The 115,522-nt window shown below is 38.6% G+C and overlaps 1 pseudogene; it reads right to left on the reverse strand.

Moving 5' to 3' along the window:
• Positions 1 to 30,134: 30,134 nt before the first annotated feature.
• LOC105508557 lies at positions 30,135 to 111,947 on the reverse strand (annotated as a pseudogene).
• Between the last annotated feature and the right edge of the window lie 3,575 nt (positions 111,948 to 115,522).

A 115,522-nucleotide genomic window follows, 5' to 3' on the forward strand; every position in this document is an offset into this window, starting at 1 on the left:
AAAAAAAATTACCCAAAAACGAACAAACAAAAAAACCCAAACAAACCATGGAAGGTTTCTTAACCAGCAGTGTCACTGATTGATTGTATTTGTGGAACTCTGGCAGGGAACCATCCAAAGGGAGGGATCAGCTAGGGAGTTCTGGCATAGAGAAGGTAAGAAGAGATAAAGATCTGAGTTTAACTAGGAACAATTGGAATTGAAGAAACTGAAGAATATGGGTGATACCCAGAGGCAGGCTTCATGAGCCCAGGAGCAGTTCAGCAGGACTCTGAACTTAGAAGCATCCTAATCTCAGAAGGGCCTTGCTTGATCTTTAATGCTCTGTGGCATCATCTTAAAATTCTTATTTTGTTTGAGATGGAGTCTCACTCTGTCTACTAGACTGGGGTGCAGTGGCCGGATCTCAGCTCACTGCAAGCTCCGCCTCCCGGGTTTACACCATTCTCCTGCCTCAGCCTCCCGAGTAGCTGGGACTACAGGCACCCGCCACCTTGTCTGGCTAGTTTTTTGTGTTTTTTAGTAGAGACGGGGTTACACCGTGTTAGCCAGGAAAAATTATTAATAATTTTCTCTTTGAATCTGTGCTTTGTAAGTAAAACCTAACGGGACAATGGGGGAGGCTTGGAGCTACTGCTCACATACAATCTCACCTCCCACAATCTCTTCTCCCCAAAACAGGTTCTCTGGTTCCAACCTTACCAGTTCCTGGTATCCTAAGCCCTGTCTGACTTCCTCCTCCCTACTCCAGCCTAGTGTCTATTGCTTCCCTATGCAGACGGTGGGGCTTGGTACGGGCATGGGGAGGATCACAGTTGGGCATGCATGTCTTGTGGCCCCGCACAGGAGGGCCTAGAGGCAGGTGTCCTAGCCCTAGATGGTGGGGCCTTGTTGTGCTCAATGGGCAGTTCTATGGGAGTGAGCTTCTTGTCCTTCCCCAGTCCAGATACTGAGCACATCCTGGCAGGGAAGTTGCAATCATGTGGGTTCCTGTTCCCTGGGAGTTGGGCAGAGGACTTTGAGCCCTGGAATGTGATCCAGAAGATAGCAGAGGGGAAATCTAGCCATCAGTTACCTTGGGAAGGGCCTGCAAGACCTTATGCCTAAGGAAGTGGGACACGAAATCTCAAATAAAAAACACCATGACAGATGAAAAGAGAAAGACCATGGTAAGATCATTTAGTTCCTTTAACAGTATCTTTCTTTCTGCTTTTTGAATAAAGGTCTTGCATTTTTGTTGTGCACTGGGTACCCACAAATTATGTAGTCTTTTTAAAGGAAGTCTTATAAAGGAAGAATAAACAGGATTTGTAATTCAATGTGAAAATCGTAGAGACAAAATTTATCAAGATTATGACCCTGGATGACAGAGAAAGCAGAAAGCACTATTGCCAGAAATTGCCATTCAGAAAGAGAGCTAATCCCCAAGGAAGGTGACGAGTTGCTATGGTTTGGATATGATTTGTTTGTCTTCACCAAATCACAGGTGGAAATTTGATCCTGTGTGGCTGTGGTGGGACCTAGTGGAAGGCGTTTGAATCATGAGGGCGGGTCTCTCATGAATGGCTTGGTGATGTTCTCACGATACTGAGTTTTCGCTCTCTTGAGATAGGATTGGTTCTGATGGGATTGGATTAGTTCCAGGATCTCAGGTTTGGTCTCTCTTTGCACATGCCTACTTCCCCTTTGACCTTCTCCACCATGTTTTGACGCAGCACAAAAGCCCAGGCCAGAAGCCAAACTAGATCCCTGCACCATGCTTTTTATTTGAGACAGTGTCTTACTCTGTTGCCCAGACTAGACTGCCGAAAGGTAGTGGCAACATCGTAGTTCACTGCACCCTCACCCTCAAACTCCTGGGCTCAAGAGATCCTCCTGCCTCAGCCTCCCAGATTGCTTGGACTATCAGCATGCACCACCATGCCTGGCCAAATTTTAAAATTTTTGTAGAGATAGGGCTCACTATGTTGCCAAGGCTGGTCTTGAACTCCTAGCCTCTATCAGTCCTCCCACCTTGGCCTCCCAAAACACTAGGATTACAGGTGTGACCCACCATGCCTGGCCCATGCTTCTTGTACAGCCTGCAGAACCATGAGCTAAATAAATCTCTTTTCTTTATAAACTACTCAGCCTCGGGTATTCCTTTACAACCACAGTAAATGAACTAAGCCATACATCCTGTTAGAGGTGTGTTAAACTGTGAACTTTTGTAAACCCTAGGTTGCTAGGACTAACATTTGGGTTCTGCTTACTGAGTAGACCAATGTATGTTCCTCATGCTTGGCCTTCAAGCTGCGGGGCTCCCACCTTACCCCTGGGCAGTCCTCCTTCCACCAAACATTCCACTCTCCCAACTCCCCAGATGCTGCTCTTTGCATGTGGTGTAAAGAAGCTGATTTAGCTCAGTAGGGGTCATGGGATGTCTCAAGAATGAAAGACTTGCTTAAGGGGCTGTTGTGACATATGTATTTTACTGTCAAGCATTTCAACCTTGAAAGTGTGAGAAAATACTTGTTTTAGTTTGAGATAAATTCTAGGGTAACCAGTTCCTCCAGTCAGAAATTCACAATTTAGGGACTGTCTGTTCACATTTAAGAAAAGTTATCCCTTAGATGAAGCTATGGCACAAGTGCTTTCAATATCTGTATCTCCCATCAACACCAAAGGCTTTCCTGAGTAGTATAACAAAGGTTAGATATTGTCTTATTAAATTAATGCTCCTGATATGTATATATAAAGGTTAGATATTGCCTTATTAGTGAAATTAGTGTTTTTGATATATAGAGAATATATATATTAGACTATATATGTAGAACATATATAGGATATATTCTAAATGTGTTCTATATATATTCTCTCTATAGCCTAATATATATATTATATATATTCTATATTTTGAGATATATATTTCAAAACACACATATTTATATGAAAAAAATTTTAGAATACTTTCTCTCCATTGCATGAACAAGATATAAGAGTCTTGTAAGGTTTTATCTTTAAGGGTAATCCCTGAAGGTACTGCCTCTAGAATGTTCCTGCCATTTGTTTCAGTATCAAATGAACCTCTCGTGCAAGTTGTGTTCAAATCTCTTCAGGGTCCAGAGAACTAGAATTTCATAGAATTTATAGAATAAGCTGTATGAGTGGTTTTATGCTGTTTTGTGCCCACTTGCTAATAAATATTTGTTTAATACGTGTGTTTGTAGCAGATTTTAGTTTGAGACTCATTTTTATTATAAACCATTAGCAAGTTTGTACATATTAGTTAACCCTCAACCGCCTCTATTGGCAGCTAACATTAACTACCACAATTAAGCTAAAAGTTATAATGAGCAAATTGGTTTAGGACAGGTTTAAAACATCCATGAACTCACATCCCAGCCATATACAGATGTTCAAGGGGCAGACATTATTCCCTTAGGTGTGTTGCTAGTCCATATATAACGGAAATTTGTGAAGTGAGTTTCACAAAGGAAAGCCAAAGAATTTGTCTTTAAGATTTAAAAAGGAAATCCAAGGAAAGGATGGATTATCTTGGCTCTGAAAAGATCTTTGCAGCAATGTCAAAGTACAATAACTAGAAAGAAGGAAAATAGGAAATGCCAAAAAAGAAACTTAATTTCCTGGAGATGTTGACCTGTCTTTGTAAAAAAGAGGCACATGAAGATTTTTAAAAACACAAAGGAAGTCTGGAAATATGCAACATACAATTACTTTTTAAAAAGTTTTCCTATTAGTTTCTTTTCTTTTCAGTTATACCTTTTCTCCCATGTACATCACATGGGAGAAACTATGGGATTCTCTTCCCAGATAATGTTTGGAAGAAAACAGATTGAGATGCTCATCCCAACAAAGATGCCATCTACTCTGCAAGAAGCACCAAACATTTCCTGAGACCTCATGGTTTCTCTTAACACATTAAACTTTCTTAGAAGGAAGTTATGTTTCAAAATAGCATTTTTACTTCTTGAACTGCTGATCATATCAAAATGTATATAAACTTTCTGAAGCCCATCAATGGACATCAGATTATAATCACCTGAGCTACTCTTCCAATTACCAAAGGGCTGCTAACCAAAGCACCTCATTGGCCAGGTCCCCTTCCATATAATTAATTTTTTTGTCTAAAGACTAACATGGCTTTCCTAAGACAGAATGAATTTAATGAACTGGGAGAAAGACAGTTTCTTGTATAATATTGTTCAAGTACTTCTCCCCCACATATAAAGCAAGGGATATAACTGTGCTCAGAATTCCATCTTATAGGGTTAGCATTTGAAGGAACTTTCATAAAAGCCCTACTTAGAAGAGTATATGGTTGGTTATTTGTACACATTTGACCACCTGAACTGATAAAATGTTACTAAGCATACCTAAAATGTTTTGTTTTCATTTCTTAATCTAGAAAAACTTCAGGACTTTAAAAGTTTATCCCATAACACTTTTATACTTGTGGCATAGTCATTTTTCATGGTAAAGTTTCAGTGACCTTAAATGGACATTTGAATGACATTTAATATGCAATTCTATTATTTTCTACTGTTTCCCCCCATGTTCTATATGTAAAAAGGGAAAGATACAATAATCTGAGCCCTTTCTTAAGATCTAGTTTCTAGGGTTCATTTTATCACAGTTATCTGCTACTTCCTCACTAGGACCCACTCATCAGGGTCAGTAGATTTTATTCGTTGTCACCACCATCATAAACCAGCTTTGAGCCGATTTTGACTTCCTATTCAAGGTAAGAGAAGAAAAATATTTTCAGCTTGGTTCCTTCTGAGCAAGTTATAATTTGACAAAATGAATTCATTAAGGGGTTAAGAGAAAACAAAATTGAAATAAAGAAAAGTAACAGAAAGATAGAAGGAGAGGCTATCACATGACAAAACGGCTTTTTAAAAAATGAGCGAGGTGAACCTATACATGGACTTAGCTAGAAAAGGTTTTCAGGACAAACATCCAAGGAACGAAGTCAGAGACACTCAACCTCTGGTACCTGTGTTCTCCCTGTAGCTAGATAAGGTGGGTCACTGGGGATCTCTGTTCCCCCCGAGACTGCTTTCTAGTTTTCTTTTTGAGTTTATGCTGTTGTCTGTCACCTGGTTCTGTGCTAGTCTCCAACTGTGTGACTCTCACTTTCCTCAGAGCTCTTTGCCCCATCTGTTTATTTTTTTGTCCCCCTTTTTTCCTTTTTTATAACTATAGTTAATGTTTTGCCTCCTTTTACTCCTTGATTTCTCTCTCCTGCTACTGCAAAAATTTTCCTATATGCCCAGTTAATTCTGAGCCTATGGAGGGGGGAAATCCCTATTTCGGAGGACTGTGATCATTGGACATTAATGCGATTTCATCTTTCAGTAACTCGGCTTTTTCACTACTGGGCTCGGATAACATCTTGTACTAATCTCTGTGGCAGCCACATGGCCTTTGATGGTTGTGCCATCTTATAAAGTGTTCATTTATGTCATGTCTGTCTTGCTCTCTGCCCATCATAAAAGTCCTTTTTGAAAAAAAAAAAAAATCCTAATTGCCCATACTCCAATGCATTCTCCACTGTTCTAGTTTGAAATTTCAGATAAATAACTTCATCTTAGTTGGTTAGGGGTACAGATGTAATCAATCAATGCACCCCACTCAATAAGTATATAATCCAATTTCCCAGGTGCTGACTGATGGCTCCCTTCCCAGAAGTGGTTTACTATTCTAGTAGGATGGAATTTTCTTCCTCCTTCACCTTCTTTGTCTTTTTCATTCAAATCCCTTGAAGTCTTTAAGCAAAGAATGATGATAATTAGCAGAAGAAAGTTCTGTCTTTTAGTTACTTCAATCTAATGCCTGTGAGAATTTATTAACTGAACAAATGTTATTGAATACCTACTTGTGTGCCAGGTACAGTTCTGAGATTTGGGGATTTGGAGAGAAATATGAAAAGTCCATGTCCTCAAAGAGCTTACATTAAAATTGGGGAGAACTGAGGGTAAAAGGGGTCACAAAGTTGTAGGTTCCAGTGTAGGAGGCTTTGATAAACTTTGCAAGTTCAGAAATAGAGATCAAGACCCATACCTGGAAGAGATCTAATTCAAAATGAAGGTGGAAGGGTGGCTCAGGGAAAGAGTCTTCTGGATCCTGAAGGAAGGTGAACTTGTCATTGATCTAAGTGTGCATTAAGGGAAGAGTAAATACAAATTTATATCATCTTCTGGACTCTAATTCTACTCTTGGTTTACACAGTTAGAATTTTTTGAAAGGCAATGGATTAAGCTAACATAGTGTGTCTTTCTAACCCTCAGAAATCAAAATGCAGAGGGATTTTATAATATCAGAAAAGGTTAGATTTTAGTAACAAACAGAAAAAAGAATTGTTATCTCATAGCATGTGTCTACTTATAAGGAAAGATGAAATTAAGTTTAAAGTATATAACCAATCAGAAGGTTTACTCTAATCATAAACTATGCTAATTTATTAGAATTGTTTGAAGTTATGATTTTTATAAATTTTGTTTTCTGCTTCCATATGGAAGAAATAAAAAAAGAAGGGGGAAAAGAGAGGTTAATAATGCCTACAATTTCCTTTTAGTAATCAATAAGTTTCATTTCACTGATAAAATATTTCAATACATACACACACACACACACACATCTTTTTTTTTTTTTTTTTGAGACGGAGTCTTGCTGTGTCGCCCAGGCTGGAGTGCAGTGGCGCAATCTCGGCTCACTGCAAGCTCCGCCTCCCGGGTTCACGCCATTCTCCCGCCTCAGCCTCCGAGTAGCTGGGACTACAGGCGCCTGCCACCACGCCCGGCTAGTTTTTTGTATTTTTAGTAGAGACGGGGTTTCACCATGTTAGCCAGGATGGTCTTGATCTCCTGACCTCGTGATCCACCCGCCTTGGCCTCCCAAAGTGCTGGGATTACAGGCTTGAGCCACCGTGCCCGGCCACATATCTTTTTTTTAAACACCAACTGCACTGCAGCAGGGAAATTGGTATGATGACCTCCACTTTATTGAAACCTGAGGATGGCACTGTCCCTGCTGACCTGAATTTCTGCTCTTTAAAGTTGAAATCCAAGAAAATCTCCAAAACAAGCAATTAACATTTTTTTCATTGTTTCCAATAATACCTTAATAAAATACAAATATATCCTGAGAAATATCACCACTAAAATGTAATTTAAAGTAATTTATCAGATTTGTTTTAACCCTGTTATACATAAAAAAGCAAATTCACATCAAAATAGATGGAAAATAGCAGTATGGTGGTGAGATGTTTTAATTAGATATCTCCAAAAAAGTTAAGAATCAACCTGTGTAAATGTAATTGATGCTGATATAAATTTGTTTATATTCATTCAATATCTATATTTATATCTATCTCTATCTCTTTTCTTTTTGCATGAAAGGAAAAGTATAGCAGAAGTCACAAAGGAAGACTAAAAGCTACCTTACCATTCATTTTAAAGAATTTGAAGGAATATCATAGACATAGTTATAACTTGCATCCCCACCGCCCATCCTAATTTGTGTGTGTGTATGTGTGTGTGTGTGTGTGTGTGTGTGTGTGTGCGTGTGCATTGCCTCCTATGCCTAATATTTATTTATTTACCCTACATTTGACATATATATATATAATGCCTTATTAATAGATTCAGGTGACTGCTGTAACAAAGCACTGCAAACTTGGTGGCTGGAAACAAAGGTTTCTTCTCTCTGGAGGGCAGAAGTCTGAAGTCAATGTATTGACAGGCTTTGGCCCTCTTGGGGCTCTAGGTGAGAATGTTTCCTTACCTCTTTCAGTGTATTGACAGGCTTCTGCCCTCTTGGGGCTCTAGGAGAGAATGTTTCCTTACCTCTTTCAGCTCCAGGTGACTGGGGGCATTCCTTGGCTCCCTTGGCTTATGGCCACATCACTCCAACCTCTGTCTCTGCCTTCACTTGCCTCTCCTCTGTGTTTGACTTCTCATCTGTGTGTTTCTTGTAAGGACATTTACAACTGGATTTGCAAGGTAATCCAGGATGATCTCCTCATCTCAAAGTCCTTAATTTAACTACATCTGCAAATACCCTCTTTAGAAATAAGGCAACAGTCACAGGGTCTTGGGATTATGATGTGGATGTATCTTTGTAAGAGTCATCATGAACCCATCACATTAACTCATCACACCTTAATAACCGTTAATGTTTTGTTTCATAGAGAAATCCTGATATTTATATCAAGCATCTCAATGTCAAACTTTTCATGTTAGAAAAACTCTTCCAACCTACAGTCAAGGTCTACTTTTCATAGACATTTATCAGCAGCTAGGCCTTCCTCGCCTCAGGCTTCAGTCCCGTGACTTCTCAAATTTGTGGCTACTATTTGTTAGTATGCTCAGGTGGCTACAACAGAGTACCATAGATGGGGTGGATTATAAACAACAGGTGTTTATTTCTCTGGAGGCTGGAAGTCTGAGATTAAGGTACCAGTGGTGTCGGGTTCTGTTGAGGGTCTTCTTCTGGGTTGCAGACTGCCAACTTCTCCTTGTATCCTCACATATAGAGAAGAGGGTGAGAGCATTCCCTAGGGCCTCTTCTATAAGGGCACTAATCTCATTTTCCACAGCTGCATTCTCATGACCTAGCCACTTCCCAAGGCCCTCCTTCTAATACTATCTCATTGCAGGTTAGGATTACAACATATGGGAACTTGAGGGGACATATTCAGTCTGTTGCAATTTTTTAAAAATCTTTCCTTCTAGAAACAGTCCTGTGCTTGAAAAATACAGATCCACAGTGTCTTTGCCTGCTGTTGCTCTCAGTACCCACAGCTGAGTTCATAGTACCCACTCCAGCTAGTTTTAGGCTGCTTAGCCCATAATCTTGTACTTTAATTTTGTTAGAAAACCTTTTTGACAAACCTATTATAATTCAATTATAATAAACACAATAATCATTTTTCTCAAAAAATATTGTGATCACTAATTCTTAGATTTTTCAACACTTTTAGCAATTTTTCTTCTGGTATTATCAACTAGAAGCCATCCTGAACACACGCACACATGTGCATGCACACAGACACACACACACACACACATACATAAGTTCACTTCCCTATATCTTTCTGATGTACTTATATCAGTGGTATTTTTCATTTGGTTTCAGTCTTCCCAAATTATCAAGGTAAAACATTAAAACACAATACTAAAAGGAATTCAATCAGCATTTAGTATTTATGAGTATGTAAACAACGTTTGAATCTGAGCCAAATGTATTTTCTTTCTTTTTAAATTTTCCTCCTAGTTTAAAAAAAAAATTGATCAGTTTTCAATATATTTATCGTTATTTCATTTCCAGACTTTCCCAGAGAAATGTCAACCTCTGATCAATAGCTTAACAACACATCAGATAATGTATCATTTTCAATTTTTAAAATAAATCTTTAGGCCGGGCTCGGTGGCTCACGCTTGTAATCCCAGCACTTTGGGAGGCCGAGGTAGGTGGATCACGAGGTCAGGAGATGAGACCATCCTGACTAACACGGTGAAACCCCGCCTCTACTAAAAATACAAAAAATTAGCCGGACGTGGTGGCGGGCGCCTGTAGTCCCAGCTCCTCGGGAGGCTGAGGCAGGAGAATGGCCTGAACCTGGGAGGAGGAGCTTGCAGTGAGCCCAGATCGTGCCACCACACTCCAGCCTGGGCGACAGACCAAGAGTCTGTTTCAAAACAAAAACAAAAACAAACAAACAAAAAATAAAATCAATCTTTAATAGACTTTATTTTTTAGAGCTCTTTGAGGTTCATAGTAAAATAGAAAGGAAAATACAGAGAGTTCCCATACATCCCTGTCCCCCACGCATGCGCAATATCCCTCATTATCAACATTCCACAATACAGTTATAATTGATGAATTTAAAATGATACATCATCACCCCGAATACATGGTTAATATTAGGGTTCAGTCTTGATTTTGTACATTCTATGGGTTTCGACAAAAGTATAGTATGTATCCACCATTATAGCATCATACAGAACAGTTTCATTGCTCTAAAAATCCTCTGTGCTCCACCTATTCATTCTCTTCTCCACCATCATTCCTGGCAAGCACTGACACTGACATTTTTACTGTCTCCATAGTTTTGTCTTTTCCAGAATGGCAAATTGTTGGAATCATACAGTATATAGCCTTTTCAGATTGACTTCTTTCACTTATTAATATATATTTAAACTTCTTCCATGTCTTTTCATGGCTTAATATCTCATTTCTTCTTAGCACTGAATAATATTCTCTTGTCTGGATACATCACAGTTAATTTATTCATTTAGCTACTGAAGGATACCTTGGTTGCTTCCAAGTTTTCACAAGTGTGAATAAGGCTGCCATAAATGACTATGTCCAAACGTCAGTGTTGGCATAATTTTTCAATTCATTTGGGTAAATGTTAAGGAGCATGATTGACAGATCATACGGTAAGATTATATTGTTTTTTAAGACATTGCCAAACTGTCTTCCAAAGGGCTGCACTAGCTTTACATTCCCATCCACAATACAAGAGAGTTCCTGTTGCTCTACATCCTTGCCAGCATGTGATGTCAGTGTGCCGAATTTTGCCCATTTTAATATGTTTGTGGTGGTATCTCGTCATCTTAATTTGAAATTCCCTAATGACTTCGGATGTTGCACATCTTTTCATATGCTTATTTGCCACTTTAATATCTTCTTCGATGAGGTATCTTTTCAGGTCTTTTGGCCATGTTTCAATCAGGTTTTCTCATTATTGAGTTAAGACTTCTTTGCTTGTTTTGGATAATAGTTCTTTTCAGATATTCAGATATGATATGTCTTTTGTAAATTTTTTTTAGTAGAAGTTCTTTTTTTTTTTTTTTTTTTTGAGATGGAATTTTCCTCTTGTTGCCCAGGCTGGAGTGCAATGACATGATCTTGGTTCATGGCAACTTCCGCCTCCCAGGTTCAAGCAATTCTCTTGCCTCAGCCTCCCGAGTAGCTGCGATTACAGGCATGCACCACCATGCCTGACTAATTTTGTATTTTTAGTAGAGATAGGGTTTCTCCATGTTGAGGCTAGTCTCGAACTCCTGACCTCAGGTGATCCGCCAGCCTCAGCCTCCCAAAGTGCTGGGATTACAGGCATGAGCCACCGCGCCCAGCCGGAAGTTCTTCATTTTAATAAAGAACTTAATTTTAATTCTTTAACTTTAATTCTTTCGTTCATGTATTGTTTAGGTGTTGTATATAAAAAGTCACCACCACATCCAAGGTCATCTAGATTTCCTCCTGTTATCTTTTAAGAGTTTATAGTATTGTATTTTACATTTAAGTCTGTGATCCACTTTGAGTTTACTTTTGTGAAGGATGTAAGGTTTATGTCTAGATGGTTGGCTTTTTATTTTTTATTTTAATTTTGCACATGGATATAGTTGTTCCATCACTGTTTGTTTTAAAAAACTTATCTTTACTCTGTTGTATTGCTTTTGCTTTTTTTTTTTTTTAACATTAGGTGACTATATTTATGTGGGTCTATTTCTGGATTCTCCATTCTGTTCAACTGATCTATTTGTCTCTCCAATACCACACTGTCTTAATACTGTTAGTTTATGGCAAACCTTAAACTGTCAGTTCCTTGACTCGGTTCTTCTCCTTTAAGATTGAGTTGCCTATTCTGGGTCTTTTACCTCTCCATATAAACTTCATATTACATTTATCAATATCCACAAGATAACTTGCTGATATTAAGATTGCATTGAATCCATAGATAAGTTGGGAAAAAACTGATATCTTAACAAAATTGAGTCTTTGTATCACAAACATGGAATGTCTCTCCATTTATTAAAGTCTTTTATTTCTTTCATCAGTATTTCATAGTTTTTCTCATACATCTTGTATATATTTTGTTCGTTTTATACCTAAGTATTTCATTTCTAGGGGTGCTAATGTGAGTAGTAATGAGTTTTTAATTTTAAATCCCACTTATCCACTGCTGGTACATAAGAAAGCTCTTGAGTTTTATACATAACCTTTTATCCTGAAACCTTGCGATAAATATTTATTTGTTCCAGGAGGGATTTTCTTGGTCATTTTTTTCAGATTTTCTACAGATGATTGTGTCATCTGTGAACAAAGTGTTTCCTCCTTTCCAATCTGTATTCCTTTTATTTCATTTGTACACCATTTATTTCCTTTTATCGCATTAGTTAGGTCTTCCAGCACAATGTTGAAAAGAAGCGGTGACAGGGCATGCTTGTCTTGCTTCTGATCTTATCAGGCAGCTTCAAGTTTTCTCACCATTGAATATGATATTAGCTGTAGGGCTTTTCTATTTTTTCAATCAAGTTAACGAAGTTCCTCTGTATTCCTAGTTTGCTAAGTTTTTCTTAAATCAAAATAGGTGTTAGGTGTTATTTGACTGTAGTGTGTGTATATGTGTGTGTGTGTGCATAGACAGATAGATATAGAGCTACAGATAGATACAGATATATAGATAGATATAGATATAGATGGATATAGATATATACACACACACTACAGCCCAATAGGGGTTTTCCCAAGTATGCAAGTCTGGTTCAACATTCAAAAATTAATGTATCCATCACATCAACAGGCCAAAGAAGAAAAATTACATGGTATCATAATCTGCAGCTCAGTCTTTATCAATAGATGAAGAAAAAACATGTGAGAAAATCTAACACCTATTTATGACACCTATTTATGGCATCTAACACCTATATATAGATATATAGTATACATATATTATATATAATGTGTATATATATAATACACTGTTGGATTTAACTTGCTAATATTTTGCTAAAGATTTTCACATCAATATTCATGAGAACTATTGGTCTGTAGTTCTCTTTTCTCATAATGACTTTGTCAAGTTTTGGAATTAGGGCAACACTGGTCTCATAGAATGAGTTAACAGGTATTCCCTCTGCTTCTATCTTCTAAAAGAGATTTTGGATAATCGTTAGAATTTTTTCCTTAAATGTTTAGTAAAATTCCCCTGTGAACCCATCTGGGTCTGGTGCTCTCTGTTTGGGAAGATTATTATTGATTCAATTTATTTAATAAATTTAAGCCTATCCAGATTATCTATTTCTCCTTCTGTGAGTTTTGGCAGACTGTGTCTTTCAAGGGACTTAGGAAATCATTGCAAAGGCTGTTCCATTGGCGAACAGCATCCCCTGCCTTGGGCCTCTTCTTGAGTTCACTGCTACTAGAAAATGACAAGGTCACCCTGCTGATTGCCTTCATCTGTATTCAGAGCTTTCTGTGAACTGACAACAGCGCTTACACACTTACAGCTACTTTGAAGTGGTCACCATTTTCAACTTGATAATGATCCTCACCATTTTTTCTGGTCCACTTCGTCTGCATGCTCACCTGTATCTGTTGGCCCCTGTCATAACTTCTGCTTATGGAGCTCTATAGAAGGGAGGACCAGTGACCCTAGGCAAGGCTCTGGACCTGTGTTCCTGTGCCAAATTCCTACCAGGCTGGCAGGCACCACCACCGGCCTGCACTTTCTTCCTGCTTTCCCAAGAAGCTGGTTCCCTGAGCTCCTGGGAGGAGCCTCTTTCTCCAGTCTTCCTTGGAGAACATTCCTCCTCTTCTGGGAAAGGAAAGCAGTCTCAAGGGAAATCTGTTCTCTCCTTTCTTGCTTGTAGAACCACGTCACGTACTCATGAGCCCTCTTAGCACAACTGGAGGGGTTTGTGAATACACCTGCATAAATCCCTTCTACTTCCCATTCCTCAGAGGAGTGAAGCCACCTTAAGTGCTCTGGCAGGATGGGCGCAGTGGCTCAGCCTGTAATCTCGGCACTTTGGGAGGCCAAGGCAGGTGGATCACCTGAGGTCAGGAGTTTGAGATCAGCCTGGCCAACATGGTGAAACCCCTTTTCTACTAAAAATACAAAAGATAGCTGGGCATGGGGGCGCTTGCCTGTAGTCCCAGCTGCTCAGGAGGCTGAGGCAGGAGAATCGCTTGAACCCGGGAGGTGAAGGTTGCAGTGAGCTGAGATTACACCACTGCACTCCAGCCTGGGCGACAGAGCAAGACTCTGTCTCACACACACACAGAAAAAAGTCCTCATGCAAAAACAAAGATATCACCTCCTTTATCCATTTATCTAGCTTGTCAATCTGGTCTTGAAGATACCTTCTTCCTTAAAGTGAGGCGTGCCCTCTAGAAATGCTATATGGTCAACCTGTCCCCAGACAGGAGATGTTGAATCTCCTTTCCCTGTCTATTTTGTTACCACTGTGCATGTGTTTGTGTGTTTTTTAAATACATATTAACTTAGCCAGTTGAAAAATAAATAAATAAGAATAAAAATAGCGATTTTCCTGCTTTTGCACTGTCCCCTCCTTTGTTTGTATTTGCTTGGATTTCTGACTTTCTTCTAGTGCTTTCCTCAGGTGCCTGGTGACACTTGGTGTAGCTTATGTCAAAGATGGGGCCATTAGAAAGCTTACTGGAATCTTTAAGCATAGTTGTGGGGTACCATTGAAGTACTTCTGTTCTAAGTTGAGTGGCAGATTACGATACTAACCACCACTATATTTATTTTCTGTAATATACATATAATTCATTTCTGTTCTATCCAAACTCCTGACCAAGGCTTATATCGCCCACTATAATCAGGCACTTTCCTATCTCCCCGACCTCATTTATTCCTCCCCACAGTTTACTCTATTTTGTCATTTTGCCTTCTTTTTCTTCAACCTGCCAGGCTGGTTCTTGCCTGGTGGACTTTACACTTGTTGTTATCTTTACCTGGATTTTTCTCTCTGCAGATACTGCATGGCTGCTTTATCTCATCCTTCAGTTCTCTGACCACTTCTCAGTAGGAAGGCTTTACCTGACCTCCCTACTTCAATATTCAGTAGCCTGTTATTTTACTTTCTTCATTGTACGAATAGTAAGTTCATGTCACTGATTTTTTTTACTTATTTGTTGTTTATCTCTGCTATGAGATTTTAAGCTCCATGAGAGCAAGGAGCTTGTTCAACCACTCTTTCCTTAAGACATAGAGCGATGCCTACCACCCGATAGCACTTAGTGAACATTTGTTCAAAGAATGAATCAAGGGAACACTACCGTGATTAGTATAACCTCTTCCCTGGAGCATAAGTATTGCAACAAATAAAGTACAATTGTAGGTGAGGACACAATCACTTCTTGAAGGCTTTATTCTAAATTATTAAATTACTTAAATACCCTATAAAGGCCTGTTATCTCTTGAGAGGCCATCTTCATCTCCATGTATGCCATACATATGTAGAAAATTTTGCAATAGAAATATTGTGCAGTTTCTAATTCAGTTCAGCAAAAAATATATGAGCCTTTTCTATGTAACAGACATTGTATTTGCAAAGAAGTTCACTAAGATTATAAAATATTATCTTATGAAACAACTAACTAAGCTAATACTACTATAAATAAGTCAAGGTTAAGTTCCCATGAGGACAGAAAGTTTGTTGCTAAGAATGTCAGTAACAATGATAGTAAATGGAAAAGAATGATGTCCCAAGTAATTTTATCCTGATTATTACTGTCAGTTGCATTATTGATACAGAGTAAAAATGTTTCGTGAAAACTGTGATTTTCATATAAGTTTAGACTTTTGCAAATGCATCTTCTGTGAGCAAGTATGTCTTGTTTTCTGTTCTGTCTCTTTACAGTCTTTGTAATCTCTGTTTTCTCTTCAAAATTATTTTATCACACTCTAGGGTTTAGGTTATAGCTTAAGGGGTCATTCTTCCTTCCACTCTCTTCCCATGCTGATCTGGTTTTCTTACCATTGTATCAATGTCATTTTATTGATTAAGAACCTAAATTTCTGCATAAGCTGCCTTAATATACTCACTCTTTTCTCACATTGTGAAACGTACATGCCAATCATCCAATTTCATCTTATTTTCTTCATGTAATATACTATTTCTGCTCCAATACAGTTACTTCTGTAAACTTGAAAGGTCTTCTTCTTGTTCTTGTCTTTTGAAAATGTTTTTAACCCATATTTCAAGATATTTCTTCAATCATCATAAACTTCTTTAACTAATCCAATTATTTCAATATGAGCATTAATATTCCATGCTAATTAGGTGAAGTGTTTCATTGTCCACATTTTCTCTCCTGTATTAGTTTTTTACCTTGAGTTAGAAACTCAATAAGAGAAGAAATCACATATTCCTGTGTTTCTTCCACAAAATTAAGATATGTAACATTAAATAAATAGATTGCATTTATTTGATAGTGTCTATATTACTTAGGGTGAAATGGTATAATGACTTATTTTTCTCTCGTGCAACAGGTTAGAGGAAGGTGGTAGTTTAGAGAGTTGGGCAGTTGTGCTCCATAAGATCTGTCATTCAGGGTCTTGGGCTCCTTCTAGCCAGCTCTGCTCTAAGCTTTCTCTCATCTACATGGTTCAGATTACAGGTTAGGGGAACATGAGAAGTGGAGGGGAAAGCCTTCTCTTTAAGCAAGTGGAATACATTATAGTCACTTGGGCATATCCAGCAGCAGGGGAGTCTGATCATCTCTGGCAGGATGGGGCTGTGCCAGACATAACTCTACTGTTATGAAATAGGGAGAATAGATGTTGGTAGACAATTAGCCATCAACTCCAGTATCTTAAAATCAACAAGTACTATACAAACAAACAGCGTAAGTGTGGTTCGATATCTCAGAAAAGGTCTGGATGCTTTTTCTCAGGTTGATTTCATTGGGTAAACAATTATTTTAAAAGGCAAAAAATAAAATGATTTATCAACCTTAATGTATAAATACGTCAAAATCACTAGTATTTATGTATTCAGATTATAACATAAACAATTCTAAAATTGGAGAACTTAAATATTTATTATCCCTTACTAATTGTTTATGATATCAAAAATGTGGAACACTGGATAGTTTAATGAAATAAGATTAATAAAAGGCAGATTGTCTCTATTAATTAAACCAAATAACTTGAAATTAAAACTCAGTATACATTTTAAGGGTCTTGACTACTTTTCCAGTTTTTACAAAATGTAAATCAACAACTAAAAGGGTTGAAACAAGAAACTCCTAATAGAAGAGGGTTCTTTTGCTAGACAATTTTTTAAATCTATTAAATCTAATTAATTCTGAGCTGGCTATTATCACCGCATGGGAAGAAGCAGCAGTCAAAATTCTTGCCAAACTGTGGGTAGATCTATATTTTTCCCAACCTACACTCTTTTTATTTTTGTCCCATAGGAGCTGTTAACAATCACTCTGAATTTATAAAACTACAGAATTTTATCCCTCTCATATTTTACCACCTTCTGTTGAAGTGATAGGTAATGTTATAGACTGAATGTTTTTGCTCCCCCAAAATTTGTATAGTGAAGACTTCGCCATCAACGTGATATCTGGAAGTGAGGCCTTGGGGAGGTGATTAGGTATAGATGAGGATGTCAGCATGGACCTCCGTGATGGGATTAGTGACATTAAAGTAAATTTAAATGGAGACCAGGCCTGCAGATTCTCAGAGGAGACTTAGCCAGTGAGGCCACATGAGTGACTTCAACCTTGCTTGATTTTCAAACATAATCAAAACTTATCTTGAGCTATTTCTTGTAAATGCCTCTATTAAAGAAAAACAGAATTTAAGCACCAACCTTTCAGAAACAGAAAACAAACCTATAATTATGTAATTAGGAACAAGGTAGACCTAATAAGGCAACTGAAAAACTGTAACCAATTAAATATTTTATTTATTTTACCTCTGTATTTTTTTTCTGTAAAAGCCTCTCTCTTGCATTCCCTTGGTGGAGCGCCCCGTCCACTTCTGATTTGGAGTTTCCCAATTCATGAATTGTTGTTTGCTTAAATAAACTCTTTAAAATGTGATTATTACTCAACTTACCTTTTAAACAATGCTTTTATAAGAAGAGGAAGAAAGACCAGAACTCTCTTTTTTGTCATGTGAGGACAGAGCAAGTAGGTGGCCATCTGCAAGACAGGAAGAGAGCCCTTTCTGGGGAGCCAAATTGTCTGGCACCTTGATCTTGGATTACACAAGCTCCAGAGCTGTGAAAAATAAATTCCTGTTGTTTAAGCCCCCTGGTCTATGATATTTTGTTACGGTTGCCCAAGCTAAGATAGGTTAAAAAACACAACCAGTGACAGAAAAGAACTGCACAAAGTAGAGATGGATGACACATTACCAGCCTACACTGCAGTGGATGGATATAAAGGGGTTAAACGATAATCTGACTTGAAGAGAGGACTCTATTTAAAAACAGAGCATCATAGTTGTGCATTCCATTTTCAGCCCAGAACCCAATTAGGGAGTGAATTTCGAAATTTACTGTTGAAGTCTATAATAACCAAAACAGTGTGGTACTGGGATGTGGATGGACATATAAATTAATGGAATCAAACTGAGTCCAGGCGTAAATTCATTTACCTATGGTCAAGTGATTTTTGACAAATATACCAAGACCATTCAATGGAGAAAGAATAGTCTTTTTAACAAATGATGCTAGACAGACTGATAACCACACGTAAAATAATGAATTTGGATTTCTGTTGATACCATATATATGAATTAATTCCAGCACTTTGGGAGGCCGAGGCAGGCAGATCACTTGAGGTGAGGAGTTCGAGACCAGCCTGGCCAACGTGGTGAAACCCATCTCTACTAAAAATACAAAAATTAGCAGGGCGTGGTGGTGAGCGCCTGTAATCCCAGCTACTTGGGAGACTGAGGCAGGAGAATCACTTGAACCTGGGAGACAGAGGTTGCAGTGAGCCAAGTTCGCACCGCCACTGCACTCCAGCCTGGGTGACAGAGTTAGACTCCATCTCAAAAAAACAAAAAAACAAAACAAAACAAAAAAGCCCCAAATGGATCAAATACTTAATTGTAAGAATTAACTAAAAAACTCTTAGAAGGAAACATAGGGACAAATCTTTGTAACACTGCGTTAGGCAGTGTTTTCTTAAATACAATACCAAATGCACAAATATCAAAAGAGAAAATTTTGTGCATCAAGGGACGCTATCAAGAAAATGAAAAAAAAAAAAAAAACACCCAGAGAATGTAAGGGTGTATTTGCAAATTATATATTTTATTAGGGTCTAATATGCAAAATACATACTAAAAAAGTTTCATAACTCAACAACAAAAAGGCAAACAATTGAAGCTGAAGTGGACAAAAGTTTGAATAGATATTTCTAGAAAGAAGATGTACAAATGGCCAATAAGCACATGGGAAGATTTTTTAACATTTTTTTTTCTTTTTGTTGTAGAGACGGGATATTGTCGTGTTGCCCAGGCTTGTCTCAAACTCCAGGGTTCAAGCAATCCTACTGCCTTAGCTTCCCAAAGTGCTGGGATTATAAATGCGAGCCACCACACTGGGCCAAAGATGCTTAATATTATTAATAATTAGGAAAATGCAAAGTCAAATCGCAATGAGATACCTCTTCACACTTGCTAAATGGGTATAGTTTTTTTTTAAGTGGAGAAATTGGAACTTTATACATTGCTGGTGGAAATGTGAAAGTACAGCAGCTGTGGAAAACAGTTTTGTGGTTCCCCAAACAAATGAGACAATGAAGACACATATTCACACAAAAACTTAGACACAAAGGTTCACTGTAGCACTATTCATAATAGACAAAAAGTGTAAACAACCCAAATTTCGATCAATTGCTGAATTGATAAAATATGATATATCCATAAAATGAAATGAATGAACCTCTAAAACATTATAAGTAAAAGCAGTGAAACACAGAAGGCCACATATTGTTCAATTTCATTAATATTAAATATCTGGAATAGGCAAACCCACAGAATAGAATATAGATCAGTGGTTGCCAGAAGCTGGAGAAAGGAAGAGTGGAAGTGACTGCTTAATGGGTACAGATTATCATTTTGGGGTGATGAAAATGTTCTGAAATTAGACAGCAGTGATGCTTGCCTAACATACAGAATATGCTAAAGACCACTGGATAATGCACTTTAAAATAATTAAGATGGATAATTCTGTGTTATGTAAATTTTATCTCGCAAAGCCTTCCAAAAATATTTAGCACTTTGTCGGTCATGTATAACATAAAGCACAACATGTATTTACTCCTTTTTTCCAGGCAAGGATGAAGTGGTAGATGAAACTTGAGAGAACCATTATTTATTTGATTTTATTCTTTCTCCTATTAGGAACTGCTTGTAGAGTAGAATATCAAGATCTTACTACCCCCAAACATATTTTCCATGGACTCCCAAAACTCAACAAGTAAATAGTTATTTGTTTATATTTTACTCTTTCTGTTACTGTAAATCTCTCCAGGTGATGAAAACATTTAAGTTTCTTAATCAAAGATTAATGTAATAGTGTGTGATAGGATGGGCTAGATCTTTTTAGAGAGGCAAGCAACCCCCAAATTTTAGTTGCTTAGATAGGCAAAAATTGGCTGAGCACAGTGCCTGTGATCCCAGCGCTTTGGGACGCCAAGGAGGAAGGATTGCTTGAGTCCAGGAGTTTGAGACCAGCCTGGGCAGCATAGGAAGACCTCTGTCTCTTCAAAAAAATTTAAAAATTAGCTGCCATGGTGGTGTGTGTCTGTAGTCGCAGCTACTCTGGAAGCTGAGGTAGGAGGATAGCTTGTGACCAGGAATGCAAGGCTTCAGTGAGCCGTGATTGCACCACTGCATTCCAGTCTGGGTGACAGAGCAAGACCCTGTCTCTAAAAGACAATAAATAAGTAAAACAAAATGAATTTTAAAATGTGCAAATTTAGTTTTCACTCATGCTACATCTCCACTAAAAGTCGAATGGATGACTTTGTTTATCATAATTACTCAGGAATCCAGGCCATCAGTATGGCAAGAAAACAGGAAAATCATGCATTACTCTGCAAAGTTATCAAACAGAAATGACACAAGTCACTTCTACTCACATTTCATTGGCCATAACAAGTAGCATGGGTGTATCTAACTTCAAAAAGAGGTGGGGAATGCAGTTGTTGCATATGACTAGAAAGCAGAGAACTGGAAATATGTGAGTAACACTAATAACTGTTTCATAGGAATAAAAATCCCCAAACTGGGGTCCTAAATTGTGTTGAGATCATTGTGACAATGGCTTTATTTTGTACTAATTTTAAACTGACATCTGTAACATCTTATTCCCTGCTGTATCTCTACTAGACTTTTTTTAGATGGAATACATTCCTTCAAATAATACTTTCAACCTTCTTAGATAAGCCTTGTGAAAGCTTATTAGTTCTTATTCGCCTAGATTTCTGTTTTTTTTAAACCCATCATTTCCCTTAAATCACTTGTCTAAACTTATGCCTATAAGAGTGAGAAAAAGGGAAACAAAAAATTACTGAATAACAATCTATTCTTAAACAATGAAGAAAAGTTATGTACGTAGGATAGGCATCCGTTTAAAGAGCAAAATTACCATTCTTTAATCAAGTATCAGTTAAAAGGAAAAAAAATAATACACCCCTGTAACACACACATACAATATGAATGAAGGGAGAAATTACTGGAGGGTAAGAACTATCAGTAGTAAGTGATGTTGTAATCAATTATTTACACACTGCCAATCCCAATGGCCAATTCTCAGTCCTCATCTTTCTTGAGCTCTCAGCAGCACCTGATGCCACAAATCATTTATCCTTCTTGAGACACCCTCTTCACTTGGCTTCTGGGACACCATATTGTATTTCTTCTTTCTTCTTTCTCCTTTCTTTTTTCTCTTTCTTTTTTCTTCTTCCTCTTCCTTTTCTTCTCTTTTCGAGATGCGGCCTTGGTCTGTCGCCCAGACTAGAGTGGAGTACCACCATCACAGCTCACTGCAGCCTCTATCTCTCAGGCTCAGGCAATCTTCCCGCCTCAGCCTCCTCCATGCCCAGCTAATTTTAGTTTAATTTAATTTATTTATTTTTGTAGAGACAAGATATCACTATGTTGCCTAGGCTAGCCTCGAACTCCTGGACCCAAGCAGTTCTCCTGCCTGAGCCTCCCAAAGTGTTGGGATTACAGGGGTGAGCCACCATGTCTGGCCCCCACTAGATATTTCTGATTAAATGTCTAGTCTCTATTTCAAGCTAATATAACCAAAACTTAACTATTGATTCCTGTAGTTTCCAAACATTCCTCTCCTCTGGTTCTTCCTCTCACTAAATGGCAGCTCCATTGATTATTCAGGCCACAAATCTCTTAGTCATCCTTTACTTTTCTCTTTATCTTACAGCTCAGAGTCAGGCCATCATAAAACATGGGAACATTATTTTCAAAACATAATCAGAATCTGACCACTTCTTACAATCTTCCCCACCACTCACTTGGTCCAAGCTACCTTCATCTCTTGCTCAGATGTTGCAATGTCATCAGTATATTTTTTTGGGTGACACTCAGAGTAATCCTTTTAAAAATCAGTCAGATGGTGCCACTTCCTGTACTAGCTTCAAATATTACCCAGAATACAATTCAAAATTCTCATCCTTGCACAAGATAGCCATTTGGGATGCTGGGAATGTCACATATTTTGACCTAGGTTACGTTTATTTGGGTATATGTAATGCATCTAGGAGTGTAAATACATGTATAAAACATATAAATGTGTGTGTATGTAGAAATATATGGAGAGATAAGTATTTACTAAGCTGTATAATTAATATGTGGGCACTTCCCTATAAGTGAAACTCTCTCTCTCTCTCTCTCTCTATATATATATATATATATTTTTTTAATTTAAAACTCTGAAAATCTGCTCTACATCATCTCATCTCTCACCACTCACCTTCTAAAACTGTGTTCCAGTTACACTGGGTTCCTGAATATTTCTGGAACTATAGGAAGCATGTTGCCACCTAAGGGATTGGCATTTACTGTATGCTCTATCTAGAATGCTTGGAAACAAGCCTCACTTCTTACAGGTCTGCTAGAATTGTCTGAGAGGCCTTCCCTGAACTCCTACGCAATGATATTTACCCTATTACACTCTACCTATCTATTTGTCTTGAATTTTGCAGGAGAAAATCACACTAAGAAGCTGGTTTCACCTTAAGAACATAACCGCACAAGTCACATGGATTCTCAGTGCCATCCTACAGGTTACTCTTCTGTCTTGTTTCCCACACTCTGATTTCTTTTTCTTCAAATCTCCCCAACCCTCCTCAACTTCTTTTCACTTTGGATAATGACATCACTGTTTTACTCAAGAGAAATGGAAACTAGCAGAAAATTTTATTAGTTTTCTCCACCACAAAATCTATAATCCTGTTAGTAATTGAACATTTCTTCACTATCTTTTTCCTGTCACAATGAGAACTGTATTCAACTTGCTTTCAAGGGCCTATGCCAACTGAGCTGTGGGTTCATTCTTTTTCCTTCGCAAGAACTTTGATCCTTCAGTTATCTCTTATCTTGTTGCAATACCAGTGTCTCTCTCTCTGTCTGTCTCTCTGGGTATTCCAAATAGCATGCACACATTCTTTAGTATCTGCCATATACTAAACACACAAAAAAACTCTACCTTCATTCCCAAATCTCCCATCCAGTCTGATTTCTCTGCAAAACTTCTCTAAAGAGTTGGCCTCTCATGCTCTCTCCCTTTCCCTGCCACCCACAAATTCTTCAACTCACTCAAGTCTGGCTTCTCTTCTGCCCACCACTCCTGTGGAAACCTCCGTGTTTATAACTCGGTGGCCCCCTCTCTATCCCAATGCATTGACTTTTTCTTGCATTGAATATGTCTGCTTTCTCCCTCATCTGCGTTTCTCTTGGCTTCCAGATACTTCCTTTTTCTCAGCTTTTGTCTTGCCTCATGGTTGGTTCGTCTGCTCCTCTGTCTCCTTTGATAGCTCCTTCCTATCTACTCAATCTTTACATGTTTAAGTGCCTCCGCATTTGGTTCTGGATAGTTTTCTTCTCTCATCCTGTACTTGAGTAATCTTCCCAAATTCCTTCGTTTTTGAATAATCTAAACATAGCTATTCTTAAGCATTTGAAATATAATCTAGATTACAGGCAGGATTTATGTACTAGAGATGTTGGATTGAGAGTTATCCAAATAGATTTGCTATTTGAGACTCTGAGATTGAGAGAACTCGTGGAAGAGTTGAAGATACAAAAAAAAAAAAAAAGTGCCTGGCATGGTGGCACATCCCAGCACTTTGGGAGGCCATGGCAGGTGGATCACTTGAGGTCAGGAGTTCAAGACCAGCGTGGCCAACACGGTGAAACCCCATCTCTACTAAAAATACAAAAATTAGTCAGGCGTGGTGGCCTGTGCCTCTAGACCCAGCTACTTGGGAGTCTGAGGTGGGAGGATCATTCGAGTCTGGGAGGTGGAGGTTGCAGTCAGCTGAGATCACGCCACTGCACTCCAATCTGGACAACAGAGCCAGTCCTTGTCAATAAAAAAAGAAAGAAAATACAAATATTTTGATAGGACTTTCTGTTTTGGGATTAGGTGTAGGAAGAGGTGAAGTAGAAAGGCAATGATCAGAGAAGGAAGAACAGAACAAACATGAAACTCCAGAGAAGAGAGACATGCAAGGAAAAGAGTCTTCTACACAATAAAATTCTGCAGAATTTTTGGATCAGAAGATAATAGAAAAAATTTTTTAGGATTTGAAAAGAAGAAAAGGAGATCATAATATCTGCAAAGGCAGTTTTGGTAGGTTATAAAATTGGTACATTTTGGAGTAACGAGTAGAAGGAGAGAATTACCAGGCATACATCACTCATTTCATGAGTTTAACAGTGGGAGAAATGGTTTGATAAATAAAATAAATAGTGGGATCAACCTTGTTTTTCTGTTTTGTTTGTTTTTGTTTTTGTTTTGTTTTTGTCTTTTTTTAAATGCTGTTTATTGGAGCTGGGAGATGAGAGCTTGTTTTTTAAAAAGGTATCTATGGAGAAGAAGGAATTGAAACTGTAAGAGAAAAAAGAAGCAATCAAAAATCAGGGAAAATAGAAGGATTGGACTTTGCAGTATAGGAGAAAGAGTGGAGGGATTCTTTTTTAGAAATAAAGAGGTTTATCTCTTCCTTTGAAACTTATGGAAGAGACTAAAAGGCTTATCAAAACAATAATGCTGGCCTGGCACGGTGACTCACGCCTGTAATGCACTTTGGGAGGCCGAGGCAGGCAGATCACCTGAGGTCAGGAGTTTGAGACAGGCCTGGCCACCTTGGTGAAACTCCATCTCTACTAAATATACAAAAAATTAGCCAGACATGGTGGTGCATGCCTGTAATCCCAGCTACTTGGGAGGCTAAGGCACAAGAATGGCTTGAACCTGGGAGGCAAAGACTACAGTGAGCTGAGGTTGTGCTACTGCAACTCTATTGTCTGGGCAACAGAGCAAGAGTCTGTCAAAAAAAGAAAGAAAGAAGGAAAGAAAGAAAGAAAGAAAGAAAGAAAGAAAGAAAGAAAGAAAGAAAGAAAGAAAGAAAAAGAAAAGAACAGAAAAGAAAGAAAGAAAACGATAATGCTTCTGTAGGCCAGGGTTTTTTTTTTTTTTTAAAGATAATGCTTGGCTATACTGAAGATGATGGCCCAGATCTTTCATGTGACATAGAAGGCAAGGTCATCTACTAAATGATCAGGCAGAAATCAGGACTTGAGCAGCATGAGGAAAATAAGGAGCCTGGCTATAATGCATCAGGTGGGAGTCAGGATGTCTAGGTTTCAGCTGACTCAGAGTATCTACCGACCTCAGGCAAATCTACAAGTTTCAGATTCTTCACTTACAATGTAAAGAAACCAGGCTCAATTTCTAAAGTCCCTAACAATCTGTTTTTGATTTTGTGACTGGAGACTGGAATATCTTCTGTAAGGAGAGGATTTACTGAGTCAATGAGAAAACAATGAAAAGATCAAGCAACAGCATGAGGATCCAGTTGAAAATTAACAAAGCTGAGTTAGTTCTGAACCACTCTGCATCTTCCTCTAAGAATCCTCAGTGGCCAGGAAGCAGCAGTGGAGAAAGCCAGCCATGGTAGCAGCCCTTTATAGAAGACAATGGTGTCCAGTTCTGCAGAATGTCAGGGTCCAAGACATCTGGTCTAGTGGAAAGGGAAGTATTGTAGACCATGCTGCTCAGTCTGAGGACAAACTCCGCTTTCATAAAGAGGGCCCTGACAGGATGAAGTGAATTCAAGGACATGGAAGTCTTGGGGATCTCTCTGAAGTTAGAATGCTCATTTCAGAGGGTGAAAAGAAGGGCAGGTGAAGCACAGAGAAATTTGATATAGAGCAGGTAAGGAGCACATGGTTGAATCTCAGAGAAATAGCAATGCCTATTAAAAGTGAGATCTGGGTTGGGTGCGGTGGCTCATGCCTGTAATCCCAGCACTTTGGGAGGCCGAGGCGGGCAGATCATTTGAGGTCGGGAGTTTGAGACCAGCCTGACCAACATGGAGAAACCCCATCTCTACTGAAAACACAACATTTGCCAGGCATGGTGGTGCATGCCTGTAATCCCAGCTACTCAGGAGGCTGAGGCAGGAGAATCACTTGAAGCCAGGAGGCAGAGACTGCGGTGAGCTGAGATTGCGCTATTGCACTCCAGCCTGGGCAACAAGACTGAAACTCCGTCTCAAAAAAGAAAAAAAAAAGAGAGAGAGAGAGAGAGAGAGAAAGAGAGAGATGGTATATACTATCTTGGTGTGTAGATGATGTTAAACAGAAATGCCAAGAAGTTAAGGCAACAAACTCAGTAAATATGGCATCAAAGCAGTTTAGTAATAAGAACACTGAAGTGGCTGAGGTCATTGCTCAAGGAGAAACAAATTATAAGCTAAAAGTGTAAGTGTGATGAATATGGAGATAAAATCTGCAGAATATGGTGAATATTGCATTGTCCTTAAGGCAGTACGTATATGCATGTGTGTGTGAGACAGTGTGTGTGTGTATGTGTGTGTGTGTGACAGAGAGAGAGAGAGAGAAAGGGAGAGAGAGAGGACAATAAAGAATTGTACAATAAAAGGAAGAACAGTCAACAGAGACTGTACAATGAGAGACAAAAGAGTCAACAGGCAACCAAAAAACAAACAAACAAAAAAAAAAACAGGAAGAAAATTACTACTCATCTCTCTTCAAATCAAGTATAGGAAGGTAATAGACCAACAGGTTACTGTTAGAGAGAAAGTGTTTTTACCAACACTAATTGGAAGAGACATTAAAGGACATAATAGCAGCACTTACCATAGTGCTTAGTAAAAGCACTCGAGATAAGTTTTGTTGAATACAAGTTACACATGTTTACTGTTTGTCTTTTCCTGAATACTTTCACATGTATCTGTTTTAATCTTGTGGGTTTTAAAAATAGATTATCTTAATCTGCCCCTAACTTACTTTACAGAGAATTTGGGGTCAATCCAGCAGAGGATACCTGGTGTCAAGATTGCCAAGAATTTGCAACCTGGACATGGATTCCCATTCACAATCAGAGAAACAAGCACTCTTTTCTCAAAGGGTATAACCAAGATTCAAATGCTGGGAAGACCAATAACCAACTTCAAATTTAAAAGACCAAAGGTAGCACTGCTGGGCCAAGAACTGGGTAGAGCATAGGCCAGAGTTGAAGAGCAATTAAGGAAAAGGTGAGGACAAATGATCATTTCATAATGTAAACATATATAAAACATCACATTGCACCCCATAAAAATAATATATGCAATTATTATTTGTCAATTACAAAGAAAAGTAAAAGGAGGGTTCATGGAAGCAGTCTTGGTGAAACTTCAGCCATTTCCATTAATTCATGGTGCGGGTAGGCTGGTCTAGTTTTAAGAACTAACAATGGGACAAGGTGAAATTCACTCTTGGGCCTTCATCTGAAAAGTTGCAATTGATGTTTAGGTCTCTTGTTATAAATCTTCAGTTGAGATGAAGGTCTTAACCGAAAGGGAGTCTGTCTACAATGAAAGAATGGTTTTACAATTTATTCATTCAATTGTTCCTGAATTCCTGATTTTCAGGTTCATCCTTTTCTTTAATCCAAATAATTAGCTGGTGACATAATCCATGTGCTATTGGAAAGAAAGCACACTCCCTTCCCACGGCCATATTTCCATATCTCCCTGTTTTCTTGTTACTCATAATTCCTCCTCCCTCTTCATTATTAACTCCTATTTATGCTCTTGATTCCTGCAGCTGTCACCTTTGCCCTGCACATGGCCACTGCTCTCCTCCCTGCATTCAGCAAAACACCACTAACACTGGGCTGTTTTATGTAATAGATACCTGCCTAAGGTTTGAGAATAATAGAGACACAGGAACATTCATTCATCCCATTTAGTAAATAGTTTTTAACACCTATCATTGATACGACTCCAATGAGTAGAGGAACACCAGGTTCTTCGTCTGGACTCGAATGAGGTAAAACAACATGGACACACATGGAATGGTTTTAAGGAGCGGAGAGTTTAATAAGCAAGAAAGAAGGAGGAAGGCAGAAGGAAGAAGCTCCCCCATGCAGAGAGGCAGCCAGGCTCCAAAGTAGAGAGAGGGAACCCCAAGTGCAGTGGGTACCAGCCAGATATATGTAAAGGCTAGAGGAAGCAGTGTCTGATTTGCATAGGGCTCAGGGGATTGATTTGACCAGGCATGTCATTCACGTAGCCCATGAAAAAGCCGGCCCTCCCACCCTAATATGGAAATGAACGGTGCCATGATGTTCTACACAGGTGTAGATATGTGGGGGTGGCCATGTTGCCAGGAACATGTGGGGCAAGGGCAAGAAGGCCGTGGGCATCACCATGTTTGGGTGGACCCAGTTTCTAATGGCCTGTTTTTGCATATCAAAGGTTGCCAGCCTGGCTCTAAGAACAGGGTGCTTTATAGGAAACTTTTCTGGAGATGCTTTAAAAAAAATGAAAACTTCCCAAGGATCCCTTTTCCTCTCTATCTGCCTAAAATAATTTCTTAATAACTCCTACCACATTGTCTAGACATTTTTCTAGGTGCTGGGCACAAAGCATTGAACAATAAGGATCAAATCCTTGTCTTCATATTGCTTGCATTTTATTTGGATCCCAGACAGTAAGTAATTTTAAAAACTGTATTAAGGTTGCAATTAACTTTCTTTGTTAGACAAATAGTGCCAGTATGATCCTAAGAATCTACAAAAAATTAGAGCTTGGCTTCTTTAAATGACTGCTTAATAGGTTGCTTATTATTTCTCACACCCCTGTGTTTCTCTAAAGAACAAAAGAAAGAGTAATGAAATGAAGGGGGGAAAGGTGACACAATAAGCAACAGGCCAGACCAGATGCAGTGGCTCATGCTTGTAATCTCAGCACTTTGGGAGGCTCAGACAGGATTGCTTGAGTCCAGGTATTTGAGACCAGCCTGGGCAACAGAGCAAGACTTACTCTCTACTAAAAAATAATAAAAATTAGTCAGGCATGGTGGTGTCCACCTGAATTCCTAGCTTCTCAGGAGGCTGAGGTATGAGGATTGCTTGAACTCAAGAGCTGGAGGCTGCAGTAGTGAGCTATAATTGTGCCATTGCACTCCAGGGGGACCTTGTCTTAGAAAAAAAAAAAAACCCGAAAGGTAACAAGACAACTCCAAGTGACTCCAAAGAAGTCACCTTCACAGAATTCTGAAAAGGGTGTCTGTCTTGGGGCACATAATTCCAGATTTTTACCTCCTCAAATTGATGATCTGACATATGAAGTCACCCCCCTTATCATATCAGCTGGAACCTTCCTCCAGGGTGCAGGTCCTTTCCTTTTTATTTATATGAAGAGCCTCCCTACATATTTGCACTCATGCCTTCCACGTTGATAAATGACTTTCACTTAGTGCTATGACAGCTCTTTTCTGGAACTCTCTCGTTTCTCACCTCACGATTAATAGTTTCAGTTAACATTCTTTCCTTTACTTATCTTAGTAATTTACAGAGGAGAATTTGCTCTCTCTGTTGTTACAAGTACAGGTAGCTTCATATTTTATGCAATCCATTAGAAAATGGTGCCGAAAAGGAGGATCTCTGACCAGATAAAAGAGAGGGTCTCTTATCTCTGACTAGATAAAGATAGTTCCCCTAATCCTTCTTGACCACAGATAATACTTTTCGTGAGCATCCACAATCTTTTTAATAAGAAGGTAGGATCCAGGGTTAGTTTTGGTAGCCTTGGCTGGCCCGTCGCCTCTGGCACGCTGGAACTTCCCGCCCTTGGAGCGGAGGTAGGGTTTGGTGTAGCTGTGCGGGGTTCCCGGGGCCTTGCCGAAATGGCGGTACACCTCCCCACCCCTGTGAGGACCTGAGAGCAGGACGCTGCCGCGGCCCCTGGGGAAGTCCAGGGCCAGCTGGTCGAAAGTGAGGTTCTTGCCCCCTGCCCTGAGAATGTGGCTGCGGCCTGGCTGGTCACGCGCAGGGCACACGCCTTCAGTTTGGGCACCTCCTGAGCCCGCACCGTCATCTGTTGTGGTTCCCACAACGACAGCCTTTTTGTTTTCCCGGCCAGGAAGCTTCATCTTCCGGATCATCTGGGAAAGGGACAGAGGTGGCCGGTTGGTGCACTCATAAACAACCTCTTCAGCACTGTTACTTTTTCTAAAGTTCCCTAAATATCCTTATCTGAGGGGTATTCTTGCTTTCACTTTGTCCCTTTTTTTCCCCCTCAGGGCTTTCTTGCCCTCTATTTAAATCTTTCTTCTAAAGCTTCTCTTCCAGTCCTAGGACCCCCAATTCTTTGTCTCCCTTGACTTCCAAGGGAACATTATTTTTAATAATTCTTAATTATGCAAAATATTTTATTTCTTCATTTTCTTAACCATTCCAATTCTAACTGAGCTCTAGGGCCTACCTACATTTAACTAAATGAAACTAAACCACAAAGCCATCATTTATACGGCTGTCCTATGTTATGGAAGCAAGCTTGAGTCATCTTTTTTAATAGGAATTTTGTCTTCTTCCTACAAATGCATTGTCACCAAAGAGAGTAATAGAGGGAAGGATTTCGCATAGGGAGAGATGGGCTTGGGATGGGTAGAATCAAAATTTCAGAGTTTTAAGGGGTGGGTAATGGGCTTTTGCCCAGAACCGTAAAATAAAGAAAAAGAGATGAAGGGAGCTTTTCAGCTGAAGGTGGGTAAGTTTTCTATTAGTCATCTGTGGGGAGAGATAGATGGATATTAAAAGGAGAGGACAGTTTACATATATAGAGATTTATAAAGGCCCAAATACAGACACAGGAAAGACAACCCACCTGCTTCTAGCATCCTAGATAGCACATTTGTGTGGAGCCAATAAAAAAGTGTACACAAATAAACCAGTTCTATTCAGATGTGTTTTGAAAGAGCCATGTTGACTGGTCTAAGATGTGGAAAAAAAGCCAGGGGTTTTGTTCACAGTAAGTTCAATTCAAACAATTCCAGTGATTTGCCAAAAGAGCTAACTAGTATCTTAACCTGCATTAATGCAATTACAGTCTCTTTAATAGTGTAGTGCTGTTCTACAGCACTTACCATGGGTAGTAAATGAAGCATTTCTAGCATGGTAATGAATCTATTGGTAGTACAGTCATTAATGAACTGTGTTTCTTCTTCTTTTTTTTTTTTTTTGATGGAGTTCCGCTCTTGTTGCACAGGCTGGAGTGCAATGGCATGATCTCGGCTCACCATAACCTCTTCTTCCCGGGTTCAAGTGACGCTCCTGCTTCAGCCTCCTGAATAGCTGGAATTACAGGCACCTGCCACGACACCTGGCTAATTTTGTATTTTTAGTAGAGACAGGTTTCTCCATGTAGGTCAGGCTGATCTGGAACTCCCGACCTCAGGAGATCCACTCACCTTTGCCTCCCAAAGTGCTGGGATTACAGGTGTGAGCCACTGTGCCCGGCCCTGTTTTCTTTTTTCTTTTTTTTTGGTTAAGTTTTTATTTGGTCATATTAAGACACAGTAAGGTTTTGCTTCTATAAAGTGAATAATCATTACACTTTTTTTTTTTTTTGTAATTCAAGGGAAAACTTAAGTTTGGTTGGTTAATGTTCCTTTTCCCCCTCTATATAGATGCTCTTAAGAGAATAATTGTAGTTAAAAAAAAATAAGTAATTACACTTTTGGAAGCCAGAATGATACACTACAGTTGTGCAGGGAAGATCAGAGGTAGAAACCCCAAGAAGCCACTTCTGGACTGACTCCCTCTTCCCTTCCTTGCCCAGCTCCTCTAGTTTTGCCTGAGGGATGCAAAGTAAACTACATCAACAAAGGTCCAGGAACCACAACAATTCTGAGGTCACAAATCATCTAGGCCTGCAAGTGGGTGCCCTAGATTGTAGGCACTGATGCCAAGGAAGGAGCCCACCCTCTTAACAACTCACGATCTGTAGGGCGTTGAGAGCAGGGGCTTTGACTCCTTAGTCCCTCCCCTTGAAAGGCCTTAGTTAGGAAGGTAGCTGAGTCACCATAGAAAGGTCAAGTATCTGTAACATAGCCAATTCTGAGAGTGACTTCTGATAGACAACCTTTCTTCAAAATATGTTTTATTTTTATTTTTCTATATTCATATTGTTTTCTGTATTTATTTTTGTATATTCTATGTTCAGAATATAGAAATATATTTCTATATTCTATGTTGTGTTTTTCCATATTTTCCTATAAATAGAATGCATCACTGACCCCAGGGATTCAAACATCGTGGGTTTCAGAATCACTTGTCCCTCCCCAGAGATACAGCCTCTGCCTAGAATCCCAACAGCCCCCTTTAGGCACTGTGTCACCCCTGGGTTTTTTCCTGAGATAGTAAGCTGTAGCGGGAGGCCCTGAGAGCCGCTGTTGCTTTGTTGGGAGAATAAGGCAGTAATCTGTAGTCTCACTTCCTCAGCTTAAAATGAAGGGCTTGGCCCAAATGACTTGTAAGTTTCTTTTAAATTTCTACCTTCTGCAAAAATAGCAAAAAGTTTTAAAATTTTCATTTATAATATCCTGGAATACATAGGGCAAGTGAAAAGGCAATTAGTTGACTAATTTGATCATGGTAAAGAGTCAAATAAATTGGAAAATTGGATTCCAAAGTGGATTTTGGGGGGATCTAATTTTCCTATTTGGCTGTCTAACAGTATCAAAATAACTGCTAATTGCCAAATCTCTTCTCCCTTCTCTGTATGCTTAGCCAATATTGCTCTAGTGCATTAAAAAAATGCTACCATTGCCCAGTCCACCTGTGCATCTCCTAATAATTAAATAGTGCACTTGTAGACATTTTTTTGTTGTGGTGGGAGATGAGAAGATTTACACATATAGGGACTAGTCAGAGCCTATATTTAAGTGTCTAGCTCCAGAAACTGAAACACAATATTTTCTCCTAAATGAAATTTAGGATTATAGGACCAGGTGTAAGCTGAGACCTCCAAAATCAGCATTGGTCAGTGGTCCCCAAATTTTGTGGCAAAGGGAATCACCTAGGAATCTTTAATAATACTGATATTTGGTTGCCCCTAACTCTACCAGACATGATGATTTAATTGATAAGAATAGGAATCATAAAATTTTCCCAAGTGATTCTAATGTGGAACAAAGTTTGGGAACTCCTGAAATTTGGTCACTATCATTGTAAAATGAGCTAGTTTGTTAGGTTGATTTTTTGCAATGGTGGGGCCTAAGGCAATGTGATCAAGATTGCAGGCACTTGGATCAGACAAGTTGCTTCTTAATCTTGCCCATCCTCTGCTGCTTCTATATACATCCACAGACTGGCCAAGTAATTTTGTTTAGTTTCAGCTTTCTTGTTTGTATGATAAAGACAAATGTGCCCACCTCATAAAATTGTTCTGAAGATGAAATGAGTTTGGAAGGTTTTGGAAAATTGTTGGCATGAAATCTGGCTGGCACCCAGAACTTAATACATTCTAGCCATCATTACATTTTGTTAGAATTTTGAACCTATGTTGTATTTTATAAGAAAAAGGTCGCTGGGCACAGTGGCTCATGCCTGTAATCCCAGTACTTTGGGAGGCCAAGATGGGTGGATCAGCCTGACCAACATGAAGAAACCCTGTCTCTACTAAAAATACAAAAAATTAGCTGGGCATGGTGGCACATGCCTGTAATCCCAGCTACTCAGGAGGCTGAGGCAGGAGAATCACTTGAACCTGGGAGGTGGAGGTTGTGGTGAGCTGAGATCTTGCCTTTTACTCCAGCCTAAGCAACAAAAGCGAAACTCCGTCTCAAAAAAAAAAAAAAGAAAAGAAAAGAAAACGGTCTTTGAATAAGTCACCTGAGGAAGTTACCATAGGCCTTCTTTACTTATTTTCTAAAGACTTCATGATAATTATATTTTTCTTTTATATTGCAAAGTTAATTTCTGCAAAAGGAAGCAAGATATATACCATTTACCACAACTCTCTTCTTCAACACTCTTTTGTTCTATAAAATGGAAATGAAAGTCCTGTACAATAGCAGTCACTAGCTAGCATCTAATTTAATTATCTTTATAACATCTTTCATAGAACTAAGTTAGTAGGTGGCCATGAACAGAGAATTTAGGAAATTTTATTAATCTCCTGGGTAATAATATAGATATTTTTCTTGAATTCATAATGTCTCGGTGGGCTTTGGATTAGATATGCAACTCAAGTCACATGGATGATAACACATTGAGAACTTACGGTTGATATGATCACTAAACATAGATTATGCAGGTCAGCAATTTTATTGCCAATTCCTCATAGCAGCTCTATCTCTAAAATCATATGCATAATGCAACCAACTTACTCTAATGCAAAACATCCACATTCTATTTTCATGTGTTATTTCCTTTTGATTTTTAAAATGTGCTAAACCAATGTAAAAATAAAATTATGTATACTTAGCCCACCTTGGGCAAAAATGCAGTTTTGCCGAAGAGTGAGGTAGGAGTAGAGAGATAGGTGTCCGGATTAAGAAGAAGAGTAAAGGGAGTTTTAGGCAATGCTCTAAAGAAAGTCTATGCTCTACTCCTAAACTTCTCTAATGTCTTGGATGTGTAACCGGAGTCCTGCAATACCAGTTTTACAACTAGCAGGCGCCTACCACCATTAGGTTTGCTGCCTCTCGCTGAGGCAACTCTCTGTTGATCCCAGCATGCTGTGCAAATGTAATCAGCTTTCATGTATGTCATAATGCAAAAAAAAAAGATGGGACGCCCTGCTTACATAGCACTCTTTTTTTTTTTTTTTCAGTGAATGTTATCATTATAATTAAAGTGTCTTTGGGTATAATCTTGGATGATTCTAATACTCAAAGAACAAAAATGAAGAATTCCTGACCATTTCAAAACTCATCCAATTTTAAGATGCTCTTTTTGGTTACGAAGGAAAACACAATTAGAGATTGTTGTTCAAATTATATGATAGATGACTCTGCAGTACATTATAGTATCAAAAAATCTGGGCTTCCTCAGCTTGGGAGGGCTATTATCATAACAGTTGCATGATTCATTTAGGTCAGAAAAATCCCATTTCAGAATATTCTTGAAAAAAATATAATTAATATAATTCCACTCATAGATTTGAGAACATTTGGTTTATTTCTAACTACAAATAGTTTCCTCTATAACAGAAAATAAATTATTTACTTCTGTTCTTTAGGTTTATGTGTTGCTAGGTTTCATTTGAACTTTGTTTCAACCTTAAGAATAAATGGGGAAGAAAAAATATGTTTAGGGTGGGACTGAAATAAGTAATGTTGAATTTCAAATCAGTTAGAGTAAAAAAATTCAATGGCTTGGGAACAGGATGTGATATAATTAGAAAGACTATGGGAGGATTGCCCAGAAGCCAGAATTTGGGTTCAAATATGAAAATTTTAGAACTGAAAACAACCTTTGAGATTTTAAATGAGGAAGTGAAGGGTCACAAAATATTGTAGATTATAGCTCAAGAATAGAGTGAAATTGTGTATTTTCGTAATAATACCTTCACCAGGCCAATTCTTTCACCCTCAAATCTGGGTAAGTCTCTTCAATATTAATCCTGCTAGTGAGACGGGATTTTAAAGAGACATCTGGAAACACTAGTGTTCCAATTTGGCACCAGAGGGTTGTCTGCTCCCAAACATTTCCTCTTGTTCCTATAACCACTGCCCCACCCACCCCATCTCCGTCTCCACTCCTTCCCTGCTTTGCCCTCCTCTTTCAAAATAATTTCGTAGAAAGGTTACTTTCTCCCAAAAATTGAAATTTTTGTTTGAAGCAACATTTGAGTCTTCTTTATTGTATTTTAGGCAATAATACTGTGTGTGCCTATTAGTTGCTTAGTAAATATTTGTTAAACAAACAAAATGCCTAAGAGACCTGAAATCAATCCAAAAGCAGAAAAAAAAAAAAAAAGAAAGACAAAACAACCAAATTAAAGCATTTATCACCCTCACTGGACCAGGGGAAAATTTCAGTTTCAAACATCTACCGACTGGGTGTCTGCCTGGACCCAGCAGGATTTGGTCTCCAGCCTCACTGAAGCATTGTTACTCTGAGGATTTCCGAGTGCATAATGGGTTTCCAGAGCTGATTGAGTAAGTGCATTCTAGTTCCTGCCATTATGTTCATGACAACAGCTAGCAGACATTATGTCTTGCTTTAATTCTTTCTTTCCTATTCATTCTATTTTTATTCTTCTTTATATTTTGTCTTGTTCTTAACATAAAAGTAGTTTAAAGATGATGATGATGGATTGACCATGAACATTTATTGCCTTCCTGAAGCCACTCTAAAATGGATGGTAAACAACAACAACAAAAATACTCGAAGGGCCAGCACAGTGGCTCACACCTGTAATCCCAGCACTTCGGGAGGCCGAGGTTGTTGGATCACTTAAGGCCAGGAGTTCGAGATTAGCCTGGCCAACATGGTGAAACCCTGCCTCTACTAAAAATACGAAAATTAGCTGACCGTGATGGTGCACGCATGTAATCCCACTACTCGGGAGGCAGAGGCAGGAGAATGGCTTGAACTCGGGAGGCGGAGATTGCAGTGAGTCAAGATTGCACTCCAGCCTGGGTGACAGAGCGAGACTCGTCTCAAAACAATGACAACAACAACACAAAAACAAACAAACAAACAAAACCTCGAAGGACAAATAGGAAAGAGGACATCAGTGGTTGAGAAGTTTGAGTAAATGTTTAGCAGAGGGAAAGCATGGAGCATTGATAACTGAATTAGGGACAGAGGTAGCTGTTTAGGAGGACACTGCTTATTTGTTCCAAAGAATTGTGGTAGGACCAAGGACCACTGAAGGAGACAGCATGGTGCTGTAAAGAAGGTGATGAATTGAGAAAGCATGTGTACCAAAGAGTGGCCTTCTTTTCCTTCTTTCCTTCTCTCCCCTTCTCTAGCTCTGTGGCTTAGCAGGTTGCTCACCATCTCTAGCTACTTGCTTCCTGGCAGGAAAGCCAATGCTTTCACTCTGGAGAAATTTAATAGAATTTCCTGCAGGATCACTTTGTCGTTGTACTCTGTATGGAATGGCAACTCAACCCAGACCACTAGAACCAGGCTTAAATCTTATATTTCTAAATATGTCACAGAGAGTGATTATCTGCTCCCAACAGTTTGAACAACAACAACAACAACAACAAAAATGTCCTGGATTCGAACCGTACTGGATTGACTTGGGTTACTTGTTACTTCCGAACCAATCACTGCGGCCAGGGAGAATGGATGCTCTGATTAACCAGACTGGGGCTGTGTAGGATAGGAGAAGGATGGAACCGTAAGAAAAATAATGGGATATGTTATAAGGAAAGGAGAAGTGGGTTCTGGGGAAACAGTGACTTTATCTTCTAGTATAATTACTCTGAGAATACAGTATCTTTGCTGAATAGGGCTCTCATAGTAGCCACATGCCTGGCTATAGGTAGTACACTAGGAGCCAGAAGCAATCCCTAGGCCTACCAGCTGGGACCAGATTTGCACATGTTACAAAACATGAGATTGTGTACATCATGAATTATGTCTGACTGCTTTCCTCAGAAGGAGTCATTACTGGAAAATGTTTACATGGAAACTTTTCTGCTTTCAAAAACATCCAGAGAAGATTTCTTAAACTTCTTTAATAGCCTGTTTCAGCACAGCCATTATTATTAGGAAATTCACTTTCATGCTGTTAATTTAATTTAATTTAATTCTTCTATTCTGTCTGCAGCTTTTCAAAGTAGCTGGACATAGTTCTCTATATAATATGTATGCTTATGCTTGAAGATAATCTTACAATTTTCTTCCAGGATGGATGACTTTTGTTTTTTGAGCCACAAAATTTTATTTCTCAAACCTTTCATCATCTTTGAGTGTCTGCTCTGAACTGCCTCCAATTTTTCTGCATTTATCTCAAGCTCTAGAGTCCAACAATGAATATAATAATCTGGAGAGCCCTACAACAAAGTGAAGGCAATTGCTTAGGGAATAGGGAGAATATTTTGCACAGGACTTCATAGTTTTAAAAGGACTTTCCCAGGCATCACTTTGTCATTTGAGGTAAGTGTTGCTTCCTCCTCCTCCTAAACTCTGATGGTTGATGTGGGTCTATCCTGAGTCAGATCCAGATTGGGAAAGCTCAGAGCTCCAGTTTGGGGTCAGCTGGAAGTCCAAGGTAGTTCTGTGGTTACAGCAGAAGTTCGTATTTCTTTATGCTTCCCTGGGACCAGTAACAATTTTAAAAATGAAGTAAACCACAGGGGCTTTCCATGGTTTGGACCGGTGCTGCCTGATAGAACTTTCTGTGATGACAAAATGTTCTATATCTGCACTAATATGGTAGCTATTAGCCACATGTGACTACTGAGTACTGGAAACATAGCTCATGCAACTGAGAAACAGGATTTATACTATTATTTAACTTTACATACAGCTAGTGGCATAATCTTTGGACCATCCTTAAATCTGGGTCTAAGCTTGAATTGGTTTCTGTGATTGAAGCATAAAGGCTTTGGTAGATCATCATATTTTAGAATTAATTTGATGGGTGAGAAGCATCTTAGTGGAATCCCAGTCTCTTCTCAATTTCTTATTGTGCATTTCAGTATTATTTGATTAAAAGCATTTTCCTCAGACATGCTGGCACTATATGACTAACTTATATTCTTTTCCTCAGAAATAGATTGATTGGTACTTAGCTCTTGGCCTAGGACAGCAAATACCTTCTCAAGTAAATTTGTGTGGGGACAGCAACAAAACCCTGGGTACCCTAGATGGTGACTAAGCAGGTTTTGGCAGAGAAGAAAAGTCTTAAGAGAGGCTGAGTTCCAAATACCCATCTGAGACCAAGACCAACACTGCTAAACCATAAGACAGTTTATCATTTCATCTATGCATGATGCACTTACTGGCATTAAAAGGCTATATTAAAGGATATACATAACATGAAACTTAACGAGCTCAGTTCAACTTCTGCCACATATTTGGGCTGTACTTTTTGCTGAGTTTAGTTTTTGAAGCATCTTGGAAGCCAGAGTAGTTATTAGATCAGTGATGATGTGAATGAGGAATCACTCTTCTATTCTTACAGATGTACAGTCTGCAGATTTGTAGAGATCTTTGCCCTTAGGAACCTTTTACCCACTTACGGGCCTCTAAAAATAAAAAATAAACACAGTTATGTGCTATATAATGACATTTTCATCAGTGACAGACTACATATACAATGGTGGTTCCATAGGATTATAAAACCATATTTTTACTCTACCTTTTCGAATGTTTAGATCTGTTTGGATACACAAATAGCATTGTGTTACAACTGCCTACCGTATTGGGTACAGCAATATGCTGTATAGGTTTGTAGCCTGGGAGCAATAGGCTATACCATATAGGGTAGGTGTGTAGTAGGCTACACCATCTAGGTTTAAGTACACTCTACGATGTTTGCACAACCACAAAAATCACCTAACAACGCATTTCTCAGAATGTAATCCCATCGTTAAGTGATGCATGACTAAATAGTTTTATTTCCTCTTAAAAGTAAGGTAGCTTCATGGTTTATTTATAAACAAATGTTTGCTGACTTTATTGTTGCTTTCTTCCTCTTAGCTCTGCTTTCTTGCAGTTCTGCTTTTGTCTTTGTAGTAATCTTAAATTTTCATCATTCCTCCCCCTTTTCAATTGTAGCTGGAGACCTTGCTTCTAATTGTAATGAGAAAATAAGAGCTCTTAGAAAAGCACTTCTTGTCCCTCTAACATCAAATAGACTAAACTAATTACATTCACACCTGGGCTGTCCCTTCCATTACAGTAGATGAACTGTCCATGCTGTAATATAAGGCCAAGCCCTATGTAGGCACAAGAACTCATTACTACTTGGCTGTGGAAGGGTTTTGCCTCTGAAAATACTATCTCTTTCTCATGACTCATCCATTGTCCTTCCTCAATTGAATTTTCCTCATTTTCTATTATATACTTGCTTTAATGTCACTCATTCAAATAACAGCAATTACTGCAAAGTTTCTTAATGCCGACATCTCCAGCCACTGTTTCATATCTCCCCTTTATTTCACAGCAAAATTCCAAAAAAGAGTTCTCTATACTCAATAACCCTACCTTCTCAGCTCTTATTCTTTCTTATGTGTATCTGTATGTGATTTATTTGCGTGAAAGCACATTATGAAAATTGATGAAATATACGTAGTCTTTAGATATATATTTTTATTTGGAAATAATTTCAAACTTATGGAAGAGTTGCAATAGTATTAAAAGCTCACGTTTTCAGTCATTAACATCTTATCACATTTACTGTGTCTCCATGATGCTATTATATTTCATTTATTTTAAACTTTTATAGGTACACGTATGTGTATATATTTATGGGGTACATGAGATATTTTGATACAGGCATACAGTGCTTAATAATCACATCAGGGTAAATGGAGCATCCATCATCTCTTAAGAATGTATCATATTTTTGCATTATAAACATTCCAATTGTACTGTTACAGTTATTTTAAAATGCACAGGAAATTATTGTTGACTGTAGTCACCCTGTAATGTTATCACATACTAGATCTTATTCATTCTATCTACCTATATTTTTACACCCAGGAACCATCTTCACTCCCTCATCCGCTGTTACCCTTCCTGGCCTCTGGCAACCACCATTCTACTATCTCCATGAGTTCAAATGTTTTAAATTTTAGCTCCCAAAAACAAGTGAGAACATAAGTTTGTCTTTCTGTGTCAGGCTTATTTCACTCAACATAATATTCCCGTTTCATCCCTGTTGGTGCAAATGAAAAGATCTCATTCTTTTTTGTGGCTGAGTAGTGCTCCATTGTGTTTATGTACCACATCTTTATCTATTTGTCTGCTGATGGACACTTAGGTTGCTATTAATCTTGGCTATCGTGAAGAGTACTGCAATAAACATAGAAGTGTAGATATCTCTTTTATATACTGATTTCCTTTCTTTTGGTATACACCTAGCTGTGGGATTGTTGGATCATATGGAAGTTCTATTTTTAGATTTTTTGAAGAACCTCCCTACTGTTCTTTATAGTGGTTGTACAATGTACATGCCCACCAACAGTGTATGCGAGTTCCCTTTTCTCCACAACCTTGCCAGCATTTGTTATTGCCTGTCTTTTGTATAAAAGCCATTTTAAGTGGGATGAGATATCTCATTGTAGTTTTGAATTGCATCTCTCTGATGATCAGTGATGTTGAGCACCTTTTCTTATACCTGATTGCCTTTTATATGTCTTCTTTGAGGAAAGTCTATCCAGATCTTTTGCTCATTTTAAAAATCAGATTGTTTGATCTTTGATCAAATTGTTAGATGATTTCCTATTAAGTGTTTGAGTTACTTATATATTCTGTTATTAATCCCTTGTCAGATGAAGAGTTTGAAAATGTTTTCTCCCATGCTGTAGGTCATCTCTTCATGTTGTTGATTGTTTCCTTTGCTGTGCAGAACCTTTTAAACTTGTTATAATTATATCTGTCCATTTTTGCTTTATGTGTCTGTGCTTGTAGAGTAGTGACCAAGAAATCATTGCCCAGACCAATGTCCTGGAGAGTTTCTTCAATATTTTCTTTTAGTAGTTTTCATAGTTTTGAATTCTTAAATTTAAGTGTTTAACCCATTTTGATTTGATTTTTTGTGTATGGTGTGAGATAGAGTTCTAGTTTCATTCTTCTGCATACAGGTATCCAGTTTTCCCAGGACCCTTTATTGAAGGCATATTTGTCAAAAATTAGCTAACTGTAGATATATGGTCTTATTTCTGGGTGGTCTATGCTGTTCCATTGGTTTCTGTGTCTATTTTTATGCCAGCAGAATGCTGTTTTGGTTACTATCACTCACTGGTATCAGTTGAAGTCAGGTAATATAATTTTTCCAGTTTTGTTCTTTTTGTTCAGGATCGCTTTGGCTCTTCTGGGTCATTCATGGTTCCATATAAATTACAGGATTATTTTTCAATCTCTGTGAAGAATGTCATTGGGTCTATCTCTCTCTTTAGCTCTAAGAATATTTGCTTTATATATGTGGATGCTCCAGTGTTGGATGCATATATATTTACGATTGTTGTATTCCCTTGTTAAATCTACTCCTTTATCAATATGAATTTTTTTTTTTTTCAGTTTCAATTTGCATGGACTATCTTTTTTCATCCCTTTATTTTCAGCCTATGTGTGTCTTTATATGTGAAGTGTGTTTCTTACAGGGAGAAGATAGTTGGGGCTTGCTTTTTTATCCATTCAGCTTGCTTTTTTTAATCTACTTTATGTCTTTTGATTGGAGGGTTTAGTCCATTTACATTCAATGTTATTGTTGATGAGAATTTACTCTTGCCATTTTAAAATTTGTTTTCTAATCTTCTCTTCTTTCTTTCCTTCCTCTTTTCCTTTTTGTGAAGGTGATTTTCTCTGGTGGTATGTTTTAATTTCTTGCCTTCTTGTGTGTCTGTTATAAGTTTTTTGATTTCAGGTTACCACGAGGCTTGCAAATAACATGTTGTAATCCATTATTTAAAACTGATGACAATTTAACACTGATTACAGACAAAACTCAAAACAACTGAACAATAACTAACAAACAGGCAAAGAGAAAGCTAATATAAACTCTACACTTGAATTTTGTTGCCCCAACCAACTTTTAAACTTTTTATTATTTCTATCTATATCTTATTATACTATCTACATCTTAAAAAGTTGTTGTAGCAATTATTTTTTATTGGTTCATTTTTAGTCTTCCTACTCAAGATATGAGTTTACACACCACAATTACAGTATTATAATATTCTGTACTTTTCTGTGTACTTGCTGTTTTGTTCCTTTAGATGATTTCTTTTCTTTTTTTTTTTTTTGAGATGGAGTCTCGCTCTGTCACCCAGGCTGGAGTGCAGTGGCACGATCTCCACTCACTGCAAGCTCCACCTCCCAGGTTCAAGCCATTCTTCTGCCTCAGCCTCCCGTGTAGCTGGGACTACAGGCGCCTGCCACCTCACCCGGCTAATTTTTGTATTTTTTTAGTAGAGACGGGGTTTCACCGTGTTAGCCAGGATGGTCTCGATCTCCTGACCTCGTGATCCGCCCGTCTCGGCCTCCCAAAGTGCTGGGATTACAGGCGTGAGCCACTGCGCCCGGCTAGATGATTTCTTATTACTTCTTACTATCTTCTTCTTTCAGATTGAAAAACCCCTTTAGCATTTCTTGTAGGGCAGTCTAGTGTTGATGAAATCCTTCAGCTTTTGTTTTTCTGGGAAAGTTTCTATTTCTCCTTGACGTTTGAAGAATATTTTCACTGGATATACTATTCTAGTACAAGAATTTTAATTTTTTCCTTCAGCACTTTAAGTGTATCATGCCGCTCTCTCCTGGCTTGTAAGGTTTCCACTGAGAAGTCTGCTGCCAGATATATTGGAGCTCCTTTGTATATTATTTGTGTTTTTTCTCCTACTGCTTTTAGGATTGTTTCTTTGTCCTTGACTTTTGGAATTTTGTTAAATGTCTTGAGGTAGTCTTATTTGAGTTACATCTGCTTGGTATTCTATAACATTCTTGTAGTTGAATATTGATATATCTCTCTAGGTTTAGAAAGTTCTCTGTTATCCCTCTGAATACACTTTCTATCGCAATCTTGCTTTTTACCTCGTCTTTAGGATTTGTCCTTAGATTTGTGCTTTTGAGGCAATTTTCTAGGTCTTTACAGGTGTGCTTCATTCTTTTTTATTCTTTTTTCTTTTGTCTTCTCTGACTGCGTATTTTCAAAGAGCCTGTCTTCAAGCTCACTCATTCTTTCTTCTGCTTGATTATTTTGCTGTTGAGAGATCTGACACATTCTTCAGTATGCCAACTGAATTTTTCAACTCCTGAATTTCTCGTGATTTTAAAAAATTATTTCAATCTTTTTGTTAAATATATTCAATAGGATTCTGAATCCCTTCTCTGTGTTTTCTTGAATTAATCGAGTGCCATCAAAAGAACTATTTTGAATTCCCTGTCTGAAAGGTCAAATATCTCTGTCATTCTGGGGTTGGTCACTGGTGCCTTATTTGGTTTGTTTGGTGAAGTTGTGCTTTCTTGGATGGTCTTGATGCTTGTGGATGTTCACCGAAGACTGAGAATTGAAGAGGTAGGTATTTACTGTAATCTTCACAGTCTGGGCTTGCTTGTAACCTGTCCTTCTTGAGAAGACTTTTCAATTATTCAAAGGCAATTGAGTGCTGTGATATAAGTGTTTGATCACTGCAGCTGTATCTGTATTAGGAGGCACCCAAAGCCCAGTAACACTGTGACTCTTGCAGACTGGTAAAGTTACTGCCTTGGTGGTCTTGGGTAAGTCCTGGGAGAATCCCTGTATTACCAGGCACAGTCTCTTGTGATCTTCCCTTCTTTTACCCCAGATAAACAGTCTCTTTCTCCATGCTGAACTTCCTGGAGTTGGGGGAGGGGTGGCACAAACACCTCTGTGGCTACCACCACTGGGACTGCTCTGGGTCAGACCTTAAGCCAGCATAGTACTGTGCCTCTCCCAGAGACTGTGATGACCATTACCTGGCTGCCTCCGATACGTTTTCAAGGCCCAAGGCCTATGTCAGCAGGTAGCGAATCCTATCAGACTTGTATCTTTCCCTTTAGATTGGTGGGTTTCCTTCTGACCCAGGAATGCTGTCTGGCAGCTGGGGCCAAGAGTCAGGAACTTTAGGGATCTGCTTGGTTCTTTGTTGAACTGTGGTTGAACTGGTACTCAAGTTGCAAGATAAAATCTTTCATATTCTTCCCTCTCTTTTTCTCAAGCGGAAGGAGTCTCTCCCTATGGCCATGAGTGCCCTAGGCCCATGTTGAATACTGCCTGGCTACCGTTGATGCTTATTCAATGCCCCAGGGCTCTTCAGTCAGCTTGTCGTAAATCCTGCAGGCCCCGAGTCTGTCTCTTCAGGGAAGTGGGTTCCTTTCTGGCCCAGAGTGGGTCTAGAAATGCATCCAGGAGCTAAGGCCTGGAATTGGGGACTTCAGGAGTCTGTTTAGTGCTTTATTTTACTGCAGCTGAGCGGCACCAAAGTGGCAAGACAAAGTCCTTTTTAACTTTCCCGCTCCTTTCCTAAAGCAGAAGGAGTCTCTCCCTGTGGCCACCACAGCTGAGAATGTACTGGGTCATAACTGAAGCCAGCAGGGTGCTGGGTCTCACTCAAGGCCTGTGGTGAATTGCCTGGCTACTGCTGATGTCTATTCAAGGTGGAAAGGCTCATTTCTCAGCAGGTAATAAATCCTGCCAATGCTGGGTTCTTTCCTTAAAGGCAATGGGTTCACTTCTGGCCCAAGATATGTCTAGAAATGACACCTAGGAGCTAGCGCTTTCCCTTGGCTGCCCCCAGCTGGTGTGTCTCTAGGTTGCACTCACCTCCAGTCCACCGGCTCCTATCCCAGCACAGCACCAGGACTTGCCCAGAAATTGTAGTTCTTGTGGCCTAGACTGCCTTCCAAATTTATTTAGGACCCCAGAGTACTTTAGCTTGCAGTGATGAGGCTAGACAGAACTCAGGTTTCGGCCACTGGGGTGGACAATTCCCCTCTGGCTAGGGCTGGTCTAAATGTCGCATTTGTGGGTGTGGGCTGAATTCTGCCTGTATTGCTTTCCACTGTTACAGGGCAGCACTGAGTTTCAATGCAAAATCCCACAGTCACTGCATTCTCCCTCTCCCAAGCACATAGATTCTTTCTCCACACCATGCAGCCACTGCTGGGGTATAGGGAAGGGGTGGTGTTGGCAATTCAAGACTGTTTATCCTATACTCTTCAGTGCTTCTTTCTTTGATTAAGATATTAAAACTAGGTACAGTGATTGCTCACCTGATATTTGGTTCTTATAGAGGTGCTTTCTCGTGTGGATAGTTGTTCAACTTGGTGTTCCTGTTGGGGAGTGGATGATCACTAGAGGATTCTACTTGGCTGTCTTGCTCTGCCTTCTCCATAATGCTATTTTAATGTTAAATCCTTCAGTGTCGTATTAACAATAGTATTTTCTTACCTAATCACAGTACAATGATCAAAATCAGTATAATTATCAAAAACAATTGATGTTGATATAGTACTATTGTTTAATCTAAAACGTTGTGTAATTTCATCAATTTTCATAATAATATTCTTTATTGCGAAACAACAATAACAACAAAAGCCACATTTTTTCTGGCTTAGGATTCAATCTAGAATCCTGGTGTACATATAACTGGGCAAAACAAGTCAGTTTTTGTTCTTTTAGAGTCCTCAGTGGATTGGATAATCCCTGACCACATTGGTGAGGGCAGATCTTCTTTACTCAGTCTACTAAGTCAAGCGCTAATCACTCATGGGCACACCCAGGAATAACGTTTTACCAGCTAACTGGGCATCTCTTAGTCCAGTCAAGTTGACACGTAAAATTAACCAACAAACAATCCTGGTTTCCTTCTTTCATATAGCACCTAGTTCTTTGTAGCATCACTTAAATTTGGTGCTCAGAAATGAAGCAACTAATTAGGTAAATTATGGTGAAAATACACTTTCTGAAATCTGCACACTCTTTTCTGTTAATATAGCTTATAATTTTCCTGATGTTTTAGTAGTGACAGGTTATTGAAATGAAAGAATAAGGACGACGAGGTAACAGAAAGAGATGAGGTTAGAAAGAGCTGCTAGAAACACTGAGGTTTATGTAATCATAAAATAGGGAATTGCACTTAATCCCTACAAAAGAAGAATAGCAACCATGCTGGGCATCCATTGTAGTACACAAAGATACTGCCTTCTCCTTGCAGAGTACTTCCTTTGCCTTGAAACCACATGGAAAAGTCTAAGACTCTCCTACAAATTCAGATATTAAAATTCCCAAAATGAATGAATCCTTATGTTTTAGAGACAGATATTAAAATATTTATAAATAAAACAATGTTTGAATTTGCTTCAAAATAATCCAGTGGGGAAAAGTATGAAGTGAGTGGGGCATATACGAAACAAGATTGCTTGTGGGTTGATGATCCTTATAGCTGGGTGATAGATATATGGGGGTTCTTTGAATAGTTATTTCTACTTTTGTGTATTTTTGAAGTTTATCCAAATAAAGGCATAGTTTGTTTGTTTGTTTTTAAGTCCCTAGACCTAGGAAAAGTGGATAGAAACTGCTAAAATTGTTTCTTGGGTATTCTCATTCTAATGAATTTTGCCTGCATTTGGTTTCTGCTTTGTAGGTGTTATACCCATAGCCAAGAAGATTCAAACCATAGTTCATTCTGTTTTCATTTTCATGAAGATTGACAGCTATCTTTCACAAAACTGATGAATACTACACAATTTTGTTTTTGTTTTTGTTTTTCCTTTTACTTCTTTTTAGTATTATAAAACCCTGGAAATTATTATTTTCTCTATAGCTTTCCCATTCAAATTTATTGGTAGAATATGTGGGGAGTTTTCACCAATTCTTGGGAACAATTTCCACATTTTAAAAGAAGGCTTACTCTTTCATTTCAATATTCCACAGACGCCAACCCAAAACTAACTTGGCAATAATCCAGGCTATTTCATAATAATGTCCTGTGACACTCTAAAGTTTACCGACCAGAAAGTCAAGGTTTATTAATGATCCAAGAAGGGGAATTTTTTTTCCCCTTTAATATGCTTACCATGTTAAATGAATGAAAATAAGATGTGCAAAGTATTTAAAAGCATTTTACACAGAAGAGAAAAGCACTCAGACTTATTATGAGGTATTATTGAGATTATACCTAAATCCTAAAATTCTATTGTAGAAAATTTGAATTATGAATGAAATTTTCATTTGGAAAAATCTTTGGTTTTTATTTTTTCAAAAACCAGATAGCATAAAATGGAATTATTTGGTGGCTTTCCCCTAATTTATTGATCAACATATAGCAAGATATATTTTTAAGCAGAAATGCATAATAAGGACACACACATAATAACTGGAAGAAATGAAAGCATAAGCATTCTACACAGGAAAGTGTGGCAAAGTGTGGCTATCCAACACATTAGGTAAATTATGTCTATTTGTCTGCCTAAGGGCTAGATAGTCCCTTCTGTCCCCTTAGTGTGGATATAACAAAAGATCCAGCCAGGCATGGTGGCTCATGCCTGTAATCCCAGCACTTTGGGAGGCCGAGGTGGGCGGATCAGTTGAGGTCAGGAGTTCCAGACCAGCCTGGCCAACACGGCAAAACCCTGTCTCTATTAAAAATACAAAAATTAGCCAGGCATGATGGCGTGTGCCTGTAGTCCTGTTGTATCTACTCAGGAGGGTGAGGTGGGAGAATCTCTTGGGCCTGGGAGGCAGAGGTTGCAGTGAACCAAGATTGCCCCACTGCACTCCAGCTTGGGACAACAGAGTGAGACTCTGTCTCAAAAAACAAAAACAAAGACAAACAAACAAAAAGATCCTCTTTTTTGTGTCCCACTCTGGGTTCCCTTCACCAGTCTGTGTTCCTTCTTGCTTCCTTATTTTGAAGAGTTGTAGATAAATGCCTTTAATCAAAATTATTTTTTTCTGTAGTTATTAAAATTTTGAACATTTTCCCATCTCCTTCACTGTCTGTTTCTGTGCCCATCACTGTCTCCCCGCAAGTCTTAAGTAATTTGGTATGTATTTTTCCATAAGTTTCTTTATGCTCACATAATCATATACAAATGCATATGCAATCTTTCAATGAATGAATAATATTCCATGCTATTGATATAATCATGTTTTAAATCATTACCTTAATGATGTACATTTTCTTTGTTTTCAAGCCTTTAGTATCATAAATAGTACTACAATCAATATCCTCCTATAGGTGGATTTCTCACCATCTGTGTTTAATTTCAGTTTTTGATTTATATATTTGAAAGTTATGCTTTAGGAACATAATGTCATACTTTTATACTTTTTTTGGTGTTTTTTCTTTTATTATTATATGATTGCTGACATCTGTTGCAGTATTCCAAAGTCTTCTTTCATTCTAATTAGTGTTTCTTTTTAAGTGATCTGTCTTTTCTCTCTAGTTGATTTTAAGATTTTTCTTTTAAGCTTGATGCTCAGCAGTTATATTAGAAAATATCCAGGAGTAGATCTGTTTTTATTTGTACATCTTTGACAATCAAAGCGTACATTCAACCTGACTCTTGCTTTTCCTCAGTTTAAGAATATTCTTAGTTATCTTTTCACACATTGCTTCTCTGTTCCTTCCTTTTCTTCTGTAACACCTATTGGTAACATTTTGGAGCCTCATAATTTCTAATCCATTTCTTTTATGTTTTTTAAAACTCTGTCTCTGTATTCTATGAGTGAATTCTTAAATGCAGTCCTCTAATTCACTGGTATCTCTCTATCCTAGACTCTTTCTCAGTTCTTAAGATTTCCATTTCCATAAGTCTATTGTTTTCATTTTCAAGATTTCTAACTTATTTTTATAACTATTCAGTTCTCATTTCATTTATGCCTATTTTTGTTATATGACTTCTTGCATTACATATATTGCCTACATAAAACATTTTAAATTAGTATATAAGAAATAAAGGATAAACTTTTACCTTTAACTCTGATATGTGGATTTAACACTGTATGAGAATGCCTCCCATGTACCTGGAGCCCACCTTCTAGCCTGTCCAACTCTTTAGAACACAGCCTTGAAATCCTCAGAAATCTGAATCTCCTTAGCAGTATGGCACTTTCTATTCTTGGTTTTTCTGCTAGAGTCATGGTTTAGTTCACTTTACAAATCTAAAATTTTCATCAGGGTTAAAAATTGGAATATATCACATCAATTAAGCATTTTCAATTCAGTTAATAAAACTACAGTATTTCTTAAAATGTTTTATGCTCATATACTGGAAAAGTTTGCTAGTATCCAGTTATTCAAATGCAACATCACTAATGTTCAATTCTGTCTTATTGCAACATCACTTTATTTTTTAACCATTATGATTTAATAATGGCACATGACATTTTTACTTATCAAACACAAATATCCCTTACTTTATTAGACTCAGATTAGGGCCCAAGTTCAAATAATAAGATTATTCTGCATCCCAAGAAATGTAAGAGATTTTGAATCTGACTTTGACAATGTTCAGGCAATGAGGGCACAATTAAACAATAAGAATAGTGGAGCGATTTTGCTTTCTCAGTGTTGAGAGGCTGTAGCTTAAGAAATCCATGTTAACCCAGAGGTTCCTGTATATTATCTCACCATGCAGACAAAAAGACATTCAAGTCACTGTTTGTTTCCTCTTTTGTTTTGATTCCAAGAGCTTGTATTACCCTTTCTCATGAGAGTGATGAGAAACAACACAGTTTGGGGAATCTAGTCATTTTATCTCAAAAGCTTTCCATTTTCTAGTCATTTTATCTCAAAAGCTTTGCAATGTCTTTGAAAGACATTAATTGAATTCTGAAGAGCAAAATAACTAGAATGGGATATTTCAGTGTTTGATCATTGCTTGAGTTACTAAACACTGGAAAAACTCAATTTCCTACTGTTTGCAGTAGTTATTGAAAGCTACAGCTTTCTTATACCTTTCCACAATCATTCTTGTGATTCAAAGGTTATATATAAAAAAGGATAAAAGCAGATGACAGAAGTTCATTTCTAACTTTTAGAGCTCATGGAGAAAGCCACTTTGAAAGCCTAAAACATAAATAAGCTTGTTAGTAAATGACACTCAACAGAATGCAAGATTTTGTATGTAGTCAATCTCAGTGTAATATTCAATGATCCTTGTACAGATTACTCAACTCTCAATTGTTGAGAGTTTACACAAAATTATACCAACAGCATGCAAGTACCTGTTCAAAAAATAACTTAGATCATGCAGATAATTTGATTAATAATTTAATCAGCTGATTAGATGCCTCAAATCTATCAATTTCCTGGAAATTTTGTGTTTTTATAAAAGGTAGAGAAATTAGAAAGGCTCTATACCATGACTAGTTACTGATTTAGTCTCCTACATTTTACAATTAGTTCCTAAGTTCACAGACTTCACTCTTGATTTTCAAAAAAGGCATTAATGAATGTCAATAGTAAGTATGTTAATAACAAAATTAACATAGTTATATGATAGTACTTTTCATCTAGAAAATGATTTATGTACAAAATGATATTGCACTGAAAAGGAGCAGCCTTCCCTTCCTTTAGTGGAAAGAGTTCTCTTATTGATACTGTATGTTTACAACTAGGCTTCCTAAAGTTACTGATAGAATGAGCCATGACTTTAACAATTATTAAGTGAATAGTTGTCTAAGTGGTAATTAGATACAGGAAGATTTATGAAGGTGGTATATGAATGATTAAGGTTTGAGAAACTCTGGTTTAAGGTATCTCTAAATAACAAAAGATGATTTCCATGGAGGAAGGAGAGACAAAAATGAGGCTTTAGTTGGAAATTAAAAGAGAATAAGGTTGTCATTTGCCACAACAGGTATGAACCTGGAGGACATTATTCTAAGTGAAATAAACCAGGCAACAGAAAGGCAAATATTGCATTATTTCACTTACATATGTAATCTAAGAAAGTTAAACTCATAAAAGCAGAAATGGTGACTATATTTAATAATACTCTATTGTATACTTTAAATTTACAAAAGGGTAGATCTTAAGTGTTCTTACCTCACACACACAAAATGATTAACTATGTGAGGTAATGAATATGTTAATTATCTTTATTTCAGTAATAATTTCACTATAAATATATCAAAGCATCAAGTTCACACAAAACTCACTTTTCAAGCTACTGGATGATGGCAAAACTAAGTCCCAAATTCATTTCAAACAAAGAGTAAGAAGCCTAGTTCACCTAGGGTCAAGCCAGTTACAGCCTCAGCTTTCAATAAGAGTAACAGGATAGAAAAGAATGTTTGAACCAAGGGTAAAGGGTCCCAGAACCAGAGGCATGGAGACCCCCAAATAGGTCAATGGAAGGTTGAAAGGTTTGGCTATACACCAAAAAGGAGCTCCTAGGAATCATCAAAGAAAAAAATTGCCTTTCCCCGAGATCTATAGATGATGTCAGGACTCAAGAGGAGGGCTTACCAGAGGTAGGGGCAGCAGATGGCAGTCCTCCCACCCCAACACCCCATGCACAGCCCCACCACTATTATCGTGTAGAATTGCTGACATATGGTGATAATATAAAGCAGACAAATTTTTAGTTGCTTTTACTAATTTCTTTTTGTAAATTCTGTGTATACTGTGGTCTCCCTGGGTGGAAGGCTGTCACCACCCCATTTGGTTACACTCCTGCAGAATATTTAGCATGACTGTGGAACAGCAGGATAAGAGATCTCTAGGACTGGAGACTTTTGGCCTCACATCTAGAAGGTCAATTAAAAAGGAAAGATCTCTTTGGAAGACATCTCTATGGAGGCGTAATCTGAGTAATTTGTGCTCTCATTCAATGCAGATAAACTAGAATGCCTTGTTTTCAGTACGAGGACCAGAGGGATTCCTAGACAATAGCTGGTTGCGAGTATGAGGAAGAAAGAGCCAGAGAAATAAGTAAGTAAGCACAATGAAAAAGGCAGATGGCCAAATTCAAGGAAGAAATACAAGGAAATAATGGAGTATTGCTTAAGTCTTTTATATGGTTCCCTGGATTTCAACTGGATGTGCATCTTTCTATGCTCGATTTTGGAAAACAGTAGCAGAGGCTGCAGCATGCTATTTTATAGGCTTAAAGTCAGGGACGCAGTGATGGCTGGAATATCTCCAAATCTTCCCCCTCCCCCAGTTCTGTGCAGGCCTGGGTGATGTGGAATAGGGATAGGGCCTGCCTTTAAAATGAATATTGGGCCAGGTGTGGTGGCTCATGCCTGTAATCCCAGCACTTTGGGAGGCTGAGGCGAGTGAATCACCAGAATTCAGGAGTTTGAGACCAGCCTGACCAACATGGTGAAACCCCCTCTCTACTAAATATACAAAAGTTAGTTGGGTGTGGTGGCAGGCACCTATAATCCCAGCTACGTGGGAGGCTGAGGCAGGAGAATCACTTGAACCCGGGAGGTGGAGGTTGCAGTGAGCCGAGATCACGCCATTGCACTCCAGCATGGGCGACAAGAGTGAAACTCCATCTCAAAAACAAACAAAAAAAAGAATATTGAATTTTGTTTTCCATGTTAGTCCAGGTGAGTCTGTTAGAAATTATGCTGAAGGCATTTTGTTCAGAAAACCCAAATGAGGTAAATACAGAAGACCCAGTAGCCCATCTGAGAGCTCTTACCTCAGTATTTGAAAACTTCTTTGAGGGGAAAAGCCATGTCTTCCCCCAGAGATATCCTTCACTGTCATGAGAGCATCATGGTGCTGACAGTACCATGGAGCTGAACAGGTGAGGGAAAGTTCATGGTACTACATCACATTTTTAATGATATAAAATAGTGTTCTAGGTAAAATTCTAAAAAACAAAGCTAATAAGCTCTTCTATTCTCTATTTGTCATTTTATGTAAAGGATAATGCATGGCAATTATGTTTTTGCTTTCTTTAATTCCCTTTTTCTTACAAATAAATCAGTTGTGCTGTGGTGGAGGTAGGGGAGATGGTTTAAATTGGTGAAGAAGCAAGGGAGAGGTGAATAATAACTATTGCAACTTTTTCATTTATAGAAATTTTCAGTGTTCCCATTGATTAACATCTTAAGTGGCTATCCAAGCATCCTATATATATTTCTACCTTTGTAAACATTGACTTATTTTAGAGATAATATTTGTTTTCTTCTGTTGGCAGTTGTCTGAAGTATTCATTTACTTTCCTGGCAATCGTTTTCTGTTTTCTCTGAAACTTTGCTAACTGAAAAAGTGGAATGATCTTCAAATTACAACTTGCATTAACGTCATGGGGCATTGGAAAGTAAAAACACACAAAAATCTTTTGTTGTCCTTTCTTGAGAGATGGTAATCCTAAACTCAATTGATATTTTTCTCTTTTACTCTATAGCCAGGAGAAGTTTAATCATTTACAGGCAGCCTTCTCATTCTCTTAATCCCATAATATTCCTTGGATTCTTAGCTGCTTTGACTTTTAATTCTTTTAATCTAGCGTTAGGGCTTTTGATACCTATTCTTGTCTTCCACATGAATAGGTGCCAGGACAACCAGGGAAACAGAAAACGGGCAAACCTTTACTTTCATATAATTAGGCCTGGGTAGGAGGAAGGCAGCCGCATAATTTCCCTCTTCTTGAAAGGATGTAATTACAAATGTAAACCATCCTTCAATTAGAGTAAGTTTGCACTGAAATAATACCAGTGTCTCTAGTTAATTCAGGGAAACTATCCATCAAGTCTCATATGCCTGACACTTGGAGACTCCATTTTTCAATTCTCATTTGCTGTAGAAACACCCTCATGTAAATTATTATTAAAAGTTGCTGAAACTGTGGTATTTAAAGATGTCAAGAATAATAGGCAAAAGGTCCAGGAAGCAAACTGAAAATCCTCCTGAGACATTCCAGCACATTGGGGTCTACTAGTACGAATATACTCCCTTTGGAGGTAGTAAGTCTCCTATTTCAGGAATTACCCAAGCACAATTTTGGATATTGAAAACATCAAGTAAGACCTGGGTAATTATATTAGTTTCAAGGGCTGTTGTAACAAACTACCCAAACTGGGTGGCTTAAAACAACAGAAATTTTATTCTCTCAATTCTGGAGGCCGGAAGTCTGCAACCAAGGTGTCAGCAGGGCTGTGCTTCCTCTGGTATCTGGATGAAATCCTTCCTTGCTTCTTCCTAGCTTCTGATGGTTAAATCCATGGTGTTCCATGACTTGCAGCTGGATCGCTCCAATCTCTGCCTCTGTCATCACATGGCATTCTCCCTCTATGTCTGTGTCTGTGTCTCTTCTTTTCTTATTAGGACGCCAGTCAGATTAGATTAGGGCTCAGTCTAATTCAGTATGATGTCACCTTAACTTGATTACCTATACAAAGACTCTATTTCCAATTACAGCCACATTCACAGGTACTGAGGTTCAGGACTTCAACATATCCTTTTGGGGACACAAATCAACCAGTAACAGTTATATTACAGCTAATATCCCTGTGGATACTAAGATTTCATAATTCTCACATTTGGGTAAAATGGTTTCATGTACTTTAAATGGATGCTTGAGTATGATATTCCTAGTCACATTATTAAGAGGCGGTGTAGTAGAAAGTTTTAAAGAATGAGGGCAGTGAGGGTTATGTTCTCAGATCTTAGACTAAAGATAAATCTGTTAAAATTACCAAGTGTTTAGCTTACAATAGTGAAGCTTACTCTTTGAAAGTACTTTCTATGTCATAGAAAGTGATTTAGCGCCTGTAATTCCAGCACTTTGGGAGAACAGGGCAGGTGGATCACCTGAGATCATGAGGTTGAGATCAGCCTGGCCAACATGGTGAAACCCTGTCTCTACTCAAAATATAAAAAATTAGCCGGGTGTGGTAGTGGGCGCCTGTAATCCCAGCTACTTGGGAGGCTGAGGGAGGAGAATCACTTGAACTCAGGAGGCAGAAGTTGCAGTGAGCCGAGATCGCGCCATTACACTCCAGCCTGGGTGACAAGAGCAAGACTCCATCTCAAAAACAAAAAACAAACAAACAAAAAACGTAAATTAGACTTCTGCCAAAAGGGCCTGTAACACAAAATAATTTATTCATTCGACGAACATGAATTGGGCGCATACTCTGTGTCAGGCACTGCACTGGATGCTAGGGATGTAAAGACAAGTTAAAAAATGGTTTTCACTTGATCTAGAGGGAGAAAAAGGCTTGCAGGCAAGAAAGTTACTACACAATGGGAGATATGCCCAAATAAAATGTTATGCAAAGGGATATGAGACCACAGGGACTAAATTTGTCAGTAAAGAAAGGGGTGTCTTGGAGGTAATATTTGATGTGAGATATGCACAATTTTATGTGGCAGACAATGCAGAGTGTGTCAGGCATAGAGAACAGCAGATGCTGGGCATGGACATATTAGGGGTCAGGTAATATGACCACAACAGAGACAAATGGAAGAAACAACCCGATGTAAAGTTAGCAAACGACAGTCAAATCATAAAGGCCATATATGTTTGTCTAAGGCATTTGGAATAAATTTCATTGGTCATGGAAAGCCTTTAAAATACTCAAAACCAAGGAAAGCCATAAGCCTACTCTACCATCTATCATTCTGCTGTAATCTACCACCCTGCATTTGGATGATAGAAATGAAAGGACTTGAGCCGGGCGCGGTGGCTCACACCTGTAATCCCAGCACTTTGGGAGGCTGAGGCGGGTGGATCACGAGGTCAGGAGATCAAGACCAGCCTCGCCAACATGGTGAAACCCTGTCTTTACTAAAAATACAAAAATTAGGCTGGTGTGGTGGCTCACACCTATAGTCCCAGCTACTTAGGAGGCTAAGGCAGGAGAATTACTTGAACCTGGGAGGCGGAGGTTGCAGTGAGCCAAGATCGCACCATTGCACTCCAGCCTGGGAAACAGAGCGAGACTCCATCCAAAAAAAAAAAAAAAGAAAGAAAGAAATGAAAAGACTTAGTTGCAATTTGGAAATGGAGAGAAAGCAGACGGAAGGGACAATGACTCCTAGCGTTCTAGATTTACATCCTTAATCATCACAAAAAGGATAAGAAATCAAAAAGGACTTGAATTTTCACTAGGACAAGAAAATGACTTTATTTAAAGAGAACAGGTGGGAAAAGGAGAATAAGAGGTCAAGGGGAGATCAAATATAAACTCCAGCTCAAGTGAGAATCAATAAAGAAAGGAATTAGAAATATGTACCAAATGAGAGCTAAGTTATAGTATAATCATTATCAAAGTAATTCTAGTTATTTATTAGTAAAGTTTCAAATTCTGTGCCTTTCTCTGTGTCACTCACAGGAAAATTATATTCTACACACCGCTTTAAAAGCATACCAACTGAATTTCAGTCATTATTTTTCACTGTTTAGGTTCAGCCCATGATGGCAAGTATGCACAGTCATGTGTCATTTAATGCAGGGAGATATTCTAAGACATGCATCATTAAACAGTTTTGTTGTTGTGTGAACATTATAGAGTTTACACACAAACATAGGTGGGATAGCCTACTTCAAACCTATGCTATTGGGTATAGTCTATTGCTCCTAAGCTAAAAAACTGTACAGTATGTTACTGTACTGAATACTATAGGCAATTGTAACACAATGGTATTTGTGTATCTATGCATATCTAAATGCTGAAAAAATACAGTAAAAATACAGTATAAAAGATTAAAATGCTACACCTATATAGTGCACTTACCATGAATGGAGCTTACAGGACTAGATGTTGTTCTGGGTGAGTCAGTGAGTAAGTGATGAGTGAATGCGAAGGCTTAGGACGTAACTGTATGCCACCTTAGACTTTATAACACTGTAAACTCAGGCTGCATTAAATTTAAAACAACAATTTTTCTTTCTTCAAATACAAATTAAACTCAGCTGACTATGACTTTGTTTACTTTATAAACTTAAATTTTTAAAGACTTTTTGACTACTTTGTAATAACACTTAGCTCAAAACACAAATACATTGTACAACTGTATAAAATATTTTCTTTCTTTACATTCTTATCCTACAAACTTTTCACTATTTTAATTTTTATAAGTTTTTAACTTTTTTATTCAAAACTAAGAAGCATGCACATTATCCTAGGCCTACTCAGAGTCAGGATCATCAATACCACTGTCTTCCACCCCCACATCATGCTGTAGAAACACCCTCATGTAAATTATTATTAAAAGCTGCTGAAACTGTGGGATTTAAAGATGTCATGATCTTCCATTTGGGAATAATAAGCAAAAGGTCCAGAAAGCAAACTGAAAATCCTCGTGAGACATTCCAACACATTGGGCTCTACTACTATGGAATATACTCCCTTTGGAGGTAGTAAGTCTCCTATTTCAGGAATTACCCAAGCACAATTTTGGATATTGAAAACATCAAGTAAGACTTGGGTTATTATATTAGCTTCAAGGGCTGTTGTAACAAACTACCCAAACTGGGTGGCTTAAAACAACATCTTGAGCCACTGGAAGGTCTTCAGGGGCAATAGCAATAACAGGCATGGAGTTGTCATCTACTATCCTTAGTAGTCAGAAGTACTACTACTCTCAGTATTAGTACTACTAGTCAGAAGTAATAATACTCTCTTCAGGAACACCTTCTGAAGGACCTGCCTGAGGCTGTTTTACAGGTGACTTTTTTTTAATAAGTAGAAGGAATATATTCTAAATTATAGATTAAGAGTATAATATACTAAATACCTAAACCAACTAACATATTTATTATTATTATCAAATATTATATACTATATATAATTGTGCTATATACTTTTATACAAGTGGCAGTACAGTAGGTTTGTGTGTGTGTATTTATATATGTGCATATGTATATATGTGTATATGTATTCATATATGTAGGTGTGTGTTATATATATATATGATTACCCTTGTTATATCAGGTGCATATATATATATATAATCATATATATATATGATTACCCTTGCTATCTGATCAGGTTCAGGTGCTGAGGACCCAACCTTTGATGTATGTCTTTGGCCTGCCTTTAGCAAGAATCATGTCATGTTGGATTCGTTTAGCAAGAATTCCCCTACCCTTTATGCTCCTCTTACTACATTCCTATCCGATAAACTCTTCACTCTGCTCAATGGTTATAAATCTCCAACTTTTTTTGCTATTGGAGAGTTCAGAGTTTAGCTCTCTCTATCTTCTATTTCAAAAGAGTTGATCACGATTGCAGTAATCTAGAATGGAGCCTTCCTTACCATTGTAACAAGTGTCAGAATAATTTTTTAAACACCAAGACTACCAAGATATTACCAAAATCTTGTTGAGGACATTGGAATTTTCACAACTTTTGGAATAAGGGATGGATAAATTTTTCGTAGTAGAAATCCTATGCAACTAAATTGTAAATTCAATTGGTGAAATGCAAGAGGAAAAATAATAAAAATGAATCTATTTGTCTTATAAGAAAAAAAAATACCAACACAGATTATTGGTTAGAAATGAATTTTAGAGATAGCCTGCCACAATTCCCTCATCTTAAATTAATTAAGGCCTGGAAAACAAGTTGACTGGTAAATGGTAGAGTCAGAGTGACAGTAAAATCTAGCCTCAAATGCATTTACCTTTCCACCATACTCACTACCTTCCTATTAATTGTTCCAGAAAAATTTCTTTTGAATTATTCTCTCATAAATGAACAAGACTTAGTTATTTAACAATAAGGCCTGATTCTTACGCTTGCTTAAATGAACCACAATACTTAGCACTGTGCTGAACTCATAAGGAATCTTAGCAAAAATTCAGTAAATTGATTTTCAATTCTGGCATCTACCTGTACTAACTCTGACGGGTCCGGAATAAATGGTAAATTGACTGCTGAAAATATTGGTAAATCATTGTTTTCTGTTCCTGACAACATTACCGAATCCTCTAAGATGAAAGAAAAATAGAATGAGATTAGGGAACAAATGATGAATCTGCAAAATACTTTTGTCATTCAGGCATATGAAATTAAAAAAAAAAAAACTCGTAGATTGTGATTCTAGAGTTGTTAGGCTTATCTACTTAACTCATGTGACTTCCAAGGAAGCTACCACATTATTACTTGCAGAAGGGTCAGTGGCATTGCGTGGGAGGGCCAGCTGTCTTTCCTTTTCTAGTTAACAATGATTGAACCAAAGCTAAAGAAACCAAGCTATAGTCTGGCAAGGAACCTATTTTATCTATAAGCTAGGTCAAAAACTGAAAAAGATAAGCTGGGTCAATCAGATAATTGCTCCTGCAAATCTGGACTAAAAAATAAATGAAATAAACTGCCAATTACTAGCAGAGGCAGAAGCAAAAGGGTACATTGAAAGATATCATATGATATTGTAATCATAATATGATAAGTCAAAAATACATGCAAATAGAAGTTATATGGAGCAAAAATTATGAATGAGCAGTGGAAGCAGGTTGGTAGAGAATGAAGCAGGAGTTTGGAAACCTGTTTCTTGAGTTATCTTCATTCCTGATGACTCCTCAGAGAACTTTCCATTCACACATAGCTTTACGGTAACTCCTTTTGCTTGAGCTAGCTTGAGTCAGACTCTTCTTTGCAACAAACAAACCTAGCTGAGACAAGCATTAGGAATACTATGCAGCCATAAAAAAGGATGAGTTTGCGTCCTTTGTAGGGACATGGATGCAGCTGGAGACCATCATTCTTAGCAAACTATCACAAGAAGAGAAAACCAAACACCGCATGTTCTCACTCATAGGTGGGAACTGAACAATGAGATCACTTGGACTCGGGAAGGGGAACATCACACACTGGGGCCTATCATGGGGAGGGGGGAGGGGGGAGGGATTGCATTGGGGAGTTATACCTGATATAAATGATGAATTGATGGGTGCTGACGAGTTGATGGGTGCAGCACACCAACATGGCACAAGTATACATATGTAACAAACCTGCACGCTATGCACATGTACCCTAGAACTTAAAGTATAATAAAAAAAAAAAAAGAATGCACTCTACACAGCCTTTTAGACATTGCCTCTTTTAACCATCTCAACAAACTTGCAAGTTAATTATAATCACCACCAGCTTAGAAAATGGAGATAAAACAAGCTTAAGAAATTTGTTCAGATTTACATAACTACTGGGTGTCATAGATGAAAACAAAACTCAGGACTTCCTGGCTCCAAAGTTGTCTCAGTCCATTCTCATGCTGCTAATAAAGACATACCCGAGATTGGGTAATTTATAAAGAAAAAAAGGTTTACTGGATTTACAGTTCCACACGGCTGGGGAGGCCTCATAATCATGGAGGAAGATGAAGGAAGAGCAAAGGGACTTCTTACATGGCAATGGGCAAGAAAGAATGAGAGAAAGAGAGCCAAGCAAACGGGGAAACCCCTTATAAAATCATCAGCTCTCGTGAGACGTATTCACTACCATGAAAACAGTATGGGGGAAACCACCCGGATGATTCAATTATCTCCCACTGGGTCCCTCCCACAACACATGGGAATTATGGGGGCTGTAATTCAAGATGAGATTTAGGTGGGAACACAGCCAAACCATATCAAAAGTGCTAAAGCTCTTTTATGCTACATGATCTTATTTTAAAAAAGATAGGTATGAAACAAAAACAAAACAATTATTTTAAAACCTTCTTTGCTCAAATGCCATTGTGTTCCACATATACCAAAGTTCCACATGTATCAAAGGTCGGGTTTTTGTTGTTGTTTAATTTAATTTAATTTTAAGTTCTGGAATACATGTGCCAGATGTGCAGGTTTGTTACATAGGTAAATGTATACCATGGTGGTTTGCTGCACTTATTAACCCATCACCTAGGTATTAAGCCCAGCAGGCATTAGCTATTGATCCTGATGCTCTGCCTCCCTCCGCACCCCTGACAGGTCCCAGTGTGTGTTGTTCCCCTCCTTGTGTCCATATGCGCGGTTCTAAGTTAAACAACAAAAGAGCAGTGTCCTAAGGCAGTGTCTTTAAAATTATTTTTAAAAGTAAAAGACTTTAATAAGAAAAATGCATTTAACTATTCATGTGTGTTTTTCGAAATGTGTTTTTCACTTTTCAGTGTGAAGACATAATTTTAGAGATGGCCATGACATATGGAAAACAATTTGTAAGTCGTGATTTACAGAAAAGCATACACAGAGTTGATAATTCATCATGGTCTATCAATTGAATGCTGACAAAACCTATCAATTTTGGCAGAATGTGTCAATCTTACCTTGGGAGGGGCAATGAGTCGCATCAGTTGGTTAAACTGTAGGAGAATGTAGGCTTTGAAGTCAGACCTGGCTTGAACCCTGACTGCTTTATTCTCTAGCATGTATTGCACTAAGGAAGTTCCCTTAACCTCTGATTTGGGGTTCCCTATATAAAAATAGTTATGGCAATATGGTAGAACCTACCTCAAAAGATTTTTGTGAAAGCTAAATTAGAAAGCAGCTGTTCAGTGATGCACACATAAGCAACACTGGGAAGTGTTATTTTCTCTATTATTTCCTTTCAATACATAAAAATCTTTGATTAGGAAATTTAGACACATTAGAGCTTTTCAGTATGACATACTTTAATTATTTCCTCTAAAAGTGAACTTTAATGTTAGAAAGGTCAAAGAACATTTTATGGTGGTTTTATTACACAGTAGAGAATGCTTTCATAGCCACAACTTGTACTGAAGTATGCTGTTTCTAAATAATATAGCATTCAAACCAGTAAAGAAAGGTCAGTGTCAAATAACAGGTTTTAGTCACCCTCCTGAGGAGGCAATATACAAGGAGAAGCAGAAACAGTGGACCACAGATGTTAACACGTTTTTGGAAAATAGAAAGAATAGGAAGGAGTAGCTCCTGATATAGAAGATGTAAGAAAGCTTACAGGCCACCCCAGAAAGAGTGCCAACAGGAAGCAAGTCCCAGGAAATCTATGGGTCTTGGACACCAGGCATCGTTAAGGTGACTTGTTCAGAGTCTGCAGATAGAGCTGGGAGTTCTGAAGGTCCCCTGCATTTCACAGGATCAGGCAACTACCCTTATCTTACCTTCTATCCCTGAAGAAGGAGGCTGTTTCTCCTCTGGAGAAATTAGAACTGAAAAGCTACTTATTCAGGCAAAGAGAGAATTCTAAAAGCAGGGAAATAAAGTGAGAGTCAGCAAATGGAATTGAAAGTCCCTAGCCCTGCCTCCTTTTCTCCTAAGACTCCAGAAGCTAGGCATAAATCTCCCAGGCAGGAGAGGAGAGGAATGACATCCTCAGGAAAAATGACTTCAGTTACTGACGTTGTGGGTCACCCAGTGAAAAATTCCACACATCACTGACTATCCTTTGGAGAAGTTCACTAACAAGCTTTGCCTATACATACAGAACTTTCATCAAGGTTCTCAACTGCCTTAAATTTAACGAGAATGGTTAGCTAAGAATTTGATATTTAAGAGAAACTTCCAGTATAAAGAGACCCCCAAAGCAGAAAAAAAGTGAAAAAAGAAGGAACATAGAGAAAGCAGAGAAGAATGTAGAAGACAACTTCTAAAAACACAATAACTTTTGACCTCAGAATGTAAGAACGTATTGCTTCATGAAACAAGAATAAGAAGACATATGAAAGAAACACCAGAGAGTTTAAAGTGGAATTGAAAATTAAAATTAAGATAACAGAGTGAAAATTTTCACTTGAGATTTAAAGGTGAAGGGTAAATTTTAGGAAATTACATAGGAATTAGAAGAAAATAATGAATAAAAAATATTTTAAAATGAGGAAAATCATGCAGAAAATGAAATGTATAACTAACAGAAGTCAAAGAAAGTGAGAAGAGAGAAAATGCAGATGAGTGAACTCTCAATAAGTTTCCCAGAGCCATAAAATACATGTGTTGAAAGGGTACATTGAATGCCCTGTGTAATACATTTGAAAAGAACCACAACAAAGAATATGATTTCAAAATTTCACTTGGTCAAAGAATGTATATTGAAAGTTCCCGAAGGAAAAAAAATAGGTTGTATACAGAAGACTAGAAATTTGACCCATTGAAAGCTAGATGACAGCAAAACAATGTCCTTAAAATTCTGAGAGAAGTAATATTCAGCTTACAAATTTTTACCCAAACTATCCATCAAATGTAAACGTCGAATAAGGGCATTTTCAGACAATTAAATGTCACAGTAAATTGTCTGGTCCCATCTGCATTCTTAAAATGCTATTGAAAGATGTGCTCTTTCAACAGAAAGAGTAAAATTAAAAAAACAAACAAAAAAAAAAAGAGAGAGAGGGAAGAAAAAAGAAAAAAAGAGAAGACATGAGATCCAGGAAACAGAATATCCAACATAGAAAAGATAAGAAGGAAGTGGGAGGTGGCGGTTTTGCAGTGGGAAAATTCAACTGACATGTTATCTGATTGATTATGATTATGATTATTATTTGAGGCAAGGTTTCACTGTCACCCAGGCTGCAGTGCAATGGTGCAATCTCAGCTCACTGCAGCCTCAACGTCCCAGGCTCAAGAGATCCTGCCACCTTAAGAGATCCTCACCTCAACCCCCAAGTAGCTGGGACCACAGGCACGCACCACCATATCAGGCTAATTGTTTGTATTTTGGTAGAGACAGTGTTTCACCATGTTGCCCAGGCTAGTCCCCTACTCCTGAGCTCAAGCAATTCACCCACCTCAGCCTCCCAAAGTGCTGGGATTACAGGCGTGAACACCACACCCATCCTTATCTGATGAATTGTTGGCCTTACAAAACATCCTTTGAGAATATTCAGTTATATGTGAATGAAAATTAAGCAAATAGAATTTTAAAAATATATATATACTTCTTCTGAAGTTAACAGAAACATATATTTATGAGAGAGAGACAAGAGAGAGAGAGAAATAGAATTGGCTGATGAGATTATGGAGGCCAAGAATCCCCAGGATCTGCCATCAGAAAGCTGGAGAAAATAGTGGAAAATAGTTTGAGTCCAAAGGCCTGAAGGGCCTCTTGTCTCCCACTGGCTGAAACCAAGGAAAAGTTGAAAAAAGTGCAATTCTTTGGTGGTGTGTTCACAAGCCTGATCTAGTCAGCTTCAACAACCTTTGAACTTGCTTTTGGAGAGATAAAAAGTCACTTGCATATTTTGCTACATATTATGCCAGATTTTTTAAAGAGATTATAAAGCAGATTGTGCTTGTAAGCATGCCAGGTGTGGGCTTAGTTGTTCCCATGTGTTAAGATAGTCACTCACTTCTGGGTGCTGCTATTCACTCCTCTTTTCCTTTAAAAGAGCCAGTCATGTTCCAAACTTTCTGTCTCCTTTAAAGGAAAATGAAACTGTCATAGGTACTGGAGAACAATAAAAGGGTTATATTCTTAAACACACACACACACACACACACACACCGCACATACACAGACACACACATACAAAAAGATGCCAATGACTGGGGGCAGGAGAAGATGGATGTCATAGCTCAAACACAGAGAATAAATTTGCCTTTCTTCTCTCTTTTTCTTCTTTTCAGACCCACAAAAGATTGCCTGAGGCTTACCCACATGGGTGAGGGCAGACCTTCTTAACTCGGTCTCCCAATTCAAATGCTAATCTCTTTTGGAAACACCCTTAGAGAGAAGCAGAATAATGTTGTACCAGCTACCTGGGTATCCCTTGGCCCAGTCAAGTTGACACATAAAATTAACGATCACAACATCTCTCAACCACCTGCCCCTCATGCACATGTCTTATAAAACCATAATATAATTATTGAAATCTTGGAATTATTCTTGATAAAGTCTGTTAACCTATAAATCTTACTTAAATTTCAACAGTTTTCCCACCAATATCTACAGAAGCAATGCAAACAAGGTTGCTCCTTAGAGACCCTTTCCAGGAATAGTTGTCAGTATATTTTCATAGCATTTCCCAATGGGCAGTATTATTATTTATTAATATGATCCGATATATAACCAAAAGTTTTATTTTCTTGTTCATCTTTATAAATAGAGGGCAAAAACACACTGTCTTTTTCCCCCCGCCCCCCTTAATCTCTATTTTGGGAACTCTGTTTGGATCACAAGGCCAAAATGAAAACACCAATGTCATTAGTTTGGGAAATAAGTTTATTAAATATGCAAACTCTATGAAGAAAATGAACAAATCTTGCATACTACGCTTGAAATTCCAAAGTTATATAAACTAAAAGGAACTCAATAATACTACTTACAAATATAGCTTTATATTATGAATAAATCATTTCCATTGATTGAAATGTACCAAAGGCTCTTAGAGCTCACAGTTTGCTTGCAGTTGGGTTAACACTGCAAGTTACCTTAGATATGGCAACTCACACCAATGCCAATCTGTGAAAATGGTAATTTTCTTATATACTTTAACAATGAGACAAATGTTTAGACATTTTGATAGAATTTTCTTAATACTATGCCTTGATATTTTTTAAAAAAGAGTCTATTAAGATGACCAAATTCTATTCCTAATCATTGTTTTACTATTTCAAATAAAATGTCAGGATCTTAGTACAGTAGGCGCAGGATTCTAAAGTCCTTCTGGCAGGACTGGCTACGTAATTTACAGATCCCAGTGAAAAATGAACAGTGAAATCCTTTTAAAAAATTATTAAGAATTTCTAAGGACAGATGGCAGAGTATTAAACCAAGCGTGGGGCTCTTCTAAGTGCAGGGCTCTGTACGACTGCATAGGTTGCTTGGCTATGAAGTTGCAACAAAGATTGTGCAGATTGTACATCTATAGCCCTGCCTCCTCAAGGAAATTACTCTAAAGACTTGGTTGGTTCTACTGGAGAATTCCTGATTAAAGGGACTCCCTACTACCCAGCATGTGCCTATGTTGATTGGTTCAAATCACTCTCAAACCCTTTTCAAACCTCCTTTACTTTTCCTCAAGCTTTATCTGTCCATGCCCCAATGTACCTACTTTGCTGAGAAAATTAAAACCATCAGACAAGAACTACTTTAATTTCTCCCTAGCAAACATGCAAATATATCTGCATCCACTTCCATTTTTCCCTCCCTCCCTTCTTGCTACCTAAGGCTGGTCCCTTCTCCCTTCAGTTATAGATCCTGTATCCATTCACCTTCTCAGGAACTTGTCAGTGTTAGTTAATCTTTCTCCACCTTAAATATTTAGCCTCTCCTTTTCAATTCAGTCCTTCTCATGATTTATATACAAGTTCAAATCTCTCTCTTTTTATCAGACAAACGAACATATGGAAATAAATCTCCCTTAAAACCACACCTCCAATCCAACTAAAACCTTATCTCATTCTAATCCTTTGTAGCTAAGCTGGCAAATTTTCTACCTTTGCTGTCTCATTTCCTCACCTCAATTCCAATCTGGCTTTTGTCCCCTCCTTCTATAGACCCAGATCTCCCTAACATCACCAGTTACATCTGTGCTGTTCAATTATTCAGACATTTCTTTATCCTTACTGTACCTTAGAATCTCAAGAGCACTCTAACCAGCTAAGCAGACCCTACTGTTCCTCGTGATCACACTTTCTCTTGGCTTCGATAACCAGACAGTCACATGCTTTTCCTCACATTCCTCTAGCTTCTTCTTTGCTGTCTCTTTCTCTACCCAACCCATATTCAGTGGGGACTATCAAGGCTTGACTCCAGGCTCTTCCTTCTCTCACTGCATATTCTCTCCCTAAGGGAGCTTATCTAAGCTTCAGTTACCACGTGTATGGCAATGATTCCCAAATTTATATATCTACCCTGACTTCTCCTCTGTACTACATAGACTGACAGACTTATCTACCCACTTGACATTTCTTGGAGGATACCTTTAAAATTACTTAAAATTCATGTTTCTTTGGCAGAGCCATGATTTCCCTGCCTGCCTAATCACTCCTGAATCTGTTCTGTTTGTAGTGCTTTCTATCTCAATGAATGACATTGCCATCCAATTTGTTGTGCAAGCCTTCATACCTCCCTCCATCACCATCTGCCATGAAAACTATCAGCCTGCCCTGGACAGCTCTACAATACCTCCTAAATGTTACTGAGGTCTCACAATTTTCTTCCATTTATATTAAAATTGTTTTAGCCCAATGATTTCCCCTTCATGATCTGCCTATCTACCTGTCCAATTTCAGTCATACCACTGGCTCCTCTTCATCCTCAAAACTGCTGCCCTTACAATTACTCTCACCATGATTTCCTTTCTGTTTGGAACAGTTTTGATTCCCCTCTTCTCTAATTAACTCCTACTCATCTTTCAAATCTCAGCTCAGTAACACTTACTTAGGGAGAATTGTATCATTCAAGGTTTGTATCTATAAGCAATAGAAGCATTTTCTGACCTAAGCAGAGAAAATCGTGTATTAAAAGGACATTGATACCTCACAGATGGAATGGTTATATAGTCTGGAGAACCAAGCCCTAGTATTTAAGAGTAACATGCTAACCACTCTCAGACACTGGTCTGGGGAAGAAACATCTACCATCATCATTAAGCCCTGCATGGTAGATTTTGTACCACTGCCACTTCTGCATCACATCAATGTGAGAGGGAAGGATGGGAGTGGAGGGAGAGGGAGAGGGAGGGGAGATAGGGAGAGAGGGAGGGAGGGAGAGAGAGAGAGAGACAGAGAGAGAGAGAGAGAGGTAGGAAGAGAGAGAGAGAGAGAGAGAGATCCCACTGCATCCTAGTTACAAGGGAAGCTGGGAAGGCAAGTATCTGACATTTTCAGCCTCTAGAGTACTAGAGTGGGAGGCATTTTATGACTCCGCCACGGCTTATCATGTAGGAAATTCTCTAAAGAGTTGAAGGGAGCTCAGATGATGTTGGGTAGTGAAAAAGAAGTACAAACTCTATAAAAGATTTCCCTGATCTCCTTCGTTAAATTAAATTCCATTACTAACTGTCATTGCAACATGCACTGCTTTTTAATAGCACTTGTAACAGCTGGAATTTTACATTTATACATGTTGTTGCAATTTGCCATGTACTCATCTATTTCCTTCGATATCCTGCCAACTCCCTCACAGAGAGACTCTGAGTATTTTTGCTCACCTGTGTATTCTCAACACTTAATACATTATAGGTGCTCAAAAAGTATTTCTTGAAAGAATATATTTAACCTATAAAAATTATTTCTACCCATATAGATTAAATAAGCATAACAACTTCTATTATTCGGTGGATATATGTTGTATGCCTTTCCTTCACCCTTTTAAACCCAGATGGGGAAAGCATCCTACTGCTGTCCTGTTGTGAAAGCAACAGAAGCTATTTATTTTGCAGGCACTCCTTCACAGGAACAGCCATTTGGGTGAATTTTAAAAGCCTTCTGCACTGAGCCAGGACATACAATGGTTTCTTTAATCCCTAAAGTAAATATGGTAGTAACCCAAGCATTAAGAGACTTTTATATAAAACTACATTGTTCTCCTTGCACATTCCTCTTTCATCCTGAGCTGGAAAGCATTTTTGGATTCTTTCCTTCTGCCCTCAGGGTGTAATTGCTATCCTCCCTCTTAATTCTGTCAGAGGTAGCAGCACGGAAAAGAGGAAGTCCCAGCCAGATTGGCCTGGTGAAGTTAAGTAAGTCCCAGAAAAGAAATGTTGATACCAACAGAGCTTTTGGTTCTTATATTTTAATGACCATATACGTTTAAACACTGTGTGCTGTTTCCAAATTTGCATTCTGGCTTAAATGTAAATAATCCTAGAGAGATAGAAGTCCTCGAGGATAAAAATCCTGGAGACCTTAGTTTAGCATAAATTTTTCTATGACAATATACCATGTATTGATTTTCAAGGTTGCCGTAACAAAGTGCCACAAACTAAGTGGCTTACATGACAGAAATGTATTGTCCCACAGTCCTGGAGGGCAGAAGTCTGAGATTAAGTTTTCTGCAGGGTTTGGTTCCTTCTGAGGGCTGTGCCTCTCTCTCAGCTTCTGGCAGCCTCTGGCGTTCTTTGCATGTAGATGACATTCTCTCTGTGTCTTCACATCCTCTTTTCTCTGTAAATGTCTGTCTCTGTTTCACAAATATCCTCTTTTTTAAAGGACAGCAGTCATGTTGGGTGGAGATTTACCCTAATGACCTCATTTTAACTTGACTACCTCTGTAAAGAGCCTGTCTCCAAATAAGGCTACATTCTGAGATTTGGGGAGTGAGGACTGCAACAAATCTTTTTTGGGTATACAGAATTCAGCTGATTACATAACCTAATCTGAGAAACCTCTGCAGCAGGCAGACCATCTACAAAGCAGGTCACAGGACAAGATACTTCGTGGAAGCAAAGATATTGGTTAGCAACTGACAGACTAAGAAAGAACACTACAGACAGTATCAGCTCAGCTATCAACAGCCACAATGCACATAAAGGGAGCATTATACCCGAGAAAAAGGACAAAGCTTTGGGCTTCTCAATTTCACTCATGCCCTCAGAAAGCAGCACCAAAAACATGCCCATTTCTAAGAAATGAGACAAACCATTGTTCTAATCTTGTAAAGTTTTCAAAATGAAATAACTCATTAGTTAAGGAATTATACATTATGGGAGTAGTTAAATAAAATCAGATATAATTTAGCTATTTCATTACAGAAGACTTTTAAAAATGAAATGGTATCTCCGGGTCATCATGGGAAATGTACATGAAATTGTCCTGACTGGTTAAAATCATATACACTGTACACAGTCACAGTTCTATGCACCTTTATACACAGGCCTTGTCAAGGATGAAATTTTATATTAGCTAGTGCGATTCTTGGATTAATGTTTGTCTGCCTGACTAGAATGTTACCTCCTATAGGCAAGGAGCACATTTTTGTTTTTTTTGTTTTTTTTTTTTTAACATGTTTTTAGATTTTCGGCAATGACCACAAGTACTGGCACACAATAAATATTTGTTTATTATGAATAAATCAATGAATGAATTCATTTATTATTCAAAGTTTGCATTATTCATTCATTCAATTATGTATAGATAATAATATTTACTGTTCTACCAGTACAACTTAAGAGGTGCTAGAGAAGTTATGATGAAAAAGAAGCAACATTTGCTTTCACAGAGTTTAGGATTTACAAGGAGAATAAAAATATTTTTTAAATAAAATGATAAAAGTACAATACACAGGGTGAAATACAAGAACAGTGAGAATGGAGTGAAAATGCTATAAACATGCAGAAGGTGGGAGAGGCTGTCATGCTCTGAGAGCAGGGAAAAAAGTTTATGAGAGAAACAACATTTGAGATAGGTCTTAATGAGTGGGTAGCAAATAAAAATGATTTTGACAAATGAAAATGAGAATAGAGGGAAAATGATGAGAGAAATGACCAAAAGTGATGCCTCTATAACAGCAAGTAATTATGTTGCAAGTAGTTATCATGGCAGAGAAAACTAAAACTAAAATAGGTAGTTGTTGACAGTAAAAATGAAAATTAGACTGAGATCGTTATTTGTCAGGCTGAATAATTTAGATAACTTTTATGATGGGGAAACAGTAATGATTTTTTCACAGACCCCTGAGTGTTTCCTTAGGAAGACTCTTTGGAACCTGTGAGTAATATGGGTTTGAATAGAAGTGAGTGAAATGAGGAAGATTATTTAGGAAGCTGCTACCCTCATCCAGGCGACTAATGACAGACACGGTTGTGTAGGGCCCCAAAGCTTATACAATTTGGACACTTTTAAAAAGAAGAATACAAAATTGAGTTTCACACTAAATTTTTTAAAGAAAAAAGTTACTTTTTTTTTTTTTTGAGACTGAGTCTGGCTCTGTCGCCCAGACTGGAGTGCAGTGGCCGGTTCTCAGCTCACTGCAAGCTCCGCCTCCTGGGTGCACGCCATTCTCCTGCCTCAGCCTCCCGAGTAGCTGGGACTACAGGCGCCCGTCACCTCTCCCGGCTAGTTTTTTTGTATTTTTTAGTAGAGACGGGGTTTCACCGTGTTAGCCAGGATGGTCTCGATCTCTTGACCTCGTGATCCGCCCGTCTCGGCCTCCCAAAGAGCTGGGATTACAGGCTTGAGCCACCACGCCCCGCCAAAAGTTACGTATTTTAAAGGCTAATAAATACCGTAATCATGAGCAAAACTAAAAAGAAATCAGAATATTTTAATCAACAACCTGACACATTTCATAACATTTTAATTTCTTACACTTTTTAGCTGTGTATTCATTTAACTGCCTCTTCCTATGACATGTGACATAAGTTTCTCTGAGAACAGAAAGATGGGTTCCTTTTTTCTGTGGTATGATTAGTAATAGTTTAAAAAACAATTGGTAGTTTAGGAAACTTTCTTCCAATTTTATAACTTGTTCCTGCTAATTTCACACTAGGATGACCTCTAGTATGTTTGAATACATAAAACATACAACTTTGCCCAGAGACCTACTTGCTCTTGTTTATGCCCAGGAGATCTAATAATTCTATATCACAAATTAGCCATCAGAAAAGAAAAAAAATGGTGTGTTTATGATTGCACATGCTGAATTACTGAATGTACTATTGGCAAGACAGAACTTGTCAAGAACCGATTCTTCCACTTCCAGCCATACACACCTAATTGTTGAAAGAATTTACCCCATTTAAAAAAGCTTCTGGCTCTATACCTTGGAAATATTTTGTTTCATCCCCTAACTCTGCCAGTGCTGGAAGCCTGAGAACATGTTCATATAAAGGTATGACCTCTGTTCTATGTCACAAGCTGACTGAGTCAGCATCGTAGGGAATGGGTGTATTTCTGAAAACCAGTCCTACACCAGAGTAACTGGAAACAAATTAGTTACTCAAAGAACTGACTACAAACCACTTAACATACTGCACAAAACCCAAAACCCAAACTAAATGTATCTCCACCTCAATTCCGTCTTATCTGTATTACGAAGCTCCTGTGATCATTCCAATGCCACCTGACAAGGGAGGGTGGGGTGCTCCTAGGGGACACGTGATGGAAGGAAAGTGGAATTGGAGATAGTGGCCTTAACCAATTGTAGATAAAATGTCTTGTTTTTGAAAATTTATTAAATTATACGACCTAGCGAATATTTTGCTGGGGCCCTGGGGTCCCAAAAATCCCTGCTTCCTGGTATTTAGTCCATTGTGTAAGCCCTTCTTCTTGAGTGTAGCCTGGCCTAGTGACCTGCTCTAACCAAAAGAATGTGAGCAAGGTGATGGGATTAAGTCACATAAGTCACTATTGTCTTGCTAGCTGATTCTCTTCCTTGCTGGCTTTGATAAAGCAAGTTGTCATATTATGGAGGCTCCTGTGATAAGGAATTAAGGGTGGCTTCTGGCTAACAGCAGGAAACTGTCAGATCAACAGCCCTCAAGAACTAAAAATTTGTCCACAACCTCATAAATTTGGAAGTCAATCCTTCCCAAGTCAAACCTTCAGATGGGACTCCTGCTCTGTCCAACTCTATGATTGAAGCCTTATGAGAAAACTTGAACCAGAGGGACCAGCTAAGCCATGGCTTGATTCCCAAATCAAAGAAATTGAGAGACAAAATCTATGTTATTTAAGTTGCTCAACTGTGAAGTAATTTATCAAACAGCAACAGGAAAACTAATGCAGGTACCTTCCAAGGTCTTGGGATGGTAAAAAGGAAGGGCCTCAAAGCTCATCTGCTTCATGGTAAATTGGTCCCTACATATGAACCTAAATCAGGGTTGTGGTCATGGAAACAACATGTTATAATCTTATATAATCATACTTTCTGCCTTATCATTATTTGTAGCCTTTCATCTCTAGGCAGGCAGTATGGGTTTGGTTTGGATGATTGCTCAATGGAGTAGAAGATAAATATTCATCTGGCAAAGGTAAGAGGTTAGGTAGAGACAGGTTAAGGAAGTAAGTTTTTTGAACAATTTATGAAATTAGGACATTTACATGAAATAATAGATATGAATTAGGGGGAGCAGGGCAGATACCTGAAGTTAGAGGATGCATGCTTAACAATCTCATTGGCATGATTTTACGACTTTCTCTCACAAAGAAAGTTTGGCAGCTTTGATGTGGAAGCTGAGCAAAAGAAAGGTGGAGTTACCTAATGGTGAGAATTTTGGATGTGGTCATGGGATTCTGGCCCAGTGGGATGGCAAGTTAAGTTAAGAAAAGGTGATGTAATAGACGAATGGAGAAATAAGTAGGGCTTAGAAGTCACAGTGCAATAAGAAAATAAGTTCAGTAGATATAATAGAGGAAGAGGAGAGAGGAAAGTACAATGTGGTCAGAGAAAAGATTTTTGAGAGTTTGAGAAACTGGGATGTAATACTTTAGAAGGATTATAAGTTGGGTTTGCCCATATAGATGTGTGGTAGAAATGGAAGCAAAAGGAAATGTGGTGAAGTTTAAAGCAAAAAATGATGACACCAGCGTCTCAAAATTGTCCTCAAAATTTTTTTGAAGATGAAAAAGATGGTTATGTGGACAAGGCATTGAAAGATGACTGTGAGCTAGACATACTCCATCAGTATGAACTTATCTATTTTTTACTTCTGAAAATATGGCTTTTTTTTCCCCAAGTGGCACATCTAATTTAATATTAGTCCCATTGTCAAAACACATCCTATCATTCTATTAATAACAAAAAACAAAAGAAACCTGTATACTGAATCATTGTCAGTTTAAGAAATACAAATAATATTTTTCCTAAGATTAACAGCATCTACTTCCTTGAGCAGCTGTTTTATGTTTTATCTAATTGATTGCAACAAATTGCTTCATTAACAGACACCACAGACAAGTCATCTGAAATTGGTTATCAGTGGGGACATAGGGACACAGTTTCTGTCTTAAATCCATCTCTTGCTTCTACAGAGAGAAGGCTTGGATAGGCTGTTTTGGCCAATAAGCATCATTCCAGGTGTTGAAATGAGGATTTCATCTAGAGTTACAGAAGCTGAAATTCCAGGAGAAGATACAAAACTGAGTGCTGAAAGGTAAATGAAGGTTAGTAAGTCATAGCAGCAAGTCTGAATTGGTCTCTAATAATGTTGTAATTGTAAAGGTTAACCTTTATCTTTGAAAGATCCCTCAGTATTTGGGTAAATTCCCAGACAATGAGACCTGCTTCTTTGTTATGTCACAACTCAAATTTTGAGGCTTGCCAGCAGATAAAATGCAGACGCTGGGCCTAGGCTACATGTATCAGAAGCAACGAGAGGGAATTGGCTTTGAGGGAAACTTCCATTTTGGCGGAGGCTGCCGCAGCAGATGTATTCAACTTTCAGTCTTGGCAGTGGAAGGGCAGTTTCCCAGAGGGTTTGAGGCGGAGTTCCTGGCGCAGAAGTAGCACCAAGGGGGTGGCATCTGCCAAGTTTCCTTTAGTACTAGGTGGGAAGGCAGCAGCGACAGCAGGTTTTTTCATCAGGCCAATTCTGTCATGAGGTTTTGGGCTTTAGTCCTGAAAAGTTAGCCGAAGTCTGGTTTGCTAGCCTTCCCAGCAATTTTGAGATTTTTGAATAAACTTTTTTTGTTTCTTAAGTAGTCACCTGTTGATTACATCTAAGAGCCTGAAATACTTTTCTTATTAGAGTGGGGATATCAGGAGGACTGCCAGATGGCATTTCTAAGCACATGCTTTTGCCTGAGGATGGTATCTGTGTTCATTTCTCATTGGATCTTGGGGAGGGTACAGCTACATTTAAATGAACAGGATGAGTTCAACAATCCCTTTGATTCAGGCTTCCTTGCTGAATGGGAAGCGGTTTTATTATTAGATAAAGCCTACTGGAAGACTATATTAGTTTGCTAGATGTGCCATAACAAACGATCACAGACTGGGTGATAAAAATAACAGAAATTTATTTTCTTATCACTCTGGGAGTGGAAGTTGGAGACCAAGGTGTCGGCAAGTTTGGTTTCTTCCAAAACCTCTCTCCTGGGCTTGCAGGTGGCACCTTCTCACTGCCTCTTCATATGTTTGTCTTTCTGGGTACTCATGCACTTGGTATCTTTTCTTCGTGTGTCCAAATTTCCTCTTCTTGTAAGGACACCACACAGGTTGAATTAGAGTCTACTCTAAGAATCTCATTTTAACTGATCACCTCTTTAAAGGCCCTATCTTCAAATACAGTCACAGTCTGGGGTACTAGGGGATTAGGATCATAATTTTTGCAGGGACAGAGTTCAGTCTATAATAAAGACCTTGGCATTTTACTTGGTCAACAATAACAACAACAAAAAAAAACCTGTTACTCGAGCATACTGAAGTAGTAGAGTTCATCAACCCTGTGGCATTTTTAACCTTCCAATTAGTTTTTCACTTCTCCCTGCTATACCACATATCACAGCCCAAATGACCTGAGAGAGAACAGCTCAAGTACGTTATTGACTAGTACTGTCAACAAACATCCAGTTCTAATACTTACTTTACTGTAAAGAGTACTGGCTAAACAAATGTTCATGGAGGCAGTCTCTTATTTCTGGAATGTTTCAGAATATGTTAGGAACTTCTACTGGGCAAATCCAAGATAATATCTTTTTCCACTCCAAATAGGGGATCTTCACTAGTTCCCAAGCCCTCCTGTCCATGTTATAAAATCTTCAAATTGCTTTTAGTTTTTCTCTCTTAATAATGAACAGAAAAACCAATGACCGAAAGATGTTTTTAGAAAGTCTGTAATATGAGAAAGAAAAAGTACAATGAAATCAGGCAATATAAGAACTGTACAAAAAGTCCATTATAACTAATATCATTAGATGAATGAGAGAAGATATTGCATCCGTGAAACAAAAATACGATACTATTTTTAAGGATGTGCAAAGAATAAGAAAGCTCTTAGACACCAAAACACAAAATAAATTCAATATTAAAGCAGAAAATAAAGTCCGGACACTGTGATATTGTTTTGTTTGATCTTCAGTGTTTTTATATGTGACTTGGACCTTGAGAATTAAATAATAATAGTTTATATTTTATTATTTGATTCTTCCAAAGTTATTCAGCCCATCCTTAATTATGTCAAGCCTAAAAATATAAAATGTCCACATCATCTGAATGAATATCTGGAAGCTATTTTCTTATATCAATCAAAAGCTAAAAGTTAATTTCACTGAAAATAATTTTTATAAAATTAGTTAAACTTTTAATAGTTTTATTCTTGTGGAAAAATTTTTAATTATTTTAATAATCTGATTATATTGTCACATATTTATATAAATTGCTAATTTGTGTATGTAATTTGAGAATTATAATTTATTTAAAAAGTTACATGAAAAGTTACTCATCAAATACAATTATAAAGTTAAAAGTTAGAAAATTTTAAAATTTTAATTTAATTGTTAACTTAAAAGTTATTCTTAACTCTGAATTGAATAAAAACACTAAGCTCTATGCTTAATAGTTTTACATATAAGTATAGAAATACATATGGTACATGAAAAAATATACAATAAATCTGTGGTATTAAAATATCAAGATTAGAAAATATATCTAAAAAGGCTTTTTAGGGATGAGATAATGAAAAGATATTGCAAGACATTGATGTAAGGGAAAGTTTTAATTTTATTCATGGTTTACTACTGAATAGAGTTTTCAGACTTAGTGAAGTTACATGTTAATAATTAGATTTTTCTGGTAGAGATATAAACAATTTCTTTCCTGCCCAGTAGAAGCAGTGACCCTCAAAATTATGGTTTATAACTGCATTGGGCATTAACCAGTTTTGCATTTGACCCAGCAGTGTTATCATCCTATTAATATCTAGCTTTTCAAATGATCTTTGCAGTGGTCATAACATCTGACTCTGACATGTATTCATTTTATGTTTCCATAAGTCGTAATTTTGCCTTTGTGAAAATGATTCTTCACTATATTTTGTTTCCTGAGGAAGTTATGGAGGGTGACTAATCAGAGAATAAGCCAAGAACAAAGGAGATCCAGGAGCCAGGAGAAGGAGAATTCCACAGAAGAAAGAGGGAAAGGGTTCTTTCACTCTGAAGGTGAAGGAACCTTCCAGGAGGACACACCTGCAGCAGGCCCAGAGAGCAACGCTTCCAGTTCAGAGGAGGAGGACACAGAGGTCTCCAAGGAAAAACTTTCAACTGACAGATCGCTTCATGGGTTTAAATATATTAAAAGGAGTTGTAGAGTTCTGTGCAAAAGTTTAGGACAAAATTAGTGATAGGCACAAAGAAAATTTAAAGAAACCCCGAAATACATTATAACTATATTGGGGGGAGTTTCTTGGGGGACAGCAAGAGGGTGGAGGCTGTAAACAGTCTAAATCTTCTACTTAATAATAAGTGAAGCGATAACATAGAAACTGGATAAATCAAGAAATGGTGATGTAAGCATGAGTGATGGCCTTTTGATTTATCTGTTTGACTAGGGTATAGTCCTCACACAGGCAGATATTGATCCAGGTGTTCTATGAAGGTATTTTGTAGATATGATTAAAGCAGTGATGGAGATTATCCTAGATAATCTTGGTGGGGTTGATTTAATCAGTTGAAATAACTTAAGAGTGGAGTTGAACGTCACCAGTGTAGAGCAGCTTCAGCCACATCCCAGGTGTTCTAACTTGTCCTTCCTGATGGTTTGCCCCATGAATTCACATAAGCCAATCCCTTGCAACAACCTCTTAACTATTTCCTACTGGTTTTGCTTCTCTCATTGAATCCTAACAGGTCATCTCATTTTAAAATATGAAGATGAGTATCAGACATGACTGGTAAAATAATTAAATGTATTTACTGAGGTATAGGACTGGAGGGTGAGGAGATTAATGTTCTATTGAATGCAATAAAAACTAAATTAGAAAGCAAGAGAGGGAGCCCTAGTAGTTAGTGGTGGCCACTAACTGCTCTTTAAGAGCAGCTCACATAATATATCATGAAACATATGTAAAAGTTTTATTCAAGATCTTTCCAATCCCTACGCCCATCTGTTTGTTTTTTTTCCTTTTTACCCCACACTGGTTCAGTTACTGCTTGTTCTCATCTCTGTTCTCTCCTCTACTTTTGACTTTGCATTAACCCATATTAATATAACTGTTCCTGCTGCAGGAGGTGCATAGAAGAAAACTGGCCTGCTTTTGAGGACATCATCAGAGCCCGGGGTTCATCAGATCATGGACACTTTGAGACAAATGAAGACAGGTGCAATCTCCTTGAAGAAATAAAATCTAAGTACCAACATCCCTTTTCAGTCAAGAATCTCCACTCTTAAAAACATAAAGCTGGCCGGGCGCGGTGGCTCAAGCCTGTAATCCCAGCACTTTGGGAGGCCGAGACGGGCGGATCACGAGGTCCGGAGATCGAGACCATCCTGGCTAACACGGTGAAACCCCGTCTCTACTAAAAAATACAAAAAACTAGCCGGGCGACGTGGCGGGCACCTGTAGTCCCAGCTACTCGGGAGGCTGAGGCAGGAGAATGGCGTAAACCCAGGAGTCGGAGCTTATAGTGAGCTGAGATCTGGCCACTGCACTCCAGCCTGGGCGACAGAGCAAGACTCCATCTCAAAAAAAAAAAAAAAAAAAAAAAAAAAAAAAAATTGATCATGGAGGGAAGTGAATTAAGCAGAGCATTTTTGACCAATGGCTAGATACTTCCTCCTCCCTAACTCCCAAACTCCAGACACAACTGAAGTAACTCCTGAGATTCTTGTGGAGCAGGAGAGCAGATATATGGAGGAGATGAAGCATGAGGAGTGAATATGTAAATTTGGGTGCCATATGTTTAATATCAATTAATATAAATCAATGTGCATATATCAATGTGTCACACTTTCCAGTTTCTAGGCAAAGATCTTTGGTGCTGACTACTCCAACCTCTATATACCAGGTAATTGTGGCCCCTCTCTCTCTCTAAGCAAAGATGGCAGGGATTGGGAGGTGAGGGTGGGCTTGGTAGAGAGATTACAGAATTTTAAAATATATACCTCTCTCTATATTTGTTTCCATAATGCAATCATTACCCTACATGCTGTTTTGTAACTTTTGCACTTAATATTACATGACACTTTCTATTTAATATACGATAGATCATGAAATAATTCATTCTCTCTATATTTTTGATGACGTATTGAGGTGCTTTGCTGAGCATTCAGGACACAATAATGAAAAAATGAGTATATACGCAGTTTTCACGGACTTGATGGTGCTGTTTCTCATATCTGTAATTTATTATTTGAATCATTTCAACAAGTTGTGCAATAGACATTAAAGTTCTTTTTCTCCCCACAGTTCTTGACCCAAGTTTAAAACCTTAGTAAGAACAGAGACAGAATTTGAACCCAGATTGTATTCCAAAATCCATGTTCTTACAACATATGTTTTATATGTAAAGCTAAAGTTGAAAAAAAGAAAGAATATGATAAACTGACTAGCAAAGTTGTGAATAAGGTTTTGGGATTTAAAAAGAGTTTGCCACATTTGCTTTATCTCTGTCTCTCTAAATAGATTTAAATGTACGTATATCATTTAACATTTTTACAAAAATTACTTATTTAAAAATTAGTTCTAGATATCATGAACCTTTATCCCTAAATATTTCAGCATAAATATCATTTAAAATGTAAGACTACCGGCTGGGCTTGGTGGCTCATATCAGTAATCCCAGTGCTGTGGGAGGCTGAGTCTGGAAGATCATTTGAGCCCAGGAGTTGTAGTATACAGTGAACCATGATCATGCCGCTGTACTCCAGTTTGGGTGATATAGTAAGACCCCATCTTTAAAACGAACAAACAAACTAAAAGATCATCTATTCTTCTTATTATTACCCCCAAATTTAACATTGATACAAAAATAGTGTTTAACATAGAGACCCTCTTCAGAGTTTTCCAATTTTCCCCAAATATACTTCATCCTTTTTTTTTTTTTTAATAAAGGATCCAATCAAGTATTTGCAGTTGCTCATTATATTTTTAGAACTCTCCCCTTTCCTGACCATTTTTTGGTCTTTCACAAAATGACATTTTTGAAGAGTCTAGACCATTCTCATGGAATTGTCCTACTATCTGGATTTGTGTGATTGTTCCTTCACAGTTAGGTTTTGGTTAAACTTTTCTTTTCTTTCCCCTTCCTTCCTTCTTTCTTTTCTTTTTTTTTTTTTTTAGACAAAGTCTCCCTCTATTGCCCAGGCTGGAGTGCCGTGGTGCAAACACGACTCACTGCAGTCTCAACCTCCTGAGTTCAAGCGATCCTCCCACCTGAGCCTCCCGAGTAGCTGGGACCACAGGTGTGTGCTACCACGCCCAGCTAATTTAAAAATTTTTGTAGAGACAGGATCTCACTATGGTGCCTAGGCTTGTCTCGAACTCATGGGCTCAAATGATCCTCCTGCCTTGGTCTCCCAAAGTGCTGTAACTGCAGACATGAGCCACTGCACCTTGCCGGTTACATATTTTTGACAAGAAGACTACGTAGATGATGTATGCTTGCCATTGTGCCACTTCAGGGGACGCATAATAGTTTATTCTACTATTGCTGATACCAAATTAGATCATTCAGTTAAGGTGACTTCTAGATCTCTCCTTTGCTAAATTACCTTTTCAGAAAGTCACCTGGGGTGAAGAACTAGCTATATAATTTACAGAGCACAGTACAAAATTACAGTGCTAGGCTCCTTGTTTTAAAATTATTAAGAATTTCAATATGGCAATAACGGAACATTAAAGCAAGCAGGAGGCACTACTTAGTATAGGGCCCTGTGTGACTGGTCTCACACTCGTGAAGCTGGCCCTGTGTGAGGTGATTCTTTGGGGTCACCTAAATATCCTCTTCCCTAATGACTTTTCATTCAATAGTTTTGCATCTATTGATGTTTTTCCCTGAATTAATTTTTATCTCACTGGTTACCAATGAGTGATTTTTTTAAGTTTGTTATTTCTTCTATATTTATTTGCTGGCGTTCTGTGGAAAAAGCTCTTTTATAAACCTAAGATAGTATAAAAATCTGCATGTGAATGTTTATAGTGGTTTTGTTCATAATTGCCAAAAACTGGAAATAGCCAAATGTTCTTCAATGGATGAGCAGATAAGATACTGTATTATATTGCATCCATACAGTAGAATATTACTCAGGGAAAAAGAAAGAACAAAGTACAGATACATGAAACAACGTGGTGAAATTTTAAATTGAAATACATTTTACTAAGTGAAAGAAACCAGTTTCAAAGACTACATATTGTAGAATTTCATGTAAAATATGACGTTCTGAAAAAAGCAAAATATAGGAACAGAAACATATCTCTTGCTACCAGAGGTTGGGGTGGGGGAAAGTATTGGTTACAAAGGGAAATAAGAGGGAATTTTTGGTACAATGGAACTATTTTATATCCTAATTTTGGTGGTAGTTACATGGTTGTATGCATTTATCTAACTCAAGTAATTGTATACTACTAAAAATTTTACTATAGGCAAATTTGAAAAAGTGAATAAATAACTTAAAAACTAATGCAATTGGTCATGTTTTTTAAAAAAAGACCCCACCTTCCCAGTACTTGAGATAACTATGGACTCGTGGATTCTCTTTTTATTAAACATACAGCAATATGTTCTACTTATACCATTCTCTGTATGTTCTACTTATATCATTTGTATTATTAGTATAATAGTATCTTCTTATATTTTACTTTTCAAGTTTAAAATTGTTATAAATTTGTAGCAAGTTGCAAAAATAATGCATAGAAGCCCTGAAAATGCTTCACCTCGTTTTCCTCTGTGGTTACATTTTAGGTAACTATAATTCAATATTAAAACCAGGAAAATAGCATTAGTACAATATATGTATATATTTCTGGGTCACTTTATCAGATGTGTAGATTAATGTAAATATAACTACAATCATGAGACAGAAATATTTCACCACCATGAAGGTTTCCAGCATGCTACATGAATAGTTATAGGCATCTCCTTAACGCCCACCATTCCTAACTCTTGGCAACCACTAATCTGTGTTCTAGCGCTGCCGTTTTGCAATTTTGAGAATGCTATGTGAATGAATTATACAGCATATGACTTTTGGAGACTGGCTTTTTAAATTTAGTGCAATGCCCTTGAGATCCATTCAAGTTATTGTGTGTAGCGGCCGTTTTTTCTTTTTATTGCTGAGTAATATTCCATGTGCAGGTATGCCACTATGTGTTTAACTATTCACCTCCTGAGGGATATTTTGGTTGTTTCTCGTTTTAGACTATTACAAATAAAACTCGGAATAGTCAAGTTACAGCTTTTTGTGTGGTTACTATTCTTTGTCATGTTAAACAGTTTTCCAAATTTGGCCACTGGGAGCCCCATCAACTCAGTTCAGGTATACTATTTTTTAAATTGCAGTGTGGTTTTCATACAGTAAAATTCATCATCTTAAGGGTATAGTTCTATGCATTTTGCTCAATATACAGAAGTATGTAACTGTCACCAAAATAACATAGAGAATAGTTTCATCACAATAAAATATTTCCTTGTGTCACTTTATTGTTAACTCCTTGCTCCATTCCAGAGCAACCACAGATTTATTTTCTGTGTCTTTAGTTTTGCCTCCAGTGTCCTTTTGATATATCTTTAATAATCTCTAAACAAGTCCTCCCTTTTGGCATAGTAAGATGTTCTAAACTCATCTTGTTCTTTTTATGCCCCAAATCTAGTGAGGATTGGTTTAAACACCTGTGCACTTTGCAAACAGAGAGGAGGAAACCCCAAAATATGCCATAGTAATTGTACTAAATAGGTTTTTATTTGTCCAGTTTATTGACAAAACAACTTAGTGATTTATTTTAAAATTTTGAACAGAAAACCTTGAAATATGCTTTGAAGTTAGTGCAAGAAAAATTATATCCACTGTATTTGCACTTTTAAAAGCTGTTTTGTTTCTTAGGGTTAAGAGAGAGCAGTAACATATTGTTGCTAAGGTTCTATGTATTGATCTTAGTTAACTTCATTTAGTTAACTTTCTAGCTGCACTTTATTTTCCCTAATTTATAGGAGAAGTCCCTGTCTATAGCTATATCTGTATGTACCTATGTCTAAAATGTATAATTTTTGTTTAAGCTGACACTCTAAGAAAAAATAGACTTTCCCATTCACATATTTAAGAAAGTGCATCGTTCAACTGCAAAATTTAGAGATGGCATTTTACTTACAAGTTTACCAGGGAATGTAAATGTTTTTATATTTCAGTTGATATTTTGACTGGGTTTATCTAGAAATTTGAGTCATACCTTGGTCATTTAAAAGCATATTTATTCAATGCATAGCTTACTGAATGATTGCTATGTGCCAGGCCCTTTGCAACACTCCAGAAATAAAAGTGGAGGGAAAAATGTCTTGGAGAGAATAGGGCCACATAGGTAGACAAATCAAAATATCCATACAGTAGGGGCTATTCAGGCAACTAGAATATAGTGCCTTGTGAAGATCTACCTTAAGATAAACCCACATTAAGTGACCATATTAAAAAATATGTTTTTATGAAATACGAATAATGTAAAAGGAGCTCATTCTACCCTGTTTACCCAGAAACATCAAGCAGAGTTGGTGAATCAGTTTAAGAATTCACAGTTTTGTGTGATCTGTGAGGAGATAATAAACAGCCTTAGGACTAGCATTCAACTGAAGAAGGGCAGAGGAAGTAAACAGGAAAATACCGGTGAAGCAATTCTCCACCCTGGCAGCTGAAGTGCAAACCTCATCTGTAGCAGAGTGGGGGTGGGATCTGAAGACGGAAGAAACAGATATTATTACTCAAAATGCTAGAATATTAACATATTTTTACTCAGGACTGGGAAAGGAGAATGCTTTCTGGTGAGGAAAGAAGCACTTACAGGATCTATGTTTTGGGGGAATGGAAATACGCTATATTTACTTATTTATTTATTTTGAGACAGGGTCTCACTCTGTTGCCCAGGCTGGAGTGCAGTGGCATGATCTCAGCTCACTGCAGCCTCAGCCTCCCATGTGAAAGTGATCATCCTGCTTCAGCCTCCCAAGTAGCTGGGACCACAGCTGTGTGCCACTACACCCAACTAATGGTTTGTATTTTTTGTAGAGACAGAGTTTCGCCACGTTGCCCAGGCTGGTCTCACACTTCTGAGCACAAATGATCCACCTGCCTCTGTCTCTCAAAGTGCTGGGATTACAGGCAGGGCCACCATCGTGGGCCAGGAAGTATATTTATTTTTGAGGCAAAGTTGGCTGTAGGGGATTGCAGGGAAGAAGTGAGGACCAGATGAAGAGAAAGGGAAAGTGGAGTCTTAGAGAACTCAAGGCTCAGCACAGAAAAGAAAGTAGGGTGGATGTTAAACTTCCTTTTTAACCTTTTTTTTTTTTAATTACTGGGCCAGTTCACCAAGTAGAAAAAGATGATGGAATGTGAAAGCCTAACCATGATTCTGTGATTCAGAGAAATACTTTGCAGTTACAAGGTTTCAGTGGTAAAAGATCCCCGTAACTAAATAACATTTGATAGAGCTGGAAGATTAGTTTGTCAAAGTTGTCTCATTTACCTCCGACAAATAATTTAAATAATTAAAGTCACTCGTTTTTAAAAAATATATAGGAAAACATTTAAGGATGTGGCTATATTTGGCAAGATGTTTTGTAGTTGAGAAAATTATACCCCTTATACCTGACAGATTAAAAAAATGCAAAGTAGCAGAAAGCAATCATTAGATTTTAAAATACAAATAAGAAAATAATGCTGAAGATATCTAGCCAGACTAAAAAGTTATTTATAGTGGGAGAGAGAAAAATACTTTTCTAAACTGTGTCAGTTGATTATGACCCTTTCACTAATATTAATAATGTAGAATGTTTATTTTGACAAGGGACATGCCAGAAAGTTAGCTGTGGAAGGCTAAAAATAACTTTACCTTGGAAACAGAATGACACACATATGCACCTCAGCTTTGTCCTCTTTCTAGCTGTGCCAGGCTCAAACATGATAATAAAATGATCTGTAAAAGGTAAAGGCTAATACAAAAGAAGAGCATTGCTATTAAGGATGTTTCCAGAAAAGAGCATGGAGTCCATAGAAGAGAAGAAACGAGGAGGTGACACCACTCCACAAGCAGAAGAGAATCAAGATCCCAACCTGAAATGGACAGCATATTTTCGGATAGAGTTACAGAATTGTTCAGATTTGACATTGTGGAAGGCAGGCTCTCAGATGGTCCCTAATGATTGTTGCCTCTTGCTATTCATGTCCTTGTATAGTACCCTCCCACATTGCACCGGGGAGGGACTGTGTGACCAATAGATTCTGGTAGGAGTGATATACTATCACCTCTGTGATTCGTTTAAGACATGGCTTCCATCTCTCTCTCCGTCTTTCTCCCTGTTTTTGATTATTCACTTTGTAAAACGCCAACAGCTGTGTTATAAGATGCCCTATGGAGCATTCCACATGGTAAGCAACTGAGGCCTCTGGCCAACAGCTACATGAATGAGCTTAGAAATGGGTTCTCCAACCCAGCCTTCAGATGCCATCAGCCACAGCTGACTGTAGCCCCATAAGAGATCCTGAGCCACAACTGCTTAGCTAGGCTACTCGGATTCTTGTCCCCTGAAACTGTGTGAGACAACAGATGCTTGTTACTTGAGCAGGCAAGCTTGGGGAATTTTTAAAAATATTGCTTAGTAATATATCAACCTGGCTAAACTAAACTACATTTACCAGAATTCCCTTTCCTGTATGTTTCTAGTTAGGGCCAAAAGGAAATTTCTTGGAGGAGATTTGGAAGATGGAAATGAAGCCACAGCCTTTTGTACTCATACACGTTGTCAACTATCTGCTGACTCACCTAACTGGGACAAGGCAGTGGCCAGGCCTGCAACTAGCCCATTTTCTCCTAAATCCTTCTTCGGCCTCTCTGGCTTCGGAGCTAGGTGGGTGTGTTTAGTTCTCTGAGGAAGAACCTGGCTTCTGTAGGACATACACATCACTAAGATCAGAGACAGTGTGAACTGACTTAGGGTTCAGTCTGTCCTCATGAGCTCCTCATTCACTTGCATTCCAGGTTGTCCTTGTCCTCCACCACTTTACTTTCTATCTTTCCTTCCTAAATGCCTGCCTTGTGGACTTCAAGCTCAGCTTTAGACATGAAATCAGCAGGCTTATAGAAGCTGCTTAACCAGCTCAACCAGTTGAGTAAGATCAAATCTATGTAACAAATTCCTTTATATTTATGTATGTGTGCATACACATATGTGTGTATATATATGTGTGTCTATATATTATATACATCCTATCTTGCAGGTGTGTTTATATATGTGTGTATATATATACATTCACACACATACCCCACACACGATACACCTGGTTTTGGCTACATGGGATCAGTTGGATCCATCATCAAAAAGGAAAAGGAATATTTACTGACCTGTTTATATTCTATTTCACATGACTGCTCTTTTTTTTTTTCACTTCTCATTCTACCTGCTCCAGTTTTCTAGTTTTTATCTAATGTGACTACAAAGTAAATAGTAATTTTACTGTTTTCTCTAGAAGTGAAATGTCAGTACTGTTGTGAATGAAAGCTGATGATGATAATTACAGTAATTCAAAATGACATTAAAAGAAGGAAGGTACCAAAAGTTTCATGTGTTTAAGGGGCAAGATAAAGGCAAACTAAAAGAAATATAAAGAGCTTCTTGCTTCCACTCCTTGCATAGAAGTGGAAGGAAGAGCCTCCTTTACCATCCTCTCCTTCTCTTCCAATGTCTTCAATCTATGGATGAAGATAGGAGCCCCAGTGAAACAGTCAATGGGGTAGTATGCTCCTAGGTTAAACCTCATACCTGGCTATTTATTTTATATCTGAAAGAGCTCCATGTGTTTTCTACCCTTTAAGAAAGACATGTATGAAGTATTCTAACATTTACTTTTCCGATTGGAATTATTTTAGTATGTAAATTTTACAGAAGGAAGGAATTGATATTTTGAAAAATGCCCACCATGGGCATGGGATTGGGTTAGGCACTTTACATATATTATCTCATTTAATTCACAAAACAATGCCATGAAGTTGATAGTGCTGCCAATATTTTACAGATGATAAAATAGGTTCAGATAACTTATGTAACTTGCCTGTACAGAGCTGGGCAGGTCTGTCAGACTTTAAAGTAAATGCTCTTTCTATTAAATGACACTGTTCCCTTTAAAGACTTCAATTCTGTAAAGAATAATTATAATAAGGGCTTCATTTCCTCATTGTTCTGAGGATAATGTGGATCACCTGGAAATGTTTCTAAAGTATGTGACTTGCAGTTGAGTTATATGCTCCAAGTAGATTTACATATAAAAATATTACAAGCTTTGGCTGGGTGCGATGTCTCATGCCTGTAATCCCAGCACTTTGGGAGGTCGACGGGGGTGGATCACGAGGTCAGGTGTTCAAGACCAGCCTGACCGACATGGTGAAACCCCATTATCGGGGGAACCAGCCCCCAATATTTCAACATAGCTTCTTTCTATTTTCCCTAGGCTGGTCTGAGAAATAAAGAGAAAGAGTACAAAGAGAGGAATTTTACTGCTGGGCCTCCGGGGGTAACATCACATATTGGTAGGTCCATATGTCCCCTGAGCTGCAAAATCAGCAAGTTTTTATTTGGAATTTTAAATGGGGAGGGGGCGTACAAACAGGGAGTAGGTCACAAAGATCACATGCTTCAAAGGGCAATAAAGATCACAAGGCAAAGGCAAAATTAGAATTAATGATGAGGGTCTATGTCCCGCTGTGCACATATTGTCTTGATAAACATCTTAACAGAAAACAGGGTTCGAGAGCAGAGAACCCGTCTGACCAAAATTTACCAGGTTGGAATTTCCTTACAAAAACATCCTAGTAAGCCTGAGAGGTACTGCAGGAGACCAGGGCGTATTTCAGTTCTTATCTCAACCGCATAAGACAGACACTCCCGGAGCAGCCGTTTATAGACCTCCCCCTAGGAATGCATTCTTTCCACAGGGTATTCCTTGCTAGGAAAAGAATTCAGTGATATCTCTCTTACTTGCACATCTATTTATAGGCTCTCTGCAAGAAGAAAAATATGACTCTATGCTGGCTGACCCCTCAGACAGTCAGACCTTATGGTTGTCTTCCCTTGTTCCCTGAAACTCACTGTTATTCTGTTCTTTTTCAAGGTGCACTGATTTCATATTGTTCAAACACACGTTTTACAATCAGTTGGGACAATAGTGGTCCTGAGGTGATGTACATTCCCAGCTTACGAAGATAATAGGATTAAGAGATTAAAGTAAGACAGGCATAAGAAATTATAAGAGTATTATTAGGGAAGTGATAAATGTTCATGAAATCTTCACAATTTATGTTCAGAGATTGCAGTAAAGACAGGTGTAAGAAATTATAAAAGTTTTAATTTGGGGAACTGATAAATGTCCATGAAATCTTCACAATTTATGTTCTTCTGCCACGGTTCCAGCTGGTCCCTCCGTTCAGGGTCCCTGACTTCCTGCAACACCCATCTCTAATAAAATTCCAAAAATTAGCCAGGCATGGTGGCGTGTGCCTGTAATCCCAGCTACTCAGGTGGCTAAGGCAGGAGAATCACTTGAACCTGGGAGGTGGAGGTTGCAGTGAACCGAGACTGTGCCACTGCACTCGAGCCTGGGTGACAGAGGAAGACTTCATCTCAAAAAAAGAAACAAAACAAACAAAAACAGAACAAAAAAAATGTATGAGCTTTGCCTTCTCAAAAATAAGTTTTTGTTTATTTATTTGTTTTTTTTCTAGACAGGGTCTCACTCTGTCACCTAGGTTTGAGTACAGTTACATGATCACAACTCACTGCAGCCTTCACTCAGGTAGCTGGGATTATAGGCACACACCACCATGCCTGACTAAATTTTTTGTATTGTTAATTCTTTGTAGAGATGAAGTCTACTTACATGCCTAGGCTGAAAAATCAGTTCTGTCAAGGGGCAGCATGGCATTGAGATTAAGATGGTGAGTTCCAAGGTGATACTGCAAGAGTTGATAGTAGTAGTTGCACCACTTACTTTGTGACTTTGGGAAAGTTACTTAACTCTGTGCTTCAGCTTTCTCAATTTTAAGACAGACCTAATAATAAGACAGAACTTAACGACCTTAGTGTTGTTATGATTAAAATATGTATTTTGTCAAAAACCATAAATCTAACACATAGAGTGTTTACTATGGGTTGGATACTGCTCTTAGTGCTTTCCTTATAATAACTCGTTTATTACAAAGACTTTGTGAAGCAGACTTTGTTACTATTTCCATCTTGCAGATGATTAAACCAATGAACAGAGAGATTGAGTAATTTGCTCAAGGTCACCTCTCTATTAAAACCAAATAATCTGGCTTTGGAGTTTATGGCCTTAACTACTATGCTAAACTGCTTCTCAAGCACCTATCAGAGTGCTTGGCATGGAGTTCATGTTCTGTGTAAGTTAATTCTAATATGTACTTTCAAAAAATTCTTCCATTGATCTGGGTTCTTTAAACTGTGTTAAATGCTGCTGGGCACTGCGTTCACACCTATGAAGGTCATTCAGTGCTACTCAAGAATAAATTGCTGAAGGCATTTGCTAAAAGCAAAAAGCTCCAATGAAAGGCTTTTGGAAGTAGCTGCTTAAAAGACTTTACTTATCTGATGTCGTATTGTCTTTTAATTTTTTTTTTTTTTGAGATAGAGTCTTGCTCAGTTGCCCAGGCTGGAGTGCAGTGGCATAATCTCTTGACTCACTGCAATCTTTGCCTCCCAGGTTCAAGCTTTTCTCCTGTCTTAGCCTCCTGAATAGCTGGGATTACAGTCACTTGCCACCATGGCCAGCTAATTTTTGTATTTTTAGTAGACATGGGGTTTCACCGTGTTGGCCAGGCTGGTCTCGAACTTCTGACCTCAAGTGATCCACCCACTTTGGCCTCCCGTAGTGCTGGGATTATAGGCATAAGCCACCATGTCTGGCTGTCTATATTTTGAACAGTTCTTCTCTCAGTTACACTGCTGTGGAAAAGCTGTGGTGTCCCGAGAAGGAAAGTGTGAGTAATCACCATCTATGTTATAACCTTTTTTTGAAATAGAAAGCAATCTTCAAAATGTCATTTATTTCCCCTTAGGATTCTATTGCTCACATTTTCAGGCATGCAGTGGAGATGGTTCTCCATCATAACACAGATTATCTATTTATATCAAACTGATGCAGTCAATGTCAATCTAATTCATCACTGTATCACCAACACCTAGGGCAGAACCAGCAAATATTAGACACTTAATTAGTATATGTAGACTTTTTGGTTTCTAGACTGTCTTTACCATGAAGTCAAAAGGTAAACTAACACAGGCATATCCTATAAATCAGTGATTCTCAAAGTGTGGTACTGAGAACAGCATTGGTAACTCTTGATAACATATTATTATAAAAATGCAAATTTCCAATGCCCATCCCAGACCTATGAAATAAGAAACTTCAGGTTGGAAGCCAGAAATCAATGTTTTAAAAGTTTTCTAGGTAAATCGTGTGCACATTAAAGTTAGAGAACCTCTGCTATAGATTATACCAAAGCATCTCTGGAATATATATATATATACACACACACACACACACACACACATATATATATACACACATATACATATATGCACACACATATATATATGAAAAATCTTCTATAACTAAGTCATGAAAAAGAAGTCTGTCATTTAGTGCTTTTCCTAATTCATCTTTAAACAGGAGCAGTATTTTCACATCTTGCAGTAAGTCAACTCATGAGGAAGAACTTAAAATAAAGGTGGTTCCCAGATTCCTGGGCAGTCACAAACCAATTTATTCAGTCTCTGTAGGGTGGAGTTGGTGTAGCTGCATATTTAATAACAGTTTTGGAGTTTCTTATGCAAAATTGATTTATGAGAGCCCTAGCCTAAGATCAACTATACTCAGAGGTATTTCTGTGTGGATTAACTTTGCATTGTTTAAGTCACAGGAAGAAACTGGGTCTGTTTATCTTGAAGCCTGTTTGTTAGGCCATGTGGGGCTACCTCTGTCTTTTGCCTCATAGTATTATGTTATACTGCATAAAAGCCATTTTATTTTTGGAATCCCCAGCTTCTCTGACCCACCCTTTGTAACCAGTTACCTAATTTCAGGTCTCTAAGTAGTCACTGTTTTATTAAACTGTAGTCAAGCAAACTATAGTAATAAATGGGCTGGGTGCAGTGACTCATGCCTCTAATCACAGCACTTTGGGAGGCTCAGGTGAGGAGGTCAGGAGTTAGAGACCAGCCTGATGAACATGGTGAAACCCTATCTCTACTAAAAGTAAATACATAAATACAAGATTAGCCAGGCCTGGTGGCACATGCCTGTAATCTCAGCTACTTGAAGGCTAAGGGAGGAGAATTGCTTTAACCCAGGAGGCGGAGTTTGCAGTGAGCAAGATCGTGCCACTGCACTCCAGCCTGGGCAACAGAATTAGACTCTGTCTCAAAACAAACAAACAAAAACAGAAGATAAATGAAGCATGGTCATGGAAATTCCAAAGAATACCTCACTGGTTGTGTCATATACAAGAAAATTTTGAAGTATCTCCACAACTAAGACACTGGCTCCTTATCAAGTGTGTTAACCATGTCTTAGTCACTTAGTTGTTTGAAGAAGGCAAAAAACTTATTTCAAGGACACTAAAGGAAATCTTGCAGCCAAACTTGCAGACAAGGGAAGCAACTATTTAATTACAAGGACACAAAACAAACCTTATATAAAATAAAATTCTGTAAGGGATATTGACAGCCTGACATTGTTTGGTTTCAACAGCACTACGACCTTTTTTTTTTTTTTGAGATGGAGTCTTGGTCTGTTGCCCAGGGTGGAATGCAGTGGCAAAATCTCGGCTCACTGCAAGCTCCGCCTCCCAGGTTCATGCCATTCTCCTGCCTCAGCCTCCTGAGTAGCTGGGACTACAGGTGCCTGCCACCATGCCCGGCTAATTTTTTTTGCATTTTTAGTAGAGATGGGGTTTCACCATGTTAGCCAGGATGGTCTCCATCTCCTGACTTCGTGATCCGTCTGCCTTGGCCTCCCAAAGTGCTGGGATTACAGGCGTGAGCCACCACACCCAACCGAATGGCACTGCAATCTTAATTGTGAGAGTCAAATGGGCTGCAGTATACTGTTCTGAAAATGTGTGAAAAGGAAGAAATGTAAACAAGAATAACTGACTTCACGTTCTGGAATAAGAATTAAGTACATTTTATAGTTTGTGATAAAATACTCCCAATAAGAAATCAGTGGATATGGGTAGGCACTTATAACTGATAAATTGGAAAAAAAAAAACCAGACAAGACGGAGTAGGGCCCTCCTCTTCCCAAGTATGGAAATAAAGGAAAATCTTGAGTTCTTTCAAGGGAAATTCCAGGCACCTAGCTATCCTTATGAAGTAAATGAGTAACTTGGTTAACAAGAAGGTAATAGTAGCTTAAAACAATAGCCAAGGGAATTAGAATCATGAGATGTTCTCTACAGAAGCTAAAGATAACCTCTTAGTATATATCCCTGAATTTATTTTTAGAAACCCACTAGCAGGCCGGGCACAGTGGCTCATTCCTGTAATCCCAGCACTTTGGGAGGCATAGGAGGGGGGAACACTTGAGGTCAGGCATTCGAGACCAGCCTGGCCAACATGGAGAAACCCCATCCATCTGTACTAAAACTACAAAAATTAGCTGGGCATTGTGGCAGACACCTGCAATGCCAGCTACTCAGGAGGCTGAGGCAGGAAAATTATTTGAACTTAGGAGGCAGAGGTTGCAATGAGCCTAGAGATCATGCCACTGCACTTCAGCCCCAGCAACAGAAAGAAAGAGAGATAGTCCATCTCAAAAAAAGAAAAAGAAAATTAAAAAGCAATGTGACATCAGATAAGTAAAAATCTTTTTTTTTTTTTTTTTCTGAGATGGAGTCTCACTCTGTAGCCCAGGCTGGAGTGCAATGATGCAATCTCGGCTCACTGCAAGCTCCACCTCCCGGGTTCATGCCATTCTCCTGCCTCAACCTCCCGAGTAGCTGGGACTACAGGCACCCACCACCACGCCTGGCTTATTTTTTGTATTGTTAGTAGAGACGGGTTTCATCATGTTAGCCAGGATGGTCTCGATCTCCTGACCTCGTGATTCACCTGCCTCGGCCTCCCAAAGTGTAAAATCTTTTAAGTAGATATTTCCAAAAGCCTTTCACTGGAGCTTTTTGCTTTCAGCAAATGGCACTGCACTCCAGCCCTGGTGACAAAGTGATGGTCTGTCTAAAACAACAGGAAGGAACCCGCTGGCAGGTAGACCTCAGATAAGGGAGAATTTGAGGACTGAACTCTGACTCTAGTTCTTAGTTCTAAAGTTATTCCTGAAGGGCCTACAAGTCGTGCCTAGGAGCTAGACCTAACACATCTTTCTGCTGACCCCAAATTTTAAAACAAAGCCCTTCCCTAACCAATTGCATAATCAGAACATCTTTAAATCTGTTTAAATCTGTTGTAAGCCCCTACTTTAAGATAGCTCACCTTTTTAGACCAAACCAACGTATAACCTCCTTGTATTAACTTATGATTTTGCCTGTAACTTCTGCTTTCCTGAATTTACCCTTGACTTTAGAAAATATTTGCTAGCAAGCCATTGGGGAGGTCGGGTCTTAAGCATGAAGTGCCTGATTCTTTTGCTGCTTGGCTCCCTGCAAAATAAACCCCCTCCTTTCTCCCACTACAAACCTCAATGTGGGTATTTGGCTTTATTGTGCCAGGCAGCTGGACCCCAGTTCAGTTGAGTAACATGAGGAAAGGTGAATCATGCCCAGCCGTAGTAGATAATGATATAGGAGTTAAGAAGATATCACTTAGGCAGATAGTAAAGGTATGGGAGTCCTCAGTAAGGCCTTGCTTTTTAATGAAAAGCAGCACCAAATCATCTAACAAAGAGCAGCCTATAAAGTCGAGCTGCAGACATAGACAAGCAAGCTGGGAGCTTGCAGGGGTGAATGCTGGCAGGAACTAGGAACTAGACATGTTCAAGATGGCAGCACCATCTTCCCTTCTCTGCCAGCCATGTGTATAGTAAAGAGCAGACAAGATGGCACCAGCCAAGGATAATTCATTTGCATAACAGGATTAGGGTGGGCCACCAGCCTTCTCCAGGCACTATGTAAACGTCATACCTGATTGAACCAATCTGTGAGCCCTATGAAAATCAGACATCACCTCCTCAAACTGGACTATGTAATCCAGTGCATTTGTCACCAGCCGGTCCTTTCCACTCAGAGATCCCTTTCCCTATAGAGAACTGTTTCTCTTTCTTTTCTCTTCTGCTGATTAAACCTCTGCTCCTAAACTACTCCTGTGTGTCTGTGTCCTAAATTTTTGTGGCACACGATGATGAACCGCAGCGTATATACCCAGGCAACGTAGCCACTTCAATAATGAACACTGTTCTCTCCAGGGAAAAAGAAAGAAATGAGTATTCAGGTGTGTCGGGTCTTGGATTTAGGAAGTAAGACTTTCTTTCACCAACTTGGAAAGCAAAGCTGTATAATATAGACAGCCTGGTGCAGGAACCCAAAGATTCTTGTTGGTGAATGTGAATGGAGAGGAGGCAAGAGTCCGAGGAACTCAGTGCCTGATGTGAGCCTAGAAACCTGTGCTTATAAGCACTGCTGATAAGGAGAAATCTTGATGAGAAAGCAGCAGTGGATGGTGGTGTGGGTATCTGGCTGGGGTTAAGTGTAGCTAAGTGGCTGTGTGCACTTTTATAAGCAAAATAAAATATGTTGCTTCTTCTCATGATAAAAAGTTTCCAGCTGTAGAGGCCTTTGAACCAGAGCAACTCCATCTTTAATAGGGACTGGGTAAAATAAGGTCAAGACCTCCTGGGCTGCATTCCCAGATGGCTAGGCACTCTAAGTCACAGGATGAGATAGGAGGTCGGTACAAGATACAGATTATAAAGACCTTGCTGATAAAACAGTTTGCAGTAAAGAAGCTGGTCAAAACCCACCAAAACCAAGATGGCAACAAAAGTGATCTCTGGTCCTCCTCACTACTACACTCCCACCAGTGCCATGACAGTTTACAAATGCCACAGCAATGTAAGGAAGTTACCCTAGACGGTCTAAAAAGGGGATGCATAAACAGTCCACCCCTGGTTTAGCATATAGTCAAGAAATAACCATAAAAATGGGCAACACGCAGCCCTCCTATGAAATAGCCGTTCTTTTATTCCATTACTTTCTTAACAAACTTGCTTTCACTTTATGGATTCACCTAAAATTCTTTCTTGCATGAGAACCCTCTCTTGAGACATGGGTCTGGACCCCTTTTTGGTAACACAGGTACTCACGGCCCCACTTCTTTTCTCGGTCTCAGTGTGGACTTCCCACTTCACAGCATCAGACTATGGCAGCCAATACTGATTGCTCTCCTGGGCAGTAGGAGCACAGGGGTTGTAGTTATACCTGGCTTCAATCCCCCCAGGTCCACTGGATGTTTATGTAAATGCAGTCCTTACAAACAAGGTTCTTTTAAATGGAAATCTAGTAGAACCTTCTCCTTTAGGCTAAAACTGTTCCACCAGGCAGTCTCCTGATGCCAGAAGCTGATGACTCACTCTCTGCTTCCTGGTTCCTGTGTCCATAAATTCCTTGAATTAGCTAAAGAATACAGTCCAGGCAAATTCTAGTTTCTTACTGAGACACTTGACTGAATATCTCCTTTACCTTCATTTCTTTTTCTGCTTCTTTTGCTCTTATCATTTTCCTAAATTTATATTTTCTACTCCTACACTTTATAAATTGCTTTTCTCTGTGTAAATACAAATTTCACACATTTTCAGAACCTACCAAGTATTACACATAGGCTTCTGGGGGTGCTACAGCCCATTTTACTCTCACAATTAAGACTGTGGTGCTGTTCAAACCAAACAATATCAGGTTGTTAACATCCCTTACATGGTTAACACACTTGATTAGGAGTTAGTGTCTTAATTGTGGAAATAATTCAAACTTTTCTTGTATATGACACAACCAGTGAGGTGTTCTTTGGAATCTCCATGACCATGTTTCAGGAAGTACAAACTTTGCTGCTAGCATGTTGGTCTACAAATCATTATGTAAATAACAGATGCAACAAATCATGATCAGTGACCTTCACATCACCTCTTTAAAAGTCTGTCAGTGATTGGTTACTGCACATCTGTTATTCAATTCACTCACAGAAAGCAGAACAAGGAGTTGTGTTGCCTCCTGGTTTCCCAGCAGTAGAGTGATACTGTAGGCAAAGTAGTTTAACTTTTAAAGCATGACTACTGTTACCCTCATTCTCCTGGTGACTTCAGAATCTGAAAATTTGCTTTTTAGCACCAACACAACTGCATTATCCATCCAATGGGCAAGAGAGTTATTTTAACTTTTAAAGGCTCATTTCTTATATGAACTTGAAGACAGGCTGTTGATACTACAGCTGGAAATCATGCAACTTCTTTAACTGATTTTTTGGAGAAATGTGGCATAAAGCATGTGATTGAAAACATTTCAGCATTATGGCAGGAAGGTGTTAGAAACAAATGCTGGGTGCCACAAGGAGGAACCACCACTCAGACAAAAAGTTTTCTCAGCAAGGCAATTTACTTCTGCGAGGGGTGCTGCCTGCATCAGTCACGATCACAAGAGCATGCCAAACGAAAAAGAGACGGGGTTTTTATCCCTAATGCAGTTCCTGTCCCTGTGTCCTTCCCTTATTGGCTAGGGTTGGACTGCACAATCTAAACTGATCCTGACTGGCTAAGACTTAAATTTTTCTAAACAGGGTAAACATGCGATGTGTAAGAGGAGGAAAGGGTAGGAGTGGTCCGTCTGGTAGAATACAAGGCATGTCTGGATATGTCTGGGCATGTCAGGGTGCAACTAGAGCAGGAGACTAGTTGTTCACAGGCTGGAAACAAGAGAGTGCAAGGAGGTTGGACTTTTGAACAAAGGACAAGAACATTATATAATTAAACCTTTTGAAGAGGAATTTATCATTGCTAACAATTTCCCCCTTTGCCTTTTGACAATTCTTCCTCTTCAAAATTTTTTAGCATGATTTGGCTTTGCTGCTCTTCTTGATCATTTAGGAACAAGAGCTTATCTGACTATGGAGGAGGAGGGATAGGGGAGGGTTTTGTGAGAGCTGTTTCTGTAAGTCTTGACATTAACCCATGGATACAGGGTATGATGCAGCATCCTACAAAAATGACTACACTTATGACAATTGCAAGAGGTTGATATTGCGGACATAAGCCCTTTCCCTTTACCAAACCACCTTTCCATGAGACTCATGAAGAGGTCAGTTATTCTGAAATTTTTGGCTCACTCATTTGATAAGGAGGTAAGCCATTGTAAGGCCTTTGTAATTGTTCCACTGGGGGCTGCGTTGTTAGGGATAAAAGTACAGCATTGGACTCCAATCACAGCACAGACTCCACCTTTTTCTGCTAACACCATGTCAAGGGCTATTCTATTTTCCCAAACCATTTGGCTGGTGGGGCCCAATTTTTTAACTATTCCGTTGATTGTGTCTCTTGTGTAATTGACAAACTGCTATTGATTATAATAGATGTAATTTATCCAGTTTACAATTTTGTTTATAGTTGATCACCAGAACAGTGCAGATTCAAATCCTGCAGCTATTTGATTTTGAGCTTTAAATTCATCTGGTATCCCTCATGGGACCCCAATAGCATCCATATAAATGTAAGGGTCAAAAGACCATGAGGAGCACTTCTTTTTGTCTGATTCTCCTTCTTGTTATGTGGATGGAATGCCAGTGTGAAAGGGATGGCCAATTGGACCAGAGCACAAGTGCTGCTCCAGTTACTTGGCAGAGTATCCAATAGTAGCACACCAGAATACCACCATACATCTTCCCGGGAATAAACAAGGGCAATCTGACTGGTAAGCTCTTGGAAAGGCTTGGTTTCACTGTACTTTTTCAGGTCTCCAAGGGACAATAATCTTTCCCCCTGCCATGAGAGACACAAGGAAAAATTAATACCAGAAGCTGGAGGCCAGATGGCCTCAGTGGCTGACACACAGAGCACTTAACTAGAGTCTTGCATGCCTCATTGCCCCAGGCTGTGGGGTTTTGAAAGAGACTCACCATGCAGCTCATGCCCAGTCGGTCAGAAGACCATCCAAGTGGGAAGGGGACTATTTGGACCTCTGGCCTGCCTGCTGCACAAGTTTGTTTAACATGTGAACAGAATATTTAATCCATGCCACTCAGGCATTCGCATCTTGGAATCTCATTTCAATGGCTAAAGTTTGTTTTAAATCTTTAACTTCTACAATGTCTACTGTAGTTTCATCACTGGGTATGGAAAGAACAACTATATGACTGGGAGAAGGTTTAGAAGGAGGAGAAAGGGAAGGGGGTGGAGGAGCAATGAAGTAGATCTCAAAGGATCCTATAGGGTCTATTCCAGGAATATCAGCTCCTAGGCCATAGAAGCGACCTAAAGTGGGGTTAGTGTCGGTAAAGGAGGGGACAGTGGTAGAGATTTTCACATGGTTACATTGTTGGAGTTGACAATTAGAGGGAGTAGTCTTTCTGGTAAAGTGGATGTAAGGTTTTAGGTTAGTGCAACTTCCTCCTGGGGAGGTCCAGCCTTGACACTTGGTAGTCCAGACCACATCTCCCCAACCAAAAAAGAACTTCCATTGACTGCCCTGTGCTCTTTGGTGTAAGAGTCACTCTTATAGGCACTTTCATTTATCCTGGAAGGACAAAGGTACTTTTCTGAAGAGGCTAGATTTCTTTGGCTTTGAAGATCTCCACAGAACATAGCAAGACAAGCATCAAAGGTAATGGTTTCAGGTGAACTAGACCGAGTTATATTAATACTAAGGGGCGAGGTAGCTGGGGAGAAGAGGAAAAGGAGGAAGAGACAGATAAAACTTTTCTTTTTAACATTACTCTGGTTGGGGTGGGTCCTGGAATGGTGGTCCATGACTCTGGAGAGGGTGATGCCTTTTTGACTTGGGTGTGATGGGTCCATCCCTTCTCAGTGGCTTGAACTGCCATTACAGTTGTCAGGAGCACTAGATAAGATCCTTCCCAAGTGGGCTTCAGCTTTGCCTCTTTCAAGCTCTTGACAAGGACTTGATCTCCAGGTTAGTGTAAGGACTGGGGACAACAGGGTAAGTAGTTTGAACTATTTGATTAATAGCCCTGAGATCCTGTACTAGCTGGTATGACCCGTCTGGCTTCTTTACAGGCAAAATAAGGAGAAATACAGGGCTCAAGAAGTCCATTGTGGATAAGACTTTCAGCTATGGGTTTTAAACCTATTCTTGCTTTTAGAGGACTAGGGTATTGCTTTCCTTTTACTATTTCCCCAGGGGTTTTTAATTTGATCTTAACTGGAGGAACTTTTAATTCTCCCCAATTTCCTTCTTTTGACCGGATATCAGGATGGATCTAGTCTTCATCTATGGTGGTGAGTCGGTTTAGGGAGGTAAGAAATTTTACCTGGCTAACACAGAGTCCTAAGCCTAATTTTAGCATTAAATCCCTCCCTAAGAAGTTTGTTCCTGTCTCTGGAATTAACAGGAATTTAATATTAGTGGAGCGATTCTGATATTTGACCTTTGTTTCTTCTAAGATTTTTGCTCTAAATCCTTCTTTTACTCCTGAGATTAGAAGTTCTTGTGAACAAATTACACCAGATGGGGAATAACAACAGACAGAGGAGCAAGTTGCCCCTGAGTAGATTAAAAAGGTAATAAATTCAGATTTAAGTCCCACCTCTAAATTTATGAAGGGCTCTAGGTGGGATCTGAAATAAAAGAGACAAAGCACCTGACTCCCCTATTCTTCCTCAAAGGCCATGAGTGACCTTACTTTGCTTTGCCCATTTGAGGCATTATCTTTTGAAGTGACCTATTTTCTCACATTTGATACGCCTATTTTGCCCTTTTTCCTTTTTTCATTCCTTGACCCTCTGGTTTGATCCCTTTGTTTCCATGTAGGGTCTAACAGCCAGATACTGAAAAGATTTACAAGCTCTATTTCCCTGGGCTCTCTGCTGGAGAGTTCTCTGTTGCATGGCAGAAAACATAATTCTTGCTTTTTGCCTTTGCTTTTCCTTGTCCCTCTGTACATATACCTTTTGGGCCTCTCTTAAAAGCTCTTCTCTGGGATGGTCTTTCCAATTTTCTATCTTTTGTAATTTTTTTATAATGTCCAGCCAACTATTAGTAACAAAATGGAACTTTAACATCCCTTGTCCAAAGGGGTCTTCTAAGTCTAACCTAGCATATTTCCTCATTTGCTCCTTAAGCCTTTCTAAGAATTCCATAGGTCCTTCATCCTTTCCCTGTTGTATGTTAAAAGCTTTGGTAATATTTTGAGTTAGAGGAACTGATTCCTGAATCCCTTTAATTATCGTAACTCTGAGATCCCTTACATCTCCTTGATGGACTGCTTTATTATCCCACTGAGGATCTTGGGCCAGGAACTTTTGTTCAGCTGCAGAGACGTTATGACCCAGGCGGGGGTTGGGAGGTGTTCACATTCCCAAACCATCATAGCAGCCCTGTGGATCATGCTTCTTTCCTCTCCCCAAAAGTGGATGCTTAAGATGGACATTAACTCAGCCCAAGTATGTAACTGGGGTCCCAGAAATTGATCAATTTGATCTGCCATGCCATAGGGATCATCTAAGAGTGGTCTAAGTTCCCTTTTTAGGTTTCTAACTTCTGAGCTGGTTAAATGCGCATTCACAAAGCCAAGGCCCTTCCTCCTAGAGGCACTTCCCTTAAGGAAAAAAGGTTGGTGGTCAATCCTCTGGAGGTAGAGGGGAAAGGGAAGTTTTGAACATCCTTCTTACATTGTTCTATCTCATGTTGAAGCCTTCCTAAGGGAGGGTATTCAGGCTGGGGATAACTCCAAGAGTCAGGGATAGGAGGTGGAGAACAGAGTGAGCTGGTAAGGACTAGGGGCAGCAGCATTGGCTTGAAGGGGAGGGAAGTTAGAGGTGGCAGTGGTGGGAGCAGACGCTTTTGGAGGAAGGTGGTATAAAGGGTCCCATGTGCTAATGGACGGTTACAGATTAGGGATCTTAATTTCCTCAGGGGAAGCAGTTCCTTGCTTGTCTTTCGTAGTTTTTAAGGAATACAGAAAAAGAGGTCACTGCCGCCAACACAGGGCCTAGTCTAGTTCCTCCTGGGAGATAAGACCTTTGTTATTGACATATTCTATTAAAAGTTGACAGATCCAATCCTCACTAGACCTAAACTTGGGCCAGAAGACTGAGGGTTTGAGGATAGGTTCTTTAGTCCAAATAAAACAGTAATATCTTATCACTTGCTACTTTTTTATGTTTCATTCTTTCATTATCCTTCCAATATTTTAACATGAAACCTAGAGGGCTATCTGAGGGGATTATATTGTCTGTCTTTTCCTTTTTATCCCCCATCTTACTTGAGGTATTTCCTATCCTGGAAGTTTTTAGGTGTTTCCTTGAGTGTCCCAAGTGTGTGGGGCTCAACCTCTCTTACTAGAGATTTCTTGCTGCCTTGGCTCTAGAGGCTCATCCCCTACCCCTGCTGGAAGTTTCTTGTACTCTGCTCTAGAGGTTCAACCCCTCCTGCTGGAGGTTTCTTGCACTCTTATGCTTTCACTTTTTCTGTCTCTGGCCACTTCTGCAGAGGGAATTTATGTCCCTCTTAACATTGGTGGGTTGGTAGAAACCCCTGACAGGCTAGCTACCATAAGCCTTATGAGGTGACCATGGAACCACAGATCAGGACTCCACACTCACTTAGCACTCAATTGTGCATCTCATTCACACACTTTCAACCTCCAGAATGTCCTGACCACCAAGGAAATACTTCATCGCCCCTGCAGTTTTTCTTACCTTGGTCTGTGCACAGAGTTACCTGGTCACCATGGCATTTGTAGGCTTTTTCTTCCCACATTGCTGAGGGTCCATGTTTATTTGTCATGCTGGGTGGGTCTCAATTCCTTACCCCTAAGGCCACCACAATGAGGCAGTGGGACACATCTCTCCATGAGAGGTGATCAGAGACACTTCCCTGGAGGAGAATGGGAATCCCAGACGAGCCGCAGGCTTATTGAAAACAAATGCTTGGTGCCGCAAGGAAGAACCAGCACTTACACAAAATTTTTCTCAGCAAGGCAATTTGCTTCTGCAGAAGGGTGCTGCCTGTGTCAGTCACGATCGCAAGAGCATACTGAACAAAGGAGAGAAGCGATTTTTATCCCTAACGCAGTTCCTAACCCTGTGTCCTTCCCTTATCTAGGGTTGGACCATCCAATGTAAACTGATCCCAACTGGCTAAGACTTAAACTTTTCTAAATAGAGTAAATGCGCAGTCTGTAAGAGGAGGAGGGGGTCGGAGTGGTCCATCCGCTAGAATACAAGGCATGTCTGGACATGTCTGGGCATGTCAGGGCACAACTAGAGCAGAAGAGTTGTTTGCAAGCTGGAAACAAAGAGTACAAGGAGGTTGGGCTTTTGAACAAAGGGCAAGAACATTATACAGTTAAACTTTTTGAAGAGGAATTTATCATTCCTAACAAAGAAAACCTGGGTAATACCTATGCAGCATATGGCACTGTGCAAGTAACTTTGCAAGATACAAATTAAACATAAATGGAGTTAAAATAGCTCACTGTAGAGAGGTAACCCTGTGAAAGAAATAAAAATATTTCACCCCAAAATATAGTTTTGTTTGTTTGTTTTTTGTGACATAGTCCTGCTGTGTTGCCAGACTAGAGTGCAGTGGCACAATCTCGGCTCACTGCAACCTCCGCCTCCCAGGTCTAAGCAATTCTCTTGCTTCAGCCTCCCGAGTAGCTGGGACTATAGGCACATGCCACCATGCCCAACTAATTTTTGTATGTTTAGTAGAGATGGGGTTTCACCATGTTAGCCAGGATGGTCTCGATCTCTTGACCTAGTGATTCACCTGCTTTGGCCTCCCAAAGTGCTGGTATTACATGCATGAGCTACTGTGTCCAGTTCAAAATATAATTTTTAAAGATATTTTGAGATAGCTGTTCAGATGGCCTGCAAACAGAAGTACCCCTGCAAAGCTGTCTCTTAATAGGGACGTTTGCATTTGTAGAGAATGTGCATTGATGCAGCCAGGTTTTCTCTGAAGCTTTCCCTTTTCTGGGCCTAGGAAAGATGAACCTAGAGTCTGACACCTTTAAAGGTCTGAAAAAACATTACCATCTATTCTCTCTGAGCGTTTCTAGCTCTGAGATTTCACCTATATAACAAGACCCCCTTTGCTAGCCAGCTTCCTCATCTCCCCACTTCCATAACCTGTCTTGCCAATGTGATGGCATTTACAACCATAATCTGTTGTTGGCCATGCTCTGAGCCCCTAGGAGGGTTTGGGGTAATCACTCTGTGGTTGTCCCCCATGTGCACATTAATACATATGTATGCCTTTTCTCCAATTAATCTGCCTTTTGTCAGTTGATTTTCCAGCAAATGATCAGAGGGTGAAGGGGAAGTGTTCCCTGGGCTCCTACACCTGCCACAGCTCTAGAAGCTCTAGATAGACAGCCAGAGGGACTCAGTAAAGGTGACTTCATCAGCATAAATGAGCAAAGTGGTTGTGATGAAAAGAATGAAGAATTAAAAGAATTCTTAGAAATGTCATGACATTGAAAGCACAAAGCACACAATACTGGAAGCTAATTTAAACTTGAAAAGGAGAGTGACAATTCGCCGAGGTGTAAAAGATGTTTCCTCCCTATTGTAAGTTTCACAATGAGAAGAAAGTAAGCGCTGATCAAACTATTCTTGATAAATGTTTTACAAAGAAATAAAGCATTTTAATTTTCAAGTTTCTGCTGTTTTTGATTATAGTGTACTAAATAAATGTTAGTTTTACTATTTTTTGACATACCTGTACATTCATAACTGACAGTAAGAAGTTTTAAATATTTCAACAAAAAGTTTGAAAGGTCATGCACAGACATAATTTTTTGGCATCAATTATTAAGACTGCTTTGCCTGGATTCGGTTTCCACAGTCATTTTCATGGTTCCTCAGAATGTGCAAAGGGAACATTGTCATATATATCACATATATAATATTTGAATGTGGAGATAAATTAAGTCATTTACTTAACAGATATTTATTTAGCACTGACTCTTTACCAATAACTGGGGATATATGGTGACCAAATAACAGTATCAAATATTATGAACAAATTTAAAATATGTCTAGTGATTTTCAGAGCTATAAAGAAAAGTAAATCTAAACAATGGGATAGAGTTTAGGGCAGGGGGATGGTATATTCTTTTTCTACATTGTGGTCCCTGACAGCCTGTCTGTAAATTGACAGTGGACATAGAAATGCAGATAGCTGGTGGAAGAGAATTACAGAGAAAGGAAATACTAAGCATGGTATTGTTCTCTATTATTATTCATGATTCTACAAAATGTTTTTCTTGGTAGCTCAGGAGCCAGATCTTGGTGAAGTATTGAAAAATAATCATAAGGCTGTTACTATCTTTAGTAACCCATAGAATGCTCAACATATGATGATCCCTAAATAGTTGTGCTTCCAGACCAGTGGAATAGTGCATGGATTCATTTTCTGCCTTACAATTTCTTCAAAAACATATTAATTCAAATTCTGCTTGGTTTCCCAGTACATAATTAGGCAGAGGCAATTCAGTTGAGAAAGCACTGTTTCAACTACTCAAACATTATCTCTCAGATGCCAAACATGTTATGGTTGACAACTCTCACATCTTTAAACAATCTTCTATTGAAGTTTATATATGTTTTAACTTTTGTGAGGCATATTATTGATGCATAGGTCTGAATTAGCTCTACCTTCTCTTTACTCATTTCCACAACCAGGCCATGAACTCTGATTTGTTTTTTTTCTCTGCTAAATGGCAATTGCTTTAAGGAGAAAAATATTAAATAGTTGGTAAAATGGAAATTAAATACATGTTACACATTTGTGGTCAAACTCCAGAAACAACTGGAAGAAAAACAAAGGTGTATTTACTGGTTAAATCTTCAAAGAGTCTCTGAAGGAGATACTACTATTATGCTTACTTTGCAGATGAAGACCAGACTCAGAGAGCTCATAACTGGTAGATCTGGGATTTGAACCCAGACAGTGGGACTCCAGATCCTGTACTCTTAATCACTGCCTTAATCACTGAACTGGATTGAATCAAAGGGTCCAGTTGTCTGAGAAAATAGTTTGCCATATGCACTTCATCTTTCCTACAGTTGTGCAAGCATCATTTTGCTCCATACAAGGTTCACTCAAGCAGAATGCTGAAAAAGATCAAAGCTCTATATCCAGCTTAATAATTTTAGAAAAAGAAAAGGCAGATTGAATCAACTGAAATAAGAAATGTACTCAACAAAACATGGCTATTTCTGCAGTACAACATAGCAACTATTAGAAAGTTTAAGAGAATTAAAGGGTTATTCTTGTTATGCATACACACATTAATATAAATGGAAGCTCTCTGAGTACAGTGAACAATCACTCCCTAGGCAGAGACTAGTATGAATGTTTCATGGAGCTAATGAATAGGAAGATTCTAGCTATTAGAATCAGGAAGGTTACTATATAATTCATAAAGGCTTTTAGTAAGACACAAATGTCTGTTTTTTAAAAAGTGACATATACTTAGACCATCTTTATCACAGTCACTTAAATTATTAATAAAACCATAGTTTTTAAGATGGTCACAATAAAAATGAATTTCAGCACTTGATGTGGAGATTGTTAAGGCAGGCTTGTATTTTGTAATTTACATGTTTGTGAAGTCTGCCTACTTGTTTTAGTTCTTTTATTTTGCTCACCAACACAACAGCTTAGCTTTTTCTTCGAAGCCGAAGCCGAGGTACACAATAAAGCAGTTCTCAGGTACTTAAGTATAGAGATGAAAGGTACTCTTCCCACTGTCTCAGTTTACCTTCTTTGTTGAGGATATGGAAGGATGCCTCTTAGGAAGACTATACTCCTCGAGTCAGAGGAAAGTGACTCCACTTTCAAAGTTTCCAATGTAATGCGTATGTGTAAGATTTAAACTGTAAAACATTTCGAATGATTTGCTTTTACGGAAACATGTTTTACATAGGTGATGTTAAATGATATGGAGAATCCTACTGAGTAACCTCTGCCCTCAAGGAAGGGAAATCAAATCTGTTGGATACCTTACAGGGAAGCAATAGGGCACTTCTAAAGCCCCTCAGGTATTTTGGACTCTTTTGGCTGTTATAACAAAACACTATAAACTGAGTAGTTCATAAACAAAAGGAATTTATTTCTCACAGTTCTGGAGGCTGGGAAATTCAAATCAAGATTCCAGCAGATTCAGTGTCTAGTGAGGATCCACTTTCAGTTTAATAGATGGTGTCTTCTCACTGTGTCCTTGTACGGTGGAAAGAGCAACCAAGCTCCCTCATTCCTCCTTTTTAAGGGCACTAATCACGTCCATGGAATGCTCCACCCTCATGACCTAATCACCTTCCAAAGGCCCCACTTTCTAATATATTACCTTGGTGGTTAGGATTTCAACATAGGCATTTCAGAGTGACACAAACATTCAAGACCATAGCATCAGGTACTATGACACTAGAAAGACACAAGAAAGGATTCTAGTTTCACTTCTCAGGATGACAAGACTTAATACATTCCTGAATATTCATTTCCTTGCTTGTAAAATGGAATGATGATAATATCAATCTTGTAAGATTTTTGCAAGGATTATAAATGTCTAATATGTCCTAGTTCCAATATGGAACTCTTGGCCTCCCTTTCCTTAACGAAAAAAAAAAAAAAAAATTCCCCGGCTTTCCCCGACTTATGAAATAGCAGGATCTTTCACCCAATTTCTCTACACAGAAACAGAAGACTTATACTTGATTACTTTCTTACCCTCATGCCTACATTCAATATTTTAGCAAGTGTGAAGAATGCTCACTTCAATCTGAGTCCGTTATTCTCAACACAAGAACCAGAATGACATTTTAAATGCATACAATAGATCACCTCATTTCCTTGTTCAAAATCCTCCTCCAATGATTTAACTCATTTAAAATGAAATCAAGTCTTTTCAACATAGCCTTCAAGATTCTACATGATCTGGCTCCTCTCCCTCTCCCTCTCGCTCGCCCTCGCCCTCTCTCTCTCTCTTTCCCTCTTGTGTCTAACCACTTGATCTCCTGGCCATATCTTTCTAGTCATATTGGTGACCCTTTGTTCCTGAAATGTGTATAACTTATTCTGATCTTATGAGTGTTCGCATATGAAGTCACACCTGGCTGGCTCTGTCATGCCTCCTCACATAAGCCTTCCCTGACCATTTAGCAAAAACAGCCCCCAGCCATTACCACATTATCTTGTTCAACTCTCCTCACAGCACTTATGTCTATATAAAATTACCACCTCCATAAGGTTCACAGAGTAGGAGCCTTGTCTATCTTGTTCATTGTCATATCTCAAAGATACTTAATATAGGCAGATTACAATTAATCATTTAATTAACAGTGGTTGAAGAAACTAGTGGATTAATGTTAACATACATAAAAATTTAGGCGTACAATAGGGCACACAGCAAATGTAATATACATTTAGTAATTTAAAAATGTTCAAAACTCTGAAAGACAGTACAGTATAAATTAAAAGCTATAAAAACTGTAACAGGAATACAAACCCTCCACTTATGTGACAGCCTAGTCTAAGAAAAAATGGGAAGAAATTTATGGAGAAAGTGACATTTATTAGGCCTTGAAGGATTGGTGGGGATTTCATAAGAGCAAAATGGAGGAAATAGATGCTAAAGAGCTGTAGCAGTGTGTGCAACATCAGAGGCAGAAATAATATGTTGTTCTGTGTAAGTGGAAAAGAAATTAATAGGCAGTGAGCTTCATGATGAGAAGCTTGAGAGATTATATTAGGGTCAGATCACTGGGAATATTACAGGAATTTGGTTTTGTAGAGAATAACATGAATCTGATTTTGGTCATGCATATGGAGGTATCAAGCAAGCAGCTGGAGATTGTCTTAGTCTGTTTTCTGCTGCTATCGCAGAATACTTGAGACAGGGTAATTTACAGAGAAAATAAATTTGTTTGGCTCATAGTTCGGTAGGCTGGGAAGTCCTATATCAAGGAGTCAGCTTTCTGGCAAGGGCCTCATGCCATGTTAGCTTATGGTGGAAGGCAAAAGGGCAAGAGAGCCTGAGAGAAAGAGAGGAAGGGACCACACTCATTTTTTTTTTAGATGGAGTCTTGCTCCTGTCACCCAGGCTGGAGTGCAATGGTGCAATCTTGGCTCACTGCAACCTCTGCCTCCTGCATTCAAGCAATTGTCCTGCATCAGACCCCTGAGTAGCTGGGATTATAGGCACTTGCCACCACATCTTGCTAATTTTTGCATTTTTTAGTAGAGATGGGGTTTCACCATGTTGGCCAGGGTTGTCTCGAACTCCTGACCTCAGGTGATCTACCCGCTTCGGACTCCCAAAGTACACACTCATCTTTTTTAGCCAGAACCCATCTATAATGGCATTACTCTATTCAGGAGGCAGAGCCCTCATGACCTAATCGCCTCTTAAAGGTACCACCTACCCACAATGTTGCACTGGGGATTGAGTTTCCAACACATGAACTTTGGGGGACACATTCTAACCACATCAGAGATTTAAGTCTGAGGCTCAGAAGTGAGGGCAGTCCTGAAATTGTAGAGGTCAGGGAAAAACTGGTAGAGATGAGTGTTAAAGCAGGGAGATGAAGCCGGTGGAAAACTTCCTCTCACTGGGTGTGGAAAAGAAGAGGAACTCCCAAGCGTTGTGGGAAATATTACTCAGAAAGGTAGGAAGGGAATCACAGAAGCGAATTAAAGCTGAAGGTGAGAATGTAAATAAGTATGTGGTATTCAATAGAACTGCTTCTTGCCAAGAGGAAGAATGAAATGAAGAATGAGAAGAGATGCTTGACTTTGATAATAGATGACGAGAAACTTCCTTTCAATGAGGTGGGAAAAGAATTTGATATAGTTTGTATATATGGCCCTGCCCAAATCTCATAGGGAAGTGTAATACCCAATGTTGGAGGTGGGGCCTCGTGGGAGGTGATTGGATCATGGGTGTGGATTTCCCATGAATGGTTTAGTGCCATCCCCGCTCATACTGTCACTGATAGTGAGTGAATTCTCATGAGATCTGGTCATTTAAAAGTGGAACCTTCCCCCTCACTCTCTTGTTTTCTTGCTCCTGTTCTGGCCATTGTAATGTGCCTGCTCCCCCCACACCTTCCAACATGATTGTAAGTTTTCTGAGGCCTCCCCAGAAACTGAGCAGATGCTAGCATCATGCTTCTTGTACAGCCTGCAGAACCATGAGCCCATTAAACCTCTTTTCTTTATAAACTACCAGTCTCAGGTATTTCTTTACAGCAATATGAGAAGCAACTAATACAGAATTGCTGTAATTGAAGTGACAAATTGGAGGTGAAAAGTTTTGTGGTTAAGAAAAAAGGAAATGGGAAATTCACTTGAGGGTAAATACGATTTTATAAAGTTTTTGGTTTTTAGAAGGAGAGAGGGTTGAATATATTTATAGGGCGTGGGAAAGAGTCAGTGAAGGGAGATGTGAGATGGGAAATGTAAAGATGAAGAGAAGAGAGTGGAAGGACAGGATATGAGAGACAAGCAGAAGGTCTCATTCTCATCCTGAACTGGGTAAAGACATGCTTTTTGTTTTTTGAGTTTTTTCCTCAGATGGTTGATAATAAAAGCATGAGTAAACACAGAGAGAGAGAGGTTGAGGTAGTGGGCAGGGAATTTGAAAGTATGCTTTTTGGAGACCTTCCCTAAGAGTAACTTATACTGGGGTCGCCTGCTGAGGGGTAACATAGTACTTTCTTTTGAAGATTAGGAGACAAGTGGTCCAGTGGTATCGAGAGCTGGTTTGCTGTGTTAGATTTACAGTTCAGAAGAAGGCTGATGTTTGTTACCTTCTTCCCGATTTCAGACAACTATATTTGCTAAAAACAGGATTTCTCCTAAGGAGGGTATTCACTTCACAGCTGTGGTACCATCTTAGTGAGAAAGATGGCATTGGAAAAGGCAATGTTACTTTTTAAGATTCCTCTAATATTTGTAATCATAAAGTATCATAATATTTGGGATAGTTCTTTTGTATAATTTGACAATATGTCCAATAGTATAAGTTAATAAATACTAAAATTTCCTAAAATGCTTTCGAAGCACATTTGGCCAGGTTATACTTTATTGGAAGGACACATGAAAAATGCTGTTAATATTTTTCATGTGGTTTCTGTCTGGGTCCTCAGCTACAGTAGAAAGAAGGAAACCAGTGAGATCAATCTCAATACTGGCATGCTTTTGCAGGAGTTAGAGTGAATTGTTTTGAACCAAATATTGGATACTTTCAGGTTATACTTCTCTGCTGAGTACATATAGGTACTTAGGTCTTATATGATGGAATAGGATTGTATTTTTGTGCTTTTCCCATCTATTGGATTACAGCTTTCCAAGTCAATAAAACTTAGTGCTGCCATTTCTAGGCCCTTTTCATTTCCATCCTTAACTTAAATTGTGGATTGAACTTTTTCCCCCATCAAATACATTTTGCACAAAAGCAAATCTGGCAGGGCAAAAGTAGGGAGTGAAGAATAATCTTTGGGGTAGATTTTCTTGTTTATGATCTTGGAAAAGTCACTTCCCTTAGGCCTTCTTATATGTAAAAGAAAGGAACAAGTCTCCGCGATCTCAAATTTTACTGTGAATTCTATAATTGTGCGTCTCTGCCCCACTTACCCATATAGTTACCTCTGCTGATGTTTGTTCTGTTCCACTTTTGCCCAGCAGCACTGGAAAAGAATCGAACAGGGAGGTTACTGGGCCACGATGTCAGACCAAAGTGTCTCTGCAGCTCAGAAAGCAAAGAAGACATGCAGAACCAGAGCTGAAGAGGCTGCTTGGGGCACATTGACCGTGTAATGTCAGTAGCACTCTACTTAATGCTTTTTTGCTTGCACAGGAAAGAAACTCTTTCAAGCTAGTTCCCATAAAGGATGGTTGTTTAAGAAACCTTAGAGAACCCTGGGGAAATATTTACAGCCGGGCTTCTTGGAGACTCTGGGAACAGGAAATCAGGAACCCTGTCTTTCAGGAACTGCTGTATCTTAGTCAGCTTCTTCATTTCATGGTTTCTCTCTGTGCAGCTGCTTCATTTCCTCTTCAGGCTTCTCCGCTGCTCCCTGGCTGACTTTCTCTGTTTAGTCATCCTGAATATGGCTAACTATGTTTCCCAAGAGCCTCCCCAGCCCTGACTCCACATGACTTTTCAGGACCCTAAGCTACCCTCTGACGTCATCTCTTACAGTCTTTTAGCATAAATTCTCAAGAGTTAGCATCTGATTCATTGCTAACCAGCCAATGGCTTGGTTAGCCTTGGGTGAAGTAGTTTTCCCAGTCAAGTAAGCTTTGAGGGAGGGAGGTGAGGGGAAAAAGAAGTGGATGTCATCTGCTATGTACCGAATGACCACACTTTTGAGAGTAAAAGGAGCACTATTAATTACATCAGGAACAGATGTAAATGCAAACTGACACAGGCCAACTGGGACAACAGAACTATGAACCACTGCCTGTTCTAGGATTGAGTGGCATAGATTTTCTAGAAGTGGGAGAGAGGACAAGCAATGAGACCTGTCTAATGAACTATTTAGTCTTCCAAACACACAAATATCTTTTCCTTCATACATATACCTCCAGTTATGGCCTGTCACACATACAACTGCAAAAATGCTCACCCTAAACTTGGCAGGAAGGGGACAACCACAGCCAGTTCCCGTATATCAGGGCCTCCTATCACCTGGTGATATCTATTCCTCTGCTTGTCCTCTCCTCCTCTCCAGTCTTCACCAGTATGCACACTGTGCAATAAATGAGTGGCTCTCACAGTGGGACCCTGAGCAGCATCATCAGCATCACCAGAGAACTCACGAAAAATGCAAATTCTCAGGCCCCTCCGCCCATCTACAGAATCAGGAATTCTGGGATGGTGCTCAGCAGTCTGTGTTTTAACAACAAGCCTCTCAGATGATTCTGATCTGTGCAAAAGTCTGAGATCTACTGGAGTAAATTCTAAATTTAACCACTACTAACACACTGGAAACAGGAATAGAAGCACTTTGCCTAACAGAAACAACTTTCCCTTGAAGTTTTATATGATTTTCTCGAAACTTTAAGAGAGGCAACCTATATTTTGTAGCTGAGAGAGAGAGAGAGAGAAGAGGAGAGAGAGAGAGAGAGAGAGGAGAGGAGAGAGAGAGAGAGAGAGAGAGAGAGAGGAGAGAGAGAGAGAAAAGAGCAGTAAAAAGACATCATGTACACTTAAAAAGAACAGAATCAAGTCAATTTCAACTTTTTTTTCCTAGTTCCACTCATTAAATCTGGTGTGTCTTGCCCTTAAGTTTCCTTCTGAGAAATTCTCATATTTTTCTCATATTTTGAATAAATCAAGACTCCTTGCAAACAACTGGTCCCCAAATAAGACAACATCCAATAATCAAGAGTATAAAAAGGAAGTGGGAGTTAGAGAAGAGACCTCCTATGTTAAGCAGGTTTTAACAGCCTTCAGGGAAGAAGTTCAGTTTCACAATGGCCTTTTCAATTGGCACTAAGAGGCCAGGAGCTGTAAGTTACATGATGAGTTAGATCAGTGAGTGCCATGGGCATCAACATGCCATCTCACTCTCTTGAAGTAAATGAAGTTCCTTGGGTATTTCCTATCAGGAAAATTTCAACCATTTTCCCTATTTTTTTAGGGTCACGCTGAGACAGATATCAGGGAGAATACCCTCATGGAGCTAGGTACCCTCTGGAGCATTATATTTTTTTATCAGTCATGAATGACCAGACACCCTGTTGAGCTGATTTGAGTCAGGCCCAGTTCCCTGTTTGCAAGCTGCATTTTTTTTTTTTCTGGCAATACAACTTACATAAAACTTTAGTGAGCTGCTGCTAAATCTCATTTGGAAGCGTTTCATTCTTTAAAAGCAATACTGGATGTACTGCTGAAATTGTGGCTTAGCAGGATCCACACCCTCATCCAGTTTGCTTTCATATTGGCCCCAGGTTCAGGGACTTCATGTGGTGGAGCAGACTACCTTTACTTCCCAATCTGTCTTTGCACAAAACCTCTGAATGCATGATGCATTTCAAACCAGCTGCTTGGGACCATCCTGTGATTAGAAGGTAAGATTAAGTGTACATTCTGTAAGTGTTTCAGGAAATCAGCATACCTAGACTTTGCTCCATAAAGTGTCACTTTGTCACTTTATATCACTTTATCATTGCAATTGTCATGATTTTGGCTTTTCTAGGGACTTCTCCTGCAGAGGAGAGACTACAGTAAGGCACATGATTCCCTCATTTGGACTGAGTCCAGTCTTTGGCTATTACATAACGCTACTATAACTATTCTTGAACACATCCTTTGGTGCATTTTTGTTGGGACTATCTACATCTATTATCTATGTGTGTGTATATATATATATATATATATAATTGCTATATCGAGCACATGTACAAATGCTTGTAGACTCTTCAAAATACTAAATGTCTTAACAAATGTTTTCTTCCTCCTGCAATAAATGAGAATCACAGTTGTTCCTCAGCCTAACCAACACTCAAAATTGTCAGTTTCTGTGTGTGTGTTTTAATTTTAGCCATTCTGATGGTTGTTTAGTAGTATTTCATTGTAGTTTTAATTTATTTTTACCCAAATAGCTAATGATGTTTAGCACATTTTTATGTTTATTGGACATTTGCCTAATCTTTTGTAAAGAACCTGTTGAAGTTTTTTGTTCACTTTCTATTAAGCTGCCTGTTTTTTTTCTTATTGATTTCTTTTAACTTATTAATTTTTTTGTTTTTTGTTTTTTCTTGAGAGGGACTCTCACTTTGTTGTCCAGGTTGGAGTGCAGTGGCATGATCTTGGCTTGCTGTAACCTCCACCTCCTGGATTCAAGTGATTCTCCTGCCTCAGCCACTCAAGTAGCTGGGATTACAGGCATGAGTCAACATGCCTGGCTAATTTTCGTATTTTTAGTAGAGATAGGGTTCACCATGTTGGCCAGGTTGGTCTCAAATTCCTGACCTCAAGTGATCTGTCTGCCTCAGCCTCCCAAAGTGCTGGGATTACAGGCATGAGCCACCACATCTTCTCTCTTACTGATTTCTTATTGATTGCAGGAGTTCTTTATTTATTCTGGATAACCCAATTTGCCTTCAGTCCAATTTATCAATAACATTTGTTTATTTTTTATCTTTTATTCTTTGTTTTTAGTGACTTAAGATATCCTTGTGTATCCTAAAGATATGAGGATATTCTCCTATGAATATCTTAGGTAATTTTTGTTTTATCTTTCACATTCCCAGTCCACCTGGAATTGATTTTTGTAAATGGTATGAGGTAGAGTCAAGATTCTTTTTTCCCCATATGCATACTATTGGGCAATTAACCCAGAAACATTTATTTAAGACTTTTTTTTTTTTTTT

Source organism: Colobus angolensis, unplaced genomic scaffold (assembly GCF_000951035.1).
Source record: "Colobus angolensis palliatus isolate OR3802 unplaced genomic scaffold, Cang.pa_1.0 Scaffold163, whole genome shotgun sequence".
Taxonomy (NCBI): Eukaryota; Metazoa; Chordata; class Mammalia; order Primates; family Cercopithecidae; genus Colobus; species Colobus angolensis.